At 31.7% G+C, this 144,179-nt stretch overlaps 2 protein-coding genes across 2 annotated transcripts; both read left to right on the top strand.

Moving 5' to 3' along the window:
- The first annotated feature begins 57,116 nt into the window (after positions 1–57,116).
- Positions 57,117–131,175, top strand: RapGAP1 (Rap GTPase activating protein 1). The gene is made up of 9 exons (XM_088240135.1): positions 57,117–57,292; positions 72,863–73,020; positions 117,502–117,922; positions 119,084–119,363; positions 127,089–127,436; positions 127,989–128,091; positions 128,926–129,130; positions 130,006–130,265; positions 130,896–131,175. Exons 1-9 carry the CDS (start codon positions 57,238–57,240, stop codon positions 131,031–131,033), a joined length of 1,968 nt encoding a protein of 655 aa, XP_088096261.1. The 5' UTR covers positions 57,117–57,237; the 3' UTR covers positions 131,034–131,175.
- A 4,845-nt stretch (positions 131,176–136,020) lies between these two features.
- LOC148272368 (uncharacterized) lies at positions 136,021–142,155 on the top strand. Its single transcript, XM_088240134.1, has 4 exons — positions 136,021–136,184; positions 136,401–137,780; positions 140,485–140,691; positions 141,691–142,155. The coding sequence occupies exons 2-4, from the start codon at positions 136,424–136,426 to the stop codon at positions 141,963–141,965; spliced, it is 1,839 nt and encodes a 612-aa protein (XP_088096260.1). The 5' UTR covers positions 136,021–136,184; positions 136,401–136,423; the 3' UTR covers positions 141,966–142,155.
- The last annotated feature ends 2,024 nt before the right edge of the window (positions 142,156–144,179 follow it).

The raw sequence follows: 144,179 nt of genomic DNA, 5'->3' as shown, positions 1-144,179 counted from the left end.
TCATACATAAGAAAATATACAAAATAATGGCATCATAGAAATCAATAAAATAATAGTATCATTGAAATCAATAGAAAAAGAATATATATCTAATAACATAATTGAAATATGGTTTCTAACTCACAAACAAACTCACTCTACAAACTGAAGTAAGAAATATGAGTAATTTAATTTTTTATTTTTTTTATTTATTATTTTAGTTATTTTAAAATATATATTACAAATTAATGCCTAGTAGAAGAAGACCCGTGCTAAGGCAGACTAACATATATGTTTATTTATACATACACACACACGTATGCACCCTTATAAACATTCATACACATACACAGATACACACATACATACACGTACATACACACATACACGTACATACACACACACACGTACATACACACGTATACATGCATATATACATACACATACCCACATAAATGTTGATACATATATACACACACATATACATAAACACACTTACATACGCATACGTATATACACATATAAATACACATACACACACACACATACATATATATATATATTTATAAATTTTATCCTTCTTGTCATTGTATTGTTTAGTGTTTAAATTGTCGTGGATAGTATTAATATTAATAGAACTTACCTTGAAATGTAGTTTAATAAGATTTCAGTTTCTTTTCTTCCTAACTTAATAAGCCACTGGGTTATTTTATTTTTTTGCATAGTAGTTACATCGTGTTGGTTGAAAAAAATATCTTTAACCTTATTTTAAATTCTACGAGTCAAAAAGCTTAAAGATCTCTAAAATAAAGATTATAGGTAAATAAAATATATAACATGTGTACGTTTGCATCATAGTATTGTGATTTGAATTTCCTTACTTAAGGAATTGTCGCTTATTCGACTGATAAACCAGAGAAGACGACAGTCAATAATTATGTACGTTTGTAGTGTTTGGGTTAGTATAATTATACGTTGATAGGGTAGTGTTAGTGCCGATGTCTCAGTGACGTATGAAGTGGTGAACCTCATTTGAAAACTACGATTTTCCATTATCCGACATGAACCCCCGGGCTTAGCGCTGTGCCATAGACTTTCTGAGCAGACCTGCGCATATACATTAAATACCAACCATACTTCGGCACTCTTCGATCAGTGATTTTAGACTATCAAACTAATTACATTGTTTGAGTGTGTCCAAATGTTTGTAGACAAATAAAAATGTAAATTTAATAAAAACCAACTGGTCCAGCAAGAAGTTTAAAAATTGGAAAATTGTTTTCAGGCGTTGCCTAGTATGTGAAATTATTCAGTCAAATGAATCTCTTCACAAAAATAAAGGTTTTAGCTCTTCAATTTCACTAACATCAACAAATGGAAGAAATGAAGAAATATGAATGTTACACACTTAAACCAACCAATGACAGGTCATATAAGCCCTGTAGATGCCTGGACTTCCGTATTCCGGTATTCTCCATCCCTGTTGTAATTTGTTAAACTATCAAACTAAGCCAAAAAATGCTTTTAAATGTTTTTATGTTATATTATCAACGCTATGATTTTTTAAAATTTTGAAATTACTCCGCCCGTGACGTCACAAGTTCTCTTCGCTGAATTCTGCTGATTGGTAAGTTCGCTTCCCGGAAATCTATCACATCTATTTTTTCCATTATAAACAAAGATTTATTAATTAATACCCGTGCCGAGGACACTTAACAATATACTTTTTTTTTTAAAATAAATTGTTCATCCAGTTTTAAACACTACGTATTTATGTTTATAATTAATTTATGTAGATCTATATTATTTATATTACAAAACGCACAATGAAAGAACAACAACATAACATAAGCTATACATTTGTGCAGCAGTTTATTCAATATTGGTTTGGGCGAATGAGACAATCCAATTTACTTATACCCAGCTCCACTATGCATTTTTTATAGCCTTTTTGAACATTTTCTCATTTCTAATTCTATTGATTCGGAAGAACTAGTGACGTCGTTCAAAGTAGTTCGTTTTTTTTTCGTACATGTTTAAGAAACTTCGCTGTACAATTTAATGCTCTAATTTTTACTGCATGTAGCAAAACATAGTTTATAACCATTTTCCCATAGCACTAAACTTCCCCATTAAAACGCATCATTTCTACTATTACGGGATAATAACTTTACACAAAAAAAAAACTATGCTCTGCGATACTTCTTCTGTTTGGTAAAATTATGATATGTAGTTTATCAATTTCAAGGGCGCAATATACACACATATAAACAGATAAATAAACAGGTTTTATAAATTCATATAATAAATATAATTTTAAAAAATCTAATTGAAAATTAATTTGGTGTTTTGCAACGTATTTATGCAGAATAAATCAATTTTTGTGGTAATTGTTAACAAGCCATTCTTAGTTATTCCAAAAACTATTCAAGCCGTTTATAAATAGTTATGTTTTTACCGTATTTTTATGTATACTTTTTTTTACTTTATAATCAGAATTAGAAAATTGAACAGAAATCTATCGAAAATTTATTCGGTGGAATTTGGTCTATAAGGAAATTAAATGATTTTTTATTTAACAAAATAGAGGAGAAGAAAATGACTCAAGACTAGAATAGAGGCATAAAAACGATATTAAAATGTGTCATATTTACAAAGATTTAATAATTTATATTGACGGTACTGAACATTCTTTCGATTAAGTAGAGAATAATTTTAAATACGTCAGTATCAATATTGAAATTAAAAATTAAATTGTCAACCGAATACACGTTTAGTCAAATGAAGCGTAATAACGAAATTAATTGCTATCCTACGAAGGGATGTGAATGTTTCAGACTCCCAAAAACAAGAATCAAGGCGACTCAGAACAATTTTTACCATAAGGGACATCTTTTTCGGAAGAGATTTGGGATGCCGGGTCTATCGCATCGTTTCGTAGGACTCATGGGGTATGATTTTAGCTAAAAACAAATAACAGTGTCATTAGGAGGATTCTATTATAATAGCTTTTCGAAAATATATATTATTGTATTATACAACGAGCACTAACTATGCACAACACTCTTTCGTCTATCGTTCTTGTTCAATTTTTTTTTTAATATTTAACATGCCACTTATCTCGCCTCGTGGTTTAATAATGATCAGCACGTTTGCCTACCATGCAATAGATCTCGAGTTTGACTCCCGACATGGTTGATCTGAAATATTTATTTAAAAAGCGTGTTTTCACACTAGAATATTTCATAGTCTCCGGACTGGTACCTGATGCGTGAGACTGATCATCTTACCTTCACGAAAAATGATCAAGATTCGTTGCGATTGGTGTACCAATGCAGTGCCCTATGCACCGTTAGGTGCGGAAAAGGAATGCTGATGATGATGATAACTTATTTACTTATTAATAACAACTCATTCTTTTTGACTGCGATACACTCCCACCTGCTTTTTAATGATGCACAAGCTTACACACACCTGAACACTTACTCTATATAACGCACTTGTTCACATTTATATATTTAAATACGCACGCACACATTTATTTAATATGTTCGATTATTATTTAGAATCTTCGCTGGTCTGTCTTTCAATCTTATCTTTATTATATAATTTAATCATTGTTTACTGTTTGTTTCTATAAAATACATAAATAAATAAACACAATATGTAGTCATTTTTAAGAATATGTAAAAGGCGCCGTGGCGCAGTTGGTTAGACTGCCAACTGTGAATCGAACCAGCGACGCCAGTGCCGGTTCGATTCCCGCCAGTTGCAAGAAAAAAATCGAAGAAAGATTTTTGCTCAATTGGTCTGGGTGTTGTGGTGTAGTTTTCATTACCTCCTTCCAAATCCCCTCTATCCCACCTGCTGACAAGCCTCAAAACAGAGACTTAGCGGGTTATTCCTTAAAAAATATACTACCTATTGTCTTAATAAATACATAACATTACTAAATAAATTTCCTAATATCTGTGTTGATTCATTAAAAACAAGATTTTAAATGTTCCATTATTGTAAGTAATAAGAATGTTCCATTACTTTAAAACCGTCGTAGATTATTTTAATTATTTTGTTCTATTATGTTTGCTGATTTTTTTTCTACACGAGAATATATACGAGTACCTATCTATTTGTAAATTAATCGTGTATAGTTTTGCCGTAATTCCCTTAAAAAATATTCTCTATTTTCATGTATTTTATAATGATTTCTTTCTTGTACTGCATATTCTGTATTCTTCAACATTTATTATATCTGTTACTTGACTTGTTTTGTTGATTTTGTTTGCTTAGTGATGTACAAACCTTCATGCACTTAACTGAAAAAGTAACAGTGAACAACAGCCTTTAAATCAATAAAATAAAATAAAACCATTTTAACCAATGAAAAAAAGTTTACTAGAAAACTTACATGAAATCCACAAAATCAGTATTTTGTGGTTCAATTTTACGGGTTGTATTTTTCTCTTATTTAAAACGTGTAAAAAAACTTTTTTGACGCCACAACCAACCCTTACACTTTTCTCTGACATTTCGCGTAGGTAGCGTAATTTTCCTTATAAAATGGCTTTTAAAATTTCAAGTTCTCTTCATGTCGTCAAACAATTCCTTCTGCTCTACAAACATGGAGTATTCTATAACCCCGGCAATTTCGTATGCAAAATACGAGGTCATAATAAAATACTAGAGTGCTTTATTTTCTCCGCCCTGAGAGTCGGCTGTGGGCGGCGCAGGCGCCATATCTAAGTAAAATAAGTACCCGTGTATCTACGAGTTTATATTTTACTGAAAGTACGATTTTCGTATATTACTTTGAAGCACCGAACTTTATTGTAACTTCGATGCGGGCGAGGTAAGAAAAATGTACGTTGAAGTTTTTTTCAAACCCCCAAGTTCATAAATTTTTAAGTATTCTTCTAAGCAAGCTAAACTTTTACCTGTGGGATTGATAAATCAATTATAATCTTATGCTCCGAAAATAGTACACATGCCAGAAAACGTTTTTCTGGCGTTTTACAAAGTCAGCGTTTGTGATTCATTTATTTTTAACGGTTATAATTTCGAGTCACCATTTTCACATAGTTTTTTAAGAAAATTTCTTAAACTGTAAAAATACAGATTTTTTCAATGTCCTGTCACATATGAAAATCCAACATAAAAAGGCATAAAAACAAAAATTTGGATTTGGATTTGAATTTGGTAATGCCATGTCTTTCTCGGTCTTCCTCTTTTTCTGCATCCATCAACATTTGCATTGTAAATATTTTTAGCCGTTTTTTCGCTGTCCTTTCGCTCTACATGTCCAACCCAGCGCAGAGCTAATTTCTTGATTTTGTCGATAATGCCTATCTCAGCCTTAAACTATGTACGGATCCCGACATTTGTCCATCTATCGTACATAGTTTTACCTCACACTCGCCTGAGATATCGCATTTCCACAGCATTGAGCACTGAGAGGCACTGTATGGCGAACCCAACATTGCAAAATTCATCAAAATAAGATGATTACAATGGTTCGGCCATGTGCACAGAACGAATGATAACCGTACCCCAAAAAAGATTCTTTATACCACTTCGGAAGAGAGACGAAGCAGAGGCAGATCAAAATTAAGATGGCTGGATAATGTGGAAAGTGACGTTAGAACGATTGACCTGACGAACTGGAGAAGAGCCGCAAGGTGCAGGAACGAATGGAGACAAATTCCGGATTAGCCCACAACGGGATGTAGCGCCAGTGATGATGATTATATGCGTGCACCCCTGCTCACTGCCAATAACCGACTGAATCTCTTTCACACAAACACCGTATCTCAATCGTAATGTTGTGGTTAGAGGGTTGGTTTACTATGAATTAAGATTTTTTCCGCCCAAGTTTGGAAATACAAATATCTTAGTCGAGGCGAAGGAATTATCAAGTCGCTAGACAGAGATCCAACAGAGATGAATGAATTACTGTGAAATATAGAAGTTTAGTCATTTTAAGGGCTCATAACACGTTATTAGTTAATGTTATCATTTAACACACTGAGTAACATTTCCCATTCTGCCTAAGTATTTGTTTGTATTGAGATATCAATCTGTATAAAATTATAATATGGTTATATCCTGTAATATTTTTACAAAAATTAAGAAATACTAAACATAAGGTTTGCGGTTATTCAGTATAACGGTCGAAGCCAAAATTGTATCCCATCTTCTCTCGCTCTGATGACGCGAAATATTTCCTCTTCGTGGCTTACTCGGTACTCTGGCCGCGGATTATCCAGATATCCGGGCTTCAGGCTGATACAAGTGGGCGCTAGTTCTATACGGATTCAATCAGTCACTGTCAGGGACCGCTACCTCTGGGATTTACTGTCGATTTGAAGCTGATGGGCAAAAAGGTGTTGATTACAAACTACGTTACAACTGTGTTTCGTTGGTTGCCCTAAAATGGTTTGTAAATCCAAATCAAATGTGTATTTGATTTTTTTTTACTTGTAAATTAATTTAGTATAATGTTGTGTTTATGATTATTACGGGCAACATATTGTGGCGCTAATGTACGTACTCAAAAAGTGTAATGAATTCAATATTTCGTGCCAAAAACATTGATGTTATGTTTTTTGTATTTTTTTGAGATGCAATATAAATTGACCATCGTGTAGATTTTAGATGGTGGATGTAATCTACTTCCCTGATAAACAAACAAAAGATGATAAAAAAAGATAAAAAATAGGTAAAATGCTCGTGGAATATTTAATCACCAGTGAGTAAAACAACTTACTTTAGAATATACAAAAGTTTTTATGTACCTTCTGGATTTTATTTATTTTATAATTTGGTTTTAGAATAGTTTGAATATATCAAAATAGTACATCGAAAGCAGGTAGGTACTGATTTACTTAGTTATTCTTGATGATTGCCACATTATTACTAATTCAAAAAATTGGGGCCAAATCTCTAATGTCAACAACAACGACAAACCATAACGCCGTTTCCCTGTAAAGGTAGGCATAGAGGATAGAACGCCACATCACTCTATCTTTGCATACAAATACATACCTCCTATGTAGGTACAAACATATAATATTTTTTTACAGCTTACCTGTAAATAAAATCTCCATTCGCTACTGCTCTACATTTATACATCTTTTCATGCACGCGCACCGATTATTCCGACTTTTGACATGTTTATCTTCAAGTATTTGTTAGATTTGATCATTTCGAGTCTTTCTCTATTTCTACACCCATCAACATTCGCATTGTAAATATTTTTAGCCGTTCTTTCGCTGTCCATTCGCTCTACATGTCCAAACCAGCGCAGGGCTCCTAATGTCAATTTTATTATTTCACCTTTTGGTAAATCTAAATCCAAGAATACGATAAACATATAGGTAGGAATGCTTGAATTTTTTTTTCGTTTCACGGCAGAATAAACCTAGCTCGAATCTTAAATAGGTATATTCGTAAACTCTTTTTGATAAAAAGTTTACAAAAAATTTCATTTTCGTTGGCTTTAGCTCAATCAAAGACAGACGGTAAGCAAAATAAAACATAGACCATCGCGTTACAATGTGCGCTAGACACAGACGAAGCCATACTAAGTGGAAACTCTCCCGTTTGGATGTACATATTAAATTTTATGAACCAGAAACCTATCGAATTACAGAGAACACTGTACATTATACGGGAGTGTCAATGGCGTATTTAAATACCATAACCGCGGAGTGGTTTGTGCCCTACTTGAGCGGATCACATAATGTTGTCTGGATTACCTATGCAATCTGATACTCAGTTTTAATTAATTAATTACTTCGCTGATTAAACAAAAACTCGAATGAATGTGTAATTAATAAAATATCTATTTTGATGCGTCGCGTCAAATATGATAAGTCAAATCAAGGCGTTACATTTTGTTTTTTTTTAAAGTTACGTTATAAACAAAGTCATATTTACTTAAGATTAAGGAAAAAATATACAAAATCCTCATAATAATTTTGTTGGAAAACTTAAGGGCCCGAAAAAGGCAAACAAGAGATAGGTACTGTGAGTATAATAGGGAAAAATCACTTACTGTCCGGTAAAAAAATAAATTATTGCTAATTATTAGTAGCATTAGAAATATTTTTAAATTTATTCTTTTGAATTTCCACAAAAACGGTCATCCCATTGGCCACGCCCCTAAAACGTCACGATTCATTTTTATTTGTTCCTGCGCATTCAAATTTGTTTAAAACATTGTCACGAATCTTGACATCACAACTACCAAGGCCAAACATGTTGCGTTTTTCTAGCAACGTATTTTTAATCAATTTCTTTTTTACATTTATGTATTGATTTTGAAAATACAATGAATTGTTTATAATTCATTTCATATATTTTTATCGGTATTCGCAGTATGTGGTATTTACTTGTTACTGGCAAAATATAGTAAAGCCATAAAATATTTTTTAAATGTGTACTCTTAGAAAAAGTAAATTTTTCTATTATTTATGTATGTAGATAATACGTAAACGGTAAACACAGATAATCATTCCTAAATACGGGCAAAAACACTAAAATATGGCTTACCTGTAGACACAATTTAAAAGTCTTACAAGCCTGTTAACTTTTAAAATTTCCTTTAAAATAAAACTTATAATATAAGTAACATTATAAAGCCACGCAAAAAATAAAATGTAATAATTAAAATAATCTCTGAGAAGAGAAGAAAACTTATAATTTAAGTAACATTATAAAGCCATGCAAAAAATAATAAGTATGTGTATTTGTTTTGTAATTTACTCAAACATAATATATTTTTATTGGTTTTGCCGTGCGCTATTTTCGCGTCTCGAAACCGGTAGACGTAGAAAACTCGGCAATTGGTTTTATACAAATAATAACTCACATTTATTGAAATTTTCCACCTCAAAGTTAATGCTTTTAATGTTAAAAATATAATCTGTAAAAAAATATCAATTATATATTAATTTATTTTATTTTATTGAGGTTTATGATGTTTTTAACTAAATCAAACTTATGTTTGCTATCGCTCTTTTATGCAATATGCAGATGTAGGCAAGTATAGCTGATAGCTGCATGCTGAACCCATATATTTCTGATTGAGAGGAACCGTCGATACGAAGTACGGGTATTGGGGATCAGGGTATCATCAAATGAGTAGGTAAATATATCCTTCTATACGGCTCAGAATAAATTACATAGAAAACTGATGCGGGTGTTGCATAATTATAAACAGAGCACCTTCCCAACTCATTTGCTTTTTGTCGTCCATTGTATAGTCTATGGACATGACATTCCTGTCCTATAATTTACTCTGCCGCCCTGTGACACTCAAAATATTACTAACATTCTTTTATAATGAATATGTAATTATTCTATCCGGTTATTGTGAAATATCGATCACTAACAAATTATACTTCTTTTCTGAATCTGGTGTCGTTTTTTATACATAAAAAAAAATGAATCCATAATAAAAACGTGGTAATTTAAAAGCAAACAATTCACATTGTTTTATTAAAATGTATTTCGGTGGTAGAGTATAAAATATATATAAATATCATTATTCCTTTTCCGCAACTCATAGTACATAGGACTCTGCATTGGTACACCAACCGCAGCGTATTTGGATTATTTTGAGATTATTAGTCTTACGCTTCGGGTGCCAGGGACTATGAAATATTCTTATCTAACTTTTCGGCATCATATTTATGTATATATATATTTTATTTATTTATGAATACTTTTACTTATTTATACTTTTACAATGTTTGTATTCTTTTTTTATACAGAATAATGTTCCCTTACTGGGGTGTCCCACAGTCCCAAATATATCAAAATGGACGTCGTTTTTATGATTGTTATAAAAACAAATGTGTTTTTTGTTGTCAGTTTTATACAAAATACTATATTTATCGAACTTTTTACTAAGTGTAATTAATTTTGAGAGCATTGGTAAGAAAATACAAAGTAATAAAAATGTATCAATTATACTTCTAGATCAAGAATAAGACCAAAAATGTACTGTGTTGTGTAACGTTTTTACGGTGCTTTTCTTCTCTTTAACTCATATATAATTATTGATCTCTATAAAAATGTTGTAACAATCAATTGTACATACATATTATTCAACGAAAGTTAAATATAAATCAATAAAAAAAAACAGGTTTATCCAAAATGGTTTGAACTCAGGTCCTATATGTCTTGTACTTCTCGAGGTATGAAGTTATATTCTCGGCAAGGTTGACATTTATTTATTTATTTATTTATTTATTAACGGACATTGTCCATGTATACAATTTATAAGGTTTAAATATTACAATAAAAGAATAGTTTAAAACATTTAAAGAAAAAAGAAAGAAGCATTGACAAACATAAGGGACATCGAGACAAGATCTGGACTATTTATGTAGTGCTCGTTTAAATCGTTGTAAACTTAAACCAAAAAAGTCCAGATCCTGTCTTGAGTTAACAATACGACAAAGGCGGGTCATTGGAGAATTTAGGCCATAGTTTGTTCTATGCTGATCGATGAACAGTACTTCATTGTTTCTCAATCTACGAGTCGGGATATTGAATTTTACTTGTCCCAGTAATGATGGAACATCGATTATACCATTTAGTATGCCGAACATATATATGGAGTCAATATTAGTTCTACGTTTTTGTAGACTAGAAATATTTAACATTGACTCTATTTCAGCATAAGAATAATTATCTCTCTCTAGTCCAAGCATCCACGCTATTTTTCGAAGCAAGCGATGTTGGACTGATTCAATGTGATTAATGCGATTGACATAGAATGGAGACCAGACCACTGAGGCATATTCAAGAAGAGGGCGAACAGTTGAGCAATACAGAGTTTTGATTGTACGGACATTAGTAAAATCAGAGGATATTCTGTTAATGAAGCCAAGTAATTTCAGTGATTTATTTACTGTATTATCTATATGCTCGTTGTATGTCAGTTTATAGTCCAAAACAACTCCTAAATCTCTGATGGACTTGACTACATCAATTTTGGAGTTTTCTAATAGGTACTCGAAGGAAATTGGTTGTTTTGTTCTATAAAATGACATTATTTTGCATTTTTTAATATTTAGTTCTAATTTATTGACTTTACACCATCGGTTAAAAGAGTTAATGTCTGATTGAAGAAGAAAGCAGTCTTGTAAAGTTTGAATTATTTTGAGAATTTTGTTGTCGTCCGCGAAGAGCCAAAAACGAGAGTAAGAGAATGATTTAGCAACATCATTAATAAACAAATTGAAAAGCAGGGGTGCCAAATGAGCACCCTGAGGTACACCCGATGTAACATCAATACTGGTTGATAAATAGTTATTTATCCGAACATTTTGTGTCCTACTAGTTAGATACGATTTAATAAATGATAGTAATGGATCTCTTATTCCCAAGGCATGTAATTTATACATGAGAATTTTATGATCTACTTTGTCAAATGCCTTAGAAAAATCTGTATGACATTACAGATTCATGTTTTTTTTTCTTGTTCAATTATCTTGGAAAGTAAAGCCTTTATGTCAAATTGTATTAAACAAAAATGTAGATCATGTGAACTGCCGTCTGATGCCATTATCCATTATCAGTTTTAAACACATAACAATTTATATCCATCCTTTATATCCTGTACCCCTCAGATGTGAACATTTTATATTCTCGTATTATGTAATTGCTTCGACAATTTTTCACTATTGTAATACACTAATGAAACATTAATTAACATACAATCGTTATTTTTCAAGATTTACGAAAAATATATTGGCCGCTTAGAAATATATTTATGCATATTTCTTAAATCATACTTTCTATGTCGGCCTCATGGTGTAATGGTCAGCGCGTTTGCCTACCGTACAAGAGGTCTCGGGTGCGATTCCCGAAATGGTTGATATAAAATATTTTTTATTTTATTTAAACGCCTTGTAGGGTTTTACATGTTTTAAATATATTTAAATAAAAAAAGCAGACATGTATTGTACACAAAAGAAACAGTTTTTTTTTTTTTTTTAATATTTAATAAATAAATAAAAAAAATTAAAAGGGTATTTTAATACTAGAATATTTCATAGTCCCTGGACTGGTACCTGAAGCGTAAGACTGATCACCTTACTTTCATGTAACAAAAATGATCAAGATACACTGCTATGGTGTACCAATGCAGTACCCTATGCACCATTAGGTGCGTAAATGAAATAATGATTATGATATTTTTTACCCTAAGTAACGTGTATATTAATCAACAATATTTTTAATTTGTCCAAATTTTCGTAGACAAGGACTGGATTCAATTCCCTGGGGAGCTGTTTATATTAACATATTACAACAGAGATGAAGAACATTAAGGAGAAGGTAATATAGAAGTTTAACTTCACAAACATGAATAGATTAAATAATTGAAGGGATATAGATGTTCAAATATGTGCAGAATGGTGAATGTTACAGTGTGTAAAGTGAACACTTAAACCAGCCATTGACAGGTCATAAGCCCTGTAGATGCCTAGACTTCTATATTACCTTTTTTTAAATATTCTTCATCTCTGTTGTAATATGTTTGTATATTAATATTTTCTGTCATACATATTATATTATGTCTTAATATTATCTGCTGTATGTTGTCTTTGAATTACTTGTTTTAAAGAATTGAAAAATGAGTTCAAAACTTCACTGGCAGCAAGTTACCGATGGAATTATGTAAATTGAATTTTCTGAGCACTTGAAGTAGGAACCCGCATGGAGCTTCCCTTTTCTTCTCTGTGACTCTGTATTTACAGCTGAAATAAAAAATGCGACATCACATCAGGGTGCGACCCATTTCCTATTTTATTTATCTACAACTGAAGCATTACATTCAAGAAGTAATTCGCCTGCTAGAGTCCTATTTTATTATTGCCAGTTTTAGGGTTGAATCCCGTAATTTACATAAATAAAACACAAACACCAAATTCATGTGAGTCAGTACCTATTTATTTAGTATTTTTTCGTTAATAATTTCAAATTACGGGAACATTATTACTTATGCGTTAAAAATGAGTACTTTTCTACAGCCTTTTTTTTTCATCGTATCATTATCGCATTTCAAGCTCAATAAAAAAGTATTGTATTTATACGAAATAATTGTTTATAATATATTTACTTTTGAATATATTGGAACAAAGAAAATGCCAATGAGAAGTAGTTTTTTCTTCACGACAATTTCATAAAATACACTTCCATATTTAAAAAAAGGCATTTGAGTTTATAGTAAGTACCATGCGCGGTCCGTCCACACATTGGATGGAACCATGCTCATAAAAAAATTGACCTCTAAATAATCAGTATATGTAAATTATTTTTTTTGTAAAATCAGCTATAAGTTAACTTATCTTTTAAATAACTACCATAAACATTTTGCCATTGGTTTTTTGTTTTAATTGTAGCGACCTGAGAAGATTCCTTAATAACTTCTAAAATATTGCGACAATCCCACAAACAACCTTCCGACTGCGCAGTTCTGCGCAGACTGGTATAAAATACACTGCGCTCTATCTGATTCTGGAATATGGAACTGCGTTAGTGTTTTAGTTCCTTTAAGGCAGTCCCCCAATACAGAATTTCGCAAGTCCGCGCATGTGCAAATAGAGATATAGTATCTGTGGAATCAATTCCAACAAACACATCCAGGTTTATTTTACATGTATAACAAATTTATCACTTAAATCGGTTGATACGATGGCATTATAGTATTGAACTATGAAACATAACTCTTTTGTACTGAAATTATGGCATAAAATGGCTTTTTAGTTTATTTCAAAGCACTTTGAATTTTTGAATTTCTGTGTTAGTAGTAAACACAAAAAATTATACCTATGTAACATAAATACTAAGTATTTAGTGCACTTCAGTTACTTGCTTCTCTAGTCAAAAACCTCACCGCATACTCATGCATAAAATATTACTCTTGTATAAAATTAGAAAATTATAACGTTTTTTCGCTTAGTCTTTATGCTTTTCGTATACTCATTAATCTCTTAAAAAAAGCATTTATTACCTCGTGGCCATAGAGTTATAATAGTCCAGAAACCGCGTACGCACATCAATTTGAAGCCGACAAAACTACTCACAAATGAGTAGTTTTACGTTTTGGACATTAGTTACTCTGTAGATGACACTAAGTACGCAATTGTCTATTTAAATTCAACTACGCCATGTTGTGTCGTTTTTAAGTGTCCAAATACTGCTGGGATTAAAAGGGAATAGGGATCACATTTCATGTGTAAGTAGCGAATACATAAATAATTAGTCTTACTCATAAACTTGGTATGAAATAAGGATGGAAATACCATCGTTATTCTACTACTATTATATTATTATTATTATTATTATGGATAACTTATATAGCGCTATTTTCGTAACAAAATACCTCAAGGGCGCTTTACATAGTGATTCTTTTAAATTTGTAATTTAATTAAAATGATTTATTTTGTTGTCACATGCTACGGATTTATTCAAATGATTTAGAGAACAAGTGGGTTTTAAGCTTTTTCCGAAACATCACTTCACTTTCACAGCCTCGCACCTCTGCTGGGAGAGCATTCCATGCCATAGGGCCTGCGACCGCAAATGCTCGTTCACTAAATTTTGTGCACTGTTTGCGTAGAGGTATAATAACTTTTTCTCTCGCCGTAGACGTAGCTGATCTAAGCGTTAGACGCCTGTCAGCTAGTTCATCTGGAATGCATAGTTCCCTTAAAAATTCCGGAGCAAAGTTGTGCATCCGTATTCTACTACTATGCCTAGGCGTAACTTTATACCAGATTTATAAGTAAGACCCAATATTATTTACGAATTCTATTATTTTACCGTCGCGTCGGTCAGATAGTTAAATAAAACAAGGTGGACATTTTGTTTCTATTGCCAGGGTAATCGAATTTTTTACCCGGGTTTCTATTAAGAAGCCTTAGTTCAATATTAAACGGTATTAATTTGACTTAATAACTAAATGATTATTTAATGTTTTTTTTTTACTTTTGCCTCATAAAAGTACCTGTTTTTTTGTAGTCAGTAAAATATTTTTTGTGGTAAAAAATAACATAACATAACACAAAATTATCTTATATTTGTGTTATGATAATATATTGTTCGCGGTTTGGCAACATTACGCGGCCACTTCACGCATGCGCACAGGTGGGATGCCGTGCAGAGAAAGAGGCATTCGACTTTTTTGAACACAGCGCTATGTATGCTAACTTGATTCTACGCGCCTTCTGGTATATTATAATTCTATGCTCATAGCATTCTAAGCGCGATTGCGCATAAAATGCGCGTTGCACCTCGAACTATTACATCACTCATTATAGTCCATTCTCTTCACCTATTTCTCAATTTGCACCTTGCCCGCGGTTCTCCTTCCGCCTTTATTCAAGTCTTGGCATTATTTCACCTATCGTTCCATTTTAATACGTACAGGTATACTCGTAATACTACAGGTTACAAGGAAAGGATTATACTTTTGACACTCCTTTTTTAGATAAGAAAAATGAGCGCATAATAAATATGTAAGTAACACATGAGTAATTGCTTGATATTATCTAAGGGAAATACGGCCATTATTATCTTCGTCTAGACACGAGCCAGTGACAGGACTAATTTTCACATTGTATGTTTCTCCGCGTGCCTTTCTCTGAAGAAAAACATGTATTTGAAAATCATCTCTGACGTTTTCATGTAGTAGAAAGTAGAAAGAGCATTCCCAATAAGCCGTGGGGCCAAAGGGGACATGGATGTATGGTAAATTATATGAATATTTTCTTCTGTACTCCCTTAAGGGTGGTATTGGAGCTTGAGAATAGAGACGAGGATTTGTGTGAATCCCGCGCTTGGCCGGAGGAGGGAATCGCACATACATAGAACGAGTGAATTATGCATGCCAAAGAAAAACTACTTCCTTAGAATTTTGTAAGTAGTACGTCTTGTATAGGATCAAAGTTGAATATATCGATTTTGTTCGGGTTCATTACTCGGGTGATTTTTCTTTTCTTCGAAACAATTTTGCAAACTCACATTACAGTATCTAATCCCCAACTCGATGCCTATAACACTATTTTCATTAATTATAGTTATTCTTCGACACAGTGTACATTTAATATTGAATATGTACCCATATATGTATGTGCTGATACTGATTGGTAAAATAATGATACGTTTCTAGTAGGACAGGGAATTTTTAAACCAAGCATATTTTTCAATGACGAGTATCTAATAAAATCTTTAATATCAAACTACGGTTGATTTTTAGTTCAAGCGAATGTCAGTATGAAGATTTGTATGTAATACCTTAGATGATTTAAAATATCCCAGCGTTACGAAGCAAATATTGTTTTGAATATTGAGTGCTGTCTGCCATGCTGTTACCCAAACCTGTCTACTAACTACATACGCTAAGATGTGTCGAGACATCTTCTTCAGTTATTACTTAATACCCAGTGAAGCTTGAACAACACCTATTTTTATAGTCTGACAAGTGTTATTGTATGGAGATTTCTCGAGAAGTTTTATAAGGTACAACGTGAAATACACGCAGTACACTGTATATTATTTAAGAACGGCAATCAGACATTTTCATAAAACTAGTTTTAATTGTACCGCACTTGAACTTATTACTAACTAGATAGTAGGTATATTATTATACGTAATTACTGTACTTGAGCACCTAATAGAACTTTACATTTTTGTATCATAATAATAAATTCTTGCCTGCATCGTTAAGAACCTTAATTTGCCATGATTTTTACTTTTTATTTAATGTTCTTGTTTTCTAAATAACCTTTACTTAATGTATTTTCTTGGTTAGAAACGGTAACCCCCGTTCTTATTTACTTGACTCAATCGTGATAGGGCAGTACTTAAGGAATGGAAGAAATGATTACGAATCGTATAGCAAGAAATCAGAAATTACAGTAAAATACACTCGTTTTGCGAAAACTTTTATGACTGCCATACTCGGCAATACCTTTCTCTTTCATTATCCCAATTACCTTCGATTTGGACCGGATTTTAACGATGCAGGAAATTAGACTTCATAATTCGCACCTTAAATCGTGACTAGTATGAGATATTCGACAGTTTTTGCGATTTTCGTTAGAAATTATTAATCTCGCTGTCAAGATATGTATCTCTGAATAATTTATAGTTGAATTGTATGCCCCAATGGCTTTTATTATCTCCTATAAAAATGATGGCTTCTCATTTCGAAAGATCAATAGAAAGATAAATTTTCGGTGTAACGCATAGAAATTAAATAAATTGTTACTATAACATGTATCTTAAGTTAATCAAGTAGGACTTTAAAATAGTATTATATATTCAATGAATTTAAAAAAAATCAAGGTACGTACTATTTCAATGAACGCTGCAAATCAATTAATTATTACAGAGACACAAAAAACAATGATAAATACATTACATTCTATTTGAAAGGTCAAATTTAAGGCGAAGGTTTTCGGCAGTAAAAATTATATTTATGGCTTCTCTGTGGATAACTAAGTCACGATTTTCATATCCCTAAGCCTTAAAGTAAACTGTGTACTTAAACATGCCATTTTGTGTGTAATTGCTGAACGCGAAGTTTTATGATTTTCCGCTGTTCATAAAATATTACTTTGTCCTGTGTAATGAGCGCTGTTCTTTATTTCAAACTTGCTGATATTTATTTTTCTAATATAGGATGCTTAAATAAAAGTGGTACAGTGTACTCATTATCTTTAACCCAGTTGCAATTAACAAATAATTAGAAAAGCCTTCCTTCGAATAATCAAATCATCCTGAAATAGAAAAGTTACGAGTTATAATGGCTGAAGCGTTTACACCAATTTACCTTCTACCTCTGCAAAAACGTCGTAAAATAACCGATGTATTTTTAAAATTAAAAACAGCCACTCGTTCAATTAAATGTTCTGAATTACCATTTATGCTTTGTATTAATGCTCCTCCGAAAGTTTTTAGTAACGACCCTCTTCTTTATACTTCTTTTGTCTCACCTAAATAGGCAAAATGCATATTTGTGGCGACCCTGCACTAATGTTACTACAATTTGTCATTCCCTTTCCGCACATAATGGTGCATAGTGCACTGCATTGGTACACCAATCGCAGCGTATTTTATTAATTTTTTGTTACATCAAGGTAAGATGATTTGTCTTACGCTCTTACGTTAATACAATGACGGAATCATTAAACACTGATTAATTTGAAAATAATTATAATAAAGGGAAGCGTTTGATTTCCGAGTTATGCGTATTTTTTATTATTTTTTATTTAGTTTATTGTTTATTATTTATATTTGATTTTATACAAATATTTATTTATTTATAAATACGCCTATTGGGCATTTACAAGGCCGATATACATGATATAATAAAACAAAAATATATGATTCATACTAATATTGTAAATGCGAAAGTGTGTTAGTTTATTTTTGTTTCCTTCACGTCTCAACGGTGCGACCGATCGACATAATTTTTTGCTTAAGCTGGAGAGGTGACAAGTAAAACAGGATACTTATTTTTAATCCTGAATTAAAAAAAGCACGATGAAAAAAATATATATTATGTCAACAATGAACAACATTATTTGAAAATCAGTAGGCGGTAAGGTAACAAAAAGATGTCAAAAAATAATTAATATGAACCTATAAAACACCGTTGAGTAAAAAAAAATTCGTACTTATTAGTAGAATAAAAAATATTTTTTAATTTGTAATTTCAAATTCTCGCAAAAACGGTTCAGTGCGTTGGCCAAGCCCTTAATACGTTCCGATTCGGTTAAATTTTGAACTTTGTTTGTGACCGTTTAAATTTAAATAGAACATCATCACAAATCTTGACGTCATCGTCACAAATCTTGACGTCACAATTGTCAAGGCCAAACATGTCGCGTTTTTGTAAAGCAATTTAATTTTTAAAATGATATATGTAAATACTTCACCGCAATATCCATATTGATTTCGAAAACAGAATTATTTTTTTGAAACTCATTTCACATATTTTATCGGTATTTGTAGTTTGTGATATTTCCCTTTTAGCTATATCGTCGCTTTAGTTCGTTTTTGTCCAACATACCGTTTTTAACGAAATGGAGTTAAGTGAACAGGTCTGAGAAAGCTTTTATATATATATAATTAAAATGAAAAAATACATTTTGAAAATTTTTTTAAATGTTTTTTTAACGAATTTAGTCTTAAGCTGTTATCATCATTTATGCCCATTTCGTAAAAAAAAGCTTTAAAGCTCTATTTCTGCGGAATTTTGATTTGGTCGGTTGGACAAAAACGAACTGAAGCGATGACAAGGTTTTCAGTATGAAAAATTAAATTTTGTCTTATGTGTTTTTTCTTATATTTAATTTGAGAAAACTCAGTAGTTCGGGCGCATCTTAAAAAATAATAATTGTAGCTTTTGGCTATCCAAATAAAAAATAAACATAAAAAAAAATGTTCATTTAAATATCCTTGCTTCATCCATTGTGCGGAGCACTTTGGATATTAGAATTCCGCTGTTTACGTGTTCTATTCGATTCCTGTAATCTAGAAAGCTCTCTTGAACTCGGCAGAGTTGATTCAGCAGAACATAAGATCTATTATCAGAACGGCTGTGGCTGCAGCATTGTCCTCGCTTAAAGAACTTTCGGGACAATTTTTATCACCTCTTTGTGAGCGGAACAAAGGCGCGTGACAGGCGCGCCGCGCAGCGAAAATTCCTTTTACAAGATCTTAAAATTACCTACATAATACTATCATGAGTAAGTGTAAATACATTGATAAATTTTATGCCAAAAATATGTAATAGCCATATGTACTTATTTATACAAACTATGCATAATGACATGTGGTTTATTGGTAGCCCCAAAAGTGAAATCCAAAAGTGAAATGGCAGACACGTACGAGGGTTTTGTTATATTCTGTGTTGCGAAATTGTAACTATATATCAAAAAATGTTTTTTCTTGGAATCGACCGATCATAAATTATATCAAAACAGTAGTAAAAAATTTCTAGAATATTCATGAAAATCCACAAACTGGTTTCCCAATTACATTATAATCATAATATATTAATTATGGATTACTTATATATCGCCATTTTCATAATATAATACTTAAGGGCGCTTTTCAAACCGATTCTATGAATATTCATTTGTACGTAAAAAAAATGTTCTTCTGTTTTGACCACATGCTTCGAATTAATTCAAATGATTTAGAGAACAAGTGAGTTTTAAGTTTTTTCCGAAACATCACTTCACTCTCACGGTGTCTCACTTCTGCTGGGGGAGTATTCTATGCCGCAAGGCCCGGGGCCGCAAATGCGCGTTCACGGAATTTAGTGCGCTTGTTGCGTCCAGGATAATGACTTTTCCTGTCGCCGTCTGATCTAAGCGTAAGAAGTCTGCCAGCTATTCCATCCGGAATGCATAGTTATTTTAGATATTCCGGAGCAGAGTTGTGCAAAGACTTATGCATAAGCCAACATTTTGTATTCTACCACATTATTCTTTGCCCTTGAATAAGATAAAAATAAAATGATTAAAAACACGATTTTTTTAGTAGTCTCGTTGAACAAAAGTTCTTACTTCTCAGCAATATTGCAAGATTACTTTTTTTTCGTTTAGAAGTCCTTTGTCCATTTGTTCATCTTTTGTTGGCACAGCCTTATTCGTCTCGTCTGCCATTCGACAATAAAGGCCACAGTCACTATCTCCACTCCCAATTTCTTACATCAGATCCTGATGCCTCCTACAACGAAAAGATAAAATACAATATTAAATCAAAAGGTCTAAACCGTTATTTGGTCATGACCTGTCAAATATTTTGAATTTACTAAGTGTCCTACTTATTGCTGTAATATTAATTTCTTGTGGATGTAACAAATAGCATTGGGTGCAGTCCATTGTGTCACGTTCAATAATTTTAATATTCGATCTAATGGATTTGCTCATTTTGAACCTCAAAAGGTATAATTTCAAGTTATTATGATGGAATTACTTTACTTCCTAATGTATACAACATTTATTTGGTTACGCCTAAATGACGTTACATTTATATTATAGTACATTACATGGTATTTGACAAAAAAATTGCATAGTGTACACTAGAATTAGCATAAAAATTATTGTAATATATGCAAACATATACGGGCTACGTACCTATAATAAAAGAGAGAAAAAAATGAATGAAAGAAAAAAAACTTAAATTAAAATTCACTGAACATAGGGAAACCGAAGTTTTAAAAGAAAAATGCAATGAATTTAAAACGAAAATAATTAATGATTTTGATATAAATATCAATAAAATTCTTTAGTTTTATTATTTCGTTTTATTTGACCGACGAGCGCTTAAGTAGGCATCTTCAGAGATGAAATATTATGTGTGTATCTTAAAACATTTTTTCATGGATTTATTATGTAAACTTCTTATGAAGCTATTGCTAGCATATAATGTCAGAAGTTATAGTGCCACCTGTTATTTCCTCCTTTTAACTAATATAATTACTGTTTAATCCTATTTTTGGTCCAATAACAAACATTCCCCGCATAAAAATGAACTGTTTCGCAAACTAGTTATTATTATGTTGTCTTTCAATGCAAATTTGCTCAATAATTGAGTACTTTGTCATTACGGGAATCGTGATTTACCAAAAAAACGTCGCGTTGCGTCGGTTGATTACAAAATAGTCCTGTGTAATTTCTTGCTCAATTATTGTTTACATTTGGGACCTACAATGTCACATGAGTTATTAATTTAAATTATTGTTGTTTCATACACCACGAGGGTGTCAATAACGCAATTACTGCAAGGTAGGCATTTTTCAGACGATAATGTATCAACATATTCAAAATAAGATGTTTTTTATGTGCAAAATAATATTGATCCACACTTTCATTTTTAACAATCTTTACCCTCTAAGGCAGTTGTGAAAATTTTGTTTACGACTTCGTTATTTTTTTAATTTTTTATATACCACAAGAGGCCCAATTACAGACGTAAATTATGGCGCATATTTTGATCTCAGCAGGAATCGATGCTGGAATTTCCGTACATAAGGCAAACGTATTGGCCATCGGACTGCGGGGACCATCCCTTTTGTTTATAAATAATTTTATTTAAAAACCGTCATTAAATTTTCACTCTGCCAAATACAAAACAGTACATTATTTTAAATTCGCGTAATAATAGCATACTTGTATATGGTCAAGAAAACATAAAATGCCATCAGTGATTTTTTAATAGTAAGGAGGTACTTGAAAGAGAATATTAAATACGTTATGAGGTAGTTTATAAAATCAATGTACCTATTTTGCTAATTGTTTTCAATTCTCTTACACAATTTTGAAACACACTTTTCATGAATATTTCACAAATCAAATGATAACCTGTCAATTAAAGACGAAATGATTTTCGCTTTCAAAACATAATTATTTACTATCGAATAAGCTTTAAACGACAAATTAAAACAAACTACTTACGATACGTTTGAGTTCTTACAAAATCTAATTACTATTTTTTTAAACAAACACAAAAGGTTAATGAAAGGAAGTCCTAAAAATTCATTCTTTATTCCACGATAAAGTATTAATAGATTCTCTTTCACCATAGCCAAGCTTTGTGAAGTAATGAAATGTCAACGTTAATCTTATGTAAGAAATGTGTAGATTGCTTTCTTAGAGGTTATAAAATAACTTTTAAGCGATTCAGTTTTGCGGCGTTTATAAATTATTTTGGAACACAAAAGATGCGGTATTTTTGTTGTTGATTTAAAAAATAATTTATTAATTTTAAATAGCAGCAATACGTAGTCGTCTGAATTTTACTAAATGTGGAAAAAGGTGAGTGCATCAAATTCCAGACAATTTTTTTAAATAGTTTACCTAATCCAAAATGTTTTTGCTGCTCAGGAAAGAAATATTTTTAATACTTTTCAATTGATGCAAAACAGTATTTTTCTAATATTTTAATTATGCAACGGTATAAGAGTAACTTCAAAAGTTTTAAAAGCTTGTCCCTGTTCAAAGTCTTTTGTTTTTCTTTGGACAAGAAAAAGATGGTGGAATGAAAGTTCGCCATATTTGCATAATAATTGTATCACACGGGAAAACACATCAGACCGTGAAAACCACCATTAAATTTAAATCCAAGTCTTCTGATTTATTCTTGTAATCACGATCGAAAAGGGAGCTGAACTTTATAGAATTACTTTAATGTATTAAAAGTTATTACTACGTTTTACCACGGCGATGTTATCTGTTTATACAACTACAGAGTAACTAAGATGGTTTGAGTTTTAAATAAATTAAATGATCAACAATATTTTGAATTTGTCCAAATTTTTGTAGACAAGGACTGGATTCAACTCCCTGGGGAGCTGTTTATATTAAAATATTACAACAGAGATGAAGAACATTTAAGAGAAGGTAATATAGAAGTCTAGGCATCGACAGGGTTTATGGTTTATGTTTTAGTGGCCACTTTACACACTGTGTAACATTCACCATTCTGCCTATATTTGAACATCTATATTCCTTCAATTCTTATATCTGTTGATGTTTGTGAAGTTAAAGAGCTGAAACCTTTATTTATGCGGGTGAGATTCATCTATGTGAATTATTTCACCTACATACTGGGCAACGCCTGAAATTGTTATTTTTTCAATTTGAATGTTTCACAGTGTGTTAAGTGGCCACCTTAACCAGCCATTGACAGGTCATAAGCCCTGTAGATGACTAGGATTCTATATTACCTTCTCTTAAATGTTCTTCATCTCTGTTGTAATAAGATAAATTAAATGATTTTGTAATTTTTTTAATAAAGTAACAGCATTCTTACAACCTATCAAATTGGGGATTTAAAAAATATTTCATGCTATAAATATTGAACTTAATGGTCATGACGTTAATTTTACTATTGTATTAATTTGATTGGTCTTAAAAGACCCACTTATCGCTTTTAATTAATTACCTAACACCAAATTAATTTATTCCTTCTATTTTATTGCTTATGTACATAATTTATAATTTAAAATTATTTTTTATTTATACACTCAAAACCAAACTGTACTAGGAGAAAATCCACTTTTAGACTCTCACATTAAAACAACGTTTTCACTAATTTAAAAAATATTTTTATGTTAGGTATACTTATACAAGTTAATTATAGATATAACAAGTTTTATTTGCCCTTAACCGAAAAGTGAATTATTTTAATGATCCGCGTGGGTCATTTAAATTGTTCTCAATCAACGTGACTTTTAAATGGGTTTATTCTATTTTCTCTGTTGGCGAACTATACTATTTTTTGGCATTATCCAATTATTTTCGATATTTATCCAAATGAAGATAAAAATTTCGTGTCTGAAAGTCCTTCAAATTATCATCATCAATAATATTAAGCAGGTTTAAAAATATATATTTAAATTTAAAACGTAATTAATTATTTTCAAATTATATACTAACCTACGCGAGAAAATGTACTTGATTGAGTTTGTGCATTGAATTGATAGCAAATATCTTAATATCGTTGTATTTTTTTTTTCAGAAAATATTCGAGTTAAATTTTGCAATAAAAGTCATTTCTGATCACTGCTGTTTAATTAAATTTCTGATGCAATATTATGATTTCTATGAAGATGCAGTGAGAAATGATTTCTGAACCTAAGAAATATTTTTCCATTGCAGACATGTTTTTTATTGCAGAAAATTGTGAATAGCAAGCTTCCATTACTCCGTGTATTTTACAGTTTCTATTCAAAATTGTTTCATTTCTTCATTGCGGCATCGAATTTCGTTGTCTTTCTTTCGCGGTACTCGGCCTTTTATCCGGCACTTCTTTGTAATGCCCAACAAATGTGGGGCTATTTTGTGTATAATTAAAATAGCCGCTTCTTCTCATCACGCTTGGGCGGCCAAACACAAGCAGAAAACTTTGAATACGTTTATGGCATGGCGGTTGGAGAATGGTACCGCAACTATACTAACTTCAGCGTGCATTACCTACGGAGTATCAAAGGTTTAAAATTACGGGCAGTTCACTTTTTATACAAATTTGTAAAATAATTGCGAATCAAATATCTGCGCTATTTCTCTGTTCACTCGTTATTTATGTCAGTTGTTTGAACGAATATTTGATTGATTTGGTTTTAAATTAAACATAATCTTTTAAATTTTAAAAATTTAGATAAGGTTTGGGTAATCCTATAAATATTGTAACATTAGATTTAGTCCTGCGTATACCAGTTTCAGCACATGACGTAAAATTATCGGCGTATTTTTTTGCCTAAATTATAATTTATAGTATGCGAATTACTGCCACTACTAAAACCACAAGAGAAGATACTCGTAGATATTCAATTTACATAGTATTTTGAATGAATATGTTCCTATAATTTTGATTTTGATTTTCGTCTGTGTCCGGGCGGATAAATAATAAAGAGTTTGGTGTGTGCAAAAGAACCAGAATCCCGGACGAGTGCTTTCGACTCGATCTTTTCTCAGGTAAAAATCCTGAAAAGGGAATCGAGTGGAAAAAAGTCCACCGCGTGGTTGGTTCGTTTGCCTACAATGCTCGAGGTGCTGGGTTCGATTTCTGGGAGAGTCAACTTGAAAAATTAGTTAATAAGGTGATTTGACACTGCAATATCACACTGTCCCTGGACCGGTTACTGAAGCGTAAAACTGATCACCCCACCTTCCCGTAACACATGATCGAAATACGCTGCATTTACTTTACCAGTGCAGTGACCTGGGCACAATCAGGTTCGGATTTGCGTTTGATGATGATGATGATAACTTTGAATGTGCCATGAACCAAAACGCGTTTGTTTCTTACCGGTTAATAATTAAACCACAACAATAGCTACAATGGAAGTTTTTTGTTAGAAACTTCCTGTGATAGTCAAATGGCTTTAAGTAAAACCGTCAAAAGATGTTTTTTGCATAAAAGTCGTTTTGTAATTTGGAGGTTAGGGGTAAATTAATGATATTTTACTGTTTTTTTTTTGTAATTGCCAAAGACTGAAGGTTTCGGAATTCTTTTTTCCAAACTAGACATAATAATATCAAATTTGTATGCGCACTAGTTTTTGTGTCCGTAGACATTTTTTGGGGCAATAAAGGCTATACAATAGTGCGGAGGGCTTAAACGTTCAAACTATTACAGTATGCACTGCCACAAAAATTTCACTAACCAGATTTTCATGACTTTCTAGTTCGAGTGTTAAGGTCTCCGTTGGTGTTTGTGAAACTTGATTCCCCGCCTTTCAAATGAGCTTTTACGTCTTTCGAATAACAATGTAACGTATTTTGGTTACAAAATGCTGTCAATCTATTTAAAGACACGCTTAAGAATAACGCCTTGTTACGTAAATAACAATTCCCGCCCTGAAACTTTAAACTCAATGTAACGCACGAATTAAATAGATATGAAATAATTCGAATGGAAATATTGCAGTAGGTTTTTATATTTTATATTTTGATGATTTTGTTAATATTTCATATTCCCTGTATTGACCCCTGACCACAAAGTACTATAACAAATATAAATTAGTAGCCATTGATGTACACTATGCATTGCATTATCCACAATTCTGGTCAGATAGGGAATCATGATGATTTTGTCAGCAATGGAAATTGAAATAAAAATATTATATGCTGAAAGTATGCAGAACCATTCAAATTCTCTTCAAAATCGAAGAATTATATCAGACCAATTATTTCAGTACAAATTAATAAACAATAAAATTTATTTCCCTGACCTACTTAAAATATTTTCATTCCGTATGCAAGACTGACAAGACAAAATCTTTTGGGTGTCCTACACTAATAATACAAAAAAAAATGATAATATATTTTGGACCTACTGTTTGTTAAAATAATAAAATAAAAATATATTCAGTCAATTTCGTTTATAAATAGCTGCACGATGTGTTGTAATCTAGCTTCTTGCTTAAATTTTCTATGAAATCTGTTTAAATCTATGTTTAAAACTGTAAACTGTGAATTAGAAATAAAGAATCCCAATCACGCATGCGCTCTGCAACTAAAATACGTGTTGGGATGTTTAATGAACGAAAATGGCGCTATATAAGTCATCCAAAATAATAATGATGATAACGGTCATTCTCAAATCACCCTCTTAATTCTCATCCCTCCTTTTTTTACAAACTCGTGTAGTGTCGTACTGACCATGCGTACGAACACTACATTATTTTACCACCACCTTAATAGATGTTTCTACAGAAACTTTATTTAAATCACGTCTGAATTAACACTCTCTTTCTCTTCTTTAAATACTCCTTTCTTTTTTCCTTTTCAATCCTTTTTCCTATTGAATACTAATATAGAATTAATTCATTCATTCACTCATACGTGTATTGCGAGGTCCATTTAAGCATCTATTTTATTTGTTTTTTTTGCACTTACATATTGAAACTAAATAAAAAACGAAATTTCCGTTTGAAAATAACCTGTTACCGTGCAAAAATAATTGTTTAAAAAAACAAATAAAAAGTACTACAAAAACTAAAATCGTCGTTGACAGAACCACTGATTTTTATGTAAATCCGATATTGAACGAACCCGCTTAGTCATTAAATATAAATTTCATACAACAATTCAGCGGTTCCACACGATAAAGGGTATCAAATATTGCTGCATAAGCAATTTAATGCGTAGGTCGTAGGTGGATTTTTAAAATACGTTTCTTTTAGGGTTGTGTTTAAATATGAGGGGCGCCATATGCTGTGCGTTGGCGCCGGTGTCGCATGTTGACCTACCTGCCGTGAATTTTGAAAGGGAGGCGCTGAACCAAACCCATTACACTTGTCTGGTGCTTCAATTTTAACGTTCGAGGTTATTTAGTCGAAATTTGGGCCATATATTGTGTGAAACATTCTCCTAATAACACATCGTATAAACGATATATATTTTTCATAGGTATTGTAATGTCTTTGTCCAGCCGGATAAACAGTACATGCAGTTCTGTGTGTGAACTAGAACCAGAATCCTGGAAGAGTGTTTTCGGCTTGAGAGAAAGGGCAGGAGTTCGCTCCTAGCAGAAAAATCCTCGTAGCAATTTTTGGACACCATAATATTCCAATTTATTTGAGAACTATAAAAATCAAATTAGTTTAAAAATAAATCGATCTTTTGTACACTCAATTATATTGCTCGTAAATAATAGAATCTTTTATCCTGTGTTCGAATATACATAGAAATATTTTCGTTTGCCTTATTTTGAGATATTCGTTTTGTGATGCGTTTTGACTACACTTATGTTGTTAGACCACTATTATTCGTGATAAAAGATTCTCTGAATCCATCGGCTTTTCCGAGTTTATAATTTAGAACCACTAAAGAAAGGGACTTGTCTTAATTGAGTTGAAGATATACAGAGTGGACACGTCGAAAGTCACAATACTTATATAGGTAATCGAGCCTTGATCAGAATTGAGATCAGAAAAATGCCAAAAAGGGGAATTAATTATGTTTCGTATAAAAAATAAGCTTTTCATTTAATTTGATTGAATGAACTCCCCCTCCCTATTTACCCCTTTGACATAAAATAATAAGTACTTACAAATACACCCACAAGCTTCTAGTTCGATGACTTGAAATACTGGTCACGCTAATCAATTAACTTTTTGCACTCAACATTACGAATTATTACGTCGGTGAAGTACATAATATTTTCACGATTGGCTGCCTCCATTACCCGGATAAAAACGCAATGCCTTAATTTTTTGACGCGATGTGAATAAAGTGAAAAATTTATGCATTTTTTTATGCAAAAAACAATTTTCTAATTAAAAATACAAAATTAATATAAGTCGGATTGTAGTCTCCGTGGCAGGGACTAATCGGAAGTTCGAAGTCATCTCTTTTACACAAATTAATCATCGTTCTAGCATGATTAAATATGATTATTTAAAAGTGGTTCTAAAATTATATTTATATTATAAGAAAACCAATATTCAATTTTAGAAAGAAAAATAATGGTTATCAAATAGTATAATGTTTTACAAGTGAGAAAAAGATGCAAACAACGTTCATTTTTTAAATAAAAACTTTACTTTGAGTAAAAGTAGATTGGAAAGAAAATTGATTGTACTAGTTTTATTATTTTTTTTAAACGTAAATAAATAAAAAAATCATTTTCAGTGTTCACATATAATTGGTGAACAATTTCTAAACATAGCAAATTATGATTATTATACCAATCTTGTATGTTTAAATTTGTTGCCACAGACAGGGAAAACATTTTTGAGAAGGGAATTTGGGAGTCTAGGCATTTACAGGGCTTATGCCCTGTCATTGGCCGGTTTAAGTGGCCACTTTACACATTGTGTCACATTCACCATTCTGCCTATGTTTGAACATCCACATTTCCTCAACTCTTCCATGTGTTAACTTTTGTGAAGTGAAAGAGCTGAAACCTTTTTTATGTGGGTGAGATTCATCCGGCTGAACCAATTCACCTACTAGGCAACATCTGAAAACAATTTTCAACAAATTTAAATATGAACAACTCCCTACGGAGAAAATCCAGCCAGTCTGCAAGCATTTGGACATACTCAAAACATTGTTGAATCTTGTATGTGTTGTTTGTGAACCATAATAAATACAAATAAAATAAACGTATGTAAAAAATAAAATATAAAGCTCGACTGTAAATATATCTTTACATTCATCGTAAAAGTGAAATGCGAGACATCTACGAGTATCTTTTATTTTCTAAGAAAATATATCAAACCATAAACATCTAAGAATTCTCTCTCGTAACGGTGCAAGAATAAATAAAGTAATTAATTAAAACCATGTGTATTTATTTTGGGGCCTAAGATTTCCTAGACAAAATGTCGCCTGGCGAAATGTACAATACTAGTCCCGAGATATTCGCTTAACTCTTCCCCTTACTGTACGTGATGCCATAAGAAAGAAAGGGATAAATATAGGATTATGAGTCTCTTAAGAAATTTGGTTTGATGAAATGAGGCAGGTGCGAAGCGGGTGCCAAAAATACGCTACTCAATTTAGATAATTGCCTTAATCTTCTAGACACTTTATCCGAAAGATCTTTTCATAATATATATGTAAATACATTCCATCAAATATTTTAAATAACACTTTTGAAAATAATTCATATATAAAATGATGTAAACCGCGACGGCCATGAAATTAAATTATGGTATATTTCAATGCGTGAATTTAATTTGATCCCAAGTTTTTAAAATTATTTTTTCGATAATATGAAATTAAAAAAATCAATAGTTGTCATTTTATTTTTGTTTTTTACTCAGTTATGCCTTTCGCCCGTTATCAAGTCTTGCAACAATTTTTTTTAAGCTTTTTTGATTTTTTTTATTTTATTTATTTGACACGTTATTCATTTACAATATATATAATATATATATACAAATAAAGGCGGGCATATTGCCTTAAGGCAATTTCTTCCTACCTCCCCAAACCATTCAGTTTGATAAAATTACAAATACATGGACATATTGAATCTTACAATTTTGTACAAACATTAAAAACAAAGATTAACAAAATAAAAAAAGAGAGGGGATGGGAAGGATAAAGGAACAATTTAAATATTTGGATAGTGACATTTCAATCTTGAAAGAAGGGTCGTCTCTAACATTTGTGGGTAGATTATTCCACAATCGAGCGGGTACTACTGTGAAAGAGGAGGCATGAACATTAGAGCGATGACAGGGTATTAAAAGGGTTCTTTCGTTACTAGAACGAAGAGATAGTCCGTGTTGTGAAAGAGGTTGGATGAGCTCTCTTAGATGAACAGGCGAAGTGAGATTATTTAAAATATTGTGAAGAAGTGATAGAATGTGAATGTTTCTTCTATGCCTGATACTGAGCCAGTGTAGTTGCGTGCGATACTCGGTTATGTGGTCAAATTTGCGAAGATCAAAGATATAACGGATACGCATATTCTGCAATCGTTCTAACTTATCAAGTAATTCAGAGTTAGCATCTGGATAACATACATCCGCATAGTCAAGGAGTGGAAGAAGTAAGCTATGGACTAATGTTTGCTTAACATTAATTGGCAAGAAATTCTATAAACTTTTAAGTGAGCGCAAACTGCTATAAAGTTTACGACTAACTTCGTTAACCTGATCGTGCCACCCTAAATGCTTATGAATGATAATACCTAAGTTTTTACTGAAGTCATGAATGGAATTACTGTACCATCTATTTTGAAAAGAGGAAGTATGGAAAAATAAATATTTTTACTACCAACAAGTACAATTTTCAATATATTTAAACATTTTTAAACATATTTACTTCAACCCACGCACTGTTAAGTAAGTGACTGGAGAAGAGTTAAATTTGGCTAATTATTTTATTTTTTGAAGTTAAACATATTTTTTATAAAAATATGTATTAATTCTCTTGAATTGTACTGAACTGACTTGATTTCTGGAATAAAAAAATAACGTTTTTTTTTCATTTGTTACAGGTGAGGTTACTGTGCCAACTGGGAATAGTGAGAAGTCATTAATCATTATTAAATTGTTGGAGTATTGGTAAGTGATTGGGGAACTTCATGTGTATGCGTGGAACATTAACGTAATGATTCGATTGCTTTGGATTAGTCCACACGTGGTCCCATGACGATTTGATTTAATAATTATTGATTTAAATATTTTACACAATAATCAACAAAGTAATAAAAATTTCGGGATTATATTCATAATACGCTTTGCCAAATCATTTAAACATATTACCACATTTGTGCATTGTCAACTGCATATACACGTAGAGAAAATGAACAGCAAACTAACAGCTGAAAATATTTATCATGCGAACGTTAATGTACGCAGAAAACGAGGATGACCAAAAAATACAAACCTTGATCTAATCCAACAGATACTTAATGATCGACATGTTGAATAATCGGCGTACGTTCATGATAATATGTATGAATCTAGAGAAACGTATGCCATGGCTTCCTCAGTGTTTCTTCACTTATAATTTGTCTCGACAGTTTCGTCTCGTGTCTTTTTTTCATTTCATTTTTCCCCCACTCCAACACAGAATTCAACTTCAACGGGGTTTAAAATGTAGTTTTTTTTAAGGAACGTCGCAACAGTAATTTGCAGCAGAAAGGGAAAACGTTTTTGAGAATTAAAAAAAACTTTAAGTTTGGATTATTTCCATAGAAGTATTATTACGGGAGGTTCACATAAAGTCTTTACACAGAGCTAACGACTAACTTATTTCTTTGTCAGGCGGTGGCCAGTAAAATGTTCACTCATGTCAATAAACCGTTATTATATAGATCATATCACCGACGCATATTTTACTTTCATTCCCCATTAAATACATAACAAGGGGCCAAATCACTTTTGTTAATACATTTTTATCTGGTTCCATAATCTTCTCTATTATATTCATAAATGGTTGATAATTTTGGACACCTTTGAAGACAGCACCTGCCGGTTAATTCCATGGTAACGGACATTACATTTAAATCAACAATTGAGTATTTTTCAATGTGTTTTATCTATAAATGTAATAATATGTTATCAATTAAGGTTAACAGAAATATAATTGTTTAAACATTGGCCAAATGGTGAATATTTCATAGTGTTTAAAGTGGCCACAACCAGCCAATGACAGGTCATAAGTCATACAAATTCCTAGACTCCATATTTCCTTGTCTTAAATTTTCTCCGTCAATGTTGTAGTATTGTAAGTAGGTACGTATTAATTTAATTGTTCGTTTGAATACGGAAATTTTTAAGCATGTCGAAAAACAGTAAACAATAAAATTAATCCAAACTTACTACTATTTTGCTCAAGTATAATTTTTGCTGTAGGTAAACTCCTTAAAATTATTTACTAGGTCCTTGAATTCCACTCGTCCATGCGCTTTGTAGCAGCAAGATTTTCCGTGATTTCAACTTACATACATATTATGGAAATAATTTTGACATCAAATTATTTCTTACTTTAAATTCAACCGGTAATCAGGGTCTAGATTTTCAACTGCAAATGCGCTTTGTAGCTACAGAACATGTAATTTAAATTACTTTTTGTAAGCGATTATTTATTTACTAAAAACTCTTTGTCACTTTTTGAACAGTATAAATAGGGGCTAGATTTCTAAATGTCCGTGCGCTCTGTAGCTGCAAGACGTGTTTGGACATTTATTGTACAGCGCCCTTGTGGTGGATTTTCACAAAAATGGCGCTATATAAGTTATCCCAAATAAGTAAATTGATGTATTTGATTGCAGTGTATAAATTTATGTATAATATATATTATATTATTTATTTATTAATTCTTGAAAGTGGTCATGTGAAAAGTCGGAATAATCGACGTGCGTGCACGAGAAGATGTATGAATGTGAAGGAAGCAAAGGAAGTGTGCCAGGACAGAGTGGTGTGGCGTTCTATCCTCTCTGCCTACCCCTCCGGGGAAATGGCGTGATGGTTAGTTAGTTTATATTATTTATTTGGAAGTCAAAAGCGCACATGTTTGAGAATACTTATTTTAATATGAAAACAAAGCCAGTTATATGATTTCGCTCGTTCCGTCATTAAAACGCTAGAAAGAGTATAAATATTATTTTAATCCATATTTCTCAAATAAAAAAAATGAAATTTTTATCATCAGATATCTGAGGTTTGCTCTCTACTTCATCACAATTTGATTCACGAATATTTATTAACGCCAAACTTTAAAAAAATATTGTGATGATTTACTTGCATTTGAATGGTTTATTTTCTTTCTTTGTGTGTTAGCTCCTTTTAAACTCGTTTGTACCTACATAATATCACACACCGGAAGTTACCGGCAGCGCTGCCAGCGGAAACAACTGACGCCGCTAGGCCTTGATTGGGGGAGGTTTTGTAGGGAATTTGAACCCCAATTTCAATTTAAACATCTCGTTCGACGCGTGATTAAGTTGCTTTCGAAGCGAACAAGTACACTCAAAACACTTAACACTGTATAAATTGATTACTTTGCGCTTTCCTCCTTCGTGTCTTCTTGTCTTTTTATTTATTTTAAACTTCAAGTACAAAGAATAAGTACTTTGGCGGACTTATTGCTAAAAGCAGTATCTTCCAGCCAACCGAAATCAGACAGGTCAAAAGAAGAGTTGGTCAAAAATTTCTACAATATAAAAAATGAAAATATATATCAAAAGATACATACATGAAAAAAATAAAAAAAAAAAATAACAGCTGTTTTTTAATGAAAAGATAAGGCTTGCACATATTTACTTTAAAAAAGTACATTATGTAATATATATTTTAGGTTGAGGAATGTGCAATGAGTTTGGGAGAAGAGAGAAAGAAGAACCAAGGAAAGAAAAGGGATAAAAATATATATATATATATATATATAATAAAACAATAAAATACATGGATTTTAGGATTCTAGGGATATACAGCAATGTTTTAGGCGTTTCTTGAAGGTAGCTAGAGACGGTGCATTTTCTTTATATGAAGAGCTCGTTCTAAAACTTAGCACCTTGAGCGGAAAAGGAATAGCTGAAAAATGATGTGCTATGTCGTGGAATGGAAAAAGTTCTCTCCTGAGAAGAGCAGAAGATTTAATGATCACGAAAGAAACATCATTTTAATTAGGAATATTTTGTTTGAAAATTTCATTCATTCATTTCATTCCGTGCCCGCTCCCTAGTTGGAGCATATGATGTCCATAAAGAGCCTCCACGCATCTCTATCGGCTGCCAGCTTCTGTGCGTCTTTCCAATTCAGATTCGCGTGCTATAGTTCTGACAAAACTGCCGACGAACAGTCAGAAGCGGACGTTCAGGACGACGAGAACCTGATACCTTATAAAGTAGGCAAGCGTTGTTAAGGCTTTTAGGGGGCATCTGCAGTATATGGCTCAGCCAACCGTATCGGATATTTACTCTGTGAAAACAAAATGCCGTCTATATAATGCCTGCATAACAAAACAAAACAGCAAAATACTTAGTTAAAATTGTGTCGAGAATAAGTTTGTCAGAAGAAATTAAGGTATGCGGCGGTCTGACTTTGTATCGAATGAAGTAATGAGAGAACGGACGCAGCAAAATACGATGACAACTGTCATCAAGCGGAGGCGATACGGATAATGAAAGTATTGAAATTTTTATTCCGGATTTAATCCTATGTATAGTTAACCTTTTACGATGCAATATTTCACTGTCACTAGAATTGAACCTGAAGCGTAAGACCGATCACACTACCTTCTTGTAGCACATGGTTGAGATATACTGCATGTACTTTTTTAATGCAGTGCCCTATGTACCATCAGGTGAGCATGAAGGTTTAATGATAACCTACCTTTGTATACTGTGAATGTGAGTGCTAAAAAGTTCATAAAGTGGTCGATTTAACCAAATAAATCAGGTCAAAAGCACAGAAAATACTTATACTTATTTATTTATTTATTTATTTAAATCTTAAAGTAGGGCACACATGTCATACATATTGTTATGTGTGTTCTAATAATAACATTGCAAATATATTTAATTTATAAATTGTTTATCACATATGTCTTGACCATTATTTTAAATTTTGATATGTTTTTTTCTTCATAAATATTTTTTTCCATTTCGTAATACTTTTTAATTGCTTTAAATAAAATTGAATTTTGTGACTTTGCCTTTTTCCTAAATGGAAGTTCTAATTTTGTTCTTTTCTCTAGTATTGTGACCGTGTTACTTACTTATTATTACTTACTTACTTATTTACTTATTCCCTTCTCAAAGAACTTCTCCGTTTCTGTTAAAATATTGGTTTATATATTTATGTGCAGTGCGTTCGAATCTTTGATGGCCATTGTTTACATATTTTGTTTTATTAAACGGACACGTGCTGCGTATGCCTTAGGAGAATCTTAACCTAAGTTGCAACTTCTTTACACCTTCGCGCTCCTGCCGTCCTGGAAGGCCGCTGATGACGATCTTTCGACTTTATTCGGCGGAACTAAGGGACGCAGAATTGATGTGAGGGGAGGCGAAAGTGGTGGCTGGCGATAGGGTCTCCTGGAGGCGTCTGGTGATGTCCACATGCTCCACTTAGGAGTGGATGTGGAAAATATGAAGTTTTATTTTATGCCTTTTTTCGTTTGCTTTTTGTATCTTTATTTTAAAAAACCAATTCAAATTATTACGTTGAATAGTGTTGCGAATCACGATATCATTCGAGCAGAATAGAATCAAACACTGTGTACGTCCGTTACAAGTCGCTCCTTTCCCAGGAGTTCAGGAGTAACGATCGAATTGATGCGATTAAAGATACGTATTTTCTTTAAAGGCTTTGATGCGGAAGACTTAACAACGTAAGTGTTCTAGAATAGAGGAAAACGTTCCAGAAAATAATACCCAACCGACTACGTACTAGGGCTGAGTGCCGTTCGTATATTACAAAGTACCTACGTACAAAGCAACCTGTCAGATAGATGACACTATAACGAGAACATGTGGACGCATTTTTGTCGTGCTTTGTCGCACGGCTGTCCATTAGCCGTAGCACTGGATTACCCAAGTGCGATCAACAAAGACAAAATAGGGAAGGTACCGTTTTATCACATGCGAGAAGTCATATATAGATTGACTTAAAAATAACGGAGAAAATAATTTTGAGCAGAGACTATAATACCTAGACATGCGGCTAATGAGCTTTTATTAGATTATTAAGATGATCGCTTTACACATTAAGCTACATTTGCTATTCTGTGTTCATTTATTCAAAATAACACCCAAACGATAATAATGGCACATTTCTAACCTTGTCATTTTTTATTTAAGTATGCAAAATTGTTCCAGAATATATTTTCCATCTGCACAATTAACGGCATGATTACGAAAAATAAACATGTTACCGTAACTGCAAACATGAAAATTTTGTACTATAATTTATTAATCAAATTCAAGAAATAATAGTGACACAATGACCATTGTGCTATTGCTATCTCTGAAAACATTTAAAACTAGATGACACAAGACACAAGTGAGATTTTTGTTCCTTTGTTTTCGCGAATAAAATTAATGTGAGTTTACTGATTGCGCAAGTGTATGTGTGTTATCCCGTATCCGGGTGACTAGAGGGGCTTTCAATATGGACTTTATTATTTTACAATTTATAACCAGTTTTTATTTTATTTTACTTTGTACATGTTTTTCACAATCCTCTTAAATAATTATTTCTACAATAATAATGAACAATTTGTTAATAATCAAGTAACCCATTTAGTTAATTCGTATTTTGCATTCACAGATCAGACAAAACAAACTTTGCCAACGGTGATAATTGAAAACATTATCACTGTTGCTAAAGCAATTCGACCGAAGTTTATTTTTATATTTTAAAAAAGCATTCGTGAACGCACGCTCGACATTCTAATCTCAAGCGTTTGTTAATACTTAACATAATTTTTACCAAGCATTTTTTATTGTTAAGAAAACGTATGTTTTATAACTGTTTTTCTGGTAACTTAACGACCTCTCTTATCGACCCTTTTTTCCAACTAAAGGTCAGCTGCCCTTTCCTTTCTACAGTAGGTACACAACTTTTAATAGCTACAGGCCGGATAGGTCGTGTGTGAGAAAGAGTCTAATTTAAAAAGGTTAAGGCTCACTGCTTTGAGATTTTAACAAGAAATGTTAAAGGAATAATGAAGTGCCCGTATACTAAATAGACTATACATATTTTTTTCTATATATTTAATATTTTTAGTCTCTTTCACTGAAAATATATCGTTATTGCGCGTAAGTACTCTGAGCTAGAACAACACTTAGCAAAAATATATTTCTTCCTATTTAAATCATATGATGTGAGATACCAAAGATACATAATACGAATATTATTTTTCTCAACATATTAACAATCGCTATCTCAATAGAGACTAAGAAAATAATTATTTAAATTGTAAATTCTGATACTTTCTTATATAATATTCGGTTCAGTGACTTAAAATAAAAGATCCGTTTATTTGAGAGGAATTTTTCTTGTTTTAAAATAGATTTAATAATTAGCTATAAAATAATTTGAACATCAATAGAAAAAAATACATACAATATGTTCATGTCTGGGATTAAATAAACCGTTATGTCTTGCCGTTTGTTTAGAACTATTGAAATTTTTGGTCCAGTAAACACGAACAGATGTGGAATTTTACCTTTGTTTGTTTTAAGCGTTATTCCAAAATCCATATAAAGCCACGTCATCGTCTAAGAGAGAAATATCAAGAGTATATACACATACCACATACTTATTATCTTTGTATGTTTTCCTCGAAATAGGGAACCAGAATGATTCCTTAATGTGAATATAATTACCCAAATCCGGACTACACCGAATTAACTCAGCGTTTTAATAACCATAGAACAAAAGATGATTCAGTATGCAAAATTCGACTATATTTGATTTTCGTGAATTTACCTAAATCATCGCGGCAATAGAAAAAATGATATAATGACAAGACGCTTACAGAGGTCAATGATTAAAGTTGATTGAATGATTTTCATGATTATAAACCATCTCAACAATATGAAGATAAATGATTTGAAATCGGGCCTTTAACTTATAACAATGACTGATGTACGAGTATGTAGCCATACATTTTATATCCAGACATCCGTGTACAAAGGATTTACTGATAAATCGTGTTGAATATTGTATGCACACCTGGGTATTCCGTGTCCCCATACCTACATTTAGGAACTATAAAGAACTTATTGTTCGTAAATGTACAAACTCGTAAGTCCAATATTAGGCGAACGCCTCCCATTCCATCTTGGGATCGTATTTTTCGTTGTGAAAATCTTGGCTTCTTCACAAAATGAATTCTTCTGCCTTACTTATACCTAAAAAACGTACAATTTTATTATGTCCTTTGAAATATTACAATTTTCAATGAATTTGTGAATCGGTATTTTCGGTAATTGATATAATGAAGAATGCAGACTATTTGATTAAAAAAACGAATGCAACAGTTTTTTTTTACTTAATATTATTAAATATTTGTATATAACCGCTTACCGACTTTTCTATGTGTACCGGTTCCGAGACGTACCCGTCTCTTCCTCAGGACACCAATTAAACCAACATGCAAAACCCACTATACACCTTCACCATAGTTGTCGCTTAAAATTTTAAACCAACAAGCCATTAATTTTAATAAGTAACCCTAACATGCACTGATTAGGTTATGAAAATATTTTATGTTGTGGGAAAAACAGTTGAAAAGGGGAGGGAAGGAATGAAGGGAGGGGCGTGAGTTTAATGGGTATAGGGTGACCATTACAATGGAACATCGCATAATGTATAATGACGAAGAGACGGGTACGTCTCGAAACCGGTAGACATAGAAAAGTCAGTAAGTGGTCATATACAAATATTAAATAAAATTTAGTCAAATTTTTTATCACAAAATTAATGTTTTAAATATTAATATATATTTTTTTTACCAATTCAACTCTACGTTCTACCATAACTTAATTTCCATTTCAACGCATAGTTTTTTTTATCACGAATCAATTAATATACGCTTGACTCACGGACGGAAGATTCCGGGTTCGACTCCCGGTGAGAACACAAAAAATTTGCACCTTTCACGAGGGGAATAATGAAATACAAAAACACCAAATACACCTCTCGAAATTAAGTTTCGTGAATTATGATATACATACTTTTTTATTAGTATCACGTTCCTTTCCCTGCTTGTTAAGAACTACATTTCCACAACGAGGGTACGTTCTTTCAAAAATTACAACACGCGTGTTGTATCAAGCAGTCATCTTTCCTTTTAATTTAATATTTTAATATTCCAAACACATGACTGCAAAAAAGTATCTGCTTTTAGGAAGGCTAGAGACGTAAAGGATGATGGATGGTTTCGTTAGAAGTATCCACTTAGGCCTGATTCGCGATATGACGTAATATTTTCATAACTACATACTTTATCGTGTCATATAAAACCACAAAATTACGACAAAGCTGTTTTATTTACAGTGCTGTCTATTGGTATGAAAGTTACCTCCTATAAGATATATATTAAAGAACCAAAATGTATTTACAAGTCATTCAAATAGATTAAGTCAAAGAAGGAATCGTGTGTTAGAAATACCACATTGTAAAACGGGGTTAGCACAGAGACATGCATATTTTATAGGCCCAATTTTTTTTAATTCTTTTTTTACTGATAATATTTCATTGATCCTAAACTTTCAGAATTTTCCTTCTTTTAAAAAACACGCCCTATCCTGGATTCAAACTAAAGATATTAACTCTTTTTTTCTATGATATATTTTTTTAAGGAATATTTTTATGTGTTTTTAAATTTTTTATTTCCTTTTTTAATTACTATTAAATGTTTTTTTTTTCTTTCTTAGATTACACATAAATATTATACCTGTCTATTTATTATAAGAGCCTTATAAGAGCAAAAATTCATGAACATTTTTTGTATACCCACGAACAGGTCATACCTTTGTGGGATTTTTTATTGACTATTTTTACTGTTAATATGTATTTCATTAATATGTTTTTCATTGCTATGTAATTATCGTTTATTTTTTTTAATAATCTGTTTTATCTCTTATGTATATTGTAAAAAAAAAAAAAAAAAAATACATTTTCTATAATACTTTTATTGTCATAATTTCCCTATTCCTAATTAAGGGGGGCATCGGTTAACGAAATGCAGCACATTTCGATGATATGTTATCTGTTTTATGTGATCAATCGTACGCTATATGTACATGTTTAATTTATCTAAATCTTTAAAGACGAGTACTGGATTTCACGCATTAGTGATTTTATTAAGAAAAAAATCAACGACCACAAACAGTTAGTCCGCCTTTCTGACGTCATTAGCATTTAGCTGCTGACATACACAAATATAACACCAGACAACAACAACACTATCATATTGAAAAAGCAAAGACAAACACAGGACAATAAAAAATACTACATAATGGACTTAAACACTACAACGACTTACCTTACTACTTAAAAACTTTTACAGGAGACAAATTTAAAATCAATCTGAAAAAGCACATGATGACTGAACTAACTAGACTAGACGAGACATAAAATGACTAGACAATATTAAATTTCTAATGTAACCCTAACGGGTTTTTTAAAATTGTAAAGAATAAAAAAAAATTAATAAGATAGTTCTCATTTATATTTTAAATAGGCTTCTGTGATAGAAAGTATGCCCACTTCAAAGCGATTATAAACTCTAATAAATCCCAATTCAAGCAAAAAAAGTTCGCTTGAACACGATTTTTAAAAGACTTTTGACACTTGCCAAGACGATATGCTTAACGATCGTCTGTATTTATCTTCCGAGTGACTACAAAGCTGGCTCCTTTAAGGTCTCGATATGTACACTCCGGAAGATAGTAAAACAGACAGAAAAAATAAAATAACTCAATTTATTTTTTACATTGGTAACATTTTACGGCTAGATATTCTTGTATGCGAATAAGGCAGCATCTAGCTAGTTTAGCCACTGCATCTAGCCACTCGTTTCCGAAACTGACAGGTATGTCAGAATTTAATGCGACTTCAAAATTTACTTATTTCTCTTTCATATTTTTAATAGGCTTTTAAGAAAAAAAGTGCCAACCTCAAAACGATAAAAAATTTAAATACATCATAATTAAAGGAAAAATTGCTCGGTGGAACAAAATGTTTGACACTGTTAATGCGTAGATAAACGTATCGAGGGGTTCTAGACCCGTCGGTATAAACCGATGTACTTACATCAAAATTTGATGGTGGGGGGGGATCGGTAGTATTTTATTTTCAACTATGACGTCATACTGAAGCTATGTCATTTTAGAGCATAGATATGTATACAGTGATGTACGCTTCCCCTTGTTTTATATCATTGTACCTACCCTAAACTTGAAGGGGGGGGGGGGTCGGTAGTATATCTTTGTAATCGCTAGAGCGAATTTATCTTCAACTATACCGTCATGGTGAAGGTATGACGTCTTTATCTTCCCATAATAATCGAGGCCCTGGCATGGACACGTGCCACGGATGCCTCAGAAAAGCCTCAATCCATATTGCCTCTTATTCACACCTGCGGGTTCCCGCCGTCCCAGGGGGCCGTCTATGGCGATTTTTCGGTTCTATTCGTCGGAAACAAGGGACGTGGGTTGGTCGCGGGAGGGAATGAGAGTGCTGGCTGGCGATAACGTCTCCTGAAGACGTCTGGTGCTATGTCTACATGCTCCACTGAAAAGCGGATGTGGAAAAAGGGAGAAAAAAATCTATGCAAATGCACCTCATTACGTTTACAAAAATTGGTAACCTAATTCAGCAGTAGTTTTTTTACTCGTTTCACTTTTAATGCTACAATAAATCATGTTTTTAATTAGGTTTTAAGTGAATTATATAAGTCTTCAAGGTTACACAAATATTACAGATTCAAAGATCTGACACAAATTATTATTTTTATTGTGTATATAATTAAAATGTGATCGTGATGTCTCGACTTGCTGTTAATTGTTATATTGTTATTTTAAGTAATATTGCAGTTATAAGGGTTTCGTTGCTGCAATAAAATCACCAAAACTTTTTTTTTACCAATAAAATACACGAAAAGATAAAATATGAGTCATTCGTAACAACGGCTCTGAACAGATTTCAATATACATGAATATTATGAACATGCCCTTTTGATGTTTTACTTTATGGTAATCATACGCGAATAACCTCATAATTAGAGAGAATGATGAATTGGTGAAGTGATTGCCTGAACCAGCCGATGACATAATATCATAATTCCCATAACCTAACCTAACCTAACCAAAACCTATTAAGCTCACCCCCTCCCTCCATCACCTTTACCTTTTTACAACTATTTCTCAAACAACACATTTGAGTATAACAACAGTATTTTCATAAGTCAATCAGTGCATGTGCTTATTAAAATGTATGTCATGTTGGTTTTATATTTTTGTGCAACGACTATGGTGAAGGTGTATAGTGGGTTTTGCATGTTGGTTTAATTGGTTTCCTGGGGAAGACACGGGTACGTCTTGGAACCGGTACACATACAAAAGTCGGTAAGTGGTTATATATAAATATTTAATAACATTTAGTATCATAATTCCCGTATGCCTGGATTTTCGTATTCCTTTCTCAAAGATTATCTATATATGAATGTTTTATTATTTTCGTTCGTCGGCCTCGTGGTATAATGATCAGCGCGTTTGCCCACCGTGCAAGAGGTCTCGAGTTCGATTCCCGACATGGTTGATATCAAATATTTCATTGAAATAGTGTTTTTACACCACAATATTTCATAGTCCCTGGACTGGTACCGAAAGCGTAAGACTGAGTATCTTACCTTCATGCAACAAAAATTATCTAGATACGCTGCGATTGGTTACCAATGCAGTGCCCTGTGCATTATTAGGTTCGGAAAGGGAATGATGATGATGATTCTTTTCTTTTTTTATATTCGTATTCATCAATGTATTTGTTCGCCAATTCTATTATTATTTTCTACAACAGGTGAAACACATTATCTTGTATTCGATAAGGTAATCCGAGGAGAAGCATATTTCCGCCGACTGACTGGATGAATATATAAGGAAGGGCGATGGGAATCGAACCATGAACCCGCACCAGGTGGGAGCATTGTTCGAAAAGGAGGATGTTCATCGGCCAATCACAAATCGCGAAACAAGTGCGGCACGTTTTTTTATGGCATCATCGTTGGGTTTAAAATGACGGCACAGGAAGGCAGCTGTCGAAGAAAAATAATGAATTTTAATTTTAAAAAAACAATATCATTGTTACACTGTGGGAGGTTCCAGTGCATTATATTCATATTTTGGTGTGTAGCTACCCACGGAGGCTATAAAAGGTTGTGAAATATGATTTCCCTTTCTTGCTGCTTTTTTTTTCCTGCTACAGCATTGCTCGCCTGTCTCCTGAAACACCACTAGTGTCCCTGCAGTACCAGGCCCCTTATTGACTTTAATCTTTCAGGAATAAATATCAGCAGAGAAGCAACGCCAATTATTACAGTCCACAATAGTAAATGAAGGAACCTATACAATCCTTTTTTTTCATGAGGGTTTCATAGGGTCATGTTAGGATCAGTGTTAGCGTTTATCTATTGATAATTGGATGTGCTTATGTTTTTTGTAATGCCAATTGCGTTTCTTTCGTTGTTTCAGTGTGTGTATTGGGCGGATTCAGTAAATGTTTTCAAAAGGGGGATCTATTTTTTTTGTGTAAGGCTGCTGTCTCAATTTGGAACTTACATTGTATTCCTTCACTGTCATTCTGGTAATCTAAAATAAGGTTAATTTACTGACGACGTGTATTTGATTGATCACAATTTGAAAATGCTGCAGTGATGGGTTCAGTGAAAACGTTTAATGTTTGTGTTATTTAATTATTTTTGCTGTTTAATCAATAAAATAGTACATAAAAATTGATAATGAATGTGTGAAACTGAAGAAAGACTCTTTTCTGTATGAACAGTTTTAAGACGGGCACGGCCTGGCGCATTCATTGTAATACCTACAATCTTGATCACTACTTACTTCGTAAAACACGCGATACGTACGAGCATACACATACATATTTATAAAAATTAAAAATATTTGTAATTTTTAAAAACCCGTTAGGGTTACATAAACGTTATTATATCTGTAACAGGCACCCTTTTCTTTATATTAAAAAAAAAAAAACATTAAACTATTTTATTCATACAAAAAACATTTTCGTGATTAACAAATAACACATATTTTTTACCAATGATTTGATTGAACAGTGTTTTTTTCTATTACGGGTAGAAAAATCTTTTGGGTTTACTATTGTATTCCTGTACAACATTTGATGTTATACCAAAAAAAAATTTAGGGGTATGCAAATGCAAATGTATTATTGTTATCAAAAACATTTTTCACTTTGTGGTATGACATTTTACACTTATTTGTTTATAAATTTGTATAAACCACTTTAATTTTTTTAAATTACACTTCGACCGGTTTCGAGGTTACTACCTCATCGTCAGGAATTTAACTAACTTATAATTACACGCTTTGCTATTTATATAATAAAATTTTGTATGAAATAGACAGAAGAGAGAGAAAGAAGATAAGATAAAAATCCTGCAAACGGAAATCCTATGGGGATTAGTCGGCCTCTGTTATTACGTTAGCCTGCCATTAAATAAATTAAAGTAATACGAAATAATTATTATAAAATCAACATCAATCCACCCTATGTTAAGTCATCGTACTGTGTGGATTTTCACTGTCGGTCGTGTGAAATGGGCTATAAGACGAGCCTTAACCTTGTTTACGAATAGTTTTACATCCAGGGCTGGTATTCTGAACGGAATCGCGCGCGAAGAGATCGCTCTGTTAGCGTGTATTTAGTACGTAAATATGTGTTTAAAATGCTTTGTCTACTTGCGCTTTTGCGTTCAGAATACCACCCCAGACGTGCTAGAAAGCCATTTATCAATTTTACGTTCAATGTCACTCTAAAAGTTTACATCCTATTTTTCAGTTCGCTAGCTCATGCCCTGGCTGAGCAATTAAAAAAACTGATAGTTTTTTAAAGATTCCAAAACATACCTACAAAATGGATTTCACACAAACTTATGTAATTATGAATAATTATAGACACCCACGTGTAGTATAATTTATACGTGTTTCTAATGTGTATAGTATATTATTTACATAAATACATCGCATGCATAATAATGGAACATAAACAACATAGGGAAATTAAAACTTTTCTAATAAACTTTGAATTTTCGTGTGATTCTAGGTGGCTGTTAAAATATTTCAGTCGAGCATCATGCTACAAATTTAAATACTTATTTTTTATTTTTATAAACGCAATTTCATAATTATTCTTGAGGCACTGCTTTTCTCCTCCCTGGGCTCCGATTACAATCTGAAGTTGATGGAGTTATTATCAAATATCTATAAAGTAAAACCGAATTTTATGTACGAAAATGTGTATATTGGTATATTTTTTATTTAAAACATGTTCAATTACAGATTACCAAAGAATGTACTTAAATTTTTTATCCAAATGTACACATTTTCAAACAGAAAATTCGATTATATGTTATAGACGATTGAAGATAAATCTATTAACTAGTCATTGTAATCGGGGCCTGGTTATTCTTTTACTCTTATTTACTATTGTCTCGGGTTCCAAAATATTTGCTTCAAATTTCTCCTTTTTTATTCAATTAATATTGTAAATAGCTTTTCTTATATCTTCCTTCGATGCTCAGTTAACCCTTATATGGATATATCTCATTATTTGTCCTTTCGTATATTTTTTTACATTTCCTCCGCGTGCAAACATAACATGTATTTATCTCTCCTCTATAGATATCCATTTATGACATGTACAAATTGAGCCATAAAAATATGTGTGCTCTGATTACCAGCTGGGGAAAAATAACGGGTAATCGTAAAAATCCTTAGTTATATTTGGGCTGCAACTTTTTTTATATTTTATCGACCAGTGAGTATTTATTTTGTTATTTGAATCTAATGATTATGAAAATATATAAATAAACTTATCAATTAAACTTCTTGGTTTAGTTTTACTTTTTATTATTTTGACCAACGAGCGTTTTCGCCTTAGTAGGCATCTTCAAGACTGGATCAAAATAATAAAAAGTAAAACTAAACCAAGAAGTTTCATTGATAAGTTTATTTATATATTATCATAATCATTAACTATGGAGTTTTATCAAGAAATATCAACAAAAAAAATAAATTATTATTTGAATCTGCTTTAGTTCCGTTATATAATGTACAATATTGTATGTTAAATATTGAAATATTTGTCATTTTATTACTTACCGACGCGATTTAACCTTGTTTGCATGATTTATCACTTGACCTAAAGCTCGTTTCAAGCTCGTACGCATGTATGTGCATGAACTTGCGAATATTCTTTATAACGAACGATGGCAATTGCTCAACAAATCCTCGCAGATTTATTTTATACATCGCTTTGGGAACAAAGTGATATTGATGACACCTTTGGAAAATAACTTTTTCTATGTATTTTTTGTGATGATCCTGTGGTAGGCTGGTCATATTTCAGCTCAGTTCAGTAGGTGTCCAGAGCCTCGTCCTGGATAGTCGTGCTTCGCGCTGACAGACCACGGCCCTCGGAGAGTTGTCGAGGCTTCATTAGGAGAAATTCGCTTGTTTAGTTGGGCGGAAGGAAAATTGTTCATTCATTATCCCCAGCCTGTGTCAGGTCTAAATTTAATCGTGGGGTATTGATTCAAGTAGTATTATGGGGTTTAGAACAGAGGGAGGACGCTCGCATGACGCGAGTGAGTTCGGTAAACATTACTGATTTTGTGTTAGTGTTACTGATTCGACTGCCACGTTTTTTCGTTTGTTTTCCTTCTTACCAATATAAGCTTCCGAGCGTTCTCTTTTCCGTTCTCTTTCATCGCGTAGATATCACTTGTTGCTTAGTTAACGTGTTAATACTGTTGATATTCAAAAAATTTCGAAGTGTATTTAAATTGGTTTCATGAGAATGCACGAGTGTCGCCGATATTTTAGGAGTCAATCGTTAATCGAAAACTCCACATGGGTAAGATTTTCTTTGTTTTGTTTAAGTGTTTTTTTATTAAAACATAATACAATATAACAAAATCCGAATACAACCTCGATCTCAATATAAACATTTAAGGTTTTAAGCAGGTAGCTTGAGAAAAACTGACTAGTTAAAACCCAAATATAAGTAGGTCGTAACTTAACAAAACAATACAAACCGTTTTATTAGATTTTCACCGTGGATTCTGAATTCGGAAATTACACTTTAATTTCTTAAACGAGGTTTATGTACTAAGCAAAATACCTGCAAATTCGTATATCCAGTATACGTGATACCAAAAAGGTACCTATCTCAAACTATTAAAACGAATAAAATGCATATTTAAATATTCTTGATTAGTATTTTGAAAACAATTTACTGCTTTTTTTACTACCGTTTCAACGGTCTATAAAATGAGGGGTGGGTATCTTTTGTGGAAGTCCATTCCTATTAAGACACATGTAGAGTTGTTAGTTCTACTAACCGCTGTGTAGTGATTACATATTTATGTGAAGTTTATGTGACGGTTATACGATTATTTTACAGAACTTTTCACCGCGGAAATATAAAAGTTTAGTTAGCCACTCGCCCGCGCCCCTTACGATTATTTTGCTTAATAAACAAAAATATTAGCTTTAGGTTTTAAAATACCCCTTCAAACATCTCACTATAATATGATTTTCTATTAATTCTAATAAAAAGTGATGTTGCCTAACTTAGATAAAAAGCCTTATTTAAAAAAAAAATCATACTGGTTTTATTTATTTATTTATTTACGGACTTATTCAGTCTATTCAACAATGGCAAACACATTTCTTCATAATACATTCACATTTCCTTATTTTATTGCATAATGTGATACTAATGCAGGACTTTTACTGTTTTCTTACTGTCTATTTAAAATTTTCACGCTGCAAAATTGATCAAATTAAAAATCTCAATTCTAATAAATCAGTTTTAAACGTAATTACTTCTCAACAATATTTTGACTACGTATGTTATTAAACTTACTTTAAATAAACGTTAAATTATTATTTCTAACAAATGTAAATTAAAAACGAGTTTATCAAATGATAGTCTACTTACCGTTTACGTTTTTAGAAGTACATTTAATAATTTATTTTAGAAAATTTACCATTCTTTAAAAGAAAAAGTGATTGACGTCCTTACAAATTGTATGATAAATAACTGAACGATAAAGATTGATAAGGAATTCATTTTCAGAGGAACTACGAGCAAAAAATATATTTACATAATACAATCAAGTTAAATGTGACAATTTAGAAAGATAGTTTCTTCTCAATGTTGGCGATTAAGTGATCCAAAAATAGTGTCCCCTATGTCCCCTTTCCTACATTTCTATTACCTTGTCTGTAGTTATTTGTCTCTCTCCACTCTGCCACAAAGGTCCATATAAACATCCTCTGCATTTCAATAATGGAAATAAGAGACGAGAAAAGCTTTCCCTAAACAACCTGACGACAACTAATTGTTCACTAAATACACAGAACCAACTAGAATTATATTGCTTTTCGGTCCCTTTTACGCTAAACTTAATATCGTCAACGGTAACTGAAAGACGGAAAATAGGCAAATAGGATATATTTTTTCGTTCTGTTTTCATACTCGAAGATAAGGTTAAATTAAGATGTATAAAACCAAAATCCCTTAGATTAAGTCAGTTGTAAAAATGCTAGTTTTACTATATTTAGTCCGCTTTCATGGTCAAATGATAAGCCAGTTTTTCAGCTATGTTAAGGGTCGTGAAATAGTTTCACCTTGACGTAACTAAAGCCAATATTTGAACAACTTAAACAATTTCTAAGTTAGTGAAAGATAATTTTGTCCAGAAATAAAAGAGTAGAATGGTTTCAGACCCATTCCAAGTAAACTATAATAACCAATAAGAAGAGCAGTACTTAAATTAATTAGATCTTGATTTATCAATCTCATGTTTTCATCCATTCAAATTTTATGAAATAAACATACAAATAAACTAAACATTATAATTTAACTAATTTATTTTAGATCTAAATTTGTTGCAACAGAGCGGGAAAACATTTTTGTGAACGTATTATGGATGTCTAGATATTTACAGGACTTGTCATTGGCTGGTTTAAGTGAGCACTTTACACACTGTGTAACGTTTACCATTCTGACTATGTTTTAACAACTACATTTCCTCAACTCTTCCATCTGTTGACTTTTGTGAAGTAAAAGAGCTGAAATATTTGTCATGTGGGTGAGATTCATCCTGCTGAACCAATTCACTTACTAGGCAACGCCTGATAACATTTTTTTTCAATTTTTATACTTCTTCTTTTACGAGTTAGTTTAACCAACAGTGTTTTGAGAAGAGTTAAAGAAAGGTGGATGTTTAAACATGGGCAGAGTGGTGAAACATTGTGTAAAGTGGCCACTTAAACCAGCCAATACCAGGTCATAAGCCCTGTAAATGCCTAGACTTCCATAAACCCTTTACAAAAATGTTTTTCCTCTATTGCAACAAGTTTAGATCTAAATAACTCCCTAGGGAGGAAATCCAGCATGTCTGCAGACATTTGGACATACTCAAAACATTGTTAATTTATTTTCATTTTCCATTTATATTACAAACATACCGGTTCTAAAGATTTTTCGAAAAAGATGAAAACCGCACAGATCCAACATTTTTGGATTAAAGTATCATCTTAAACTTATTTCATAAGTTGGTAGGTACCCGATTTTAACCCTGTTTGCCTTTGCATCTTGCATGAAATATAAATAAAAATTATTCATCTATAAAAAAAATACTGCTAACTAACTCCCCCGAGCAATGCAGTTTTCTGAACATAAAACTTAAGTCTCGTGACAACCTCTCTTCCAGTTTCAGGTTATGGCAGCCATAAAGTGTCGCCTATATCGCCTTGCCGATATGAAATGAAAAATAGCTGGTTCGTTTTATCATATTAAGGTGTTATTACGGCTCGTGGGAATATTAATCTGAACTTAACACTCATTAATTTTAAAAATAAATATACCTATAAGCTTTGTAAACTGCTTTCGCCATCTTACTGCGCAAAACATAAAAAATACTACTATTTTATTTTACTGAATCTAACAATTTATACTGATAAAATAATATGATGAAGTGTAGTTACTGTAATTAAAAGAGTTAAATTAACTAGTTGAAAAATATTTGTATAAAAAACGTCATAGAAAGACAAACTTAAAAAATAGTTACAAGAATATCTGCATATTATTACATAAGTATGTCACGGAATTACAGTGACACAACTTATTTCTACAGGAGAGCAGTTACACTCGTACCTTCGCTAAAACTAACATTTTTTCACAATATCAATGGCGTAGCTTAAAGTTCACTTACTGTTACTATGTTTTTAATAACAATAGCGTCTCTGTCACTATTGCGTCCTTAATTCAAGTAAAAAAAGAGTATTATATAAGACTGACAATGTTCATTTTAAAACCACATTAATATTTTTACGAATAATGCCGTTAATTTCGTTGTAAGACAACTGTTCAGGAACATTTCTCTACACTTAACTAAAAAAAACGTCACTTTTAGAATTGCACTATTGTTTATCGCTCAAGTGCTGTGTGCATATGACTAAAGTACTCAATAACAATATTTTTAATTTTTCTAATTACTGTACTTACAATACTAATTTATTTGTAGTCATAGATTTTTGGCACTCAACACTCTATCACATTGCAAACAATGCTCGGATTATCACAAATATGGCAAATCATTCAGCGTAAAAATGCATGTTTTTATTTTTACTAAAAAGTTTTTGAAATACCGCTTGATTTATGTTTCTATGAAAATGCGAAGTAAATTATTCTATTGATAGCACTTTTTCCACCTGGTTTAGATACCAAAAACAAAAAATGAAATATGTTTAAAAAATGTTTTATTTCCTGAAAATTCGGATGAAGGGTTTAAGTTTTCACTAGATAAGTACTTTTATCCCCTTTGTAGCGTGGATCAGATGACCTTTCATGAAACACCCTGTTTAATTTTCATTCACCCGAAGAGGTTTATCCATCAATCTTCTATCTTATTCATCTTATCCGAGAAACCAAAAATCCTTAAAAAACACGCAGTTTCCTGTAGATTAATCTAATCTGAAAACGTACATCTTTAATTTCTCCTTCACTGAGTAACCTAGAAGTAATTAAGTACCCTTATTTATGTATAAAGATATTCAAGTTAAATTTTAAATTACATTATTTTATATTTTCAGTAAAATTTTATTTGTGAAATAAGTATTTTAAGCCCTGAATAATTTTCTACGCTTGACGATTTAACTATTCCTACATATGTATATTTGTTTTGTTTTAAATAACTTTATTAGATCAAATGTCGGACTTTGTTTCAACGTTTTTTTTACGCTTGACAAGGGAACAGCCGCCTTCCAAAACCGGTTTGCAAATCATATTTAATTTAGTGATTTTAAACAAAATAATTTTATTTTATTTTGTGTAAATTATTTTAAGCTGTGTGACATGAACGCCTTAATAATTCTTCTGTATTCAACTATACGGATGCGAATTGTCACACTTTACTAGCGCTCAAAAAGTCAATTATTACGTTTTGGGAATATGCCTCTGAAAAATAAAGTGTACGACGATTCGGCATTCTAATAAAGACAAAGAACACAGCAATTTTTTATCATCTAGCGGAGGTGATATTTTTGACTGGGCTGTATACTACGGATACCTCACGAGAGTCTTATTTGCACTGCGCTCACCGGCAATGGCTTGACATCTGAGTTTATACGTCCTCACTAAATATGCTAATTATCCAAAATTTTACAATAGTTAATTATATTTTCTGACTTATATAATAGTATGTATGTTAAATTAATATTTATGACTTTGTATGAGTAAAATATCTAAAGATTTTCAACATCTATCAAAAATACGACACGGCGCCGTTGCCGACTCCGGACGTCTGCGTCGGCGTTGTGGAGGTTCCAACGAGGCTACCGTCCCGACCGACGTGACGGCAACGCGACGCGCGTCGACATACCCGTTACTCACAATGCGGCTTACGAAACGCCGTTGGATTTTCCCAAGAGATTCAAAAAGAAAATATACGCGCTAGTTGAATAAATATTCAAATGATTTATCCTACACGAGGATCAGGACACGACCTTTGGATACCACCTGAAATGGATACAAAGTATTACTTTAGTCCTGCCTATTTTAATCGAAGAAAATCTTTATAAAAATGATTTTATATTATTTTGTATTAATATTTCATCTAAAAGGTTATTTATTGTTAAAAATGGTAAGTAATGCATAACTTTAAATGCAACGCAAAATGAAACATTCAATCGATTGAAATTTATGTAATATTGTTAATTAGGAATTGACAATTATAATCAATTTAATAGACATCGCGTATGATAATTTATTTATTATTATTTATTTAAATTTTTATTTAAATTTTTATTCCAGTAAAATGGCTATAAAGTGCAGAGCCAATTCTACCATATGAACATATAAACATGAACATAAATATAAATATAAACAAAAATATAACAATAAACATAAATATAAACATAAAATAAAATTTTATATTGCAAACAATGTCAACCAGTTAAGTATGTATTATTGAATCAATTAAACCTTACGATTTCGTTTGATAGATTTATTTCATTGTTAATTAAAAAGTTTTATAAAATTAAAGTTATTATAATTAAAGTTAGTTATTATAAAATTAAAGTTAGTATATGACCCTATCTAACAGCAACTAAAGAACTTTTGAAACAAATTAAACAATTAAATGTAACTGAACTCTTTAAACTAAAATCCTTAAAATTTATTCATAAATTAGCCACTGATGCAATTGTAGACGAAGAATTAAAACTGTAGTAAACATGAACACAATACAAGAATATCAGAAAAATATCATAAACAACCTTTTAAAACGAGAAAGGGACAATCGAGACTAATAAACCATGGACTGAAATTATACAATAAACTACCAGACAAAATTAAACAAAAGACTTAGACAACCTTTACAAAAGATGTTAAAAATATTATTATTAACAGTAGAATGTGAATTTTAAAAGTAAAAATATTTTGTTAAATGTATGTAATTCGTAAGGGTTTATCAATGAAATTTAAATAAATAAAAATAAAAAAAAATTAAACAATCCATGTACTAGGAAATAAACTTACATTTTTTGTTAATGAAAAAAAATGACACTTTTAATTTTGAATCGCGTCTTGGAAATTCTATCCCTTTTCAAAATAACTTTATTACTCTCGTGATCTTCCTTTCCTCTTTAACTCGGAATAACTTTGGGCAGCTTGAATTTTATTTAACCTTTATTATCTACGAAGCAACCATAAAGTCTAGAATCACACTCCGCTGTATTTGAATTTCATAAAATCACACCCCATGTGGAAGTTAATAGGGCAGAAAATAAAAACCCCACACCCGCGACGCCAGCTTGATAAATTTATAGATATATTCCTTTATCACGTCTGATTTTTAGCTGAAAAAATTCTTTCCAAATGGTGAAAAAGCTATTACCAAAATTACATTCACGAGCTTCATAATTTACGCATTCTGAGACGGGTGCGATTCAATTTTGACACTGGTCAAACCGATAGCAAACCCTCACGCAAATAAATTATCTGAACATATTTACATTCTGAAATACACGGAATTTGTGTATGTTTTAAAAATCTTTATTCCTCAATATTAATATTGTCCCCTTCGAAGGTACCATCATCGGAAATGATACACGTCAGCGCTTTTTCCAAGCCCTTTTGGTATGACCTTCAGTTCTGTCAGCGATTCGATCTTCATCTCCTTTATGGTTGCGAAACTTTCTCTCATAGCCCTCTTCAGTTTTGGGAACGGGAAAAAGCGCAGGGGGCCAAGTCAGGTGAATACGGTGACAGAGGCGTCAATGCGGTCTGTTTTTTTTTGTCGATAAGTCACGAAAAAGCTACCAGGGGTGCTATTCTAAACCGCGTTCGCAGTTTTTCTCGTGTATTTTGTATGTAAATACACGAGAAACGGCCGCGATAGGGTTTGGAATACCACCCCAGGCGCGAGCGGGCGTCCCTTATTTTCGCTCTGGAATTATGAAAATTCGCCGATCACACCAAAACGCATCTTACTAGTATGTCTGTCAAAAAGCAACTACGGCAGAAAATTTACAAATTGACAAAATTAATTAAATTGTCAAAAACATGTTTACCAATATAGCAATAAAAGCAGGGTCTTACATTTGCGCATTTAAATTAGAAATTAAAATATTCCGTATATTTTTTTATCAAACCCTAAAAGGTATGTCCCTAATGGTGTAATGTCGGCTTCGTGGTGTAATGATCAGCCCGTTTGCCTACCATGCGAGATGTCTCTGGTTCCGATTCTCGACATAGTTGTCATGAAATATTTATATTTTCCGCAAACCAAGTTTTGTGAAATTTCCATTGAAAATAAACGTAAAAATTGCATTTTTTAGTAAAAAAAAATATAAAAGCGCCATCTATGAATGAATTACTTTAAGCAGTCTCAACATGAATTGTTTTATTTTATAATTTTTTGTTCTACATAAGTAAAATTTCACTTAATTTAATTGGTTCAAAACTCTCTATCATGATTGGACCATTCATTAAAAATAATATTTACATTATTTTAGCTATAAACCTTATATATCTCGATTAGCAGCTTTGACCGAAGCAATCCGTCCGACCGCTATATAAGTAATTCTATATTAGCCCCGACCAAAGTTTGATTAGTTGAATCGCGTGCATTAATCACCGATGTTTCGCTCATACAATTAAGTATTCATAATTTGGATTAATTCGGTTACTAGCTTGAGTTATGTACTGTACGGCACGTGTGCAGCTGTGAATGGACCGTTTTGTATGCCAGATTTCCCAATGGCATTCATACACCGTTTGCCATTGTTAAATTTCTCATTTAGATGCAAATCGCGGGATTAAATTGGCCTAAAAATGTGCGGATGAACTTACTTTAGGACCATATTGTCACGTAATTATTTTATTCATCGGGGAATTAAGTCCCGTTTTATCATTTGACAATGTAAATCCCGGTATTTCGTAGTCGTGGTGTGGTTGAGTATAAGTAATATAGCCTGGCTTAACAGCTTAGTTTTTATACTGCGTATTGTGTTTTGCGCACCCCGCATTGCTTACGCCAAGAAAATATATTTAATACTAGCGGACTCGTCAGACGTTGTCCTGCCCGAACGTTGGCTTGCCTGATATTAGCTTGGAAAAGGAATTTTTATTGATAAGCAGGTACCTAGGTACTTGTTTGTGATTAAATTCCAAAACGTAAAATTGATAGTATTAAAATATTAAATTTAAGTAGGTACATAGGTACTTGTTTATGTTTGAATTTCAAAACATAAAATAAATATTTTTTCAAATATGGCATTCTTTTTGCAAACGTCAAACTCCGGTCCTTTCACCAATAGAGGGGTGTACTCATGTAAGAAAACGATTTTTGAAAATGTATTGAATTTAATATTATTTTAGTATTACCAAAAATCCAGTAAAAAGAAATAAATGGGTAGAAATTATAAGGAATTCAAGAAAAGAATCTGATTGCGATCCACAAAAAACAAATGCTGTTAGTAAACATTCAAAAACAAACTAAACAAAAAAATAACATCTTTCCATTTTTTTGTAAATGCATTCTCCTCGAATGCAAACATGGTAGATCAAAGAATAAAACACGTATGCTCCTTACTTCTTTTTTACATATTAGATTGAAGATTTTAATATCTACGAACACGCACAGCGCAAAGATCTATATTTCTCTGAAAACTGCACGCAAATCGGTTAAGGCGTTTAGAAGGAGTACGGTGACATCACACGTACAGAGGAATTATATATACAAAGATATTATCATACCATAATAGTTTTGTACGTACGTTCATGCAAAAAATAAATAGTTACGTTAACGTAAAAGTTTTAAAGGTTGACACTTATTTTCGCCACGTGTACCTACCTATTTTGAAAAAAAAGTAAGCCTAGGCAATTTTCTCGTAATTGAGTAGGTGAAATATTGTATTTATGTAGGTACTTTATACACTATGTAACTCTCACCTAGAATTAACATACGTGTTGAGTATTGAATTATAATTAACTGTTAATACGGGTTGTGGTTCCGTGGATAGCATCGCGGACTTCGGATCAGGACGTCCGTGGTTCGAGCTCCACTTTACCATAACTTGTTTTCCACGTTCTAAAATTAAAAAAACAAAAAAATGCCCTAAAATTAAAATACTGTTGTAAATTAAAAGAACTCAAATATTTCTTACAAAGAACTTCTTCTTTGGCAAGGATTTTTTCGGATACATACGCATTGCTAAACATTCCGCATATATGTTGTTTTTTGCAACACAGCTGAAACGTTAATATTTAGTTATTTTTCTAAAAAAAAGGATTTTTAAAATTATTTTATCTTAATGTTTCTTAGGTTTTAATATTATTTGTTTTTGTTGCAGCCAACGAATCGGCGTTCCGCGGGTCCGCCCGTGGAGGAGCGCGCGGGAGGTGGGGCCGGCAGCCCCTCCCCGCGGGTGCCTCCCTGCTCCCCGCCCTCGCCTCCTTCCCTGCGCCGCATGCCGCCATGCTTCGCCAGCCGGCGCCTGCTGGAAGACACTCTCGAGAAAGGAGGTAATCTGGATACTGATTTCTTGAGTCCTTACCTAACCTTACCTCACCCCTTTCGTTCCATCCTAACCTAACCTGACCATTTCTAACCCACCACAACCCAACCCAACACTTTCTAGCCTTACCTATTTGACCAATCGTTCTGTAGTAAATACAGTATTTTTGTATCGCAATTAATGAAAAAAGCATTTGAATACCATCAAAAACCTACCTGATTTCACAAAATTTAACATAACCATACATGCAATACACATTTTGTGTACATAGAAATGTCCAATCAATTTAATAATATTTATGAATATAATCTTACTTAACTATACTAACTAACTATATTAATTATAATCTTATTTTATGAAAGCACCTAGGGAGAAACGTTAATATTTTTTTCTTGCCATTTAAACTGCTTCTTTACATCTTACTTTCAGCTTAAAATAGATCTTTGGCAATTGAACAAGTTCCTGTCTTTTAAATCTCACTATTTTGTCACTTCAATAGTTACCCACGATGTTAAGTTCCCCTTTTACAGATATTTGGCCTCCACCGTCAAGTTTACATATCATCACTTCTTGTGCCAAATCGAAAGCTCTCGTAATACTACACATAATATTATTATTTATATATATTATTTGTATGTATTTAGAAATATTAACCATACAACCTTGGCCTCTTTATTAAAATTTGTGTCTTTAAGACACAGATTATTTTAATAATACTTAAATAATTTTTCAATTATGGTCAATTTTTAAAGCCTCGTTTGAATGATCCATCGTTTCAACGGCGCTTATACTAGTATTTAAAACTTTAGAATCATTCTACACTTTGCTTATCTCTCTGAACTGTTTTAATTTAAAACGGTTTATTTTAAATAAATGTTAAATATGCATTAATCTCAAACTTTTTTCCCTTAAGAAACTTCAAACTTATGTATCGTTCTCGACTAACTCTCTCTCTAATCCGTATTTCATGTCTGTGGATGGTGATCACGCTCGACTCCAGGCATGGCTCATTTGTGGATAGTCTGTCTCGATCTTTTCTATAGGCAATTGTCAGTGACAGTCCTGACAATTCAGTAACCAAGCCGCTCCATCTTTTCGGTTGACGTCTACGCGACCTTGTCCCTTCGATACTTCCCAGGAGGATAGGTTTCTCCAAAGTATCAGGGTTCCCTCTGGAGTATGACCAAATAACTGCGGGATTCTTTTCTCACACATGGATGTTAGTCTTTCCCTTATGTCTAGTTCCTGGAGTATAGATATATTTGTACATCTGGCTGTCCACGGGATCCGCAGCATTTGCCGCAAACTCCACATTTCGAAAGCTACGTTTTTTATTTTTTCAGATTCTCTCAGTGTCTAACACTCCACGCCATACATGAACACTGAAAAAACCAAGGTCTTCACCCGTCTCTTTTTAGTGATAAGGGTTATACTGAGATTCTTTCAAATCTTCACCCGCCGACTCATAGCACTTTCGGCAATACCAACACGTCGCTGTATTTCACCTTCACACCCACCACCATCGTTGATGAAAGAACCCTACTAAATGAAGTTTTTTTTTTTCAAAAATATTTACAAAATAGTCTTAAATTAAAGTCCTGCTGAGTTGCATACATACAACTCGTCAGCAGGTTCTTATAAATTGCATCGATTATTCACACTTAACCTACATTAACAAAAATTTTTACTAAAAAACATTACATACTACATTATCAAAAATTAATAACTATCACTAATACAAAATACTTTTTTCTATTAACCATAATTTGAGCAAACGTCTCACTCCTGTATTGAACTCAGTATTTTTAATATGGATTAGTAACATGTTAAATATTTTAGGCATACTGTATTGCAGTATCCTTTTGCAATATTTATTGCAATATCTAGGAACAGCTAGCCCTTCCATACTAGTAAACCTGGTGTTGTAATCATGTACCAACTTGTGTTCATACTCGGAGTGCGACGCATGCATGTCGACTCTTTCTAAGTTATGCCATGAAGATAACCGTGCTACTGTATCAGCTTGACTAACTAGCATTATAATAATTAACTTTTTTACATTCTTAAATATATTAAACATTAGTATTTAAACTATTCTATAGTATTTAATATCGATTTTGAAGCATTTTTTAATTGTTTATTTCCATAATATATTCCCTCAGTGCCAATGTATTTTTCTACGCGGATACACATTTTATATTCCGGGGGGAAACGCAACTGAAGTTTCCTTCATTTTATCCTTTTTGTTGAAGATAAAAGTGATTTATGTCCTGTTTGTCGAAAGTTCACGTGCTCAGACCTGTTGACAGTAAAAATCTCAGTTTCTTTCGAACTCCTCTGGTTATTTATGATTATTTCCTTTATCTTTTTATCTGACATGATGCAGCGATTTTCTTTGAACACACCTATAAAAATGTCAGTAAATTACAAAATAGATATGAACCGAAGACATTTATATCAAATCGGAGTTCGTACCTTAATATACTATTATACTTAGCGAGTCAGGAAGTAAGAAACTTACATACTACGCCTTACATAATAATTGTAAGAGAATCGCCGATGTTTGCTAATAAAGAAAAAAAACTTACTAACCTCTAAGCTGAAACATTTTTTTTAAAAGCTAAAAATATTGTTTTTAAAACTACAAATATTAAGGCGAAAATTGTTATTTTTCGATCTTATCTCGAGGTTGTTTTTTTCTTTAGTTGTGTTTTTTTTAATAGTTCCTATACATAAAAAAAAAGTATCGCATTTTATTATATTATATAAATGGACTAAATGAGTTCGTGAGTAAATAATGTTAAATAATGTCCCACCGTTTGCGTTTGTTTGTAATGCAGGTCCAGATAATCAAAATTATCGTGATAATTTATTTATTTTTTTATTTATCAAAAATATACAAAAATTAACATATAAATTATCAAGTCCTACTGAACTGCATAAAATGCAGTTCGTCAGCAGGTGCTTCTAGTTAAGTTCTAATATATATATACAGAAGCTTATCTCTTAAATTCTATAAACATATAAAAACTTTTATTACTATGGAAAAAAAGAAAAATATGATATTTTGCTACTTAACAAACGATTATATAAATTAAACAAAGTTAAAAACTTGTATTTCTTTGACATTCACTCTCATTTACTTATTGTAAATAAGATGACTCATGTTATCAATTCTCCACGTTGATTTGGAATCTTCCATCAATTTTCTTTTTCAAAATTGGCTCTCTTACATGCGAATTTTCTCCTGAATCATTATTAAACACATCATATGCTATAGTTAAATACATGTGTAGTCTCGTATGGATCATCCATCTTACTGAAAGGGCTACTGGACGTAATCTTAAAGCCTACACACATAAGCCTATAATTTGTTTGTGTGTTTAAGCAGAATAAATCGAATTCTAGGATACTTAGGGCGAAATTCCCAAAGGTCTAAGTCTTGATTACCTTGGGAAAAGATTTAAGATAGAAAGAAAATGTTTGGTGAATTGTTTAGAAAAACTTTGTTTCAAGATAACCTTCACATTGACCTCTATCATTTAAGCAATTGTACCTTTAAATACATGTGGACGTAAATATATTTTTTATTCTATTTTCTAAGATTTTAGTTTAAAATTTATTAGAAATCATTTTTTTTATTAAGATGTGTTGTACTGTTAACTGTTTGGATTTTGAATTTGTGGAATGGCGTGATTAAATTATTAATCAATAATTATTATATTGTTTAGTCAACTCACGTATTTATTTTTAAATTAAATACATAAAAAAATGTGTTGAAATGTGAAAAAATATTTAGTAGATTGTACACCGGGTCGTGGTCCCGTGGACGGACACGTCTCACTGACTGATGAATCAAAGGTACAAAGTTCGAACCCCACTATTTCACAACTTGGTTCCTATTTTCTAAAAGATGTATTTTAAAAATCTTTGATATGTTGTGTCTTTATTATACGTTATTATCTATATTATTATGTGTATTACGTTAAAAGCAGTATTATTTATTCCTTATTAATTAAATAAACGATTGAAAGGTAATTTAAATTCGCCAGCATTATTGAGCTGTATATCTGTAATAATAACTTCCAGGTAAATTAGATTTGAACAGCTGTAAACTGTGTTCATTAGTGCAAAGTACTTCATAACTCTGAACACCTCTTCAATTTTCTCCCCTAGAACATGAGACTTCTGTTTGGGTAACACTTCCTGCAATAATAAGTTCTTAACGACACTACAAAAAATAAAAAAGACGTCTTAATTGTAATTATTAACTAATTTGAGAAATGCATTTAAATTAAAATCATTTTGTAGCTAAGAATCTTACTGGAAGTTATTGCGCAATGCATTTAAATTCCCTTTTATGGTTTATTTTTCCATTACAAATCCAGTAAGGGTATTCAACTCGTAATATTAAAACAATCTTAAACAAATGTATGTAGGTGCAGAAGTACAGTGTGGTATGTCTAAATTGGCCATTTTGCAGGACAGCAAAAAAACAGTATTAATGCTCGTTAACTTAATGTATATTACTTTTTATCGCAGTACTTTTTGTGATATTTACTTATTTGACGGTTAAAATATGGGGAGAACACTAGCATCATAATTGTTCCACTGTTCTTTTCGATATTTTGCTAAATTTTATTGATTTCAAAGATAACTCAAGTTTGTGGTATATCTCCCTCAAAAAAACGTTGAGATACATGAGTGTAAGTACTCGTAAGAAAGAGAAAAAAACATGTGGTTTTAAACTGCATTCATAAGTCAAAACAGACAAATTTAGACTAACAGCAGTGTACTTATTTACCCATTTACTTTACTGGGGGTGTGATATAGTTCTATAATCTATTTTGAAAAATGATTTTCTGATAAAGCTTAAAATAGATTGAATTTTTGGTAATATTCATTGCCCTTTTCCCCTTGTCTGATCGGAACGAAAACTGCAGTTCTGTGTATGCAATAGAACTAGAATCTTGGACGAGCGTTTTTTATATATTTTTTTTATTTAATATAATATAAAGTTACAACATGTTAACAAAAAGAAATACATAATAAAGCAAAAGCACAAAAACAAAAAAACGAAACGAAATACCACACAAAAAAAAAGCAACCTCTTGTGCTTGCTGTGGGATTACAATATTCATAATTTAAATATATTTCAAAAAATAAATGATGCTATATAAAATATAATTGTATAATTGTAACACGCATATACACACATATACACGCACACTCAATCACACGTACATACACACTCACCACATACATACTATAACATGATGAAGAAAATTATGAAATAAGGTTTTCAAGTTACTTAACAAAAGAATTTCAAGTACTGTGAAAACACATTGATAGAAAAAAAAAACATAATTCCTTAGTTTTTGACTCGATGACTACTCTCAGGAAATAAACATGAAAAAGAATATCGACTGAAGATTAAAAACAGTGAGGCTAACATTAGTCTCTGGACTGGATCTGAATAGTAAAGACCTGAAGTAAGACTGATCAGATGATGTATATCATCTGATCAGTCTTACTTCTGTCTTATTTATTTTTCCTCGTCTATTTTCTCCTTCCATATAAAATTTTATAATACAAATCTGATAATAATTTGTGAAAATGATAAACGTAATAATTTTGATCAATTTTGATGACCTATCGGTATGAACCCAACAACACGCGCTTCTTCAAGGTTTTTACAGTTAAAGAATTTAAACTGAAATGAATTTGAAGAAAAAAATTGTCAACTGAAAAGTAGGCGGCAACTTTCTGAGTAAGATATTCACAAATATGTAACTAAAAGAATGATTAATTACCTACAAAAACCTAATTATTTTACTATTTCGTAAAGCTATTTATCATCTACTCAACTCTATGATTAATAGACCTCGTTGAAAATCGTGAACTTTTCGAAATCCTCCGCGAACCAGTAAACTATAGAAATTAAGGTTTGTAACTTTTGTTACATTGTCGTGTACCCTATGTTAACATTGTATAAGCGGCTCGCCAGGCAATATAATGTTTCACCTCCGTAAGAACATATCACTTTATTGCGACCCCGACGCCTTCCGACATTGTCCGGAAACTCTGAAGCCTTTCTGGCCCAAACTAAAACCACCCAAGACATTTTTAAAATACACAAAATTATTTTTCTGTAAAAATTATTTAAGGGTAATTTTTCCTCTTAATTTTAAAATCAATAAATTATTTTTAGCATGGATAGCTTTGTAAACCGATCATTTTGCCTTTACGTAAAATATAATGAGGATGCGCTATTATTGTTTTTCCCACTTATGTTTACCCTTATCTGCCACGAGGGAAGGAAAATATAAGTAGCGTTAGAATATTTTATTCTGACTATTTAAAAACTCATATTTTATGAAATGAATCGGCTATTATAAAAAATATACGGTTAAACTATCCTCCTCTTTTTTCTTACCCAAACCCAGAATATTAATTTTATACTTTTTCTAAAACCCTAATTATTTATTATGAAGGAAGGAATGGTAAATGATTTATTATTTCAAATAAACAATTGTGTTGTTTATTTGATTTAATTTTTCGTGGTTCTTTTAGATATTATTGATATTGTCAAGCAAGTGCATTAAAAAAAGCTTTTTAACGCTTTTTATTTTTAACAAGAAATATAAGTAAAACGATTACCTTTATTATCTTTTATGATCAAGGATGTTAAAATCGACATGTCGCAACGCCGACGCGTCGTTAAGATTATAACTCTGCAAATAGAATTCCAGTAATCGTAAATGTATCTAGTTATATTCAATTTCTAAACCAAATTCTTGCCTTTTTTCATCTTTATGCCAAATTGAGCCGCGTGCTTTGAATAGTAAAATTATTCCTTCGAAAGGTCGATGAACTATCGACTGAACTAACTTTGAACTTTCAAAGAATGCTGAAAGTAAAATCAGAATTTATATTCCCTCTTTTATCGAATATAAATGAGATTGCGTTGATTTTTTAGATCAAGTCATGATTTTCCAAAAGTGAATTGGGTTATTTGTAAATCTTTTCCAATGATACGATATAAAAATGAACCATGGTTGTTGAAATGTAATAGATAAAAGCTGTATATAATAATAAAAATACATGTTTCCGTGTATAGGTAATATCGTCAACTTTTTCAATTTAATATGAATTTAGGTTATTTGCCTTGTTGTATAGCAATTAGTTTATGAACACCATTGCATGAGGTTCTGTGATCTATTTTCGATTTAATCTAGAGGAAATGTCTACATTAATAAATCATTTTATTATTTTCACATATCAACATTTATATAGACGAAATTACTGTACATTGTTTTTGGTAACGATTGTAATAAAATATATTGTTGTTATTGAAACCTTTCTAGAAAATGTATTTATAGAAGTCACGATAAGCATTTTTAAAATTTAAATTCCAAAATTTCGTAGTTTTTGTCGTCTTTCATAAGTTAAGTTATAAAAATTTACATTTTTGACCATATGGTTTTACAATACAATTATTAAAATATTTATATGTTATTTTAGTCCCAATTAGGTGTGATCGCGCGTTAAAATATCTGTGGAACCTGACGTAGTGCATAATAATATACACTGTGTATTTTACAACAATTCTTCACTGGTTCCGTATGCACCAGGAATATTCACCCCGCTCCTTGTAATTTACGAGAGAGAGCGGAACTAACCACAGACTGTAAACAAGGGATGAGGGAGACACTCACCCCTATACCCAGAAGTAGACGAGCATTATGGATATTAAAAGATACTTATGAAAACTAAAACCCACCACGTTTTTCTCTGATTGAAATAATCATTGCCGTGACAAGCGTTCCTGAAATGACTGCTTGCTTTTTTAAAGATTATTATTTTGTCCTGCATCGTGCAATGGTAAGCTAGACAGTTTATAATTCTAATATCATGAAGTAGTATTTCGAGCATTAAATCGATTATAATAAAAACATTATGACGTTACTTTTAAACGATTAAATCGATGAGTTTTTCTGCTTTTTGTTGTATCGGTTTTGCTCTTGCTAAAGCATCTAGGACATGCTCGACGGATGCACTTCCGGTTCCAACGGGCTTGTCCCCATTCAATCTGGAGGTACAGCGACGGTCCGCGAATTTCCACTTAAAAATAAAGCGTTTCTCTGTTATTGGTGGCGTCCGTCTACTCCCAACTGAAGGAATGTTTCAATCGGATATTAAGCTAATGACTTTAAATGCACTTTTTGATACTACCAGCGATGGAAATCTTCCCCTTCAGGGAGGGTTACCTTTCTTTTTTTTCCTTCAATCTGTCGGCGCTTAAAATCTTCTTGGGTTATCCCCGATCACTGGACTACACAGTTTTTATCAGATCATAGTAAATTTAATGACAAATTATTTTATAGAATTTAATATTGTTTATTCCCCTTCGCGCTACTGTGGATATCCTAATAAATCTTCTGAACACATCCTGTCATCTTGTCCCTTTCCCTTTCTTTATGATTACCGAATGGCTCTGTTATAGGTCCTGTCGGATATAAAGATCTGGTGGTTTCTAATAAGAATTTCAAGAATTTAAAAAAGTTTTGTAATCATTTCGGCAAATTGATCATGTCCAATCAATTTAACTCCAGTTAGTGGAAAATTCACTTCCCTCATTTCTCAATCCAATGAAGTGCATACTATGTTCTTTTGGATTACCTTCTTTCAGCACAAAGATGCTAAGTCTACTAAATTACAGAGAGCTCTTTCGGGCAGCTTTTCTCGTTCGGCATCGAGCAATTTTTCCGTGTTTGTGGGCACCGCCAAGGAGACTTATGTCCTCAAATGCGGTGTGCGGTATTTGGTGGGCAAACTGTATGAGTAACTTAGGTTAGTACAAATAAATAGTAGCTACTTAAATGGAGGTTCAATTATTAATGTTTTTTAAAGTGAATGTTCCTGAATATTGAACAAATCTAAAGTTTATTGATTTGATAAAAGTTGTAGCATTGGATATCACATTTGTATAGGATTCGATTTTCGACTGGGTCAATATAAAAATTGATCAGAAAAAAATGCGAAACTCATTAATCTACATAAATGTATTTAATGTGTATTTTTTTACTAAATTCATAATTGCTGTGTCGTATAATATACGCTACTTGTTGTGGATAAAAGAAATGATTTGTGTTTTTATAAATGTATTTTTACTACCGTAAATTAATGTTTTTTTAAAAAACAATTCTATTATAAAATCGCAATGAAAATAAATGGAAAACCCTAATTTAAATGACTTTTATGTATATTACGATTGATAATTCTAGATAAAATTCGATTGTTAGTAGATAATTATAACTTATATTTCCATAAATTAAAATACTCTCTTCATTTATATTTATTTATTTGACCAACTAGCGTTCTCCTTATCTAACTGGCATCATCAGACAAGATACATAAATCTACTTAACTGAAATTCTTTTTTTTTAACAATGGCATGTGAAAATGTCGTTTTTGTTCAAATTATGGAATGATTGTCCGAATGCAGTCAGAACGGTAACTTTTTTAAGCCCTTAGTGAATTCATTAGTTATTTTTTTATTATACTGGCACCACAAAGCATCTTACAAAACGCAGTCGTATTTCATATTGACAAAACACAGCGCACGTAATAACCTCGCAACCGCAAAAGAAAAGCTCTTTAAACTGACAGCGAGGGAAAACAAAACAAAGGCTTACGTTTTGTTTCAGGTCTTTCAAAAGGCATTGCCCTGGGCCTGAAAACTAGTTCCCTGTCTGACCGCAGGCTTCCTGCTGACGCTAGCGCCGCGACGCGATGCGATTTGTCAGCGTCTGTTTAGTTTGGAGTATCATAATTGCGTTATTTTCCGACGCTGTACCGGAGGCTGATTGGAAAGCGCCGATGAACGATGTATAATTATTCGGCTTGCTACATTCCGATCTTTTATGTTAAATGTCATTTTTAAAAGGAGAATTCGATAAAATTGAATATATTTTTTTTTAAATACAACCCATTTTTTGTTTTATGAGATCACTAAATCATTTAGATTGAATTTTATATGTTGTTGGTCGCTAATACTTATGATATCGTACATTCGTGTAACTGAATTTCGGTCTATCATATTCAGTTCTCCGTCGAAAATCGGTGTTTGTTATTAGCATAGTATTAATATATTCTCTTTGGAAAACAGCGAAGAAAGTTAAAAAATATACAAAAAAGCAAAATCAAAATATAAGCAAACATATTAGGCACTGTTTATTCTCACTAGGTATATTAAATCGTTTTTTTTTTCTTCAAACTATGAATAATAGAGAATTCGACAAACTTGAGGCATTTCTTATTTTATTTTATACACGGTATAACTTTATGGACTAAAATTTATTTTTATAAAATAATCCAAACATTTGAATATACTTTCAAAAGTTTGAAATGTGTATCTACACCCGATGTCCGATTAAAACATTTCAACTTTGTTTATAAGTGTTCTTAGCGGAAGTTCATTGTAATTTATTCTAAAAATGCAATACGGTTTCATCGCTTTCTCGACATCATCAATACTCGTTTAATATCACATCGCATTTTACTTGTTTAAACATTTAATTTCTTAAAAAACAACATAACAAATGAAGCGACCAAAACATCTTACATATTATGCATTATACTTTTATATGTTGTTTTATTTTATTTATTTAAATAAATAAAAATAAAATAAATAAAAAAAATAAAAATATGTTGTTAACATCTTTTACCTACCGATAGGATTTGATCAAAATGTCTTCAGGGGGATTTACAGGGATCACTTTGAAATAAAAATCCGCTAGCCTTTTTTCCCTGGAGAAATAAGCCATATTACTATTACTGTTTAAGTGATTCAGTTGCGTTTATATCACATTCTGTCTGGAAATATTTATTAAATTATTATGATTTTGATAAAAAAATTAAGACACTTATCATTTATCGTTTTGTTCTTAGAGGTTTAATAAAACTGCGTTTAAATGGAAATTTAAACTGCGTTCTACTAAATAATACTCCAATTAACCCTTGTTATAAGATTAATAAATATTTTTCTGAAACAAATGTTAACGATTCAGATCTTTAAATTTCGAGTTTACCTTGGCGCCACGAGCTAGTAAAATTGCAAATGCAGTCACCCATTCTGAATGTACGAGTATGTTTACAATTTGTCATGAGGGATTAAAAATATTACAATAGATTTTGTTTATGAACACAACACAAAATATTTCATGTAAAATGTAATCAAGTATTGATTTCAAATGATGTATTATAATATAATATAGGTGATTTATGTTTCAAGTCTAATAATAAATGCCAGACTGTTACGAATATGTGTAACAATCAAATATTAATTTATGTTGTACACCTACTATGTATATGACATATCTGTATACTTGCACTGTAAAAATCAACTGAGATAATATTTGAATTCATAACTCATTGCGTTTAGTATGAAAGAGTCTTTATTGTGAGACAGAAGTTTATTTTTTGAAAGATAACTTGTTTCGTGTTAAATTTCTAACTAAAACAAAGGCCTTTAGGGTACTATCGGATCGTAAGTTACCGTGAATTTTTTTTTTTTACAACCATGGTTCTACAACAACAACTACCACAAAGCATCACAACGTTACCCCGCAAGGGTAAGCAGAGACGATAGAACGCCATATCACTCTGTCTTGGCATACTTCCTCTACATTCATATATTTTCTCATGCACGCGCGCCGATTATTCCAACTTTTGACAAGTCCATCTTAAAGTGAATGTTGAATTTGGTCATTTCATGTCATTCTCGGTCTTTCTGTGTTTCTGCATCCATCAACATTCGCATTGTAAATCTTTTTCGCTGTCCATTTAGTCTACATGTTCGAACCAACGCTGGGCTCCTTTATTGATTTTGTCGATAATTCTTATCTCAGCCTTACATAATGTACGGATCTCGACATTTGTGTATCTATCGTACATAGTTTTACCAGACATTCGCCTACGAGATTGCATTTCGACAGCATACAGCCTACTTTCATCTCTGTTTTTCCAAGTCCATACTTCGCTCATATACGTTGATTTAAGCAGAGGAAAACTTGTCGACATCCGGTGCCCCCCAAACAATAGATTCGGAGATCGTGCTTTTGCCGTTGCCGGCCCCTCTGCCTGGAACCAATTGCCTTCAAACTTACGAATCATCGACAGTCCCAGTCAGTTTAGATCCTAACTAAAATTTTACTTCTTTAGTTTATCATACCCTCAATTTTAAATCAAAAAATATTATACGTTACTTAAGCTTAGTGTAAGTATAGGTAAACAATAGTGAAGCGCCCTTGAAGGGATCTCTCACAAAAATGGCGCTATACAAATCAGCCAAATATTATTTTTATACATCAGGGTCGGCACCAGGACTTCTTCTAACTGTGTGATAATTTCAAACACATCATTATTTTGCTCTTTAATACAGTTTTTTACGGCCCCTACAACTGTTACCATCACGCTATTTTCCTGTAGAAGTAGGCAGATAAAAAGTAACCCCAAACGCACTAATTTAAGCATAAAATCCTAGTTTCTTCCACTTTTATGCATAAATATTTACTTGTATACGTCATGCATCTCGTCCGATTATTTAGATATATGATTTTTGACAGGACTAGATGGTAAGGTGGGTAAATTTATATTAATTAATTCTACTCAAAAATTATTCCCTATAACTTTAAAACCGTTATGTTATCATTCAACTTGACACACGGCTAAGGCCATGCCTGTAATATAAAAAAAATGGTTCTAACTAAAATTTTATTTTCTGTGTTTGAAAAAAATGGTACCCCCGAATGTTTTTGGCTCAAAAACTGCTTTCGGATAAAAATCTTTAATAATGAAATCAACTCGAAAGTCCGTCACGGTCCTGAGATCTATTGCTGGCAAGGTCGACATAGGATATTGGTTCAATAAGTAGTTTTCAATGTCCTTAGACTGACACCTGAAGCGTAAAATGATTATCTTACCTGTGTGTAACAAATGACCAAGATACGCAACATTGGGTGCACCGATACGGCTGCCCTTTTCATCACCTGATGCAGATATGGGTTTCAAGAAACATGGAAAATATATATCCCAAAACATGTATTTAATGAAAAATACACGTTAGTCCCGATGAACCGCTATTCAAGCAATTTGCAAACAGGTTCAATATTTTGCTTAAAAAGCTATAGAAAAAGGATACAAATGCGAAAGTTGCAAGGATTTTTTTTCTGTTTTTCATTTTATTTATTATTATTATTATATATAGATAGATATTCTAAATTATATAACTTCAAATTACTAAATTAATATAACAGTGGAAGAGCTAGTCTCTTTTTTGGAAAATAACAGCTATAACATAAAAAAAATATAAAAGCAGATTGTATAAAAAAAACATGTATATTATATATTATATTAATCAATATTTTTTTTTTGTAAAACGTATATTTATAAACAGTTTAAAAGAAATATAGATTCATATACGTGCCTTCTGTAATTACCATATAGGCACAATAAATCAGTTATATGTAAATCAATACAAAAAAGATTTTTCTCCCAACCAATTGCGCAACACATAAAACATTTCATTTGACTATGAACGATTTTTTTGATCATTTAGCAACATATTGAACATTTTAGAAATGATGTGCTCTTAACGTTCTTTGACCTGACTCATTTTTCAATTAAGGTATAATTAAACCATCAGCCGAAGATAGTTATATTGCAATTGATTTTTTATTTGATGTAATACATATTAATGGTGGCTCAGAGTAATAACGCGCTACCGCTTAAAGAGCGACCCATACGTTCAAAAATTGACCTAGGATTATTAATCACAGTTTGCAACAAAACAACGGGCCGTGGGTACTCAGGTCAAGAATTGCCAAATCGATATTAATTTACATTTTAATTACTTTTAGATAAACCTATGTATTTATTTTTTTAAAATGTAGGTATTATTTATTTAGTATTGCAGTGTTATTCCAATTCGTATTTTAATAATTCTTCTTTTACTTTTAATTTACACGTCATTTATGAGCAAATTCAAGCACGGCGACGGAGGCGTCCGTCCGTTGCACGTCTTTTGTAAAACCAAACCAAAAATATGGAACGCTTTTGTTCCATACAATGCTCGTAGAGCTAAATAGCATTTCTTCTAGCGGGCATCGCGTTATTGCTCTGATCTGAAGATGATAGGTGGTGGTTAGCGTTAAGATTATTTTATTCGTTTTATAATATGGTTATGGTTGTGTTTTTTGAGTCCGGCGCTAAGTCCTGTACCAGGACTCCATAATAACGCAGGAGCAAACATGGCGTCAAAATACTAACTGAAGTGCACATAATTGCCGCCATGACAAACTGTCAAGAGAGGCTCATTAACATTTGCCATTATTATACTATGCTGTGCTCGTATCATTTTGTTATGTACGTGAGGTGCTGGATAATATGATGCATTGCCAACTTCATATTAAAAGCATTTTCACTGGCGTTAAATTTACACTCTGCTGTTTTGTGGCTCGCACAATTTGATATTCCCAAGTTCCACGAAACTATCAATTAGTTAATCTCTAAATGTTATTAATTATTTGTATATAACCACTTGCCAACCTTTCCGTGTCTATCGGTTTCGAGACGTACCCGTCTCTTCGTCAGGACACCAATTAAAGCAACATGCAAAACCCACTGTGATATAAAACCAATACAACATGCATTTTAATGCTCACATGCACTGATTAGGACAAACATGCACTGATTAGGTAACAAAAAATGTATGCTGTGAGAGAAATAGTTGAAAAAAGAGGGAAGGTATGAAAGGAGGGGCGTGAGTTCAATAGGTATAAGGTGACTATTACAATGGAACATCGTATAATGGGCTATTTTGAAAGGTTGTTTTAATATGTATTGATCAAATTGACATTATTTTTTAAAGCTTTTCTAATGTGGAAAATTTCCATATTATTTACTTTTAACCCTTTATCATTTATATGTAAGATTTTAACTTCTGTATCTTTATTTGTCGTAATTAAAATTTATTAGGTGATTTGCGAGTTCGGAGAAATTGTTATTATGAAGACACCTCATATGTTAATTTTACATAAACAAAATACTTAGTTATATTATTTAAGATGGAAAATCATAAAGTTAGTGCTTCGACTATGAATTTTAAAGCATTATGATTTTTTTTAATTCATTGCATTTTTGGAAGTATTTTTTTTCCATTGTTGTATGTGGTAACATTATTTTTTTTTCCGACTTCCCGGTAATTATATTTTCTTGTTTCAAAACAGTTTTTTTTATACACGAATTCTTCACCGAAAAAAAACTCATGTACAAAATTATGTTATATAGAACTTACATATAGCGTTAAAAATATTTTATATCAGATGTCAGATATTTTTTCTGTTTTAAAATCAATGTTGTAAGATCATTGCATCGATTTGTTTTTTGTTTTGTCTGTCATATGTGCGTCAAATAGTTTTAGTTCGAAATATTTTATTTGTTTTGTTATTTTACATATTAGAGGTATTTATGCTTTCTAAGATCAGACTGTAATTATATATATCGATTTTTTCAGCTCCCTTCCCAATGATAGTGCTTCCCGTAGCGGGGGGCTACTGGGCTGACGGGGCGGAGCACGGGGGGGCCCCAGCCCTTCCACCGAACGCCCAATGGAGAGCCAAGTTCGAGACCAACGACACAGCCAAATGCTACCGCAGGTTCTTCGTTGGCAGGGTAAGCAATCCGTATAACAAAAAACATTTTCTTTAGACTGGATAATGTATAATGGATAGTCAACCAATAAAAAATACTTATTCGCACGTCAATTTGTTGACAAAATAAAAGCCTTTTTCCTTTTGTTCTACTAAAAATCAAACGATGTAGATATTTATATAGATCATTATAAATTAATATTGAGCTCTAAATGTATTTATTAATTTTATTATTAAAGAACTCGTTAAAAACACATTTTCTAATGAAAATTCCTCTTCTGATAGCGCGCAGATGAATAATTTTAGCGTCATTATAAGTTGATGGTTTTTTTTTCTATTGCCTTAATCCTCGATCCAGGTAAATTGACAACAAAAATGTTATTACGTCTTATTTTTATAAGTTCAAAATCTAATAACGCTTACGCTATGGTAATACTCCCATAATATATTCGATTCGTCCTTCAATTCATACATCACGGTCGTGGTATAGAATTCCCGAATCATTCTTGTAATTATTTTCACTGTACGTTTTCTGTGTATTGTTTCCGCTTTGTTTATTCAAATTCGACTTCGTGCGAATCTTATATTTTGACTGATGTAATTAAGTTATTTTTATTCAGCATTATCATCGAGTCCTAAGGCACGTGCTGTGGTGACACTAAACACGGGGAAATATATTATTACTAGAGATGTAAAAACGATAAATCGATGAATTCAAAACATCGATTTTTCCGTTACTATTGAAAACTTTTTAAAAAATAAACAATTGTTAAAAACAGGTTCGTACCAGGTACCTATTTGATTTTTGTCTTTAAAATATCATATTTTTTTCCAACTCAACATGACGTTGGTCTCATGAAGTTGAGCAATGTGTCCATTTTTTTATTTTTATGAGTATAAACAATAAATAAATCATTATTAATATTTAAAGCATTAACTTTGTGGTCAAACATTTTAGTAAATGTTATTAAATATTTGTATTTAATTAATTGGTGTACTGACGAAAAGACGGGTACGTCTCGAAACCGGTAGACATAGAAAAGTCGGTAAGTGGGTATATACAAATATTTAATAACATTTAGTCATATTTATTTTTTGTTTACTGTACCCTGTGATCGTGCTCTTAAATACCTACATATGTATACGTTTTTAAAAAAAAAACATTTGACCGTTTTTTATTTAAACATTTTTTGCTTAAATATGTATATACTGTATGTATGAGATACAATATATTTTTATTGTGCCTTTATTTAAGTTTTGACCAATGAAGTGTTCAAATAAAAAAATAAACTAATGTGCATCCGTAAAATTCATAAATAAATGTATACTTACTTAAACATTACTTACATACAGAAATCGATTTTTTTAATTGATGTTGATACCTCGATTTCTCTGTGTATCGATATTTTGGCAGGCGATGTCGCATCCCTAACTAGCACTCGAGTAATTCGTAATCCAGTACTTCTGTCGGAATGTTTGCCTTCGAGAAGTCAAATATTTATTATTGACAGAAGCTGTTTATGCGGATCGTATTTAGCACACAGCTGGAGTTTTACAAATTTTACAGATTATTCCGATTTATTAAAATTAGTTCATAAAATTGGCTAATGGGTCAGACCAAAAAATTTTTACTATTCAAAACTTTTTTTTCATGGCAATTCTTTAATATAGTGCGCTTCTAAAAAATACTAAAATTTTACCTTCACAATGAAACACCTATAAGGAATAATTTTATAATCTTTGAGACGAATCATATTACGTACATAAAAAAAACACATATATACTTATATCATTTAGGTAGATACAGGGTATTGTTGTTATTGTGAGTAAATAAATAACAATTTAAAATTTCATCGTAATGAACAAAAAGTATATATGTAATTAATTTGTTAGATCAACTCAAAACTATTAACTTAAATCAAAAATGCGCAAAGGTGATTATTATTTTGTAAATCATAGCACAAAAACTGTGGCTTCGGAAAAAAATACATTTTATTATTGTGACGTAATCGGGAACCTAACCCAAAACCATGTTTGAATTTAAAGTCTTATCCTTTACCTGATGTTTCATAGCATAGCTAGATCTAAATTATAACAGAGAAAAAAAACATTTTTGAGAAGATAATATGGAAGTCTATGCATTTACAGGGCTTTATGACCTGTCATTGGCTGTTTTAAGGGGTTACTATACACACTGTGTAACATTCACGATTCTGCCTTTGTTTAAACATTCGCATTTCCTCAACTCTTCCATCTGTTGACTTTATGGAAGGGTTGAGGAAATGTGGACGTTCAAACATAGGCAGAATGGTGAATGTTACACAGTATGTAAACTGGCCTCTTAAACCATCTAATGACAGGTCATAAGCCCTGTAAATGCCTAGATTTCCATATTCTCTTCTCAAAAATGTTTTCCCTCTCTGTAGCAATTTGGATCAGAATAACTCCCCAGGAATGAAACCCAGCCTATCTGCAAACATTTGAACATACTCAAAATATTGTTGAAAGCATATCAAGCTCATTTTAATTATATTTTAGTATTGATTATTCGGTTACTGTAGAAAAAACCCCATTAATCATAACAGTATGTTGACCATCAATTATTCGCATTACAGTTGTATATTTTCCCTCCATCTATCTAGTTTATATTTTACAATAAAATTTTGACGATCTGTCCAACTATTCCCTTCCAAAATATAATAAAATCCATATAATATTATTTCAATACATTATGTGCTTAAAATGTCCATCAAATTTTATTAAAGGAAACTTATTGTAGCACAAAAATACATCAGATGAGCATATGAAAATTTAACTGAGCACTTTGTAGACGAGCATTATTATGTTTGTAGAGTAAAATAAAAATAGACCGTAGTCAAAGTTGCTTTAAATGTGTTATTCGCAACAAATACTGTCTGTAATATCGAGTAAACATTTATTTAGTTTAATAAATTGTAATTAAAGTAATACTCAAGAAGACCATACTTTTAATTTAAAAGGATTACTTTTTTTATTTGTACGCTCTTTATTCCTAAATTCATTCGTTAAAAAAATCTTTCAGCAAAATTTTACTAGTATGTCTTTCGCGTAATGACGATAGTTTTGTTTTATTAGTAAACCGATAGGACAATGTATAAACTCAGCTTATACCCGCCAAGTACTTGGCTGTTATGAATTATCATTATATCACGTACTTGTGAGATATTGCCTTAGTGTGGCAGAATTTACTGCTAAAAGTGCTGTTAAACTCCCAACTAGAAGATGATCTGGAAACTTCCAGACGCGTTCCTTACATTCTGGTAAGTTCTCGCGAGCCACGAACGACGCTAAGTTTTTCCTCCATTTTAAATGTCGGCTGAAGTTTGTTATTAATTATTTTAGACCCTCGAGACTTTATTACGGATAATTTATGGCGGTCAAACTATCCACCTATTTATTCATGTCTATGCCATTAATATAATATTAACTATTTTGTTTTTTCCAATTCATGTTACAGCTTAATTTTAAGATGAATTTTTCTAAAGTGTATTTTTTAAAACAAATAAAAAAATAATATTTTGCTGATTTATATAACCCCATTTTTGTGAAATATCACCTCAAGGGCGCTTTACAAATGTATACGTAAACTTACATTCTAACTAAACAGAAATTAAATGTTATGTTTTCTGATTTAAAATTGAGGGTATGATAAACTAAAGAAGTGAGATTTTAGTCGGGATCTGAACTGACTGGGACTGTCCGGCAACGGCAAAAACACGATCTCCGAATCTAGTGTTTGGGGAGCGCAGGATTTCGACAAGTTTTCCTCTGCCTGAATCAAATGCTGACCTGAGAGTAGATTTTCTTTGACGTGTATTTCCCCAAATACATAGGTCCGATAGGTATCTTGGAGCCGTGAAGATATTTGAATACTGTCCAGCAAACCTTGTATTTCATTTTCCAGTGCAAATCTCGAAGATGTTGTGAGATCTGAGAATATGTTTTTACTCCCGTAATAAGCGTTGCTAGTGCATTGTAAACATTGGAAGCATACAGAATATCGTACATATTTATTTATTTATTTACATAAGTTTATTGTACATTATTTGAAACAATAAGTCCCAACTCCATGGGACTAAAAGTCATGTGTTGAGACGAGACGAGCAATTATATGACACAGACACATGAGTATATCACCACAAATATAGGATTAGAAACATAAAAAATATTAAAAAATATTTTTTTAAAACATATTCGGCACATCAATATGGTAAACAGTAAACTCAAGCATTTGGAAAGTCATCAAGGAGTTTCCTATTCAAATCCCTCCCACTAAGGAAAATCCAAACCTTAACTCTTTTCTTAAAAAATGTTTTTTGTCCTTGAGAGCTTAAAGCGTTCTTACAAAGTATTAAACACTCTCGGTGCGATAAATGAGAGATGTCTCTGAGCAAAAGTCGTACGGGTTTTGGGTATGACTTAATTCATGCTCCGGGAAAACCTTACACGGACATTCTGCTGAGACCTCTTCTTATTGTTTGACCAGAAGTGTGTAAGTGCTTCTTTTAGGTACAGTTGTCTTATATCCAGCACCTTCATGTATTGGAACAGCTGTTTTGACGGGTATGTTGGAGGGCGCCGGAACATTATTCTCAATAATAATTTCTGTGAAATTAAATGAACACCCGGACTGAAAGAGTTAGTATTAATTTATGTTTAATAGGGAACATATAGGTTCGTTGCTATTTAAAATGTACAAGGTTTATGTTAAGGACATCGATGTCGTTAGCGTATCGGTTCGCATGTACATGCATCCGTACCACTGGTGAATTCGCGCTGTAATTAGTCGAAAGATTGGCCAAATATGACAAAAATGTTCATGCGATTTTGAATAACTGCTAGCCGACTGAAGGTAGTTCCGAGTTGAGACATAAATCCTAAGAAGAAGCTTCCAAAAGCGGTTTATACATTTCCGTCTACCCGTCTCGTCGATACTCCTCCGGAATGTATAATCCGCCAAATTTCCTGTCAGATACCCGACTCCCTGTACCTTTTATGCTTTTCTCCATAAAGTCACGATCATTATGTCTATAATCATTGTTTGGTGCAAAACTTCGCTCGTTCGGAATCTTGTTTGAATAAATAATATACTCGGCCTTACAGAGAAGCCATTTGATATCGGATCTTAGGAGATACTTACAAAGAAAGTATAACTCTAATTTGTGCGTGACCGCTCAGCCGAATTTCGTTCTCGGTTAAATTTATCACTGCTCTTCTTGAAGATGTAAAATACTATCTCGAGCTCTGGCGATATTCAACTTTGTAAGTTAAACTCTTCCGAAAAAGTTACCATAGATTCTTTTCTACGGTAGATGTTAACTTTTATATTATTTGAATTTAAAAGCTTCAGAAAAGTTAATTTCCTCTCTTTAAATTCAATAATTACGATAATATTGGTAACTTTTATAATTCAAAGAAGCGTTATGAACCAAAGAGCGTCGGTTTTTCAATTTTGCGATTTCCTTTGTGGAATGGTCCATAGCTTATTTTACGCACAGTGAGTATAATATTACTGTTCGCAAGATCGTATTGTATAGAATACACAGTTAATATAATGTGTACATTGTACGTGTAGAAAGTAATGATACATTGCGATGATTCATGAAAACACTGATGCTGTTTTTTGCTAATTTAACTCTGGCCAATAACAACAGACGGAGAGAAAGTGTTGGAAGCAGTAAGTTGCAATAAAGCACTGTAATTATATGCATACTAAGAAAGGGAAACCACTGCTAATGACACACTTATACTTTTTACAAATTTACAGCACATTCATTTAACGCGACTGCATTAGAAAATTGATCATAATTGTTTTTAAACAGAACAACACGTTTCGTTTTCTTTACTTTATTTCAGTATATTTTAAATGTTTTATTTATCGCAAGTTTCTCAAAACTTCTCAAGTTGAAATTGCAAAAAAAGCCAATATTTAAACAGCGGAATCAAATTCGTTTCCAATATTTAGTATGCTCGGAAAATAAGCATCTGGGTGTTTATTTTTCTTCAGCCAAAACACAAATCGTCGAATTAATCAACTACATTACTCGTGTTTATTTTACTACCAATTTGCTCATTAGCCTACTACCTACCTATTTTTTATTACACACTGCAATTGATATTTGAAAATCGTACTGACCTTGATCCTTAGATTGAGTTCAAATCAATTATTGTAAAAATAAAGTCCATTTCAAAATTATGGATCTTATTACGTTATCTTTACCACTTTCGCTCCCATTTCATATTGTATTAAATCTGCCAAAGCTTTCATGAAGATAGGTCGTTGCATTGGCACAGTGCCGAATGCCGAAAATTCTTCCTAAAAGGAATAGAGTAAAAACTTCATTAATAAACCGCATTGCATAACAATGCATTGTGCCAAATGGGACACACACTTTGCAGTAGAATAAATACATTGAACTTGTCTGCTACTTTACGAAATTTACTAAATTTAACCAAAATAAATAAGGACAAAGCACTATCTGAATGTGTGTCAGCTCGTATCTTATATAGTAAGCGTTGATAGATATTACTCCATGTGTCATATTTGATTAAATGGCAATTATTTTCCTCTCGCTTAGATCAATCATGTTCTCAAGCCATCAGCAGTGTCTGGTGCCGGAGGCTGCGAACTTATTTATTCCTCTGAGAGTCCTCGATTTATTTAGTACTGCACCTTACAATTACGAGTCTCATGCAGATTTGAAAGTGATTTTCGCCGTGTACGGTAAAGTAACTGCATGGCCACACAGCACCTCCTTAAGAGGTTCGACTAAAATAGACCGTCGTAATTATTAGGATCATGCAAAGCGGTCAAGGACTTAAGCAAACGTAGATGCCGCGTTATTTCACACTACTCTCCTCTTTAGCAACTCAAACATGGAAGTATTTTACTCACATAAATGAAAAAAAAATGTATTCTTACTTTTGTTTATAAAAGTTATCTCTCGTGTCTAGTCACTGTGTCATATTAGTTAACGACTTTCTTGAACTAACTTATATGTTACATCATCAATTTTTAATAAATGTACTTTAACACAATTTTTTACTAGACATTATATTGTTAATTATAAAGTACGATGAATACACTAACAACGAATTCATTGCACCATTTTTTTTTTAAATGGCTTCCACAAATTTAGAAATATGTAAAAAAAATGTATTATCTTATTATTTTAGAGAAGAAAATAAATCTTTCCTGTATTAAGAAATTCATGTTTTTAAAATAGTTTTCTCGTTTATTATTTTAATTTAATGTTGAATTTTTATGTTTATTTTACAATGGTGATTTCTGACTCACCATCGTAGAGATACGATTAAAATTACCTTAATTCATTAACTAGTCGACGAAGTCCATATTTATCGATTTCGTTTATTAAGCTGTATGAAAATCAATCAAAACAGATGATTTGTAAAGGTAATATTCTAAGTGTCGTAGTATTAGCGACACCTAGGGCAATCGATTATTACTGGCAAAGGTTAACTACGGAACTCGTAAATATTCGTCATAGGTCAGATTTGATCAGAGGCTTGTACGAAACGAAGCGTGATGGTCGTAAACTGTGTCATTACCGTGAGTCGAAATAGTCTCCTAATTAATTAAACGGAAAACTCTCCTTTCTCACAATCAGGGGCTGTTAGCTGAAATTCGTACAAGGTTGTATCAGGGGGTAGACAAACCTTGTAACTTGTTAACGTACCTACCTTCATTTATAGCTGGTACGCAATTTGTTCTTCATTTTATGGCAACTAACACACTGATTTATAATCATGTAAATAACTAAAGCCTACACACAATCATATTTAAGTGTTTTCACGCCCGTTAAAAACATATTATTTTTTGAGTAATTCTGAAATTTGGTGAAGTACGAAGTTTTTCAATGATGATATAAAAGAAATATCAAATCAAGATTCTGTGCAAAACATGTAGGTGCCGAAAATACAACATTTTATTATTTTCCGTTTTTATAATGTTATTTATTTAAATCGTAAAATTATTTACGCTTCATGCATAGTGTAAAATGTGTTGTAAACCATCGTGTGCTAGAATTATAATAATATTAAATGTAAGAAAATTGTATTTATGGGGGAAAAAAATAGAGATTTTTAACCATAAACCTAACCTGTTCTGTTAGATATAACTAACAAATTTGGTTTTTTCCATCAAGTATAATTTATAGATTTATAGTAGTATGCTAGCTTGTCACAAAAATTTAACGTGTTGATTTTTACAAATGTAATCATGTTAAAAAACGTTTTTTCATTTTTATTATATAAATAAAAGACGAGTGATACCTTAATCCACAAATTGGAATATCCAGTGACCGGTTTCATCGCTTTCGCGACGGTTTTTTATTTTTATACTTAAACTCATTAAAATATCATTATATCAACTCATTAGTTTACCTGAAAAAAAATTGATAATGATCCTTAAGATAAAAATAACTTTATTTAATTTACTTTCATATAATTTTGAATTCTCTATCATTATATCTGTTTTGTATAAATACATTGATCTCCTTAATAAAGATTCCAGTCTCGAAGATGCCGCGAAAGCGATGAAACCGATCACTGGATATTCCAAATTTGTGGATTGAAGTATAACTCGTCTTTTATTTATATAATAAATTACAATGAAATTCCATGAAGAATTTTCACTTACAAACTGGTTTTTTTTAATATTTGGATTGTATGTAGACACCTCCTACAACCAACGCAGCAGCCTTAACAATTAGTCAAAATAAATTAATTATTGTTCATTTTGATTGAGTACTATCGCTGTGTAGCATGTTTTCCATAAGCTTTGGACTGTCAAGAACTCGGTGTAATTATTTACCGTGCTAATCAGAATTCCAAACGAGACTCTGCACACATTTGCGCAAGAGAGATATTGTTAACCTCTGCAATTCTATATACAATAACTACACCCATTTACGGACGCTTACAGGTCCTTAGTGTGCCCCCTCTTTTGTGTGGGTATTTTAAATTTCGCACGGTAAAAGAAAAATGTCGGAGATCAAAAATAATATCTAAACGATTTCCTCTTGTAGTATTCATAATAAATCTTGGGCCGTCCGATACTTTTGTTGGAACGTAATATCCTTTTGGAAAATGCGAATATAGCCCATTGTCCGTAAAATGAACGTGAGAAAAGCCCGCCCGAGGGCAACAGCGCACAGAAAATGATTTTCTTTAAGCGATAAACGTAACGGTTACGAACATGTACAACAATAAATGATTGTTATGGATATTTTTGGTTAAATGTTAGTAAGCAAAAAATTTATTTAAATCAGGTTTTCATTGTGAATATCTGTGACGATAATTGTCACCAATTTATAATTAAAACGACAAAATTTAAATAATAATAAATTAACTATTTTTTTATATTCATCTCTTTCTCATAATAGTTAGTAATTTAGGAAATATGTCTTCGGATTCGGTACCAAAATGTTTATCAAACGTCAATATTACTTTTCAGTTTCCTGGCATCGCCCTCAATATAGTACAAATGTGTTCAATAATACAATTAATGTTAATCGAATATTTTGTTTAATTAATGTCTGATCAATTTCAATATTTTCTTTGTATTAATACGAGATATATATTAATTTTTACCCGGCTTTACTGGTATTGGGTTAAAATCAATTTTCATCGGTTAAAAAAACAGTATTTTCCTGGTAGTTTTATTTAGATACCTAACTATGTCATTCCATCTTAGAATAGAGAACAATTTTGAAATTTCATTTCGCTATTACTTACAGTTAGTGGGTTGTATTTTATATCAAAGAAGCCCAAGAAAATTTTGGCTTGACAATATCACCACGGTAGATCTAAAATGGAATTTTAAAACCTGCCAATGATAGGTCATAGACACTGTAAATGCATAGACTTCCATGTTCCCTTCTCAAAAATGTTTAACCTCTCTTTTGCAGTAAATTAAAATTAATTCTTAGTTTCACGTCGGCACGATTTACCGTTAAAGAGTTCGATTAAAGAAGAGGTCTGAACATGTTTTGGCTTGAATACAGCATGTTTAATCAAGTAATAGTTTTAAAAATGTTAATTCTTTATATTATCTGGGGTGCTATTCTGAATCTTCTTTAGAAATTATTTGGGTTTTTTTTATTTTTTACATGCGTTAACGCTTAGCTTCATATCTGGCCACACTGATGATTAAACGTCAAATAAATATGAACTCTGAAACCAAACCTGATGATTTTCATTAAGAACATTATTGCGACCTCAATCATAACCTAAAACACTTAATTAGATTGAGTTGACCAAACCGTATTAGTTTTTTCCCGTTTTTTTAAAACAGACCGTTTTATACATCATTTCAAGATGAATCATCAGTGAGGCCATTATATGAAGCAAAGTTTCGTCGGATTCAAAAAATAAAAATCCGATAAAATTTTAGCTTTAAATCAGTACAGTCAATCTAGTAGTATTACGTTATTTTAATTTTTAAAAAATAAACTCATTATGTTAGTGCCAAGCTTGTGTTTGAGATGCTTTTTGATAAATGTAATAATGATAAAAATTTCATGGAATAAATCCCACTTCAATACCTATGCTATATAAATATACATGTAGGTAATTCAAAACAACAAAACTTTTTTTATCATTTCAATTATATTTTTTACATTATTCACGAAATAATCTTCATGTATATGTATATGTAGGTAATTCTCAAAAATATTTCAATGTGTTCCTTCACGCAACTCTTAACTAATTATAAAATGAGATAATTACCATTAAATGTAAAAACCTTGGGTTATTATTGTAACATAAAGAAATAAAATATAGCCACAGGTAATATATAAAAAATATTTGTTTGGTATAAATGGCGGGGTAATTATTTTCAGTGTAAAATTACAAGGGACGATATTCACATTAAATCTTTTAATTATTTTAGAAGCAAATGATCCTTTGGCGTGAGATATGTCCGTTATTTAATAATTCAAAGAGTTTTAACTCTTTCATTCCCAATCTCAATGAGGAAGTTCAGGGATTTTTTACTATTTTTTTATATTTTAATAGACTATGAAACTAAGCAATTTTTTTTTTCAGTTTTTATATTTCGTGTATCAGCGCTACGATTTTTTTATGTTTCGTTTTTCTGAAATAACTCCGCGTGTGACGTCAGATGTTCTTTTTCGCTTATTCTCTATCAGTTCTGCCCATTGGTCCATTCGCGGCAAGCAAACCGGAAATCTTCCATAACTCTTTTATCGTTAGTTGATTCATATGAGCCAGTGACGTCGTTCATAGTAGTCCGTTTTTATCGAAATGTATTTTATTATTTTTTTGTACATTTTTAGGAAACTTTGCCGTACAATTTAATGCTCCAATTTTTACCGCGAGCAAGAAAACATTCATTGCATCCAATTTCCCGTAGGGCTGAAGTTCCTCATTGTAAATGTACATATTGTACATGTATGTTTATGAGTGCATTACAAGTGCCCTGATTTTCAAGCTAGCCTGGACAAGTTCACAAGCATGGATTGTTCCTGGGCCCCGATTAAAATGGGAAGTTAACAGAGTTATCTTCGACTGACTATAAAATAAATAAAAAGTAAGGTACAAAATTGTGTATATTTGTACGAAAATTTTTAATATCTTCATCGGTAACATGTAATTTAACATGTTTAGGAAGAAAAAAAAGCACATTCCATTTTTCATACCGAAAACTTTACTTTGTAGATTAAATTGAAGATAACTGTTGCCATTGTAATGGGGCTCAGGGCTGGTATTCTGAATGGAATTGCGCGCGAAGAGAACGCTTTGCTAGCGTGTATTTAGTTCGGAAAATCTCGTTATAAATGCGTTTTCCACGGGCGCAATTCCGTTCAGAATACCAGCCCTGGGAGTGTCACTATAAGCCAAACTGTCTTTGTATTTAATAAACTTATGTTTAATATATTTTTTCTCTGTGTCCGGGCGGATGAAGAATACAATTATGTATGTAAAATAAACCTAGAACCCTCGACGAGTACTTTCGACTTACTCGGTTACTCTCGGGTAAAAATCCTGAAAACGGAAATGGGATGGGGATAAGTCCGCCACGTAGTGTAGTGGTTGTCGTCTTCGCGTACCATTATTGAGACGCCTACCGTCACAGATTTTATTTTATTTAATACAAGCTTTTAAAATGGAATATCAGCTGCACGAAAGTGAGCATTTTCGACTCCTGTTGGTGTTCAATCGAGGAAATAAATGAGAAAACAAATAAAGATAAATAAGGAGAATTAGTTTTAAAATAATGAAGGAGAATTATCGGGATCGGTATTAAATAAGAACGCCTTTCTCGAAAACCGCCATGAAAATTTAATTTTAAAACTTTCGCTTCAAGTATTATTCTAATGAAGACTAAAAGAAGACAAATTAGTCAATAATGTATTCTTCTTTATTTCCTCGATTGAACAGAAGGGGAGTCGAAAATGCTCACTTTCGTTTACTTGACATTCTATTTTGAAGACTTGTCATCAAATAAAATAATATTTGTAACGTAAAAGCAAATACAATTTCTTATAGAGCAGATATATTTTATTCGAATAATGCATAAACTATACATTTATTTAAACTTTCGATGTTCATTTAAAAATTTGAAAAAATCGGACCCACTCATGTTAACAACGAATATTTTCTCGTTCATTCCGGTTCTGAAAGCGTTACCTTAATGTTAAGGCCGTTGGTGATTTATTCGAAAAATCCTTCCCCGCTTCTCCCACCGCCGCAATAAGGATAATTTAAGACTATCATGTACAATACTAATTTATTTGGCGATCAATAATATTTTGCCCTTGACATGAAGGCTAGTACTTTAACTGACCTCACGAAGAAAATTTTTCATTAGAACATCTTATTTAGCCTTTTGCCGGAGTTCTAATTTTTTTTTTTCGAACATTTCCATGTTTATAATAATATTTCATCTTTGCTTAATACCATAGCTCTTCAAATTTCAAATTTAACCTGCGAATTACATCAATATTTTTTCTTCGCGCGAGTTTACAAATATGTTGGGAAAATACGGTCGTGTATGATATGAAAAACAGAATATATACATCGTCGACATGACCAGACTTAAGATTTAGGTTTATCTGATCATGCCACGTCTTCCTTGGTCGTCCTCGTCTCACGTTGCCGTTCATTTTTGCCATATATACTTGTTTTTACAATTCTTTCGTCGTCCATTCGTTCTACATGACCAAACCATCTCAGAGACCCTTTCTTAATCTTATGAATTATACTTAACTCAAATTTACACTCTCGCCTGATTTCATCATTCGTAACCCTGTCATACATTGATTTCCCACTCATTCGTATTTCAAGAGATCGCATTTCAACCGCGTTCACTCGGCTTTCATCCTTCCTCTGCCAGCCCATGTTTCACTTCCATACATAAGTGTTGGGACAAAAACTCCGTTGTGCTAAATAAATCAATAATGGGTTATTCTTTTTGACGTCAACGCAATTATTATAAAATTAGTATTGTAACTATGGTAACGAATTTTTGCATTTAAATAAAGTCTTTTTCCATATTTTCCTTTAAATTTTTAAGGGCAACGCAATCTCGCAAACGTGGGGAACAAGGTGTACCTACGTCTTTTTTTAGGCGAATGATTGCTCTGTTGTCTACTTTGAGTAAAATAATGATGGAGTACACGTTTGAAAATAATTACTTTCTGTTCTATTTCTATATTAGCGTGTCCGTGTGTTGTGTTCTGTTCCCATGGCATATTACTCACAATGAAACAATGCCGAGTTCAATATTCATTTGACTACGTGTAGGTGAAGAATGTTGCCAACAAAGTAGGTACTGCATTGTAGTTGTAGATGTTCTAAACGATTGCAAAAAAAAACAACTTGTTTTGTTCCTGAAGCCTCCTTTGCCAACTGCCAACAACCAAATGAAGAAAACGACCGTTAATAATAACATTTTTTAAAATTATTTAATATTAAAGAATTGATTTATTCCGACTGTCTTTAAAAATATGGACATTTATCCTTTTAATGATTTTCGCAGAAACGTGCTTCTAAGAGTACGAAAAATGATAAATACGCATATAATCGTAGTTCATTTTTCAAACATTTGAATAGGGAAATATCACATACTAGGAATACCGATAAAAATATATGAAATGGATTTAGAATAATTAATTGTATTTTCAAAATCAATATGGATATTGTGGAGATATGTTTTCATACATAAATGAAAAAAATAAATTCAATAAAAATACGTTGCTAAAAAAACGCGTCGTGTTTGGCCTTGGTTGTTGTGACGAAGATTCGTGATAACTTTCTAAACAAATTTCAATGGCCAGGAACAAATAAACATGAATCGTGACGTATTAGGGACGTGGCCAATGGAATGACCGTTTTTCGCGGAAATTCAAAATTACAAATGTAAATATATTTTTCATGATACTAATAATTAGCAAAACAATTATTTTTACTGGACAATATTTCATAGACCTTTCTTACTTTAAAAATGTTAAAAAACTGATATTTGTCTATAATAATATAACGTTTTAGGATTCATGATTTCAATTTTTCTCATGTTTTTCAAATCTAAGGTAACTCTGTTAAGGTATAATCAGATAAATAACAGTTAACATTCTCATGCAATCATCTTACTAAAATCTTGGCTTATTGATGGCTTAATTCACTCTGTACGTTCTCATTTCTTCATCGCACAATGTTGAATAGTGAATATCAAACAGTTATTGGAATTCATCACGTTAATTGGTCCCTTTCATCGCTCGCTTAGCGCGATATTTAGTTATTCCGTCTCGGCGATAAATATGAGAAAAGTGTGTTTGCGTGTGTTTTGGGCACTCAAGATATAAGGAACGTGTTACTATGTCGGTTCACCGATTATAACATGATTTACCGCCAAGAGTTTGACTATGATTCAGGTCATGACCGCCATTTTAGATCGAAACACCGAAATAGGGGCAAAACAATACATCTACGTTATTCCTGCGAAAAACATAACTATGTATTTAACCGCTGTTTCATGGAGAAAACAATGCTATATTTTATCCAAATATACATTCATTTGCATAAATATCTAGTGGTATCATAATACAAGTCGGTCTTTAATTGGCGATTAAATCAAAATTATGTGTTCTTACAGTTACCGTATTTTTATAAGTATCTAACTCTCATCTGTAAAATGCTTTCTAAAGGGGATTACACTTAATGGATATTTCAAAATATCCCTAGATCTTCTAAAACATCTTTGTCGCGAGCATTTCCCATTTAATTTGCCGCTGTAACGTCTCTGTCTACTTTATTGTTGGCAACATTTCTTTCAGCTTTGTCATATTTGAAGTGCGTCATATTCATGAAATATCCTCTCACATCACCTGAAAAGGGAGGCACTTCACCCACACTTACATTCGGTTCAAACAAAAACCACTTATGTACCTCCTCACTCCTCACACTCCTTGTTGTTTGAATCTCCTGCATAAAATGGTGAAAAACCGGAATACCAAATCCTCTCCACTGACTATGTTCCGCTATCTATATTGTTTCTCTTTTTACCTTCGGGGCAGGTTTACGCATAAACAGACCTCGGGCTAGGTCTGACAATTTGCATACACAAGCTCACATAAAATTATTTACCTAAGAACACGATCTTCAAAATGGATGCCGATGAGTCACGCCTGCTTAGTGTGTAATGCGCTTCACTAAATTTTTACTTCGAGATTCTCTAAAACTTGTATTTAATACGATTTAAAATGTACTTGTTATTTCCATTCTTTTTACATACTTTAAAAATGTAATTACAATAATTGCATTACGTTACTTTTTTCGAATAAATTGGCCGAATTCATCCGTTTCGCAATGCGTAATTACGTAATTGTACCTTCCATAAAATTAGAATAGATTATACTGTTTGTGTTATACCATTACCAGTCTGTCGTCCATCGACTCATACAAATTACCAATATTAATCCATTCAACATTGTCTTGTAAGTGACAGATTTTTGTTACTTACGAATGACATTGAATGGATATGCAGTTGCATTTATAACTATGAAACGTCTTACTAATACCTAATTCAGCATAAACAAACAAATATTGAGAATGGTCGATTTTAGCGAGTAAATTATACATTGTCAAAGTTTTATTTGAACGCACGCCACGAATGTTCATCCCTTGTGATGCAGTATGCATTTTTCCATCTCCTGTACTGAACATCAATTTTATTAAATCAGGAATATTCGCGTGTCAATAAATAAATTAACCAAATTCGCATAAAATTATCTTTCTTTGGAGTTTTGAACACTTAAATTCAACTGATAAACACTATATCTGTTAATATCTTTTTAATTCAACAGATCTAACACTGACAAAAAAAAGCAAACGGATGTACAACAAATCTGTATTTTTTAGAATTCACACACATATGTTTATTTGTGGATGTGACCACTCGAAAGACCGATAGGCACGTTCCGGAGTTTCAAATATTCTATTTTATTTACATCTCTCACATCAATTAAAACATTATTTGTGTCGATGACAAATATTTAAGAAAAGTGAAGAAAGAAAATAATTTCAATTAATTAATATTATTTATTAGCATCTCATCGTTATTTTACTCACCAAACCCACGTAAAGAAAAATCACAACCCATTCAAAATTAAAATGCATATTTTTCTATTGCTGCTTTAAAGAAATAATTTGCAAAACTATGTCAATTTTTTCTCCGTCTTCTCAATCTTACTTCATATTTCTTAATCATAATATATTAACGTCACCTACAAAGCCTCATAGTACCTTTAATCCCACGTTTTTTTTTCAGGGAACTCAATCAGTACATTGTGTAAAATAACGTACAATCTTCTTGTATTACAAATGTTTATAAAATAAGCACCATTAAATGATACTGAATTCTTATTAGACATTAATATGCAGACGTGTCCACGTCTAAGCTTGCCTACTCAGATCAGGTTAAATAGTTTTAACACACATTAATGTTTTCCCCCTATTATTTTTCTCTTAAAAGCATTAAAACCATAATAATATAAATAAATATATGTTTATTATCTAATTCAATTGTTTTTTTTTCATGGTTTTTAATTGTTTAAGACTATTTATCTTCTTTAAGTTGGAATTTTCGAATACCGTTTTTATTTTTAAAGCATCAAAACTATAATACATACGTATACAATATTATGTCTGTACTCTTTTGTTTGAATTTTAATCAACACTAATCTCTGAACATCCGATGACAAACCATTAGCTGATAGTTTATTGGAGGGATTATTGTTTTAATATTTTACGTATTAATATTGATATATATAAAATAATATTGTATTTACATGAATATTTTCTTGAATAAAGACCAAAAAAAATGTAATAGTATGAATGATCAGAACAAGAACCCCAATAAGTGTTTTTGACTTTGAGTAGTAAAAAAATCCTGAAAATTCGAAGATTCGAAGATTCGAGGAGATTAGATGCCTCGTGGTGTACTGGTCGGTGCCTTTGCTTACCATGCTCGAGGTCCGATCCTTGATTCTATTTCCAGCAAGGTCGTCGAAAAAATATTTGATTTTTAAGTTAAAGAAGAACGGAAAGAGGTTTTTTTTTGTTGCTGAAAATAGCGTTCATAAGTGAATTGATGATTTTTCCACTGTTGCAATGATGTAGTATTTTGATTGCTAGTAAAATAAAATCTTTGTTTTTTATCTCTAGATTTAGCGAGACTCATTAAAACATAAAAAGTTGTAATAAAATATTTGACGGGATAATAATAGGTCGGTAATTTAATTGTTAACTTTTTATGTCAATTAATTAAAACATTATAATGCTATTCATTTTAAGTTTTGTATGTTAAACCGCGTCGTAAACTTTAACAGCTTAGTTTTCAATTTAAATGAGAATATAAAACTTTGCTTTTTGCGTGCGAATATATTTTCACATTGAAACTTCTGTAATTTTAAAAACATGAATTGATAAGTTGGTATTTTAGTGCTTAATATTTCATCTTTGAATTTTCAGTTTTTCACGCGGCATCATTTTAGTTGACTGGCGGAATTTTAAATTTGGTAAAGAACTTGAAAATTTAAACAAAATATTGTTTTATTTTTACAAAAATCAATTCATGAGTTCCCAGGTTCGATTACCTTTACTTTAAATATAAAATATTTTTATTTATTGATGTTTGTCTCAGTATTTCACTGACCCCGAAGGTTTCTAAAGCGCAAGACTGATCATCTTGTCTTCAATTAAATAGCCTTAGCACAATTTAACGTAGTTATGCAGAAAGCAGCCAGTCCATGGTTTTTAACAAATTGGATATTAGTGTTATCGGGTGCAGTAAGGTCAATTCTACGTTCTGTTTAAAACAGCTAGACCACTTTCATATAAAAAAACTGTAATAATCACCTTCTTAAACAATGTCGATCACAAAAATGGCATTTCTCAATTTGCAGAAAACACCACTACACTAAAAAAATCTTACGGTACTTTTAAAATCTTTTAAACCGGTCAAATACATAATTAGATTCATGTTCTCAATAAAAAAAAACGAATGTATTAATTGTTTATCATTTGTCAAAGTCAAAAACATTCCAACTGTTGTGTAGATTTGATTATTCACTTTTTTCATAAAAGTGCTATTATCTCAGTTTCACTTTTCTATGCCTGGAAGCTTTCCGCATAACTACGTTCAATTGAATCGATCAATTGATGATTAATTTCCTGCAAATTTTACAAAAAAATAATGTAAGACTCAAATTTATGTTTTTATAGATTAAAAAAAAAAAATTGCAAAATGTACAAATTTAGAGGCGATCATTAAAACAAACTAAAATGTATGATTTTGGAAATATGAATCTTTTAAATATTTAATAGTAAATGCTTGTGGTAATTGCTTTTTTACTTACAATCCATGCTCTCTCTGCCCAACAATCAAGGAGTTGATGAATTATAGTATTTTACGTCGTCTTAATGAGGCGATTGATTAATTATCTGATCAGCTTACAAATGAGTAATTATAATAATCGTGTCGATGGGCAGCCCGTGTGATGCCGAAGGGCGGGCGGTCTGGACGGGCCCGCCCCACATAGATAATTAAATAAAAAGTCAGATACACGGGTAATATTTAACGACTCTGTGTGAATGTTCCCACACCCACGCCTCCTGAATCTCCGACAGAGGTATAAACTCAATATTATATTCTCCTGGGCCCCGATTACAATGGGAAGTTAACAGAGTTATCTTCGACTGTCTATAAAGAAAAACCGATATTTTTGTACTAATATGTGTATATTTGCATGAACATTTAAAGTATCTTCGTCGGTAACCTATTATTGAAAAATGTGTGCATATTCTGCTTTTTATACAGAAAACTTAATTTTACTTTGTAGATAAAATTGCAGATAATGTTAACTTCCCATTGTAATCGGGGCCCTGATATAACTTTCGTGTCAGTTTGTACTTCTTACTCAAGTCACCGCATATAATATGACGATATCAAAACCTCAAGATAAAATCATGAATAAAAGCGGATGTTAATAGTAGGTACGATGTCATTTTTGCACATTTTATTGTTTGTTTCATAGTACAATTTATTATTTTTACAATCCTATTAAATTAGTAGATGCTTCTAATGTTATTTTTAATGATTTAAGTCTATTGCTTTACGGATATTCTATTTGTGGATGTAGCAAACCGTTAGTGTTTTTTAATTTATTTTAACTTTATTATTTTTTGTTGAACATGTATCGTAAAAAATACCCTGTAGTGTTAATTTATAATTTATTTATTTATACTGTAAACGGTTTAGTTTATTGATTGATATATTATGTAAGTGCGTGATAGCATTTGAAGGGTAGGTACACGGCAAGAACGGGCTCAAAACGTCTACTTTATGATTATTAAAAATCTATTTTTTTAAGTTACAAAAATGAGCTCATTGCATCAATCGTTTTCTAACCAGCCATTTATAAGACAAAGAGCCACATTTTATTAGTTTTTAAAATTCCATTTTATAGAACTTATTCAGGAGAAAAAAATGGTATTTAATATTAGAAAAAATGTACCCTTCATTTCGTTTATAATAACGTATGAATGATTATATTTATTTGACTTATATCGCTTGTAATATGTTCCCTATCTAAACACGTGCATTTTATTATTGATTAAATCGACGATCGCTTCGTAACGCTTCGCGGTGAATTATTATAAAATTTGCATTTCGTTCAATTATGGAGGTGCCAAATCGAATAACATGTAGGTATGTTTCACACCGATCGCACAAATCCACACGACACGCTAAAATTAGGGTGGATAGAATTTTATTGTACTTATTTTATTTACTCATTCAAAAATCCTGCAAAAGGGATTTCATCATCATCATTCCCTTTCTGCACCTTATGGAGGATAGGGCACTGCATTAGTAAACCAATCGCAGGGTATTTTGATATTTTTTTGTTACGTGAAGGCAAGATGATTAGTCTTACGCTTCAGATACCAGTCCAGGGACTATGAAATATGCTAGTGTAAAAATACCCTTTTAAATAAATATGTTTTAATGGATTTAAGTGGAGATAAGTCACCTCATGCTGTACTGGTTAGTGTGTTTGCCTGCCAATAAATATTTTGAAAAAATAATGCAATTATAATCAATCTACACCCGGCAATTTAACCGTGCAGTGTGGATTTGTACGATCCGTCTGAAACCGGCTATAATATTAAATATGTACCTACATTATTTTATTTTTTAAAATACAAATATTAGTGTGAATAAAGTACTCCAATTGTGTCTTACTTACTACTATTTCAATTCGCATTTTTTTCTGAAACGTCTGAATTTAATTAATTTGTAATTACTGTTTTTATTGTAGTAATAAACATGACTAATTTTGATCAGTTCATTGTATTATATCTATTTTTTCTGTAGCTTTACCACACACAATACAATTAAAGTTCATAAAAATACTGTGATATACATAATAATATGGTTATTCAACCATGACCCTAATATTATAAATGAGCGAAACGTACGAAAAGTTAATTGGTAACACGAAATATTGTATAAAATAGGGTTTAGCATTGAAAAATTGGACGGATATCCGGTTACATGTCCGATTTGGGTGTGCTTGCTAAGTGACAACTTTACCGACAACATTGACCTCAGCGTCACCTAATGACGTCATATTCCGCACAGCCTCCGGTATTGACGTGTCACGCATCGAGGTATTATATTTTCTCGAATTAGTCTCCAAAATTACGGATATAAATTCAGTTTAATAAAACTTTTAGAACTTAAATTGGTTAAAATTGGGTCGGGTCGTGAATCGGTTGCGGTCCCGTGGCTAGAGTTGCGGACTTACGTATCAGAGGTCCGAGGTTCAAACCCCACTCTACTCCAGTTTGATTCTCATTTTCTGATACTGCGTTATTTACAACTCATTGAAAATCGCCCCAAAATTTAAATATTTGGGTAAATCGTAAGAACGCAAAAAAAATATTTTTGAAAAAAAATGTCACTAAAATTTTAATAACTCTAAATTCCGTTTATTTTATTGAAGGTTGATCTGATAAACCCGCATTTAATTCTTAACTAAATAAGATCGAATGAAATTCCAGTAGTTTCCGGAATACAAAAGGGTGAATTTTGTCACAAATCGTTATGATAACGTAATTTATTTTACTCTTGCATTGTCTTGCCCGCCTTCAACTTGACCGTCGATAAGGCGATCTCGGCAGGTTGAAAACAAGTTTTTAAAATGCTATGTCACGTAATTTCAGGTTCAGGTTGCGAATTTTGTGGTAATTGTTTTACCTGACAAAATGTACCGTGTGACAGTTTTATTCTTCTCTCGATCATTTTGTTTTAACAGACGTGAGTTCCTTCGTACACATGAATTCTCAATATCAATAAGAATAATATACCAAAAATATCCCAAAATATATAGCGTGCTTCCAATATCAATGAAATATTATCAAAAAATTAAATGCGAAGTAGAGAGTAGAATGCTGAGGACCTTGCTTATAGAACGCACATTTGTATGTAGGTATTGATATCTCAAGGTTTAAGAGAAAAAATCTTAAATATTTTGTACTGTATTTGCATTTTTCTTTAAATAACTTTTTAAACTAACTAACTAACTAACCATCACGCCATTTCCCCAGAGGGGTAGGCAGAGAGGATAGAACGCCACACCACTCTGTCCTGGCACACTTCCTTTGCTTCCTTCACATTCATACATCTTCTCATGCACGCACGTCGATTATTCCGACTTTTCACATGACCACTTTCAAGAATTTATGCCTGCCATAACTTTTTAATATTTCTAATAAACGTGTTAGCATATAAGGGATAGGTTAAAAATGTAACAGCTTGAAATACGTATTGTATCTGCTGATGAACTGTAAATGTGCAGTTTACTAGGACTTTTATTTATCAGACTACAGCTTTAAATAATAAATTATTACTACAATGGTGCACGCGCACATTTTTTACGCGCGCAAAGATCTCGGTTTAAATATTTGTTGAAAACAATAAAACTTATTATATTTTTTCTGAATTTGATCCAATTAGTGTAGGTATTACGCGGCGCAATATTTATTGGGTCAAATCTCACACAAGATCTTGCACCATTTTCTGACCAATGTAATACGATTTATAAAATTAAACTACATAATGGATTTTTCGTTACTAATTCCTATTAAAAAGCTGCCTAAATTGAGATTTTTGGTGTTAAAATGTAAGCGGCAAAACACTTTCGAAAACCATACACTTATCCATTAAAATTACTGCAGGCCGAATCATTTAAGTATACTTACAAGTAACATCATATCAAGGAATAGATAATATAATAAATAAAGCTTAGCCTTCATCTTGAAATAATCCAACAATCGTTATTCAATATTCTATCTTTACTTTCATATCCTTTCGCTGGGGTTACCCTTCTCGCTTCTTCAACATCCTTCTCGATAACAAATTGCTTTTTTATCTTCAAATTCACGAATCTCTCCTTTATACATTTCTATTCTAGTTGGAAAAATGATTTCATATCCGTCGTAGTTTTTTCCTTGTTGGAGAGATTTTTGTTTCAGTGCTATTTATTTTATCAGTATTCGGGATATTTTATCTCCCCTCTCGATTGATACATATCCTTCCGGGTGATAATATTATTGAATAATACTTAGGATGCATCCATTTATTTATTTAAAAATAAAGCTCTGCAAGCACAAGAGCTGTTCTATTTTTTGGAAAATTAAAATTTTAAGATTAACCAAATATATAAAAGTGGATTTTAATAGAAAAAAAACGTCTATCATTTTATGTAACTTTATTAATGAATAAAAAAATCCCGTAATATCAAGTAAACTTTTAATTTTTTTAGTTCGTATTTTCATGTCACCCGGCAATATATTCATATAGTATTTACTTAATCGCCCTTGTATTTACGTTGTTTGTTTACAATTCAAAAATATTAACCGTTAACTAAACAAGTAATATTGTGCTTAAACTAACAAAATATTTTTGTAACTATCGAATCGCGTGTCTATTTTGTTTGAATGATAGTAACTAACCGTAATAAAATGTTGTTTTTGACAACTTAACAAATAATTTATAATACTGTTTGATTTTGTAACCTTTTTACTAAAAAACTAAGCATTTTTAATTTCCCTTTTTATTCGATACCGTAATTTCAAACTTCTCACTCTATAGAATATACTAATTAAAAATCAAAGAGATATTTGAGATACTTCAATAAGATTGTAAAATATTCATTCTTGATCTGTGGCGGACTAACTGCCTCTGACATTGATAAATTTGTTTCTTGGCGGCAGTTACCAAATTATTTCGGGGCGTTTTCTCACTAAGCTCATATTAAAATATTATATTTATCTCTGGAATTTAGGCGATGGACGTGATTAATTAATTATTTAAAAATAAATCACACGGTATTTAGCATTATGCCCCTGGTAACGTAATTTATTATATTTTGCATAAAATGTAGCAGTCAAATAAATCAATTAACAAATAATAAGTTTTTCTGTAATTATATGAACAACGTTATTTAAAAGGAACTTTGTTTATTACCGTAACCTCTCCTTATTGATGGTTCTTTGAATGCAAACAAATATCTTTCTTTCCGGCGTAACCGTATTTAAACCCGAATTGCTGCTATCAATAAGATATTTGTTCTCAGAAAATTTATCGAGGTGCATATTTAAATATAATGATGCGCATGGCGAAAACTTCGATGAAATGGTTTCAAGACCACAAAATAAGGGTGTTAAATTGACCTGAAAACAGTCCAGATCCAATCGAAACTTAATGGTTCAGCTTAAAAACACTAATTGATACAAAAAACACTAAAATAAACTAGAACTTATTTATTTTATTTATTTAACACTCTATATACAATATATATATATATATACATATTGCCTTAAGGCAACTTCTTCCTACCTACCCAAACCGTTCAGTTTAAGAAAATTACAAATACATGGACATATTGAATCTTACAATTTTATACAAAAATTAAAAAGAAAGATTAACAAAATAAATATATATATAAAAAATTAACACTATACTACGAATATTAAAAATTAATAATTAGGAACAATTTAAATATTTAGATAGTGACATTTCAATCTAGACTTAAATGTAAATCAAGAAGAAACTATTATAAATTTGTGCTTTAGAGTGATAATTAGGAGAAATTAAATGATTCCTTTATGTGGGTTTCCAACAAAATATTAATGACTTTGTCTTGAATTTTCTAATTTTTTTTAAACTTTGGTGATTTTTTACTAAAGTAGGTTTGTAAAATGTAAAAATCTTTGTAAAATGTGTTTTGTTTTTCGACAAACATAATATACTAAGTAAATTAAAAAATACAAATACATATTTAGTAAAAAATACTAGAACCCAAACTCAAAAGTAGAAAGAAAAAGGATTTGCTCGGGAATTTCATGTAAAAAAAGTGTGTAAAAAAGTATGCATGTAAAAAAAACACTTGGTGTTTGTTGATCATGATGAACACAATAAAACAGGTTACTTAATAAAATGCATTATTTATTATGACGAACCCTACTTATTAAACTATCGGAATAAAAGCCTTATATGTATATGATGTCGGTATACTAATAATTGCTTTAAACTTTTGGTCTCATCAGCAATCTACGAAAGAATTCGTGATTACCTAAAAATATAACGATTCGCGTGAGCGTTCAAATGGTGAGTAATTTAAATAACATTGGCATATATTCACAACGCGCGTGGCTGGAGCCGATACTAAACCTAACTTTTCCCATGCTTCATAATTGAAACAAAATTTTCATGCGACGGTAGCGCTATTTTGACAGGCGTATCTTTTTTCCATTGTTTCTTGTGACGGAATCGCCTCGCTGAACTGCCTGAAGTAACTTGTCTTCCGTTAGTCGTATCTCGCCATAACGTGCAATAACTCTACGTTGACGGGAATGTGGGACATGCAAAAACGAACATATTTTAATGCGACTTCTGATTCTTTCGGATCGCATGCAAATTAATTAAGGAATTCTGCAACTTTACATAAAATAACCATCGATAGGCCTATTACAACTTTTATGTCAATAAACACCTCATAGAACTATATAGATATATTTGGGAAATATATTTTATTAGTGGAATTTATTTTTAAAAAAGACTAAAACATTGTTTTAGTCAATCAAAGTCTCTCAAACGCTTTATTTTTTTCAGTATTTTTTACGAATATTTTTAACTTATATGATTATAATGCTCGGACTAGAGAGAGATAATTATTCTTATGCTGAAATAGAGTCAATGTTAAATATTTCTAGTCTTCAAAAACGTAGAACTAATATTGACTCCATATATATGTTCGGCATACTAAATGGTATAATCGATGTTCCATCATTACTGGGACAAGTAAAATTCAATATTCCGACTCGTAGATTGAGAAACAATGAAGTACTGTTCATCAATCAGCATAGAACAAACTATGGCATAAATTCTCCAATGACCTGCCTTTGTCGTATTGTTAACTCAAGACAAGATCTGGACTTTTTTGGTTTAAGTTTACAACGATTTAAACGAGCCCTAAATAAATAGTCCAGATCTTGTCTCGATGTCCCTTATGTTTGTCAATGCTTCTTTCTTTTTTTTAAATGTTTTAAACTATACTTTTATTGTAATATTTAAACCTTATAAATTGTATACATGGACAATGTCCGTTAATAAATAAATAAATAATTATTACTTTTAAACGGTACATATTTTTCCTTCACTTACTTGTTGAATTTTTTAACAAAAATGCACGACAAATATTTTGACGCTTCGCCGTTAGAACTTAAAATGTATGTCCCTTACTTTCGTCACAATTAGTTTACTGTTAAAAATTGTTGCTTAATGTCCGACTATTAACGGATTTAAGGTTTTTCAATAGAAAATGGTCCTTTTTTACGTTCTATTAAATTTTACCGCTACCTGCCAAAATATTTAATGCTTTAAAATGTCTCGTTACATTGTTTTATGTAAAATTATAATAACTAATGTTACAACGTTATACATTTTTTAGAAAGGGCATTTTAACATGGGATTAGTTCTATTATTTGAGTTATCAATGTTTCATATTTTCTCACAGAAAACAACACACACCTACATAAACGTACTCGTTATTATATAATTACTCCATATAAAACTAATTATTTTTTGCACCACAACTGACCATGAGACCCAAAATCAGTGGTGAATTATAGCACAGAAAACCCAGGCTAAAGAAAAATCGTATTGATTTTTTTGATCTCATTAGGAATCGAACCTGAAAACGTCTGTTCGAGAGGCAAGCGTCTTATTTATTACACCACGGAGACCGCTAACACATTTCATTTTCATTTAGTTGTTTTTATGTATATTTTTTTGCGTTACAAAACTAAATACATTTATTTCGCTTATCATTATACCGTGTCTTTTATAAATTTCCGTATTATTTAGCCAGCAAAAAATGAAACAGAAACTCTCAATTCGTTTTCAATAAACTGGCTTTAATAATTGTTGTTTTATTCATGTTAGATTATCATATTCGTGAAGCGCAAATACGCACACGCCATTGGCAACGATTTATCAAAATTTAACTTTATGGTATAAACATAAGGTTTCGACTGTGTCAATAGACAAATCTCTACAAGTTATCTCACCGATATACATGGGAAAGATTTCCAAGCATATTCTAACAAAAGAATTAAGTACTTAAATATCATATACTCCTAACCTTCATACCGCACCATTCCTTTGTTTTTGGTAGGTGCCGATCATTGTTTTTTTTCGAACGGGACCCAATCATAGACAAGATACATTGTTATTATAATTCAACGCCTTTCCCTTTACAAAAGGTCAGCCAACGAACAAATCATCGAGAAAAATTTGAATTGTTATTCTTTTACTTGCCTTGTTGTTATTGTTTTTAATCTGCACAATCCATTATCATACGCTTGGGAATGAAAATATTTACCATCAAATTAAATCATTTGTTATTTTTTCATTCAGCAACATTGATTAGCACCCGGAGCTTAAACAGGAACTGTAAACATTTTACGATATTATTTTAATTCTAATTTGGCGTTATTGTTTCTTTTAGTTTCGTGGCCCCGGGGGGTGGTTAAGTCGAATATTTAATGTCATGTTTTGTGTGGGTTTAATAATATCAATTTGTAATGAACGATATTAATATTTCGTTTTATTATAAACGACATCAGTATTTATTAAAATAATAATTGAATTTGCTCCATTAAATATTTACCAATAATCTGTGAATGTAAGTACAAGTTCCCAATATAATTTATATAGATAACTTCTATAACATATTTATTTATTTATTCTACTATATATATATATATATATATTTTTATAAATTAAAATTAATGATCCATCACTGGTCTCGTGCCGAAAGAGACATTTTACATAATTTTAAAACATGCGTTAAATACATACCTAAATTAAAACTAATATTACTTTATCAGTAATTTAAATGAGGTAAAAACTTCCTCAAAACGTATCGCCATCATTATACTCCTGTCCACACCCGATGGTGCATAGGTGACCCCATCGGTTACGACCTACTTAATATATTTTATTTTTTATTTTAAATAACATATTTTAATGTGTGCTCTTACAATATTATATGTATTTTTAATTTGTTAAATACATACGTCTATATTTGTAGCTTCCTTTTCCTGCTCGCTATTATAGTTCGTATCCAATAATCTTTCATTACATATTCCAATCATTCTGTCGAAATAACTTTTCACAAATCTTTTGTTTCTATTACTTTGTGTCGACATTTAAAAAATCTAGTTATTTTTGTTAGACCGTAATTTGAGAAATAAAAATTTCAGAATCCTTGCCTTTAAATGATTTTAAAAGTATTATTATTTATTTTGGTGCAACTGAATTCAATTTATTTTTAAACCGGTGAATATGACAGTAAACTCATCAAATTGAATTTCTTATTTTACCCCCTAATTTAGGGTCCATTATACTCGTATATTCTATCTTCCCTCCAAGCGGGCATTCCCATGGCTGTAAACCACCCTTCAACCGGAAGATGTCTTTATTAGTCATCAAGGATCTCTTCACGTTAGGTTTCTCCTTTGTTCCTATATATTATTATTCTGACACTTCCCACACTCACCACAGAAAGGGACCCTCACACTTCCTGTACGGTTTTCGTAATTATTGCAAGTTGCATCAAAAATACCCTTTGGCGGAGTGCATGACTGGGATAAAATAATTAATATAAAAAATCTAACTGATTAAGTTGGTTGTCACAGCACGTCTCCGGTCTCGGGTTCGATGACCGACATGGTTGACATGAAATATTTATTTAAAAATGCGTTTTTACACTAGAATATTTCATAGTCCCTGAACTGGCACCTGAAGCGTAAGACTGATCATCTTACCTTTATGTGACAAAAAAAATATCAAGATACGCTGCTATTGGTTAACCAATGCAGTGTTCTATGCACCACAAGGTGCGGAAAGGGAATGATGATGTCACAGCACGTAACGATAGTAAATGTTTTAGACTTTTGACACTCGTGATACCTACTTTAAAAAATTTCGCTTGTCTTTTTTAATTTTTTTTTTTGTTGTTTTTTTACAATAAACGTAGGTGATAAAAAAGAGTATTAAAAAATAAAGCATAATTACTAGCAATGAAATACATATTAATAGTAAACAAAAAAATACCACAAAGGCATGGCCTGTTCGTGGGTATACAAGAAAATGTTAATGAATTTTTGCTCCTATAATAAATAATGGACTGTTATATATATAATAAAGTTAAAATGTGAAGTTAGTAAAAATTCGACAAAAGCAACAAAATAACTGATTTTCGTCAATATAGTTATGCTCTCGTAAATTTACACAATTTATAAATGAGTTTTTCTACTGACATTTCTTGGTGGACCTGCATTTTAATTATAATAATAAAAATACTTTATAGTTTTATTCCACTTTTATTTATAATTTTTTTACCAGTGACCAGGTTTCGTCGTGACCGACATCGTCAGACTGGTGGGAGACTAAACAAATTTCTATGTTAAATACAAGTGCAAGCAGGGGTTGTAAATCATGATTTTATATAATTATGTAAATAAAAGAATTTAAATTAAAATCATTTAAGTATAAGGTAATAACAATTATAAGCATATAAGTTTTGTTTGAATGTATATAATAAAAACTGGTGTAAAACATATAATTTTATGAAGTTTTATAATGAAAATGTATTTGAATTACATGTATTTAAATTTAATTAAAACTATAACAGGGGCCGCTGGTTGGTAGTTCCATCGACAGCTATGTCTCCGGGCCCGGGGGGTAATTATATGATTCTCTGAAAGTAAAAATTCCCGGCAGTTAATTCTTATCGATTAGTTTCATTGTTTGTATTTTAATGGATACAATAATGCAGGAGTTCTCGGGTTTGATTCATTTTCGATTTGATTTTTTATTTTTTTTATAAAAGAGAAATACTTGAGTTCTTATTATTTACTTAAATATGTCAATTTTCAGACTAAAAGATATAAGATACAAAAATATCTAAATGTCGTAAATAACTTGTGCTGGATAAATGGAACTCGAGTTGTAGAGTAGTATTTGAATCTCGGATCTTTGGCCCGTGAGTCTACAATACAACCACGGGACCACAGCCCAAATTTAAAAGGGTGGTTTCATACTTGAATATCTGGACTGGAACCCGAAGCGTAAGACTGATCATTTTACATTAATGTGACAAAAATGATCAAAAACATGTAAGTTTGTAAGTGAAAATTCTTGATGGAAGTTCATTGTAATTTATTATATAAATAAAAGACGAATGATACTTTAATCCACAAATTTGGAATATAGTGACCGGTTTCATCGCTTTCGCGACATCTTCGAGACTGGTATTAAGGATATCAATGTATTTATACAAAACAGAGGTGAGGATAGAGAATTCAAAATTATATGTATATCAAATTATCAATTTTTTTCAGGTTAACTAATGAGTTGATATAATGATTTTTTAATGCGTTTAAGTATTTTATTTTTATAAATATCATTATATCAACTTATCAGTTAACCCGAAACATTTTTGATAATGAGCCTTAAGATAAAAATAACTTTATTTAATTTACTTTCATATTATTTTGAATTCTCTATCCTTACCTCTGTTTTGTATAAATACATTGATCTCCTTAATAAAGATACCAGTCTCGAAGATGTCGCGAAAACGATGAAACCGGTCACTGGATATTCCAAATTTGTGGATTGAAGTATAACTCGTCTTTTATTTATATAATAAATTACAATGAAATTCCATGAAGAATTTTTACTTACAAACTGGTTTTTTTAAATATTTGGATTGTATGTAGACACCTCCTTCAACCAACGCAGCAGCCTTAACAATTAGTCAAAATAAATTAATTATTGTTCATTTTGATTGAGTACTATCGCTGTGTAGCATGTTTTCCATAAGCTTTGGACTGTCAAGAACTCGGTGATACTTTAGTATCACTCGTCTTTTATTTATATAATAATAATAAAAAATCAACATACTCTGCGATTGGTGTACCAATGCAATACCCTATCCACCATTAGGTGCGGAAAGGGAATAACGATGATGTCTGGCTACGTCCGGCACATGAATTTATCCCAACTCTCCCGTTGGTCACCTACCGCGACCTGATATATACAGATATTTGTGGACTCGATATACAAAGGGTTCACTAATATCTCAAGGTGTTTTCTGTCGAAAGGTTAGCACTTGTCACCCTCTATGTCATCCAATATCCAGCACCTTCCCGGTGCGTAATATTTGACGTTAATGTAACGCGTGGTTCAAGTTACTGCACTTAAATCGTCACTATAGTAGACCAACAACGCATGTGATTTTCTTCAACTTTACATGAGAACGGTTTAATTTTTTTGACACTTTATGTCACCACTCGATAAGTTTCAAAGTATATCCCTAGATACTTAGGTTAGTTATACAGAGTGTTCTCTAAACCCTGTCACATCCAAAACCACGATGATCAGTATGAGCAAGAAGACATATTAGCATATTTAAAGCAATATTTAGAACGCAGAATTTTTTTAAACTTAAAATATTTAAAAAAACAAATGGTTGCTTACTTCTGCAAGGGAGAAGCGAGGGGGGCGTGGCCATGTGGTTGACGGTGTATCAGACTCCCCCCTCCCCTCTCCTTGCTACTCCCTTGCAGAAGTAAGCAACCGTTTGTTTTTTTAAATATTTTATTTTTGTAAATTTTATTCGTTCTAAAAATTTATTTTAATGTGCCAATATGTCTTCTTGGTCATACTGATCATCGTGGTTTCGGATGTGACAGGGTTGAAAGAACACCCTGTATTAAAAAAAAACCTTTCTCAAACCTTTTCAATATCAAATGTAAAATATTGTCAATGTCGCATTTTTCGCACATCCCTCGTTGTTCTACGATCACGACGAAATGCACAGCTAAAGTGATAAAAATAGACACTAATTTGTTCATAAATATATATATATCTATAGATAAATATATCTATAATAATTATCTTACTGTCTACGTACAAAAAAGCACATTGAGTTTCAACCAACTAATGCAGGATTTATCTAAAATGAAACACTTTGTAATTTTTACCACATAAGAGTTTAATATATTATAACACAGTTAGTTTTTAGAGTTTAATATTATTTAATATATTATTATAATAACAGTTTATATTTCCACCTGATGATGTATAGGTAATTCAGAATACCTGAAACTAGTTGTGTTTCATTTCAAATTAATTTAAAATGTTTTTTCACAAAGTAAATGCTGAAACACTAAATAATATAATGCAGGATTGTATTTATCGTTATTTTTACGTCATTGTCCGTTGCTTTCTAAAACACTAACGATGCTTGTTTGTATTTTTTTGCTGCAGTGTTTTCACTTAAACTTTTGCGCTTACGAAACAAATGTTCTAACTCTTTACCTGATTCACAGTCATGTTTTTCTTCTGACAAAATAAACCCGTGGCTTATTTGGTGATATAAGCGTGATTGCTCGCTTCTCTATTCTCAATAGAATTACGGTTTGTTTCTTGTTTTCTCAGTCAATTTGCAACACTAGTAAGTAGTCATTAAATTCGGTTACTGCGAGAGTAATTTTATTCCGCCATGAGTGATTTCAAATTACGATAATTTTTCGCGGATGAAATAATGTTCCCACGATACTTACCCAATTAATTTATCTTCGATCATAACACGCTTCGTTGTAACTTTGCTCTGATTAAACCATAAATTAAATTCGTATGTATTTATGTAACAGAGTGAGAAATGTTAATTTTTTGTTATTCTGACACCATTAATTCGAGTAAAGCTGTAGGATTAATAATCACCAGGCAACAAAAAAAAATTCTACCAAAAAGAAAAATATATGATTCTGTATTCTAATAGTATTTTTGCTCCTGAATTTAAATGTGAAATCGGTTTTTCTCCATCACACAAAGTTTCTAAGATACAGGCATTTTAATATTTTATCCATTCTTAACTGCACGATATTCGAACATTCTGACTTACCTAAAGACTGTGAATAACATTTTTGAATGCTTGCCAAGCAGCATTCTCATGTATGATCGTATTTGTGGACCTTTAGGAAACTTCTGGTCCATGAAACCTTGTTGAACTTATTGGCCATGGCTTTGACGAAATTTTGTGGGTGATGGATAAATTTCGAATACATGTTTGATAAAATACTGCATTAAGTGCACGCATTGATTGGTACTCTTGACACGAAGACCATGTTGACCGGTGTAATCGCTCGAAACTATACTGATACTTTGCGTAGAGTTCACGTTTCTTATATATCTCTCCACCGTTGGCTACTGTACCTAGCGTGTTCCAATTCAGGTTGGGTTGGAAGAGGAAGCCGTTCCTGATATGGCTTTCCGTAATGCGATCTTACTTCATTATGCACTGCGACCGGAAATCGTGTTCTTACATTTCCACCGAAGCTTAAGGCTTTCGTACTCCTGATTCTGGTTTTATGTCCGTTTAGCGGATAAATTATGAGAAACTAAAGGAAGTGTATTTTTTACGAGGATCTTAATAAGGACATAAATCGATTTCAGTTAACACCAGTTTCTTTCATCTTCTTTTGCGGAAGCTACGGTTTACAGTTTTGGTTATTATTTTAATTAAATTAAATTATTTTTTGTATTTTCCTTACATTGCAATATTATTTATCTTCTCTTTTGTCATTGTTTGGTGCTCAATGTAAGTCGTAGTGTATAAGCTACACGTACGAAAGTCACGTTCTCGTTCTATTTTGCTCACAATTTCATGTATCATGTAGGTACATATTTCGAAATGCAAAAAAGGTTACCCTGGCACATCCAAAGGTTCGTCTGTCGTTTAAAAGGAGTTATATAATTCGTGCAGTATGGTACCCATACGATAATAACTTAACGTGAACTTTTCGGTTCGTGCACGTAGCCTTAATCTTGTGTATCACTATCATTCCGCCATTTTGTTATGATTTAACAATGATCGGCGGGTTCGTATTTTTAAATCGCCGAAAGGAAAACTTCCAGAGAATACCAGTCAGTGACTGCGCAGTTATATATTATAATATATTTCCCGCTGTTTTATTGTAATCGATTTCTACCGCTATAAAACATAATAGTACTGGTATTAAACTGTGATTTATTATTTTCTACGGTACCTATGTTCTAAAACGCTAAGTGTTCTGAAAGTAACATTCATAAATTACGTTACTTTTATGAAATGCACATAACGAATTACTTAAAAAACCTAGACATTGAATTACCATTTACATTTATGGCATTGCATAACTGTATGCGAAAGTTAAACTACTTTTACTCCAAATATATAAGAAATTGAGGTATTACTATGCCGAAACTAAATATTTCGTCCTCCATTAACGATGTAAATAGCAGTAACTTCTAATTTCCTCGATAAGAATTTTTTTTTTTTGTAACTCCACACCACATTAGAGATAAACATCAGTAAATCCATTATACAATGCTTTACAAAAATATTTATAGGATTAATAAATAACGCTTATTTTTTACTAATAAAAAAGTGTTTTTTTCTGTCCCGGAGAAAAAATTATTTTGATTTTCTGTTGTTTTCCCGTACAACATTAAGTGTTGTACCATAAAGGTGTATCAATATAGGGGTAAACAAATTAATCTCCATTTTGAGAGCATTAAGAAAATCTTAAAACTGAAAAGAAAACATTATAGCATTAAGAACACATCAAAATTAATATTTAATTGAAAACAAATTTACTTTAAAGCCTAATCACTAATTATGTCTCCTGTAAAGTTGTGTTTTTGGACTTACCGTAGTTTACCTTTCGTATACAGATATTATATTATGTATTGATCAATCCTTCAATCTTGAAACGTTAATGGAGACGTTACTAAATTCCATTTAACAGTCATCTCGCACGAATAGACTACTAAATACCCATGCCGTTGGCTCAGGCAAGAAAAGTCGTGTACTAGAACACGGAAGATTGTGCTGTATAGAGTTGCATGTGCATTTGTGCATGCCTATGCGGTATTTCAGCGATCAGATCGATTCCGTACAGTTTGGCACAGTTAAACACGAATAATTGGCTCTGCGCTAAAACCACAGTACACTGGACACATGTCGTTTGAGCAAACTTCAATCTCTTCGGTGTAACTACATATTACATTTATTTAAACACTTTTTAACCTAATATAAAATGAATGATACCTATCTATCTTACTTCCATTTGAGCGACTATAGTGTGCATAGAACTACAAATATTTATAATTTATATTGTAATTAGTATTACCGATAACAAAGAATCTGAGTAGCTAAGCTAAGTTGATAACTTGTATATTCAATGTGTATCGATATATTTATACCTACCTAGAAACTAATATTGAGTTCAGATGAATTAAATTATGAGGAATGTGGAATTAGATAATGAGTTTGGAAGGAGAGAGAAAGTGAAACCAAAGAAAGAAAGGGGGATTAAAATAATGTTTTAGGCGTTTCTTAAAGGTGGCTAGAGAAGGTGCATTTTCTATATGAAGAAAAATGATGTGCTATGTCGACGAATGGAAAGTGTTCTCTCCTGAAAAGAGCGAAGCAAAAGACCATGGTCAGAAAGTTTAATGAAATTTTCAGCAAGATATTTTGGAGCGCAAGGGTTGTGAAGAATATTATAAAGAAGTAAGAGAGATTGAAAGTTTATGCGCTTATCAATTTGCTTTCTTAATTAGTTAACTAATCATATAAATTCTTCTTCTGCTTTCCCTTTCAAGCACCGAACGGTGCGTAAACCGCTGTTTTTATACAAATTTCAGCGCTTATTGATCATATATTATTTGTTACGCGAAATGATAATCTGATTGTTACGTGAATTAATGGCCCCGATTACAATGTGAAGCTGAGAGAATTATCTTCAATTCTCAATAATGTAATATTACATTTTCTCTACAAAAATTGTATAAATGTTTCAAGTATCTTCGGCGGTAACTTGTGATCAAAAAAAATCTAATTAAAAATCATCGGCACCCAGTTAGTGCTGAATCTCACAAAATTCAAGTATCTTCATATTTTTCTTCGTGTAATATAAAATGAATAAAAACAGCAATAAGTCAAATGAATAATAATGTTTATTTTTTTATTTTTTATTTTTTTTATTAATAACAAATAAAAATACATTATTACAACTAAATACAATTTTTTACATTAATTAAATACATATATTTACATTAACGTTTCCCATTACGTAAAAGAAATAAACAATTCTTGTGTACATAATGGGGAGTGATGTCTTACAATAGATTTTTTTATTTTAATCAATAATATTTTTAGAATAACATAAATAAATTACAAAAAAAATATTAACGATGTTTTCAGTCAGTGTTACATAAAGAAGAATTATAGATACAATGTTTTACTTCTTTCTTAAATATATTGTATTCCTGACTGTAATTTTTATTATCTTTGTTCATTTCATTAAAGAAAAATATTCCTCTGTAAGTATAATGATGGATTTACAGAATTACTTTGTAAAGCGCCCTTCAGATATTATATACAATGGGGCTATGTAAGTTATCCTTAATAGTTTTTTTTCTCCATATTAATTTATGCATATTATACTCCCAGGCTTCCAGGAGTTACTTAAACTCATTCCTGGACATTGGAAATTATGTATAAATTAGAATTAAAAAAAATATATGTCATGATACACAAACAGACAAAATGAATATATCATATTATAACATTGTCACTCATGGTATTGAAAAACTGATTTAAGTAAAAAAATAAGGATATTAATTATTGACAATCGTAATTTTATATGAATGTATTAAATATCCGAATTTCAACAGAGTGTAAGTAAAACATTGTTTATCCTCTAGTTTGAAGAACCAGTTACGACGAAAGCTGGTCAATATGGACATAACTAAAAATAAGCTTTTAAATGTATCGACCTCATTCAATATGGTTACTTATCTACATCGTCAGAGATCCAGACGATCCTCGTTAAAAAAAGTACCCATCTATCGTTGAAAATTTTCCGGTTACGCAATATATGACTGCCGATTGCCTTAAACGGGCGCTTAATGCGGCATACTGGGGAAAATTGCTACGATTTTCCACACGCAATGGTTTGAAAATATTCCTAACAGCGTGTTTCTAAACTCACTAAAAATAATAGACATTTACGAAAGAATATCATCTCGTGATTTTCGATCGTTCCAATAAAAAAATAATGATAATCGTAGATTATTACACATTTTTGTTTTGAAACCTAAAATAGTTTTGAATCTAAAAATGATTTACTTGTTGTTATCATGTATTTCATTTTTTGTAAATGCCTTTTGGGCGTTAATGAACAAAATAAATAAATAAATATGCAACTACTATGCTGAAGGTGTAAATTGGGATTGGCATGTTATTGTAATTAGTGTCTTGATGAAGAAACGGGTACATTTTGAAACCGGTAGATGAAGAAAAGTACGTAAGTGGTTAGGTATACTTAAATATTTATCAAAATGTTTGACTACAAATTTAATGATTTAAATGTCAATAATATGCAGGTATCTCAATACCATTATACAAGTATGTATTTGCTTCTTGTTTGACAGCATGAAAAATTATATTCACTATATTATTCGTGCAATTCTTTTGTAAATTATTAACACAATTGTTTATATACGCAGGTGTGCGAATCGTATGGATATTTTAAGTCGATAAATAATTATTTTACTTTATATCCGTTGTTGTAACACATATATCCCGCTAACATTGGTTATGCATTCAACTGTCGCATTTACCGACATTTTTTAAACATTTTCACAACCGGAAGTGATCGCTGTAACCTGCTCTAGCCAGGATGTTACCGCTGCCATTTTGTATGACAAATGCGTAAAATATTTGCATGTTTCAAATTTGAATAATATAATGTTGCAACTTTTAAACTTCAATTGTTTTTTTTCGCAGATCAGGAAAAAATGCATTTAAGAAAATAAATCTTGTTACCTTGTGGATTATTTGAATTTAATGCAAATTGTAAACTACGGAAGTTTTACATGGTAATATTTTTTGGTGGATTATTATTGGACCAGTTGGCTAGTAAATAGTTGTTTTATTATTACTTGAATTATTTTACAGTCGATACTGAACATTTCGTTTTTATGTTTTTAAAATTGCATATGTACGTAAAATATTTTTGCTAAGATTGACAAAGAGAACATCTTTGATAAGTGAATTTGGAAATCTAGGCAATTACTGGTTAGTTTGAATAAGCACATATTTTTTTAAAACAAATTTACCACTTAATGTTGATTAAACTAACTGGTATAAGAAGAAGACAAATTGTTATCAGGCGTTGCCTAGTAGGTGAAATGGTTCAGCCCGATAAATCTGACCCACACGATAAAGGTTTCATTTCTTTTACTTCACAAAAGTCAAGAGATGGAAGTGTTGAGGAAATGTGGATGTTTAAACAAAGGCAGAATGGTGAATGTTACACATTGGCAAAGTGGCCACTTAAACCAGCCAACGAGAGGTCTTAAGCCCTGTAAATGCTTAGACTTCCATATTCTCCTCTTAAAAATGTTTTCCTTGTTGCAACAAATTTACTATTTTTCCTTTATTTTCACATCCATATTTTCTCAATTTGTCCGTTGATTTTTGTGAAATAAAAGATCTGAAACCTTTATTAGTGTAGGTGAGATTATTTTGAGTTAATTTACCCACTAGCAAACGCCTGAAAACTCATGTATTTTAATATTTATTTTGGTTGATTTAATATAATATTATTAATATTCCAAAAATCTTTTATTAAAATGTAATGTTTTTGATATTTTCCAATAAGGAAAGGTTTCATAACCTTTGATTTTTCACAAGATGGCGGGTTGCGGCGCCAGTTTTAATTTCACCCTCTTCCTACCCTACTCACCCATTTCCCCCTTTTCCTTCTCTTATTTACCATCTTTTTATCTCTCAAACCATCTTTTACCACTCCGTATCGGCTCCTGTAATCTGCAATATCAGCTATTCTTTCACTGAGAAAAACCTTCATTAGAAAAAGCCTCCAAGTTCCGTGTAAAATATGCTGCCAAGACTTAAGCTACTACTTATCATAATATAATTTTACTTTTACAAAGTACCTAAATAAAGTACTTAATAAGTTTTTTTAATATTTTTTTTAAATGTCTCTTCACAATATAATAAATGATTTAAATCAATTTATCAAATAAACGGGTTTTTTTTCCTTGAGATAAGTAAGAAATATAATAATAATAACTTAGTCAATAATTAATTTGCTTGGACAAAGGACTTCGCATATAAAAAGTAGAAGAAAACAGCTCATTTTGCAAATTTGGACAAAAACGTAACAATTATTTAACTTTAAACTTTATTGAACTTACTTTTTTTGTGCGATTGGTCTTTAGTAGTAAGAGCCTGAAATATTACCGTATTCTCAGATTCATGACATCTATTTATTTTTTAAATTTTAAATAATTTTATAAATAATTGGTATCATAATTTATTTCACTGCAAACAAATTAAATAATGACTAGTACGTACTATGTACCTACCAACAGACGATATTTTATTGAAAACATAGAGTATAATCTAGATTTTCGTTTTTTTTAATCAATCAACAGGCTTAGAAAAGCTCTTAGTGATCGGCATTAAAATTTTATAAAATATAGTTCAGACTTAACTAAAACAAACTCAGATTTTGTGTTTAATTAGAGTCGGTATGGATAGCATTATTTAAGTAGAGATGGCAAGTGATAACACTGCTTGCTTCTTAAAAGGATGTGCGGTAGCTAAGAATTTTGACGAATAGGTATTTGAACATTGTATTTCTGTCACTCCCTCGCAGATGCCTCCCTGATACAGTGCAACTGCACGGCGGACTGATTGACTGGCGTACCCCAAAAACTCAACCGATGCTTTTTTTTTAGAAACAGTATCTGAATAAAATTTTCTCCGTTGGTACATTTAAAAAAAAAAAATATCATAATTATAAACCGTACTGCTCTTGTGCCATAATCCAGGAAGAAAATACGGAACTACGTTTGTATAAAGAAAAATAATACCCCGTTTCCTATCAAATGCTTGTTCTTACTGTAGGAACACATCGACAGAGTTATTTAGAGAGATTTTTGACAATTTCTGAGGATCTTTGGCAGAGGTGAAAAGAATCCGAAGCTGGTTCTAAAACTTCCTCCAGTTTTATCTTACGAGTATACATATATAAAAAAGGGTTCTATGAAGTCGGCTCAATTTAGCATTGCATTTTAAAAAATCTGTATAAGAACAATTATCCCAGACTGATTACAAAAGGAGATGAAGACAAATCCGATTAAAATTTCGCAACGTTTAACCCTCTTTCATAAATAAGAAACATGTTTTCTAAACTCACGGAGTTTTGTCTATGTGGAAAAGTATGTCATACAATACACGGGAATATACATTAAATATTATAAACATATATTACATTCAGTCATATAGATTTTCTATGCAAAATTGTCATTTTTTTTAAACTCAGCAGTCGCAAAAGCTTCATCGTATCTATCGGGAATAGCTATTTTGTCGTCAACGTTTCCTTTTTAATGCGCCATATAACGTGGATATTTTCTCAAAATGCCGTATGGTAAAATATGCAAAAAGCAATAATATACTCGGCATTTCATTTCAAATAGAAAATCAATGTACTGTATGTATAATCTACATACAATGTTCGCGTTGTCTGTGGTTTGCCTTTTGTGAAAATATTTCCATATGAAAACTGCAATCGCTAACACATACCGATATGTGGTTTGTGATTTTAAATATTTTGCACGCTTTTCTGTAAGCACCATATTTATATAACAGTAAAATATGTCACAATTTATATCCACTTCATAAAATAAGATAAAATTACACCGAACATCTTTCACCAATTATTATAGTGAACACCAATAATGCCAAAACAAAAGTTTTGTTTGGCCAAAAATTCATTTACTAAAATTTCATCTAAAATAGATGTAATGTATACAATATAATAAAATTGAATTTAAATATTAATAATTTTCAAAAGGTAGTTAGGTTTATAGTAAGTTGTTTTTATTTTTATGTATGTATAGTAATAATAGTAACAAAACTATTAAAAAGGAACAACTAAAAATTAATTATATGAAATGAATAAAGGTATTATAATTCAAAATAAATGCAAATTAGAGGTATGATTTTATTTTTTTAGTTTAGGAATTTATGTGGACCACCATACACCAATATCAAAATCCTTTTTCCCGCCATTATACAACCTCATTATTCTAGATAAGGAGTTACAGTGCGCAATATTGCTATTGAATACTGGTAGGGAAAACGTATTGTGCATCCTTAATCGCCTAGTGGGAACGTTTAGTTACTTTTTCTGTGCAAAATGATGAGTCAATATTGCCGGCACATCGAGTCGGCAATTTGCCTTCTCACCTCCAACCTTTCAATATTGAAATATATTAATCGTTTCTCGCAACTTCACAGGATTCCACCCATTCCACCCTTAAATGAGAACAAACGATTAACTTTTTTTGCACCGACTCAATAATATTTTTGTGAGTAATAAGAGTATAATGAGGTGACCAGATTACACTTACAAATTCTAATATGCTTCGAACCAACGAATTATATAAACAGATAAGGGATACTGGATTTTTTAATGATTTAGTTGTTTTATGTATAAAGACAGTCATTTTTAAAGATTTCGTGTTAATATAGTCGAAATGAGATGAAAAGGTGAAACACTAGTCAAAAATAACTCCAAGATCGCAGATCACATTAATTGAACATAGGCTGGTTTTATCAATATGATATATTTCATTATCAGGATTCCTATTTCTTGTAAATGTAATTTTCAAACATTTTTGAACATTAAGGCGCATGTCATTTTCATGGCACCAATGACTTAGAGAGCTAAGGTCTGTTTGAAGGTCACTCAAATTTTTTTTTTTTTTTTAAGTTTTAAATCATCCACATACAATAAAAAATCGCATCTTAGTTTAGATCCAAGATTGTTAATGATAATAAATAATAATGGTGGGCCAAGGTTAGAACCTTGAGGGACTCCAGATGTAATATGTATTGGGGAGGGTTCGTAACCATTTACGCATACTGTTTGGGTTCTGTTCTCCAAATACAATTATAATAATTCACTTTATTGATAATTGAAGTACAAAATAAATCAATACGATTGGTAACAATTTTTATTCGAAGGATTAATCAAACTCGTTGGGTTAGTTTTACAAAAGTAAAGTTTGATTGATTCGTCGCATCAAAATTATCAAATCGATGAGTGTTAATCCGATTGAAAAGTAAAGGACAATATCAAACAAACGTTTACTATACACAATAGATATTTGTCTACACGAAGTTCGTAAATTCTAAAGCCTTAATTTAATGTGAACGAGGTCAAAACTTTCAATGTTTACAGTTCTAACGAAACCCAGATAATAATATAATACGTACATATTTCGCTATGGATTTTGAAGGGAATTAGAAAACAGGAATTTCTGACTTTGTAATTATTTCATCGAATGAGCTTACCCCTTGTGCTTCAGTTATCTCACTGCACACAATCTTTTAAACAATTTCGTTACTAGCCATTTCAATTATTAAAACAAAAACAATCACTCAGTGACGAATGAAGACGACAAATCAACTGAAAAGCGGTCAACTTTCTCTATTCACTATTCTTGCAAAACTGTACTGTACGTAACTAAGACGAACTCTTTTGTACATTTGAATCATCTCATGTTTTGACTGTTATGTAAAATCACTAACACTGAAACTTTATTGTATTCGATGAAACGAAAAATCGGTTATTCATATTTAATAACAGTCGTGATTTTATGTTTTTTCCGCTTCAGTTTCGTATAATTTTACGCTACAATCGATTTTTGTACACAATTTGTATTCCCTTAGCGCTAAATAATACCAGATCGATATTTTCTTTGTGTATAGGTACGTTCTCGTGCGGTACCATTACCGAAATCAAACTTGCGATCTCACGAAGTAACTGTGACAAATATCCATTAAAAGTTCAACCACGAATACAATTTTAAAGGCCAAATAAACGTAAAAAGAACCCACTCCCAAAGCAGATAAATACATTGCAAAATATTTCTTTGCGCCGAGAAAAGATGAGTTAAGTTTATTGCATGAATATATTATGCGTTTCAAAGTGTTTTTTACTGATTATGCGCTCATTTTGCATTAGCACGTCTCGTGCACATATATGCATAATAACTCGTATAATACATGCAGATTCTTTTATAATATTACGAAAGAAAGGACGTGTAAAGCCGTGAATGCCTTTAATAAAAAATATTGCTTGATAGTAAATGTGGGTATGTAATTAAATTACGCGATAAACCATTAAAGAATCATAAAATGAAAACGGGCAAATATGTAGACTAAAACTATTACTTCACCATGTCAAATTATTATAAACTACCCGTGAAATCATGTCAGAATTGTGAACTTAATATAACACGTACATTTTTTGATAAACTCCAACTGTTTATCCAAAACTTTACTTCGTAAGTTTACCTTTACACGTTAGCGGAAACTTTATGTACTTGAATATCATGTTATCAACATTATTTGGTGCCGCGTTGCTTACTGTTACAAAATATTACACATCTTGGAACCTTGTTTGTATGATCATGGTACATAGCTCATAGTTTTCCCTGTAGATTTTCTATTCGTTTCCCGCCAAACTGCCTTGAAGAACAGCTTGTTTTCCCTCCATGACTATTTACAATATACAGGTTAGGAATAATACACCGCTCAGGCAAACAATATTACAATCTATTACCGCATTGGGAATTGGAATTCTACAACCGCTAATAAGTTAAAATCAATTTTTCCTCTACCTCCATTATTTGTAATGTATTGCAGAGGTTTCCTGCACGTAAAACATTATTCAGATGTTTTAAAGTAGTAAAATGAGCACCTATAGAGCGTTTAGTGTACTCAAAAGAAAGCTATCGACATATTACTCGTGTCGCCTATGGTTGTCAAACCTCTTTGAAATAATAACAAAACGCGCACAAAGGCGCAACCGCTTTGGCAAAACCTCCGGAATTTACGTAGCGATGAAAATAATAAATGTATCTTAAAAGTTTTCCTAGAAAATGACCCGTGTCGTCATGCTATAATATTTGTTCTAGTAATTAGGTGTACCTTCTCGAAGATTTTTTTGATCATATCATGTGTATTATACGTGTACTATCTAAGTTCGGAACATTGATATAGCTAAAGATTTTCGGTTTTAGGAAAAGTTCTCCTTAATTTAAGCGCCAATCTATTAAATAAATGTGTTTCTCTTACAACATTACTGATGATATTTCTCTTCCGGCGTTGCTAACGGTGTTTCTCTTCGCCCTCAGGAGCACTCTGACCTGGTGGGGCACGACGACGCGCTGGGCCCCGTGGTGCTGTCCATCAAGGCGGAGAATGTGGCCAGCCAGGAGCACACGCGCATCCTTCTCCGCATGGAGACGGGCACCATGCACGAACTGATCCCGTCCTCCTACCTCGGCCACGCGCCGTCCCCCGCGCGCATGGCCCGCGTGCTCAACGAGCGCCTGACCGTGGACAACTTCACGCCCGCGGTGTGCCCGAAGGGCTCCGCACTCATCGCCAAGTACGACGAGCACGTGCTCGTCGCGCACTTCAAGTTCGGTGTCATGTACCAGAAGTTCGGCCAGACCACGGAGGAGGAGCTCTTCTGCAACGCAGACACTTCTCCGGCGTTCGAAGAGTTCCTGTCCATATTGGGACAACGAATCCAACTAAAAGACCACAAAGGTATTTCCAATATTTCTGCTTGACACAATTCTCACACATGTATACTAATCACTGACACTAATAGTATATCCCAATGATAAATTGAACGTAGTAATGCAGAAAGCAGCCAGTCACAGAAAAGCGAATCTGAGATAATAGCACTTTTGCGAAAAGAGGGAATAAACAAATCTGCGCAACAGTTGGATTTTTTTTTTACTTTGAAAAATGATTAATAATACATACATTCGGTTTTTTTATACCACTAAAATAATTTAACTATGTATTTGACCAGTTTTATTAATTTTTAAAGTCTAACTGACCACACAACCTAAGATGAGCATTTTACAGAAAACAGCCAGCCCTAGGAAAACTCTGATGTTTGTTGTGTCATTATGTATTGAACGTGATATTTTATATTTATATTGGGGTACTTAATTGTTATCACTGAATTCATTGATTATAATAACTTTGAAAATATTTTAATTACGTGTTAAAGGAATTTTGGTGATTTTTTCAAGTTAATGATACATCATTCAAACTTTCACATTCTATATTAAAACATATTTTTTTTATTACAGACATTTTTAAATTATTGAATTTAATTACGTTTGTGTGTTTATCCACTTTCATTTATTTAAGATAACTAGATTTCTAGAGACATTAGCAATAAAAATTTTCTAGTGTTGTGGGTGTTTTCTGCAAAATGAGAAATTTCGTTTTTGTGATCAACGTTATTTTCAGAATGTAATTATTACAGTTTTTGTATGAAGGCGATCTGACTGTTTTAAGCGGAACATAGAATCGACCTTACTGTACCCGATTGATAAGAAATTGTCGAATCGAATTAAAAATACAATACTCATTCATAGTTGAAACTAACTGTGCTTCGTCACTACTTGTACTCCAAGATGAGAACTGTGTTTGCAGCTCAAGCAATTTGTTAATTATTAGGTAATTTTAAGCAAATATGTAATTTTAAAATTTATTTTTTTCTATGAATATAGTAAATATCCAATGTAAAATGATTTCTTTGACCAGCTAACGATACTTCATAGATATTTATGAACATCATAGATTTCAATATTTACTTCTGAAAAAACTCATTTTCAGTTCAGCTATTTTGATAATTTGGACCAAAAGTTTGGCCATATCAAAAAATATTATAATTCCTTTATCCCGCAGGTTACCGCGGCGGCCTGGACATCCAGAACGGGCACACGGGAGACCAGGCCATCTACGAGGTGTTCAAGGAGCGGGAGATCATGTTCCACGTGTCCACCATGCTTCCCTTCACGGAGGGAGACCCCCAACAGCTGCAGAGGAAGAGACATATCGGGAACGACATTGTGGCGCTGGTCTTCCAAGAAGAGAACACCCCCTTCTCTCCTGACATGATCGCCTCGCACTTCCTGCATGCGTTCATAGTGGTACAACCCATAGAACCTAACACCCCTAACACCAGGTAGGGTTTATTTTTTTTTAATTTACTTACTTTTTTATCCTTATCTGTACTTGGGATACGCTGTTCTTCATACAAACGTATTTTCTCCCTGGATTATGTCACTAGAGCAGCGTTTTCCAACCTTTTACCATGCGCGCCTCCACCAACTTTCTCCCCTCGCTGATTACTGAACACATGATCTGTTTGATGTACGAGACAAGTGCGTATTTAAATTTCCCGATAAGAGGTCACCTTTTGTGAACGAAATTCGTGCTCATTTTTCAAATAATGTTTTTCATTATTCAATTAACTGATATCATTCAGCACAACAAACAACCTTCTATCGCAGAAAATTTAAGCACTCGGGAATTCTTAGAAAATCCGATAATCTTAATAGCTTTTGCGCACGCACTCAAGTAGGTACCTACATTTTTATTTTATTTACACGTAGGTACAAACGCTATTTTATTTCTTGAAGTATGTAATTATGATTAACTTTCAAATTAATGACAAATAAATTGTAAACAGTCGTGTACTTTTACATGAATCACTTTTTTTTTTTTTTTTATTAAATTAAAAACATACTATACATAATTTTATATAATATTCCCAAGGAGTTTTTTTTAAAACTCATTTAGGGACATACAGATAACAATATTTATTTAAAGACGTTTTTATATTTTAAACTATAACATTATCTACAAAAGCAGAATAAAAATTATGTTACACTACAAATTAAAAGGGGATGAAAAATATTTTAAAATAACAAAATAAACATTATACTAGGTATGGAAATAAATTCAAAATGATGTATTCATTATACAACCTGGGAAAGAAAAATTAAAAAATATAAAAAGTTTAAAAATTACATGTATGTATATATACAAACTGAACTAGTACGAGAGTGCAAATGTTAAAATTACAAGAATAATAAAAAAAATAAATTAAATAACAAAATATGCGCACACCCAATACAGGTTATAAAAATATCAAAAACGTATTAAAATTACGTACACATAATACAAGCGAAAAAAGTATAAAAAAAACACAAATAACATTTCAATAGTATTAAAAATTACATATACAAGCAAAAACGGTAAAATATTAAAAGTTATATGTTCAAGATGCGCATTCTCTGGATAAACTAACATTATTTATTCAAAGTACTTCTGGAAAAAATAATTATTCAATTGTCCTCAATATCTCACTGTTGTTTTGGGCTAGCGATATGTGCCGTTATCGAGGGATGGTGCGTATTGTTCCGATGAGTTAGTGTCCATTTTCCAAAAACGTAAAACCCACTTGTTTTCTAAATCATTTGAATAAATCCGTAGCACGTGACAACAAAATAAATTGTTTTAATTAAATTACAAATTTAAAAGCTTCAATTAAATTAATTAAACAATAGAATCACCATGTAAAGCGCCCTTGAGGTATTTTATTACGAAAATGGCGCTGTATAAGTTATCCATAATAATAATAATAATAATAATAATTTTGGTCTGAATCGTTTTGTTTTATTATAGATACGCAACATTCCCGCTCAATTTACTTTTTGCGTTAATATTAGACAAATGCGCGTGTGCGAGTGGTAGAAGGATTGATTCATCATTTTGTATGTTATTAGAAGGAGGGTATTTAATAAATTATGTATTTAACAAAAAACATAAGTTCACTTTCAGTGGAACCGTTGTAATTTATTATAGGGAGTTAAATTTGTGCGCTTTTGAGTCACAAATTAATACATTCTTAAACGGTTTGATTTATTTCATGTACTTTTAAGTGTAAAACAATGCAGTAAAATGAATAGTTTTCTTTTTACACTTTTTGTCCACACATTAACCACTTATAAACACAAACTCAACGTTTTTTAACAGTTAACAACTTATTTTCGAATTAAGCTACGATTGGAAAGAGGAACTACATTTCACGCCCAGCCGGTACGCTGGCGGAGCGCGAATCCATCTATCCAACACTCTTATCATTGGTTGATTCGCAAGAACTGGTGACATCGTTCTAAGTCGTTCGTTTTTATTAAAATCTTTTTTTTTTCTTCATACGTTTTTAAGAAACTTTGCCGTAAAATTGAATGCTCTAATTTTTATCGCGCGTAAGTAAACATATTTTATATCCAATTTCCCGTAGCACTGAACTTTCTCATTAGGTACTGGAATTGACCCTTTATGGAGTTTACCAAGATTGACAGGATATTTCACAATTTATTGATAGATATTGCGTAAACCCTGTAAATGCAATTCCTTTTCTAAAAGTTTCTTTACGGTTAAAAAATCCTTAAATGTTTTTTTTTTAAATACATCTCCTATTTTTAATAGCCTTTGGGTACATTTAACAGGTACATTTAAGGTACATTTAACAAAAAGAAATGGATAGTGGAGGTGGGTTGCACTCGGATCGATGAGTGGATCAAGCCAAATAGGTCAAATGTGTGTACTGTTTACGATGTTTGTTCTATTGGTCTATATAAATTGGTTATGTTTTTTATGATTATTTTAGTTTTTTACTGTTTATTATGTTAATGATACGAGTAATTAGGTTAATATGATTAATTTCGTTTTTTTATTGTTATTATTATTTTAACTTTGTTAAATAAATAATCTTGGCTCGAACATTATTCTATATCAAAAAAAGAATACAAACAATGTAAAAGTATAAATAAATAAATTATTCTTTAAAAACTTCAATATTAAAAGATTTTCTAGTATTTTTATTTGTTTTTATATTTTTTTCATTTTAAATTGTATTTTTGTAAATAGTTTATAACGTCTGTATATGTAAAAGCCCAATAGGCGTTAATAAATAAATAAATATTTTATTTTAATTTAGAGATTAGCATACCAATTTTTAAAAATAATTTAACAAAGAGAACACAGCAAATGATGTGTTTAAAATAAACATAAATTCAAGTAATAGAACACTTATATTCGCTAATTAATTAAACCACGCAATTAGCACAAAAGATATAAAACAATGTTGCTCCGGAGTACGCAAATCAAAGTGAATTTGGCCAAATGATATGACATATTTAATTTCTATCTACACCTATAATTATTTTGTTACCTTTTTACTACCCACGCATCCGTACGTAGGTACAGAGTACTCTGAATTATTAATTTAACGTGTGAGCTAACCAATTAGAACAATTACTATTTCCAAAGTAATTAATTTGCTGTAAAATAATTTGATTGTTGTAAGGAGTTTCGTGTAAAGATTAATGTCGACCTGAGTGAGCTCATTTTCATCTGGTGATGCAAGTTTTAAGGAAACAATGCTCGCAATAACATACCTACATGTGTATCATTTAACGTGAGATCTTGGTGGTTGTGTTGATGACGCAATTTCTCGCTGAATCACTGCGGCCTCCGACGAAATCACGACTACAATTATTGAGACGAGATTGTCTTCTTAGCTACTGGTTAACAGATTCTTACAAAGGATCAAGTAGCAAACGTTGATTTGGTTACCAAGAAACTGCCACAATCTTCGGCTTGCATTATACTATTGAGTTGTAATCATTACTATTTTTATTTTACTTTGTGAAAGACATTTCTATGTTACATTGCTTCAATTTATAGCATTGATTAGTTAAGAGAACTTCTAATCCATCAGAAACTTTCAGGTTTTTTTCATAGAATTTTTCTCACGTGCGCCTCAGTGGTCTGTGGAAATTCCAAAAATTGGTAATGTGTTTTTTTTAATCTGATATTTTCAGAACTAACTTTTTGAAACTGTTTTTTTAATTTAAAATAAATGTTAGGTCATAATATTAGCTGATTATCATAAGCAATTGAATACTGTTATTATAACTGTACATTGTCGCTGCAAATTCAATAAATTTTCGTTAAAATAAGCTAGTTAATTTACGAGTGCTATCCGGTGACTATTTTCACCCTAGAAAAAATCCGGACAAATAGCGCTTCATCAGTGTGTAGCGAACTCTTGTAAAATGAAACGTTATAGATAGCGCAAATATTTTTGCCTTTACCAATCAATATAATCTCCTAAGTTACCAATCAGTATGAAATTGCGAAGTTTCCGCATTTTTCGCAACCGGTTGAAAGATCTGCCAGCCGATTTATTTCTGGGTCAAATGCTCATTTCGCGTCCGCACTGACCCGAATTCCGTATTGCTATCATAAATCCCTACATCTCTCTTTATGTTTTATCGGATATGTTTTATTTGTATCATAGTACGCCTTTAATATACATAATATTATAAAAATAATTTCATCACATTGTACCTATATTTATTTATTTAACACTTTATAAACATAGATTATTTAAATTATATGTAATGGCGGGTATATTGCCTTAAAGCAATTTCTCCGTACCTTCCCAATATATGCATATATGAAGCAATTTCATTGCAATAAATCTCACTGTAATTAGAAATAAATGTGTTAAATTGGCATGTTGTTGCGTATTCTATAAAAAGCTGACGAGACTCTTTAATGGAATAAAAACCGGTTAAAGATCTCGAGATGATTTGTTAGTAATTTATTATGACGTGACTCAGAGATCGACACTACCGCACAACACGACCTGTTACCTGTTACGCCATCTTCTTTGATATTTTAAAGCGGAATATAGGCCAACATTGAAGTTGAAGTACCGTAATACAATAACGTCCACTGGAGGACAAAACCAGGAAATGAAAATAGAAATAAATAAATAGAGAAAAAACTACTTTGTTTCTATAACACAAAAATTTATATTGGTGCACACTATATACTATATATGTATGACCATTTTATACAGTGTTCCTGTACGTGATATAACAATAATATCATTTTACAGGGTCAGGTGTTAATTTTAAGGGCAAATAGGTTAAGTAGGTGTGTTTTTATTTGACACCAGACATAAATGTAATCAAATGATTTTACGAACTGTGCTTTAGATAAAACACTACGTAAAATAGATTATAAAATGTATTCTGTGGTACCTATATGCCTAATATATTATAACAGAAAGACATCCATTTATCTTACATCCTTTAATATTTTTTTCACAGTAAAACTTATTCCATTTTTTATATACATACTTGCAAAAATATCAATATGATAAAATAATATGTAGGTAAATATTAATCTATTATTATTTAATACATTGTTCAATTTTTTTTATCTAAACAGCAAATTTATATACATTCATTTTCGGGTGTGTCAAAACTACCTGTGATTTTATGATACGCTTTTTAATCTACAAATAAAAATGAACCGTTTCTTTCATCTGATTATTTACCGCATAGTGTACAAAATAGTTCTCAAACGTTTTGCATGTTTTATCATAACCTGCTCTGAATTCTTAGCTATATTAATGACGCTGAATCTTGATATACGATGGTAACATGACTTTTATAAAGACAAATTAGCATAATACGTTACATTACTCGTAATACCCTTGTTGGCAAATATTCGATAAGAGTGATTATTTTTTGTTTCCATTTTAATCGTTGCCGACCAATTTGTCAAAAACAATACTCTTTTACCATCAGATAAATGTATATGTTATTCGTTGGGTTACAATTCATTAATATTCATAGAAGATTGCTGATAAATCAATTAAGAAGTAATAAATGCGAGTCTTTAATCCAATCCATTCAGCAGTCACCCGTGCTAGCGAGGAGTCACGTCTGTACACACCGAGCAAACATTAGATCCTGTTAACATTCTGTGACGTAATTAACTTCGCGTTTTCTCACGGTAGTTTTCCTACCTTTTTAGATAAATAAATAATTAAAAATATCCCACAGCTTCGACTGCTGTTCACTATAAAAATACAGCATGTAAAATAATCTTCAACATTACATTATTGACTTAACAATTCATTTACTTTTACTTTACAATTCAGCATTAACTATTTATTTTATATGCCGACGAAAACTATAAAATTGGTATTTTGTTAAGCGATAAAATCTTGATTTGTTACAAAATTCAATCAAGAATAATCTTTATTACATGAAAGAAATCGATAAGCGATTTTTATGTTAACTGATATTTTATCGAAAACAAAAAGCAGTTAGTATTTTGAGCACGCCAAACATTTTCTAACGGGCCATTGTTTATTTTTAAAATCAACTTAAATTCATTTAAGTCATAATTTAACACTTAAATAAAATTAAAGACAAGAGGGAAGGTTGATCTGGGCCCCGATTACAATGGGAAGTTAACATTTATCTACAAAGTAAAATTAAGTTTTCTGTATGAAAATAGAATATGCATACAATTTTTTCTTCTAAACATGTTCAATTATAGGTTACCGATGAAGATACTTTAAATGTTCATGCAAATATACTCATTTTCGTACACAAATATCGTTTTTTTTTATAGACAGTCGAAGATAACTCTGTTAACTTCCCATTGTAATCGGGGCCCTGGGGTTACTCCGTATGGATCCGCTGACGAAAGGATTTTTCAATTCAACAACAAAAAAAATCTTTTCATTTGTTCTTTTTCATTATTATTGTTGTATTTTATTTTTTTACAATTGGAAATATACGGAATGGCTCTTCAGGGGTACGCTTTTTCTATTCTGTTTTTTTTCATTGTACTTATAAGTATATAGAAAACAATAATTGGCGTATAATTTTGATTTATTTGTAAATATTGTTTTTTTGTTTCAATGGCTGTTGTTTTCTTTTAATCGATAAAATAAAATAAAATTAATAAAAATTATTTCACTGTTCTTTTCCATTAGTTTACTAATTAATTTAGAACTTTCAGTATTTGAAATTCCCTATCACTTTTGCATGTTTTATTTGTAAACATGATTTATGTTGTGCAAAAAAAACCTAATTAATTTAGAAATCCAACCACGCGGCAAAACATCCCCCACAAACTACGAATTCAACATCGTATACCTTCATTATTGATTTCATAATATATTATGGACTTTGACCAAATAAATACAAAATAAAAATAGCATAGAATCTCAATGATCACTACCGTAGGCCTAGGAAAAATAACATAGGTTACTCAATCTTAACTCTAAAATAAATAATGGACTAGCCTAGAATTATTGTACTAATGAAAATATAGACTAGTACCGACTTGTATACTAACCTTAGTATTTTGAATACAGGAAAAACACCTTAAGAAAATACATGTAAACAAATATTATGCGCTTACTTTCTACACGTTTGCGTTTTCTATCTAGTAAAAAATTATAACATTAATTATATTCCAAGTGCACGTAAAAAGGTACACTTTCCTAGTAAATTTGATATTTTGTGTGTGTGAATCATGATGTGACCTCATAAACCACAAACCAAGGTGTCTATTGCATAAAACACGCTTACTTGGTTTAAAATATGACTCATGGAAAATTAACCTTTTGTCAGGGGGCAGCCATTCGCTTTTCACAAGCGGTTTATCTTTTTACACTTTACTTAAAATGCATTAAAAACTCATAATACTGTTTTGTAAAACTAGTCTTTTTAGTAAAGGAAAATTGAAATAACTGCGTATTCCACAATATTTTGAGTTTGTCAAAATGTTTGTAGATAAATACTGAATTTCACCCTCGAGGGCTGTGGTCGGCAAACTCATTAGTCAAAAGAGACAAAGATCAACAGTACACAAAGAAGAACTTGGTATAATAAAATTTAATCATTCGTAATGATAGAACTTTGGTTTCGTCATATAGTTCTTAGTATTTTTCTGACGGAATAAAATCATTAGGTATAATAAAATATTTATACATTTTAATAATTGTTAAATTATCTTGCAGATATCGGGTGACCGTGACAGCCAGGGATGACGTCCCCTTCTTCGGGCCCACCCTCCCCACCCCGTCCGTGTTCTCAAAGGGCGCCGAGTTCAAGGAATTCCTTCTCACCAAGCTGATCAACGCCGAGAACGCGTGCATCAAGGCCGAGAAGTTCGCCCAGCTGGAGCAGCGCACCAGGGCGTCCCTGCTGCAGAGCCTGGCGGACGAGCTGAAGAAGAAGACGAGAGAGTTCCTGGGGGCGGCGCCTGCTGACGGGGGCGGATCCCCTGGGCCGGAGGGCTCCAAGACAGAGGGCGCCGGTGCCAGGTTTATCGACACCGTAAAAAAGGCTATCATATCGAAAGTCAGGTAAGTTCTCGCACAAACAAATGTACAGTACGTTCAAACGTTTAATAACCTCTGTTAATGTATCAGTGCCTATTGGTGAACTGAGAAAATATACTCGTACTATTTTTATTTGTGTATTTGAAAATATTTTATTTGAAAACTTTCTGTCATCCACATATTAACAAAGGCTGTTAAAGATAATGGACTGTACCTATATTTCATGTGTTTTATCACTTTTTATACAAACTATATTTGTTTATCAAAGAAAAATACAGGAAATTTAAAGCTCAAAAATGTTGTATGCATGTACTATAATTATAAATACGTTTCTTTTATTCTTGCTTGATCTACTATAAAATGGTAGACCCCAATAAAGAATAAAATGAAATAAATATTTTGTTGCAATAAATAATGTAGCAAGTATTTTTTTGGCCATGTAGCAAGTTTTTTTAAGTATTTACATATTCTAACATGCTCATTTTATGGCAAAACCTTACCTACAGCAACTCTTATGTCTTTAGGTAGGTAGATATATTACTTTATAAATCTTAATGATTTATTTTTATTTTACAGATCTCAGAGTGTGGATACCAATCTGTCAGGTGAAAACAAACATAACACTCTCACGAGCAAAAAATCCAAAGAGCCCAGCATACAGGAAACACCCACTCCTAATGTAAGCATCACCCATCACCTTTATTATTTCTTGGCTTAGATTCTAATTTGCTAAGCATTACTCATTTCTCATTTCAACCATCCATTAACCATATCCATTCATGTGTGACAAAATTTTTGTTTCACAAGTAATATTATATTTGGATAAAAACAAAAAAGCTTCTTTTAAAATAAAGGGGTTTTTAAAGTACCGTTTTTAAAAAATCAACAGTAACGGGCCTTAGTGAATTTCGAAAACTCATTTTTGGTTCTATGGAAACATACATCCAGTTATCCAGTACGTTGGATATTAATATCCTGTAGGTATATTTTATTTTATAAATTATTGTTTTAAAAAAAAAAACAATTTAATAAACATGAGAGAATGCCTAGTTTGCATTAAAATGATCTTTATATTGCGCAATAAATTAATTTAAACACAAGGCAATCCGAAGCATTTATTTTTAAGAAGATTTTATTGCAATAGTCCTCAGAATGGCATCTAAAGAATGAGATTATTATTTATGTCTCTATGAAATTTTCAATGCACTATTGGGTGCAGATAAGCATAAGAAGAAGTAAAGATATTTTAAACAGAGCGTTAATATAAATTTGTAAATTAAGACATTCGAGGTGTCAAAAAACTATTCAGATCAGACATCCAATTTTCGAATGACTATTATAATTCTATGGTTCAAACCTTCTCTTGATTGAAAAAACTTGATTCCCTTTTTCTATTATGGTTATTTATGACAAGTTAAAAAGGGCCCCAAAATTGAAACATCTAAATCGTTAGAATGCAAAGATTATTTATTGGAATGCGTAATTTATTTTTACTTATTTGTTTTTTTTGCAGAGTGGACGCTCAAAATCAAGTCTCGGAAGTGGTTCATTCAGTAATGGAACTTCGGGAGGCTTAAAGTGTAAATCTGTATCTGGCGGGAGCAGTCCTGAGTTGGGCGGAGTGGGAGGTCCTGTGAGGCCATCTGCTCCAGCCCCCCCGCCCTTGTCAGAGGCCAGCGATGATTCCAGTCTTAACAGCATAGACCTCGAACCTATGAGTGAGTCTCGTTTATTTAGAATTCTTTGAAATTAATGTTATGACAAGCTGCTTGCCCCTTATGAAGAAAACCAAAGAGTATTACAATTTCGGCTATTCAATTGCTCCATAACTGGGTTTGTCAGGAAGTTCTTTCTTAAGTTGGATTTGAAGGAGGTAGTGTTTCATTTATTACTTCTGAAATCCTTTTAAAAATATTTTTTATGAAATATGTATGTTAACACTTTTTGGGAAATAATGCATGTGAATGATGTTATATAACAAAATCATATCGTTAGTCAAGAAGACAAATGTGCTAATTTCAGAATTAATAATTTTTAAAGATAGTGGTTTGAAGTTTGACCAGTTGCTTTTTTATCTTTGTTTTCATGTCACTTATTATAAATATGCAACCACGATTTAGATGAAAAATTAGCATTCTAGTGAGTGCAAATATTACGACATGCTCGTTTAACACTTTTAGCGTTAAGATGTCCAAAATACCTAACATGTTTGTCTTCCAGACCATTGATATATACTTTTAAAAATTTTTCATCTATATGATGATAACATTAATAGCAAATTAAAATATTAATATCAATTTTATACGGGCTACCGATTTTGAGTAACATGCCTGGACTCGAGTAGATTTTTTTTGCGCTTTTTTTCACTTCAATATGCAATCATTTATTCAATATTATCATGTGGGCACATACTGTACATGAATCACATTTTATCCTAGCCTTTACGTTATGGGGGTACCAAATTATTTTTGTAGTTTTGTTTATTTTAATTATATAACAGTTTTGAATTTGCTTATATTTATCAATATTCTTAGTGTTTATGGTCGCAAATGTGAGAAATACATAATTCAATATGAAGTTGTTCAAATTGCAGGTGGAGGAGTGTACGTAGATTCGGACACGGGATTAGAATCAATGTCCTCAGCTGAGGCCACCACCAAGGCCTGTTCTCTCTGTGCTGAGAGTCCATCAGCAACCTTGAGTGGCTCCGCCTCTGACTCTCTTCCAACCTTCACAACTCACGCTGAATCTGGAGGCCTTACCTGCTCTCCTCACCTCGGCTTCCAGCAAGCCCTGAGACAGGAAGTTGACAGGCTTAAAAATGACAAGTTGGATCTTCTCAGACAGAACGTGGTATGTTTTTATTTGATCTCCTATTTTTAAAGAAAGCACATCAGAAATAATGGTAGAATTATTTCTGACATCATAATCTACAAAAAAACACAATAAATTTCTATAACTCTATTGAAGTAAACTAAATAAAATATGATATTCGGCTTCATTTTATTTTTTGTAGCAAATAGGCTGTTAGTGGTTTGTTATACTTAATTAGAAAATTTCACTTAAAATAATGTCATAAAAAATCAGTATTTTGTGATTTTTTGATCCGTAAATGGGTATTTTTTTCTGATTCTTTATCTCAAATTTGCAATTCCACTGTCAAATTAACCCATTTAAAAAAAAAATAGTAAACAATTCCGTGATCCACTTGTTGTGAAATGATGTGATGTTCCTCGACCAGCACAACACAGACTATGGCTTGTATGCACTAATGTCCCGACTATGTCATATTTTAAACTCGAAACAGGATCTGGAAAATGTATCTAAATGGACTGTATGGTCCGTGAATAAATAAATTAATAATAAATAAAATATTGGAATCATAAGTATTGCCTTAAATTATATAGTAATTAGATAAGTCAGACTCTATGAAATTGTAACACAATAAAACTATCCGCTAATGTTTTTATTGTTTTTTTACAGACTTGCCAACGCGATTTAAAGAATCTGCGTGAAAAAGAGTTGACCCTTCAAGGAGAACTGTCTGCTTCTTCAAAAGAAATAAACAGGTTACGTGATCTCCTTAAGGAATATACGGGCTGTGAAGACTCTACTGCATGAGGTCCTGCCAGGCATCTCTACTGGTGGGATAAGTGAATTTATTAAACTAAGTGATGTGTGAATTATAACACTCTTAACATTTTATAAGTGAAAAAATAAAAATGTTAGAAAACTAATTCTCTCAAATTCAGTTTGTTAAAAATCAAACTTTTGACATTTGAGTATCAAGAGGTATTTAAAACAGAAATCCTTGCATTTAAGAAAATTGTAACATAAAAAATGTTTCTTTTTTCTATTCATCACAAAGTGTCGGTGTTTGTATATTTTGTTATTGGCTTATTTATTTTTGTTTAAATATTATTAGATAATTTAAGTATGTATTAGAAATGTTTGATTGATTTTATGTATTTTATTATATTTCATGCAAAAATTAGGCATTATTTTCTGTAAAATAATGCAGCTTCAATGTTTATTACCATAGATTTTATAATTTTATTTATAAAGGTCGTGCTTTTTAGTTTTATATTAAAATCTCACAAACCACCAATTTTCCAAACAAATACACATGCATTTTTGTAATGTGTATCTTTTTCTATCCAATTGTTTTGCACAAAATCTTTCATTAAATTATTAAATACTATAATCTACAATACTAGCTATGTGTTTAAAAATAATATCTGCTGTAAATTGAATATTACCCTTTTTTAGGTGTCAATGAAAAACCATTCATACATTGTGTACCTAGATTTAATTATAAATACCTGGATGTTTGCTTCTACAAAACTGCTGTCAATGTCCCATTGAAATAAAAAAGACTATCTATATTTCAATGTTATACTTATTGTGTACTGTATGTTTATGAATTGAAAATAAAATCTAGGTATATAAGAATTTGTAGACTAAAATTTGTAGTTAAATATTATGGATGCATTTAATGGGCGCACAATTTTATTACATAAAGATGTTCTAAAACTATCCAGTGACCGCCCAAACCGATCTTCTTATGATCTTTTTTTTGTAGATAAAATATAACAATTCTGTAAATACTTATGAAATGTTTTAAGCAAATCTTCTATTCTTGTACACAATATATATCTACTGTTACTAAAATATGTATACAATATAATAGATTTATTACAATTGAAAATAGATATTATGAGTGTTAATTAGAAAAAAAATATCATCAATTCCTCATTTCCGCAAGTCATTTATCTACATCCATTTGGTTATATTGCTAAATTAGAAGCGTAATAAGAAAACGGAACACAGTATAATATTTTCGTGTTACATACATACAATAATATTATTTGAGGACCATATTATTTCTATGAGGAAAAAGCACTAACTTTTCTATTTATTTTTGCTCAGTGTTATGTCAATATACAATTTGAAAAATGAAATCCAGTTTATATTACACTTACGCTTTGCATGACATGTGTACTAAACCAAGGTTTTTCATTTAAAACTTCCTTGTCTATCGTATTATTTCTATATTTTAATTTGTGTTACCACATAATCATAATATCTGCCTTTAATATTCTGTGAACTTAAATATTAATTACAATGAATACAAACATGTGCCAGTGGTTTGTTAAACTATTGATTTGATTAGAAATACTAGCTAAGTTTGGTCCTCTTTGATATGATGTATCCGAGTTTTTATGGTGGATCACATTTTTTTCAACAATTGTTTTCGTTCTTAAATTAGTTTATTTAATATAAACATGAATCAAATAAACTTTTCATATAGGCACCACTAAATAAATATTAATTTGTTTACAAGTCCATATCCTTCAAATGTATTTTTTTCGTGAAGTGTTGTAACTTTTAATTAATATTTGAAAATTCTTATGCATACTCTAAATTATCAATATAACTCATTGAGCTTACTATATATATATATATATATATTTATCTACTTTATTTTACAAAATCAGCATACATAACTTTGGAAAGAAGTATTTACCAATATCATTTTTGAAGTACCAACTACAAAACGTTTTACAGTCTCATTTTACAATATTGAAAAAATATTAATGAGAAATATTTTTCAAATGTAGATAAAATCATCATCATCATTTCATATCCGCTCCCTAGTTGGAGCATATGGTGTCCACAAAGAGCCTCCATGCATCTCTATCAGCTGCCAGCTCCTGTGCGTCCTCCCAAATCAGGTTCGCATCCTGTATTTCTGACATAAACTGCCGACGAACAGTCAGCAGTCATCGGACGTCAAGAACCTGATGCCTAGTAAAGTAGGCAAGCATGGTTAAGACTCTCAGGAGGCATCCATAGTACATGGCAAAATCAACCGAGTTTGCTGCGTCCGTTCTCTTATTACTTTATTCCTTACAAAGTCAAACCACTGCACACCCAAGATTTTTCTGAGACACCTATTCTCAAAACTCAGTATTTTGCTGGATTTATTTTGTATGCATTTTGCTTGTGAATAGGTTTTATGCAGGCGTTATATAGGCGGCATTAGGTTTTCACTGAGTAAATATCCAATCTCCAGACAGCCTTCTTACTATTAAATATATAGTTACAATAATAATAACAAACCTTTTCGTTTTAAACCCCTGAAAGTTCTGCAGGCTTATTCTGTCACAATTTCGTTTGGTAAGGTTGTTTGTTCGTCGTATATCGATCTCTCTCTAACGCAATCAAAAGTGTATTTCGCTCTCGTTTTTGCTCATACTCTACGAATGAATTTACGAAACGAATTACCTACAGAATAAGGCCACTGAGCAATTTGCATTTTAAAAAAATCTGCACATGTTAATTATAATTTGTTGCTCTTGACAAGATATATTAATTCTTTAGGTGGCATTTAAAAAATTTAAATGCAACCAATTTAGTTATTTCCGAAGTCATCTAGGGTATGAGTTGAAATGAATTATTCAATTTTTTGTTTATGGCAAAATCCTAACCATGATTTTCTTCATTTTCTCACTTATATTGTAATTATCTGTTATAAAATACACCTGTCAATAAATTGTGTCCATATTAAGATAAAAAAATCCATTTGTATCGTATTGGCCTAAATCCTCAATTTCGAATAATTATTTTCTTCATTGGTGTATGACAACATCAATTTTCTTCCAAATCCTCTCCAGTTAAATTCTTAGATTCTCTTTTGTGATTAGAAATTTATTTAAGCTGTACAATATTTTTTAGTATTTTTATATATTTATATAATATAACAATATACATATTAGTGCTTAAAAACGACATCTCGATCAGTATGACTTTGTATATTATTAAATAATAATGTATACTAGGAAATAACTCTAGAGTACTCTGCATTTTCTTTATAATTAAGGATACAGTTATTTTTTCCAAGTTTATTAAGTATGTTTAAGTATCAGCCAAATTTATTTATTGTTTTAATTGAATTTTAATAATTTATTTAAGCAGCATTTGCGGTCTCTGTTTTAGTATAGTGTGGATGTTTACTAGATATGTTTTACTTTTTTAATTAATAAGATACAACAAATATGATACCAAAGTTAACATTCCCCAAAATCTTATTGATTTGTATTCATAATAAATATATGTATTACCCTCTTAGTTATTCAAACTAAGAAACATTAAGAAAATACACCTGCAATTTTCTAAATAGAACACTAATAATATTATTATTTAAAGAAATAGATATTATTGTTTAACCAAAAATTAATATTTGTCAAAACAATTGTTAGATTGTATGTTATGAATATAAAATAAATCTATATTATAAAAGATACTGTTTTAATTATTCCTCTTTTTAAATTACGAGAAAAAAAAATAGCGCCACGGCTGATAAAGAGTTGCCCCTTATCTAAAAACTACTGGGATATCTAGAAACATTTTTAAAAGTAAAATAAAAAACACAAATTATTAGATATACGTACCTGCTTTTAAAAATATTACAATATATGCCTATTACTGAAAATCTAATTTAATAAGTATTTCTAGGAAATTTGCCTAAAAAACAGCAATTTCTATTATATTTTCAGACTGCTTTGAATTTGATCTACGGAGAATGGGTCCTAAAGTAGTCAAAATCACTACATATTTTACTTTCAAGAATAATATCTGTATGAGAATTACAATTTAAAATAAAACTCAAAATGCCACCCTACGATTAAAATCTGTAATACCTTTTTTTACTTTAAAACATAAGTATTTGTGTACAGAGTTATGTGATGATCCAGAGGTAAGTATCGCAGACTCCGGATTAGCATTCCAAGGTTTGTTCCCTGATTTACTAGATTTTCATTTACCAGCACAGTTATTTGCAATTCATTAAGAATGAACATCAAATTGAAATAATGGTAAGAAGAAGAATGTATATATATATGACTTCTCCCTCCGAGATTAGAAGATTAACAAATACTTTAAAGCAGGCATTTAGCTTTGAATAAAAAAAATCATTATCATTTGCTAATTTGACGAAGAATCCAATGAGGATAATAAATAAATGTGTAATTTTTTTAAATGTAGGCAGGTTTGTAATATTTGAATAATAAATAATGATTAATTTAGGATGTAATATAATACTTACCGCTATATTACAACTAGCATGTAATATTTATAATATTGTATTTAGTTCATATGTCAAATTATGACATACAAAACTAAACACAATATTGTTTTTGTCAGTACATATGTATACAGCTGGATAATTTAAACAGCACCGTTTTTGTGAAAATCACCTCAAGGGCGCTGTGTAACAAATAAATACCCCAGCACGTTTATAGAAACCATTAATAAAATAATTATAGATTTATTAGTTTTGAAATGAAAATAAAAAAATGATTTTTATCACTATCATGTTTTATGTCTAGTTCCATGTAGAAATATGAAAAAAGACGTAGAATAAAAAAAAAAACGATTTTCTCTTGTAGTTTTCTTTTTTGTATTACGTTTTGCTAAATTAACTTTTAGTAAAATTTATAAGATTGGATATAGTAAAATAACACAACATACCCCGATCATTTTAGAAGTTAAGTACTTCAATTAGCATTAAAAAACACTTGACAGCTATTTGCTGAATTACATTTTTAAAAAGTTCGTAAATATGGCGGAGGTTGGTTGACGTATATGTGAATTTATTTTTGGTTTTTACAAAATACATATTTATTGACTTTAGTGACACGCTGAAATGTTAATATATTTTCTTCTTTCGTTTTATATTTGAATAAAATTAAAACTTTTCATCTAAATTCGGTATGTATGTTTATGACAATATGTTTAGATGTTTAAAATAATAATATTATGTGTTCTTACAATATTTAATATAGATTGATTATTATAACTCCGTTAAATGATTGAAATAATTAGTCCGATAATATCTTCTACACTTATCGTTCGTTTCGCTCGCAGCATTCGCTAGTGTTATGTTGACAGTTTGACAAATAACTAGGATTATATTTACTTCTCCAGGTTGAAAGCGAGGATGGGCGGCCATGTCTGCACCCTCCGGAGGCGCATCAAGTGCCCCCCAATGCGCCTGTACTAATATATCTATTATGCAACTTTTCCATGAACTCAAACAACAGTTTCCTGGTGTGCCCGATCATGTTGTATCTAGTACCATCTCTTCTCATTGTCACGATAGATTGGCTTGTCAGTCACGTCTCGAATGTGAAGCTAAGAACTATATTACTCACTTATACCCATCTTCCTCTCTGTCCTCTGTTAAAAAAGAAGGAAAAGACATTTTACTACCGCAGCAATGTCCCAACCAACTGTTGATATCGAAAGAATCCGAGAAACCTAAATTAATTCAAGTTTCTAGTATCTGTCCACAAAAAGGTGTTTGCGGTTTTATCGCGAAGCTAGATGAAAATGATAATCAAAATATTATAAGAGACAAACATAAGGAATGTGATTCGTCTTCAGAAGAAACGTGTTTCAAGAGTTGTCCATCGTCAGATGTCGGATTAACCAGTGATACTAATGTAGGTAATACAGAGGGAGTAGTTAATGCTGATAGTGATCAAGAATGTGGTGCTATTAAATCTATTCCCAGAGCTTATGTTAAAAGCAGGAAAGGAAGCAACATTACTGATGAATATTCTAATAACTGTACTGCCTGCATCGCCGATAATGTCAGTTACGGAATATTGAAAAGTGACAAAATCAAAAGTGGCCTTAATAAGAAACTCAAAGGCCAAAGTAAAATAAGCGTATCCGAAAGTGCCTTACCCACTACAGATGGAAAAAACACTCAAACAATAGAAGCCACGACAAAATTAAAAAGGCCAACTACATTAGAATTCTCATCAGACCCCCAATTTAGCGGTTTCTCTCGAAGCGCTCCGGAAGCGCAGCCTGAAACAGCCGAGGAATCCAAAACACAATCCTTAAGCGCCAAAGTAGAGGAGTCTGCGAGTAACAATGAGCCTCCAAAAAACTTTTGCGACAAATCCTCAGAGACCCGCAATGTTAAAGAGGGCTATAATAGCTCTCACCAAGAGGCCTACCCTGTCAACGTATCCGTGAATCTCAACTGTCGTATGGATGTCGTCCCCCACGGGAACAGGCAGCAGCAAAGTCAGTTCTCCGAGCCGTGGAGGGGGAGTCCCGGGAACTTCACATCGGTGAATCTGACTGTGTGCACTCCCACGAGCTCGGGTCCCCCGGACAGTAGGGGGCAGCAGTACCAGGGCGACCCGTGCCGGGGGTTCGAGGGGAGAGTGCAGATCACGGTGAGCCCGGCCTCGGGCCAGCCCCCCTACAGGGTTCCCCCTTCGCAGGCACGACACTTCTACTCTCCACTTCCACAAACGATGCCAGAAACACCTCCTACTTCGCCCATAGGTAAAACATGTTTTTTTCTTTAAATATTTCAAAAATGTTGATACTTAGAAATAGGAAAATAATATAAAAGTCTCCGTGTCTACAAAACTAATCATATTCTTTTTTGACTGGTTTGAATTATTACTTTATATACCATTTAACATTCATTATTCACAATCGGGCTAACCCGTGATTGAAAATGATACATATTTGCTTAATTTAAAAAAAATTGTTACACAAATAAAATATCCCATGTGAGTTTTAAAAATGATTATAAAGTATGAAACATTATAAAAGAAATTACATACTTGCATAAATAAAATTACTTTGTTTTATGAACCACTTTTTTTATTGTCATAACTGACGTTGCCCTCTTAAGGGTTATATAAGAGAGCAACGTGTAGTTGCCGAAACTAGTCAGTTGTGACAATAAAAAAAGTGGTTCATAAAACAAAGTCATTTTATTTATACCTTTAAAATATAACAATGAACTACAAAGTTAGCGCTACAAACATCCAAAATATTACGTACTTGTTCCTAAAATAAAATCAAAAACTTTATTTCTTAGAGTAATTACCTCGCCTATACCAAACCACGAAGTTAGCTACAGATTACAGCAATACAACGGGCCATAGATACTTAGGTGAGAAATGCAAGCGCAAACCGAAACCGTCAAACAATATTTTTGTTAGGTATGTCCGAGAAAAAGCTCATTATAAAAGTGTATACACGTATGGAGAAAGCCATAAACTGAAATGTCAACTAATGTTTCCTCATTACATACGAGATCTCGCTATTTCCGTGATCGTTATAACCAAGTTTGACTGTATATTTATACTGTTTAAGGCCCAAGGCTCAAACTAGCGGGCTGCCGACTTTAGGTATTTTATGTACTTAAACAGTCCCACATCCTACCTTATATTTTTCAAAAATTTTACAATTCAAACAGACATGCGCCCAGCTCAAAGTATTTCTCCGAACTGACAAATAAATGAATATATGATTAAAATTATTTATTGAGAATTCTTGATGGAATTCCTTTGTAATGAAGTAGAAACTTATATTTACATATAAGTTTCTAATTAAAAATACTTGGTACACTTCCACTTATTTTTTTGACCAATTAGCGCTTTCACTCTCTAATGGGCGTCTTCAGACTGGTAAACATTATACAATGTAAGGATAGGGCCAAGCATTAATTAATAGTAAAGATCAGGTTAGCAAATTTGAAAAAAGCGGAATATATTAATTAACATGTAATTGCCCTGGTTCATATATAGGACAAAGCGGGAGAGCAATTAAATATAGACTGAAAGAACATTTAGCTTCACATAGATTAAATAACGATATATCAAACTATGCATCACATTTAAATGAGTTAAAACATAATATTGACGAATCAAAAGACCTAAATATTTTACATGTAGGACATAAAGCGCCCTTGAGATGATTTTCACAAAAATAGCGCTATATAAATTATCTACATATATATAAAGGTCCGAAGTTAGATAGATTATAAATTTTAGAAATAAATGGGATAAAAAATAATAGTGATGGAATTTTAATAAATCAGCAAATAAAATTCAAAAACTACCCTTATTAGTCCCCTTAGTTGGACCCTGTACATTGTAATAAAACAATAAATGTTTTCATAGAATAGAATCCTCTCTTACAGTACACCGCAAACACGTGTTTCAATGATTTGTCCCACTCTGTTTCATTGAAATATTACATATTGTATCACTTTTAACTTATTTTTAAATGTACCTCCACTTAAGATAATATTTAGTTTTATATAAATATCCTTACACTGTAAAGTGTTTACCAGTCTGAAGATGCCCATTAGAGGGTGAAAGCGCTAATTGGTTAGAAAAAAAAATAAGTAGAAGTGTACGGAGTATTTTTAATTAGTAACTTATATGTAAATATAAGTTATTACATCATTAAAATGAATATATAGTCAGAATTATTTTGGCACGCTACAGCCGGTCATGTCAATACAAATTTCTATGGAAACAGGTAACTCTAGCGTTTTGAAATATTCCAAAATTTGATTAAATTTCAGTGAAAATTTAATCACTTCAAAGTAGTTTTAATGCATTAAGAGTATTATTTGACTTATTTTGTCTGAGCAAAAGACATTTTTGCTTTTTTTTTTGAAGTTGCTGCATTTATTTCTCTTAGGATTTAAAAAAATATATTAACCATTAAATATTTACCTAACTATCTGTGTAGAATTGACAGATAATCATTAGTGATGTGAAGTGATGTTTTATCTGACCCTTAATAATCTATTTTTCATAATTTATAAAAATAATCATTAAGCTGTGTTATTGCAAAATATGGCTTATTAAAAAAAATATATTGATTATATATAAATGCTTGTATTTTATGTAGACTCAATTGACACAATAGTTTAAAAAATGTTTATTTCAAGTATATAACGTCAATCGGGTTGTGGTTCAGTGGCTAGTGTCTCGGACTCGCGGATCAAAGGTCCGTGGTTCGAATCTCACTCTACCACAACCTGATTCCCATTTTCGAATAAATAGTTAATTATAACTCATTGAAAATGGTCCTTAAAACTAAAAATTTGGTAAATCATAAGAACGCAGATATTTATTTTTACAAAAAAAATCTTTCATCAATTGTTCAATATTACTGTTATATTATTTACATTTTTTTGTTTATATTATAATCGTCGTTCTCGTTGGACCGTGTGAAGATACTCTGCTGCGACGCCAGAAAGCGCGGCTGGCGCGACTGCAGCGTGCACTGGCGGCGGAGCGCGGGCGCCTGGCGAGCATGCAGCGCGAGGTCAGCGTGCTACGCGCCGCGCCCACCCCCGACGTGCTGCGCCCCACCGTGCTGCGCCTGCGCCAGCTCTGCCAGCGCCTCACCCGCCACCTGGACCGGGCCACCTCCGCAGCAGGTAGTACCGGAATGTTGCATTTGTTGACACGCTTCTGCGGCGCGGCCATTTGTGCAAAGGCCACTGCATTGGTACTTCTTGTTATATGGAAGGTAAGACGATCAGTCTCACGCCTCAGGTGGCCAGTCCAGGAATATTGAAATAGTGCAGTGCAAACCCTGCCAGGAATCGAACCCAAGACCTCAAGAATGGTAGGCGAACGAGCCAACCACTACACGAGGTGGAAATATCTCCACATGAGAGTTGCTATCGAGTCAAAAACGCTGGTCCAGGGTTTTAGCTCTTTTTCACTCTTAGAACTGTATTCTTTATCCGCCGGACACAGAATCGTATAAAATAGTAAATTAAAAACAAAACATTTTTAGGCTATATTTTGTCATTTGTTTATCATTTAAAACCCTTAAAATTCATCTGTTATCTGGTCTCCATATTATGATGTTTACATCAAGAATATTGAATCAGTTCAACATCGAATTTTAAGAAAGATAGGCCGGAGGTTGGGCTAATCCAGAGACCTTTATACGTATAAAACCGTCGAAATAAATCCGACCTTATAGTCCTATTTAAAATTCTCAACTCACTCTTTGATGCGCCTGAACTACTGAGCTCAATAAAATTAAATACCCCAACTAGAAACCTCAGACAAAACTTACTCTTTCATACCGATAACCATAGAACTAACTATGGTTTTCATTCCCCTATGCCCAGAATTCTTAGGTCTGCCAACAAACATACCAGTCTTGATTTCTTTGATAACAAGTTGTCTTCTTTCAAACTATCACTGAATCAAATTCAATTTTAAACACCTCTCTCCCGCTTCCACTCCCACAAAGTCTACTATAAACCATTGAGTCTTTCTAATTTTGTTATAATAATTTTCTATGTATAAATGTGTCCATAAAAAGGCCCATTGGGCATAAATATAAATAAATTTAGATATTATACAAAAATAAAATAAAGAAATACATATAGGGTAATTTATTATGTTATTGTTTTCAGAGGGAGAATTCTACGACAATATATATACGGGCCAGCGAATGAGCCCGCCTGCAGAGACGGGTGGCACGTGGCAGTGTCACGTGTGCACATTCCGGAACCACGGCCTCCTCAACAAGTGCGAGGAGTGCGACATGCCCCGCATCATACTAGGTAGGACCGTGGCCTCAGGCCTGCTGAGTGTGCTGCCACTAGTGCATCCCTCTCCCACTAACCCTGTCGCTCCGTCAGAAGAGGACCAGTCCACTGTCAGCCCCGACCGTGTGCACGTCAGCTAACACAAATGGAGAACGCTGACCAGCCTATTATGTCTCCTCCCGCTTTTCTCTTCTTCCTGAATTGGAGGATATGACACCTACATAATTGAACCCCTATCCCCAAAGTACAAGCTTTTCCATTCAATGATATTTGTAAATAAAAACAAATATAATGAAACACCATTTAATGGCAGCCAAAAAGAATTAAAAATTAATTCATTTTTGGTAAAAGTTTTTGCATTAATAGTATAACAATCGTAATAAATGCGCATGTCAGTCTGTCCTTTGTAAGAGACTCGCATCTTTACGTATGAATACCATTAATTTAGATGTGAAAATTTTATCTTCTTACGTTTATTTTAAAAGTTTACCAATGAGGAAGTTCAGTGCTATAGGAAATTGGATATAAAAAAATATTTTCTGACACGCAATAAAAATTAGAGCATTTAATTGTTCTGTGAAGTTTCTTGAAAATGTATAAAAAAAATAGTAAAATGGTTTTAATAGCAATGTTTTGAGTATGTCCAAATGTTTGCAGACTGGCCGGATTCCCTCCATAGGGAGTTACTTAGGTCTAAATTTGTTGCAACAGAGGAGGAAAACATTTTTGAGAAGGAAATATAGAAGTCTAGGCATTTACAGGGCTTACGACCTGCCATTGGCTGGTTTAAGTGGCCACTTTACGCACTGTGTAACATTCACCATTCTGCCTATGTTAGAACATTCACATTTCCTCAACTCTTTCATCTGTTGACTTTTGTTTTAATAAAATTGAACTACGTACTTTGAAACATCACAGGTTCATTAAAACACGTGTTTACAACATCCAATCAATTATAACACTTATGTTGTTTTGGCAACCGGTTTCCGGACTAGCCATTTAGCAAGTACAATTTTTTTTTCAAATTGTACTGAACTCTGCTTTAAATGTCAGAAAAGCTTGCCAACTTGAACTCTTGACGTCACGGGCATTGTAACGGTTGGGATATTCAAAATTACAAGACTTATAGAGTTCATAACGATAATAATACAATACATATAAAGATTTTTTTTTGCTTAGTTTGATAGTTTTAACAAATAAAAAAAAACACTAACTTCCTCATTTGGGTGGGATTTGACAATACAATTTTTATAAAGATCATCTCTTAGTCCAATTAGATCAATTCCTTTTAAAGACTCACCAGTTGACTTCCATTATTATTACACTCAGTGGAGCCGTCCCTATTGTGTGTGCCTCAATAATAATTAACTGCTTATAAAAATATTTTAGTGCATAATATGTTTTTAGTTTTTTTTAAAGTATAAATATCTCTTATACTAATTAGAATAATCATAATTATCTTCGATTTTCACTGACTTGCTACTTAATAAATATTTATACATGTTATAAAGATGTACACATTGGTGTTTTAAAATTATATATAATATTATAGTGTTTGCTGTATAAATGTTTATTATGATAAATATTATATGTTTGCTTATATAAAACAGTTAATGGTGTTATTTTTTGTAATTAAATGTTTTCTGTGTCTTAACCTTGCACGAAATGAATCACACAATAATATTACCCATGCATCACATAATATTGAATATTATTAATTTCATAACTATTATCTAAAACTTGGCATAGTGTTATTTTTAAGCAACATTATTTAAATGTGACATTTCTCATTACATTTTCACTATATCTGCATATTGCATTTCAAAATCTCATTAATTTAAAATATTATTGTGTCGTATATTATTAATTATTATTAGTTTTGTTAAAATGTATTTTATAATATGTCTAAAGCAACATTTATATGTGTCTTCCACATATGGGAAAGTGTTTTCTTTTATTAGACGGATCATGAGTTATGTTTAATTGAATATCTATAATCATTCGGTAATAATTGTTTTAAAAAAAAATATGCTACTGTTTTTATTAGAAGTTGAGCTTATAAAGTCTTCATAAGATATTAATTAGGAAATCGTACCTAATAATCAGAATATAAAAAAGTACTTAAAGACTATTTTTTAATGTTGTTTATTTTTTAAAAATATTTCTAATGCTAATCATTCCATAGTTATTGCTTATTGTTTTGACTAAATTACTTAAGATAAAAATAGTATAAATTATAATATACCTTCATTATGTATCATGTCAGAAAGTTTAGATTCTACTTCTGTGTTGGATTTATAAATTGGTATTGATTTTATATGTGCGGCAGGGCAGTTCTTAATTTCATTGAAATA

Source organism: Micrasema longulum, unplaced genomic scaffold (genome assembly GCF_059751315.1).
Source record: "Micrasema longulum isolate JH-2025_06_02 unplaced genomic scaffold, ASM5975131v1 h1tg002355l, whole genome shotgun sequence".
NCBI lineage: Eukaryota > Metazoa > Arthropoda > Insecta > Trichoptera > Brachycentridae > Micrasema > Micrasema longulum.
The sequence above is the reverse complement of the archived record's forward strand: the minus strand, read 5'-3'. Positions and strand labels throughout refer to the sequence as shown.

What these genes read in the sequence shown, in the direction of transcription:
- LOC148272368 (XM_088240134.1), top strand. Translation starts at nt 136,424, where the DNA reads ATGTCTGCACCCTCCGGAGGCGCATCAAGTGCCCCCCAATGCGCCTGT. An exon ending in ACCTCCTACTTCGCCCATAG is followed by an intron (nt 137,781 to 140,484) that starts GTAAAACATGTT and finishes GACCGTGTGAAG; the next exon opens with ATACTCTGCTGCGACGCCAG. An exon ending in CCGGGCCACCTCCGCAGCAG is followed by an intron (nt 140,692 to 141,690) that starts GTAGTACCGGAA and finishes TATTGTTTTCAG; the next exon opens with AGGGAGAATTCTACGACAAT.
- RapGAP1 (XM_088240135.1), top strand. Translation starts at nt 57,238, where the DNA reads ATGCCGCCATGCTTCGCCAGCCGGCGCCTGCTGGAAGACACTCTCGAG. An exon ending in GCTATCATATCGAAAGTCAG is followed by an intron (nt 127,437 to 127,988) that starts GTAAGTTCTCGC and finishes TTTATTTTACAG; the next exon opens with ATCTCAGAGTGTGGATACCA. An exon ending in AGGAAACACCCACTCCTAAT is followed by an intron (nt 128,092 to 128,925) that starts GTAAGCATCACC and finishes TTTTTTTTGCAG; the next exon opens with AGTGGACGCTCAAAATCAAG.